Source organism: Battus philenor, unplaced genomic scaffold (genome assembly GCF_028537555.1).
Source record: "Battus philenor isolate CCGP_79_NKW_IND1 unplaced genomic scaffold, ilBatPhil1.0.hap1 SCAF_8, whole genome shotgun sequence".
NCBI classification, from domain to species: domain Eukaryota; kingdom Metazoa; phylum Arthropoda; class Insecta; order Lepidoptera; family Papilionidae; genus Battus; species Battus philenor.
In genome coordinates, this window is record NW_027181748.1 from 16,215,558 (window position 1) to 16,359,736 (window position 144,179).

At 45.5% G+C, this 144,179-nt stretch overlaps 5 protein-coding genes across 6 annotated transcripts; 3 read left to right on the top strand and 2 right to left on the bottom strand.

Moving 5' to 3' along the window:
• Positions 1–62,420: 62,420 nt before the first annotated feature.
• zfh1 (Zn finger homeodomain 1) lies at positions 62,421–73,728 on the top strand. 2 transcript variants are annotated; one of them, XM_068775300.1, is made up of 4 exons: positions 62,421–62,730; positions 68,148–68,338; positions 68,665–70,693; positions 71,084–73,728. In XM_068775300.1, the coding sequence occupies exons 1-4, from the start codon at positions 62,610–62,612 to the stop codon at positions 71,275–71,277; spliced, it is 2,535 nt and encodes an 844-aa protein (XP_068631401.1). In that variant the 5' UTR covers positions 62,421–62,609; the 3' UTR covers positions 71,278–73,728. The 2 variants fall into 2 exon arrangements, with proteins under 2 accessions (XP_068631401.1, XP_068631400.1); XM_068775299.1 differs by lacking the exon at positions 62,421–62,730 and having other exon boundaries at positions 67,906–68,338.
• A 2,038-nt stretch (positions 73,729–75,766) lies between these two features.
• Positions 75,767–91,052, top strand: Ltn1 (E3 ubiquitin-protein ligase listerin). Its single transcript, XM_068775409.1, has 25 exons — positions 75,767–75,959; positions 77,197–77,394; positions 77,466–77,597; positions 77,722–77,856; positions 77,948–78,060; positions 78,307–78,498; positions 79,883–80,048; positions 80,557–80,623; positions 80,822–80,939; positions 81,131–81,965; positions 82,052–82,250; positions 82,323–82,516; positions 82,594–82,736; positions 82,823–83,330; positions 83,670–84,074; positions 84,209–84,417; positions 84,845–85,028; positions 85,106–85,292; positions 86,169–86,498; positions 86,581–86,707; positions 87,901–88,041; positions 88,125–88,273; positions 89,040–89,434; positions 89,517–89,684; positions 90,672–91,052. The coding sequence occupies exons 1-25, from the start codon at positions 75,912–75,914 to the stop codon at positions 90,729–90,731; spliced, it is 5,403 nt and encodes a 1,800-aa protein (XP_068631510.1). The 5' UTR covers positions 75,767–75,911; the 3' UTR covers positions 90,732–91,052.
• Positions 91,051–94,218, bottom strand: LOC137931890 (transmembrane protein 138). The gene is made up of 4 exons (XM_068775410.1): positions 94,026–94,218; positions 93,877–93,949; positions 92,741–92,912; positions 91,051–91,610 (listed from the first exon to the last, which is right to left on the bottom strand). The coding sequence occupies exons 1-4, from the start codon at positions 94,151–94,153 to the stop codon at positions 91,504–91,506; spliced, it is 480 nt and encodes a 159-aa protein (XP_068631511.1). The 5' UTR covers positions 94,154–94,218; the 3' UTR covers positions 91,051–91,503.
• Positions 94,219–96,387: 2,169 nt separating this feature from the next.
• Positions 96,388–101,018, top strand: Atac3 (Ada2a-containing complex component 3). Its single transcript, XM_068774940.1, has 10 exons — positions 96,388–96,470; positions 96,670–96,748; positions 97,148–97,288; positions 97,602–98,016; positions 98,094–98,144; positions 98,215–98,288; positions 98,566–98,752; positions 98,818–99,086; positions 99,379–99,549; positions 100,618–101,018. The coding sequence occupies exons 1-10, from the start codon at positions 96,439–96,441 to the stop codon at positions 100,798–100,800; spliced, it is 1,602 nt and encodes a 533-aa protein (XP_068631041.1). The 5' UTR covers positions 96,388–96,438; the 3' UTR covers positions 100,801–101,018.
• Positions 101,019–102,173: 1,155 nt separating this feature from the next.
• On the bottom strand, positions 102,174–106,005 carry LOC137931578 (NKAP family protein CG6066). The gene is made up of 5 exons (XM_068775020.1): positions 105,361–106,005; positions 104,416–104,557; positions 103,433–103,656; positions 102,981–103,251; positions 102,174–102,542 (listed from the first exon to the last, which is right to left on the bottom strand). The coding sequence occupies exons 1-5, from the start codon at positions 105,878–105,880 to the stop codon at positions 102,368–102,370; spliced, it is 1,332 nt and encodes a 443-aa protein (XP_068631121.1). The 5' UTR covers positions 105,881–106,005; the 3' UTR covers positions 102,174–102,367.
• Between the last annotated feature and the right edge of the window lie 38,174 nt (positions 106,006–144,179).

Below are 144,179 nucleotides of genomic sequence, written 5' to 3' on the forward strand. Positions count from 1 at the left end.
GCTAAACTAAAAATCAGTCCAACCTACAGTATACCTAACCATGATCACGATGAAGACAATTAAGAAATATATGAGAAGAAACTTAAACCTAAATGAAGCAACAACGCCCAGAATGGAGCCAGGATTATAAGGGCCGAACCCAAGAGAAATGAGACGCAGGGGCGCGGAGAAGAAGAGCCGACGTCGAGTGCGCTAATTCGGGCCCGCGCCCCCGGGGAGCGGCAAAAAAAACAACTCAAACAAACCGCCCGGGCCCGCAATCTGCCAGGTATTCGCAACAAATTGCCCTTAATAAAATACTCCTTCTAATTAACGAGCGCTTCCGCCGCGCGCCGCCGCGCCGCCGGAGAAATAATAAGAATCACCTTCTCAGATGGAAAGCGATCTCCCCTTAATTGCGAGGCGGGGCGGCCGGGCTGCTCGCAGCGGCCGATCGCGGGATCCTTTTTTAATTAACTCATTATCCACTAAACCAATTAAACGCAATTTGATTATCGAAATTCTAATCGAAGCCTCCATTTGCCTGGTTGATAATGAACGAACGCAGCTTCAGGTTTTGTCCACTAAATATTCGAATCTCTCAAGACGTTTCAATTTATTCCGCTTGTAGCCGATCGCACGAGATGCTCGATGTCTGTAGCCAGGCGGGCCCTTCAATTGTGAATTGTTTTAGTTATAAAAATAGTGTTACTAGTAAAAATTACTAGTAGTAAATGCTATCGCTGACTGTCGCAAAGTTATTTGAATTAAAAATATGCAGGTTGTTGTTGCTGAAGGTTTTCCTCTGATACCCTGATATCATATCGCATATCTAGTTTCTGAGAGATAAAAAAGATACACAGATTATGGGAGATTATGGAAGTGCTTAGTGTTTTGGACAATTCTGTAATAAGTCTACACTCTTCTTTAAGAACAATATTTGAACTACAGACGAATTGACCTTGTGTTTGGCTCGGTCATCGATACGTGGTCCTATCAAAAACGACCAAATGATTTTCCAAATGCCTGATAACTTCTCACACCCATCCATTAACACGATCAGCGAACAGGCGAGCGGGATGTCGTCGCGCAGACGCGAGTGCCCCGCAGCAAGCACCAACACGACGAATATCAAACACCAAACTAAGACAGATTGTATCTCATGTGCGTCGCCGAGGCCCGGCAGCGGCTCCGTGCGATGTTATCGCACGAAGTTCGCCCGACCGATACACATCGAGGCCGGCCGCTTGATTTATACGCAGAGTTAATCCGACTATTTACTAGTTTTACTGGAAGGTAAGGAGGGCCTTTTTCGTGCGGCCCTTTGGACGGCCCGAGCCACGGGCGTCGGCGGGGACGCTCGTTTATATTTAAGCCAAACCGACTCCTACATTATCATGCAATCACCAGCATATCACGCATGAAAGCAATGCAAAATTGCAGCGACTAAATACTTAGGCTGTAACGTCACCGATACTCGATGTCGATTCACAAAGTACAACTACTTATTCCATCAGTATTGCATTCAAACACGGCAGTACCTTACGTCAGCAAACTGCCGCGTCCACCAGTGACTACTCACTTGTATTAATAACTTGTAATCAGTGGGCAGCCCGCCGGCGCGCCTGCCCCGCGCGCGTGCCTGACTAGGGACGGTTATCAGTCAGCCGCCGTGATGTATGTCCTGCTCGGAGGGCCGCGCCTCCGTGCTCCTCGCGTCCTCTCCGGCCCACCGATAATTATCTATTTCACTTTGTCTCGTATTAACTAGTTGTATTAAGTTAAAAAGGACATCAGTTAGGGGACGGCCGGCTAGGCTCAGCGGTTTATTTGTTTATAATTGCAATATATAATCATGCAGTTAAAAATAACAATTTACATTTAATAGCCCCGATACGTAAGCCTGTAATTTGTGCATACATGTCTCACTTAAAATCTCTCAAGCAAAGTGTGCATAAAATTGGTAAAATCTCGATCTACAAATCTAAAGACAAAACTAAAAAATTATGAAGCGATCTTCTAAAGCACGTATGTCCCTGTTTCATTCGTCAAGCGGCAACTGAGACTGGAGTCGCTCGACGAATGGAACAGGAGGTATGTGGAAGGAACGACGGCTTCGGTAACGAGGATGTTTTTCCCGGACGCCGTCTCAGCCTACCGCGTGCTCCGCAGCATCGAGGTGGACGCGGTCTCGGCCCAGCTCTTCACGGGGCACGGGGGGTTCTCTGAGTACCTTCATAGGTTCAAGCTCAAGGAGGACCCCTCGTGCTTCTGTGAACCGGGCGTGGGCCAGACCGTGATCCACCTTGTGGCCCGGTGTCCCGCATTCGGGGGACTCCGGCTCGACTTCGAGTGCCGGTCTGGTGTTCAGGTCAAAGAAGACACGATACCCTCCCTGATAGGCGATAAAGCTACTAGGCAGGATTTTGTATATTATTGTAAAACAATAGTTAAAAAGATTATAGAAATAAATAAAACCTAGGTATAAGATAAAAGACTGTTATAAAATAAATAATAAATGTGCAAATATGTGATACCTAGAAAATAAGATATACAAAATAAAAAAAGGGATGAAAGAAGAGTAGTATAGAAGGGCACAAAAGAAAGAAATATAGCATGAAAGACAGACTAAAAGAATATGTGATGAAAGACTGATGAGTATGAAAATAAAAAAAAATATATGTGAAAAAATTACTGTAACAAAAGACCCTGTCCCACAAAAAGATAGGGGTACGAGAGACCCCCAATAGCGGGGGTCATTAAAAAAAAAAAAAAAAAAAAAAAAAAAAAGCACGTATGTGACGTCGCGAATGACACGTTGCGCTGTTTGGAAATTCATTAAATGACACGTGCTCAAGGTGGGATCATGCTATATACTTAGGAAGCCTTCGCAGCCAGAAATGTAGCCAATTGGTCGCGTTCCTGTATCGCTTAAATGGAGACGCGATGTAAGGACATTCGACCGAGTCTCAATACCCGTCTGTCCTTTGTTTTGTAACTAATTAGTTAAATAAGAGATATTCCAGTTTCATTATATTTAAATTCATAATATTTCGGTTGGTTTCCAAAAGTTTTGGTAACTGTTTTGATATGTTGTCAATGTGTAATTTGAAAATGGTCCAACATCTCACACATATAACGCAGTTTATATTATGTTGATACCGACTGAGTAATGTTTTTTAGAAGTTTAGTTTTTTTAAATTTGGTGATTGTGTGTGGTTACGTCATCAACATAGGGCCGTGCAACGCTCCCATAACCGCGACTGCACCGCTAAGAGCACACGACTTAGCAGATGAAGATGATGTCATTACATATACGGGTGAGAGTCTAGTACAATTCAAGACCTACCAAGTCTGTATTGCAACTATTTATGTTACAAGTCCATTTTAAATCATTGCCGAAGTGATGATCAAGGCTGGAGAATTTACCGCTAAGCTTTTAACAATATAATTGACCTGTTAGACATGAGGGCCAACAAGACGTCGTCGGGAGCGACCGCAAGTGTCCGCGCTACAGATGCGTTGTTCTCGATTCCTTAGCGTCGCCGGGCGGCGGGCGGCGGGCGTGCATCGGCGCGCGATAAATCAGTCGCGCTATATGAAAACTGCTTCACTTACGAACCGCCCGGGGGCACACTGAGCGCAAACTGGATCTTACTTACTTTTTTAATGTCATTTTCTCCCTCATTGTTAATCTAAGTACAGCCTGACAGTTATCTTTGGACCGGTAAGCCCTAAAACGAAGTCTAACACGCTGATTATCAGAGATGTAACGTTATCAAAGCACCGGCTAAATTAAACATTACCCATCTCAAACCATTTATCGAGGTTGTCCAGCGTCCTCTGGTCGTCAAATAAAGGCAAAGAACTTCAAAATGTGTACAACGTAGACCATCCAGTTTTAAAGTGCATTAATCTAATAATTCTAAAGTAGTTTATACGTTCCGCTAAACAAATATTATTTATATTATCCACGTTTGTATATTATATATTTATATTCATAATTCATAGTCATAATTAATACGTCAATTTCAGATATAAGCAGTATTATCCTAGTACTACCGCTTCGTTCCGGGGCCGAACGCTGTGAATTATATAAATTCGCATGTATTAATCAATGGGTAAGGAAAACTTAGGAAGACAACTGATATCATGCAAGCGAAAAAGAATGATATCTGACGTCTCCTTTTGCACTGGATCCCAGTCGAGGACGAGATGAAGCTTGTACTTTCACAGCATATTGCGTAGGTAAACCATGTAAACAAAAATAAATCCCCGAAAGTGATAAACATCTAAAGTTTTTTTTTTCATTTTTCATTAAAACACGAAAAAAGTTTGAATAAGGCGAACAAATCAAAAGAATCTAAAGAAATTGTAAATATATACAGAATAACTCAAAGGCAATGTTCCCGGCATACAAATTTAGGACATCGATAAAAACAAAAGAGCGTGTCAAAATATAAAGAAATAATCCATTACGTTGCAAGAAGAAACAAAACACTTGCTGTGTACGTAATGACAAGTTTATTTTGTAAGTTATCGATCATTATTAAGACATTAAATCAATTGTTAAAGTATAATCACCATAAATTAGTTTGTGTTCTTTTCCTTTAGCTGTGAAAGGCCAATAACTTCTTACTCTATGTCCACACATCGTTATAAGTGACAAAAGGGTAATTAAAGAACAATAGCTTTTATTATAATAAGATTATAATTACAATCAATCTTTCTGCTTAAGAAAATACTCTGCACTACGCACAGCCTGCCTCGTAGAGTGTATTAAATGAATAATACACGCACCCAGTGTGTCGCGGTCTCAATGCAGTTATCAGCCGGCAGCGATTTTACTGCGATTTGATTGCGTTCGCGCAGCGGCCGGCGAGTGCGAGCTCCGCATCGCGGCACATATTGATGTCTTAATATCTGGCCGCCGGCCGCCGCCTTTACAACCAATATCACCAGCTCAGCCACTTTAAGCCGGTTATAAATTTTCGTCTATTACTCGATATTTCCCGGCGAATTTATCGACTGGACATCGGCCGGCCGCTGTACTTGTGTTAATAACATAACCACTCGGACCACTACTTTGCTAACTGGCTCCCTACAGACACCTTTAGTAATAACAAGTCATGCCGGCCTTTAGCAGTCTCTCCAATGCCTCTTCAGTCCAAAAACGTGGCTGCGGATTTCTCTTATCCTTTCCGTGTCGGCTCTATTTCAATGAAACATTTTAATCTAGCATTCATGTAGAAATTTCACCTGATACAGACTTTTACTTGATGATAAATATTTTAAAAAGTTCAAACTGTAGAAGTACTAACTAAAGAAGATAAATAAAAAACTTATTTGTTAATAAATAATAACAACAAAAAGCTTTCAATCGTTTCACTTTATTTTACTGTTGTATACAACTAAAGTTGTAAGCAATTTATGCTTTTTGTGCCCCACTTCGTATGACGGCTTCCAACGTATTCTTAACCGTCTCTCTGTTACTACCTCTGTCCGACCAGTCCTCCTCCGCCTTGTCAGCTATGTCATCACGCGATCGTGTATTTGGTTGCATCATTCCTTTGCTGCTGGTCTCTTCCGTTTAGTTGCTTGTATAGTTCTAGTCATCCTCGATTCGCATTCTTCAATAAGCATCAGTTATTATAGTTTTCTTCTAATTCGTTTGTCCTAAGTTTGCCTCTCTACATACCTCTAAGGGCTGTTCTAAATTTAAGTTTAGTGCCGCATGTAAATCAACATCATCATCACATGAGCCGATAGACGTCCGCTTTAAGATATCGGCCTCCCCTGAACATCGTCAACTTGACGTGTCCTCCGGCTCGAGGTCGCCACTCGGCCCCAACAGCCGTCCGTTGCACGACACATTATTTGTATATACATACATAACTGTTATAGATAAGTAAAACAAGTTTTAGGTAGCGTTATTCTATGGTACACTGTACACACTGTAGTAATTAAAAAAAAAACAACTATTTTTTGACAACAGCTTTTATGTGATTAGCGGAAGCTATAGAATCGTTATAATTATAGCGTCTGGTATAGCATGTATTCGAGAAGTTCCGATGAATATTCCTGCGAGCATTCAGTAGCTGCACCGCGAGGGCGAGGGGGCGAGGGGGCGCGGGGGCGCAGGGACACACGCCCGAGATTAATTGCAGGGACGTCGGAGCTCGGCCGCCGCCGCGCGCCGAGCGCCTCAACAACTACTTTTCCATCTATTCATTTATCTAATTTATTTACACTTTAGATTATTAGCAATTATTACTTGAAACCATGAAAATGTACCCCACAATGACATCCTTCAACTTGAATATACGAGTGTTCAAAACGCTTCCTGGCTTAAGAACTATCCACAACGTACGCAGTCGAATTTTCTTTCGCAAATGATCTTAACACTGTAGTTTGAACTTAAGGTTCAGATACAACGTGTACATATATAAACTGAGTGCTGCAGTTGAAATAAATTCTTTCCAAATTGTATTATGAATTAAATAGCTTATTCGCACTGTAATAGGGGTCGCTATTTATGGTGCAATTATTGTTGAGTTCAATTTTAGAATCGAAATTATTTTTTTTCATTATTTGCGTCCATTTGACCGTCACAGGCCACATGTATAAGGTACGAGACATGTAAATGAGCACTGACTCTTACCACGGTGTAAATTATCGTATTTGCACCATAAGACGCCCATGTCTTGAAAAAAAGAACAAACGACAAGCTTTTGTTTATTTATTTTCGTTTCATCCCGTAGACTCTATAGGTATCTATGCATATCTTGTTTGTGAGCAGTGCCAATCCTATGTAATTAACGCGTAAAGTGTGAAGTGTAAAGCCCGCGAACTACTGTTAACTCAACTCTTTATTGGATAATGAAATTAACAATAAATGTATAAACTCATTTACTATAATTTATTTGATATAATAAACAACAAACGTGCTGGATAAAAAACAAATTAGGCGAAGAATACACGTTTAGTTGTCTATTATTAACAAAAGAAATACATCACAACAACAATTGTAACCAGGACCACTCTACATCAACTATAATTCCAAATACAATCAGAATGTTCACCAATATTTACATCCACAATTATTAATTAAACAAAATAACTAAAATTACTTATTATAACAAAAATAGAAAAACTTAATTTAGAAATATTTGGGGGAATATTAATTACTCTGCGTGACGTCAGCGGGACCTTCCACGCGAGATCAGCCAATTGGAGAACTGGAGACCAGAACCTCCAACACCGGCGACTGTAACGCACCTGTAAAATGAGTTGAATCATATTACCGTTTAAATTTGACATTCACTTTCGGCTCCACTTCATAGTTCTGATCTTTGTCAAGCTGATCATGTGCCGTCAGAATGTAATTATGCATTAGATCATGAATTGAAAGATCGTTAAATTAAATTTTCAGCAATTTTGTTTTGTCCTTTATAGACGAAGAATTTGACCTCTGTCTCGCCTAATGGTAAGCGATGACGAGGTCTACGACACTACATGCTTGCTTAGAAAAAACCTATTCACTCTTGTCTTGAAAAGTCCTAACTTATAATTGACTGCAAACAATGACGCCGGCAAGTTGTTCCACACCTTGGCTGTTCGCACTATAAAAGTATTGTCAAAACGCTTAGTGCGTGTGGAAGGAATTTCAGCCGTGTACGAATGTTGTGAATCAGTGCCTCTTGTTGTCCGAATGTTAATAACTATAAAGGAACTTGTAACTACATTAATAAACAGCGGAAGATTGTGCCTACTGTGATTGTGTCAATATCAGATACATTGCGTTTCTCACAATGACATTTTTATTTCAGTATTTTATTGTAATTTTACGATTCAAAAAAACTCAAGGAATAGTATAAATATAATAAATATTAAAAGTTAAGTATGCAAGAAGCTATGCAATATACCTATAATCTGTAATGGGTGAGCTCAAATCGACAATTTAGTCCATTTCTCGTCTTTGGAAATTGCTTGCTACCGCTCGTGTCAAGTGTCGGTCACCTGACGCCGGGCGGCGCCGCGCTGCCGGGCGTGGGCGCGGGGCGGCGGCGCGGCGGGGCGGGCGGGGGCGGCTGGGGTAGAGATTAATTACTGTTTGATCCGTGTACAGGGCCCCAGGTACCGGCGAGTGACGCGCACATTACGTGTCCGCTGTCGCTCGCTGATTTAGTGCTTAGGCTGCGTCTGGACGCAGGCGGGCGCCGGGCGCGGCTCGTTAGCGGGCGGAGCTACGCTCTCTTGCAGATCATTAAAATAATTACACCACAAGACCTGCGGACTTACCGTAGTTCATTTCACAAACCTAGTGCAAAAAGAGTCAATCCTGTCAATTCAGTACTATTTGCCTTTAATTTAGAAAATTAAGTACCATTGAAACTATCTGTTTGTTTATTACTCCTGATCCAAGGAGCGTGGTGTACTATTGAAAAATGTAAGCGTGACTATGACGATACTTTTTCTGAGCAGTCAACAAGATTGTCGTAGACCGTTGCCGGTGGTTGTTTTTGCCAATTTATTAGCATACAGCTAAACGACATAGTGTGAACTCAAATATTTAAGTTATTATGAAATAATATTCTTCCTCATAGAAGAAAGTATAAGCAATAAGTGTAAACAAACATACGAGTTTATAAATCCCAAAGGGCAAATGCTTAAAAACTATAATCGACAGTTAAACTTTTTTTGTCATGATCAAATGCTGTCTGCCCGAGTGTATTAACAGTTTCACAGAATGTAAAGCGATAGAGATCTCTTTACAGTAACTAAGCTGAATTGCGCCTGGGCTCGGTAGAATTATATATATATATATATATACATATATATATATATATATATATATATATATATATATATATATATATATATATATACATTTATATAACATACGTGTGGGTGTGTGTACTAATATTCGAGTAAGAGTGAACGGAAGTCAAATCAGAAGCTGCTTGTTTTGCGGCCAACAGGCCGCACGAGTGGAGCGCCGCGCGGAAGTGGCGGCAGGTTTTTAATTGAATCGGCTTCCAATATTTGCGAGCGCCGCGGGCGAAAAGGCAGCGCCGCTCCCGTGCGGATTAATTACGGACCCGCACGCCGCTAAGTAATGACCCTTGTACGTTTGACGGCCGTACGTCGACAGGTGCCCGCGCCCGGTGCCGCACCGCCGCTGGAAACGACATCCTCAACGATACAGTTTCTTGCAATTACAATGAAACCAACAAGTAGTGACATAAAAAATAGCGTGTGATAAAGCACCTGCTTGTATTAGCGAATTGTCTGTAAAGAAAGAGGTGCTTCGTATAGAATATACTTAGTCTGGCCATAAATACTGTTACTATTCAAAAAAAGAAAATATTACGTTTGAATTTGGAATCTGTCATTTTTATATGATTGCTTGATGTGTTTTCTTATTTTCGCGCCATTATATTGTTAAATATTTTGTTATATTAAAATGGAGTGGGGTGATAAAGAGAACCGAATCGCTGTGATTGCCTTACATAAAGTAGGTATGGAGAAAAGTGCAATTTTTAAAACCCTCCACCCGCTTGGTATTAGTCAAATGTTTGTTTACCGGGCTATTGATAGGTACAATGATACCTCCTCTGTTTGTGACAGAAAAAGATCTGGCCGTCCACGTACCGTTCGTGTGAAAAAGGTGATTAAAGCAGTTAGGGAAAGAATTCGAAGAAATCCTGTCCGTAAGCAAAAGATTTTATCTCGGGAGATGAAGATAGCTCCTAGAACCATGTCGCGTATATTAAAAGATGACTTAGGACTTGCAGCCTATAAGAGACGTACTGGTCACTTCTTAACTGATAATTTAAAGAAGAATAGGGTGGTAAAATCCAAACAACTACTTAAGCGGTACGCAAAGGGAGGTCACAAAAAAATTTTGTTTACGGATGAGAAAATTTTTACAATTGAGCAGTATTTTAATAAACAAAATGACCGTATTTATGCTGGAAGCTCTAAAGAAGCTTCGCAATTAGTAAACAGAGTACAACGTGGGCATTATACCACTTCAGTGATGGTTTGGTGGGGTGTTAGCTATGAAGGGGTGACTGAGCCATATTTTTGTGAAAAAGGTATTAAAACGTCGGCACAAGTTTATCAAAATACCATTCTTGAGACGGTAGTTAAGCCTTTAACTAACACCATGTTCAATAACAAAGAATGGTGCTTTCAACAAGACTCGGCACCGGGTCATAGAGCTCGATCCACCCAATCTTGGTTGAAAACTAACGTTCCGGACTTTATCAGCACTGAAAACTGGCCGTCGTCAAGTCCTGACCTAAATCCATTGGATTATGATTTATGGTCAGTTTTAGAGAGTAAGGCTTGCTCTAAACGCCATGATAATTTGGAGTCCCTAAAACGATCCATTCGGTTGGCAGTGAAGAATTTTCCTCTAGAAAGAGTTCGTGCTGCTATTGATAACTGGCCTCAACGTTTAAAAGACTGTATTGCAGCCAATGGAGACCACTTCGAATAAACATTGTATATTTTTAATAGTTATATATTGATGTATTAAACTAACTCACTATGAAAGGAATAAATGTTACGTATAAAAAAAAAATCGTGCTTTTCTTTATAACAATATTTATGGCAAGACTAAGTATTTATGTTCTAAAACTCAATTAACTAATTAAACACACTACAGTCCCTTGATGCCAGAAATTTTAACGCATTTTATTAATGGTTGTAGAATACAGCATTGGAAATAGATAATAAAGAAGCTGTGTCTGCAATCGAAGTAGTGCTAGAAAGGATAAGTACATTCCCGTGCCATACATTAAAAATATAATATCTTCTAAACATCAGCATATGAAAAAACAAAAGTATTAATATGTAAATAAATAAATGACATTAAGAGTTTGTTCAAATCGATGTTTTCTTAACAACGTTTGCTTGTTTTTTTATGTACAAGGCGAACATAGCAACAAAAAAATTTGTGTGGTTTGAATACACAATCCTCTAATATATGCTTCGACTTTTGTCTCCGTATGCATATCTAAGTTTAAAAAAACATCGTAAAGTAATGTATATAATTAACTAGATATAAAAAATGTGTAGCCACATCTAGGCGAGCAGGAGCGAGTGCGTCGGAGATGAGACGTGTAGGTTTGGCGTTTGGCGTTTGGCGCGCGGCCATTAGCGAGATATGAAAGAACAGGTCAGCGCCGGCTCTAATCGACGCCGCAATCCATCACCCACGTGAATAGGTGAGCCGCACCGTCAGCAGCGCGGCCCGGCGTCCTCATAGACAGACGGACGGATTTTAAGAAGTATTGATACACTATGTAGCTATATACAGTTACCGTATTTTTGTCTGAATCAGATGCTGTTACAAATCAAGTCACAAAAAATGCTTTTTTCTTGTAAATTCTTGACAGAACAGTCGCAATAATAGAAGACATTGCACGGCCTTTCTTACTATATATATAGATTCCGTACCCCGACCCGTCTATCGTGTCGCTGGGCGATCTGTATGGTAGCGCGATCCCTCTGCGATAGACAACATCTGTATCCATAACATCATATTGCTTACGCATAATATGACTAAAGTATTAAAAAGATTATGTGTGGCCGAGTGCCATTTCTTGATTTTAAACTCCCGGGGATTTACCACAACATTCAGCAGGTATTGGAACTTTATATAGCTACATAATAGGGCAGGACAATTTGATACTTGTCTCTGTCATGATTCCTTCTCCTGAACTTTTTTTCACATTCTCCGGTTATCAGTGTAAATGACTCTAACAGCATAGGATATTTCCGTACTTAGATAACCTTCTACTTTTGCGAGATAACCACTTCGACTGATTGTAATCACTGCAGGGCATCGAACTACATCAGCTGCCTTTAACTCTACGAGCTATTGCAGCTGTAATGCGGGGCAGTTGAAATATTCACAAACAACGTAAAATCGTTGAACAATCAAATTTGCTGTCCGTACCGGAGGCGCACGTGGCTCCCGTAATAATGCCGTCGCCCCGATCTCGTCGACGCTCTCTGGCAGGCCGGTGCCGCGAGCGATGACTCACACAATCAATGTAAATCACCTATTCATTTCATACGCTGTTACGGATGTAAGAGAACATTTCACGCAATTCCATTGAGTGTTTGCTCAATTAACAGAATTGTCCTATATTAACTATAAGAAGTGCCAATGCATTTAGATCATAAGTAAAAAGCGTTAAAACAGTTAACTGCGCCAAAAATGAAACTGACTTCAAAATGTACTTGCTGATCCGAAGGTGCTATTTACTTTTGTGATGGTATTGTATGAGCATAATTATAAGGACCAAGGGAAATCCGCTGATGGAAGTTTCGGAATTCCCGTAAGTCGGAAGGTACATTTATATCATCGCTGAGAAAAATTTTAAAAACGTTACGTTCATTCAGGTCACAATGATGATCTTCATCTTTCGAGCAGCGTTGAATCCGATGCACAGAGAGTTGTGCGCTCTGCGTGTTGTCATGACATTAGCTTCACCGGTTGTAGTGTGATCGTACCATTTTGTTTATGTTTATTCTTGTTCGTTGGGACATACTGTCAGTTGTATAGTTCTTCGCTAGTACAGTTAAACGCTTTCCGTTCAAGAAACAATTTAGTAGCACAAACGCGAATGTAATGACGACTTCGACTCACCGCTCGAGCGCACGTCGGCGGGCGCGATGCAATCAGGTCCCGCGGACACATCTGCTGGGACGATTGCGCGCCATAAGGTGTCCCCGTCCGCCACTAATCCATTAGCCACTTCGCATCACTTATTTAGCAAACCCCCCCCCGTACTCCTCCCCCGCGAGCTACCGTGCGGTCGCGAGCGCACATGTCGCTACCCGGGAACGAATAAAATTTGATAAATTGGACCGCCGACATGCGAACTACCCTCTTAGCAGGACCGCGTCGCCGGCGCCGCCGAATTGAACCCTCACCGGTGCACAAACAAGCTACAATCCTGCGACCGACGGACGAGCGACTTGTTATAGTTTAAAAAGCCACAACGGAAGAATGGATTATGATATTTGTGTAGATATAAACCCTCCAGCGACGGGAGCAGTGGCCATAGTCGAATGCGAGCCATCGAGGGTAATTGCAGGGCTCGATATGAGATGACAAATGCACTTTAGTGAATGCCCGCGCTGTTACTGATTTGGCGAGGGTCGGCGGAGGTAAGATAATGCAGATGTGCCGGGGGAGCCGTCGCTCGCGCTGCAATTCCGTTTAACGTTTGCAATTAATATAAGCGTGGCGGCCGCGAGCATTACTTCACAAAAATCGCAGTAAAACTGGTCATAAAGCCGCGCGCCCTGTTTTACTGTCGCGGTATTAAATTACGCGCCGCAATCCAATTCGGCGCAAAAATTGAATTCGAAAGTTCGGCCGAATAAAAACGATCCATCAATCGCGCGCGCGGAGCTCTCGGCTCACCGGCGGCGGATCGATACCGAATTAGCTAATGGAAACTTGATAGCCGGGAAAAAACCGGAGCCGCGCCGCCCTGGACCTGGGCATTGTGCCGCGCGGGCAGATGGCGGCGACACCCTCCACTGCAGGTAGCACGTGTAGCGCTGCACGCCATGGTACGTTTTTCGTGCGTTTAGCTTAAAGCAGCTGCAGTGCTTGTCGCGTAAGCTAGACGCGGACAATAGCATATTCAATTAAGGGGTGCGTAAGCGCAGATGACGTCGCCCGCGCGTCGCGGCGGTCAGATTACGAAGACCCCTCCGAACAATTTTTGTATAGCAAATGCATTCAACCTAACGCACATATTCAAGCAGGTGTTGATATGCGGGATAATCGCATCAGAGTTAAAGACGAGTGAAATCGCATTCAATTGTTACTGGTTCCGTATGAACGCGAGTGACACGCGGTTCTGCGCCGGGAACTTTAAGCTAATCTTTACAACATCGTCACAGGTGTATTCAGCCTTGGCGGTTAAGGCTCGCTACCTAATGACTTCTGCGTCGGCGCTTGAGGTGGCAGAGGCGGGAATGATGGTAACGGAAATAAGGTATTCGTTGTCAGTCGCAAACAAAGAAAATATAAATTTATTGAACTGATCATTTTAGTGAAGTAGTTTCATTCAAACTTAGAACTTCTTTTTTTACGTTGTATATTATCAAAGGAGTTTTCATAGTCCATATATCCGATGCAAGCCTTAAATTTGACGGTACTTTTACAGAAAAAATCAACACGCATTAAGTCAGAATTGCATATATGGCAGTTTACTTATACAATGTCGACATCCCCGGAAAATTCAGTGCTAATATTCCTCAAATGCGAGTTAAGGACTTCCTGAATGTGTGACGTCAGAAAAATGTTACTAACAAAGTTGTTGAAGACAAAATTTCATTTACAACATATAGATTAAATGGCACCGTATTAGGAATGCTCAGTTTTCCCAAGAATTTGACGACAAAAATAACTGTGTAAGAATTGCAATAGCCATGCAAAGATGTTGCAGTAATGGCAAATACGCAAACAAATGAAACAGCGGGGGCGCAAAAAGTTAACAAATCGATCACGGGCGTGAGTGTCCGCATAATAAAGTTCCGCGACATATCCTCCTTTTCCTAGTTTTAAATCAATAACTAAAAGTATGTCAATAATTAAATCTTATTAAGTATACAATCAAAAGTTTAGTTGATCGAAATGTGTGGAATTTGGTTTGTTGACTCATTTGCATGATTTATATTATAATGTACTCATAAAACATTGTTTAAAACTAGCAACTGATTTTAAAAAAATGACGCATCAAAAGTGCATATAAATGCCTGTTAGAGTAAAGATATTTTGCTTTATTTCATTTGAACTGTCGTATCGCGACGCGGCGTTATAATTTTGCCTCGCCGCGGCCTCGCGTCGCACAGTGGATCAGGCCGGTCGCAGCGCCCTCCGGCCGCGGATCAGATTTCAATTTGAAGTTGGCGCATTAGCGCGTCCGCCGAGGGAGCCCTTGTCTCTTGATGACCTCAGAGGCACCGAATTGCATGTTTATGGCCCTTCCTTGATTGCAACTGCTTTTATGAATTGACGCTTCAACACAGAGGGCCCGGCAACCACGGCGTACTTAATTTCTAAAATCTGCGCTCCCTCCGCGTCCCGACACCTCTGACGCTGTTAACGGCCAATCGACAGCAGAAATATTCAAATGAATGTGCTTGGCATAGTATAGCTCATTTTTTTATTTCATTGATTGTGGTAAATTTGCAGCTTCTATATATTTACACATTAATAATAGTAGCAGGAGGATTTTTTAAATTTTTCACTTAAAAAAACTGCTACACTTTAAAGTTAGGATATTACGTATTAGTTATATAGATAATATTACGTATAAAATTTATAACTTGACCAACGCTAGCCGCTGTTCAATTTGTAAACTCTTTAGTAGACGTTACTTCTGGGCGCTTTTTCGAATAAAAAATAAACACTTATTTTAAATTAGCCGTTATAAAGCATGCGGGATATCCACTCAGGCGGCCTAGCAACTTGGCTTGCTACGTCGGTAAGTGTAAACCAGCTATATTCAAAAATGAAAACTCTAGCATGACATCTATTGGATATATATGGATATTTTAACTGTCCTTTCCACAAGAAATAACTTATCTGACGACAAAAGCGATTAAGCGAAGCGGCGTCGGGCGTAAACCATGACACGTAGTGCGCCGGGGTCCGCTATTTGCTGCTAATAGCTATCTGTAAATAGCAATAACAGGTCGCGATAGCTCCGCGCGGCGCCGGCGATCAACAGCGCCGCGATAATTAGCGCTCGTTAGGCGATCGCAGATAAGGCGCGCCGGACGTGCCGCGTCCGCGACGCGCGGGATGTACGCGCGCGCGCCCGTGTGCGCGGCCCGTGTGCACGCGGCACGCGCGTGTGTGCGCCTGTAGCCACGCACGGAGCCGCGCGTGTGTGCCGCCCGCACACCGCCGAGCGCGCGCACAGACGAGCTGCGCCCGCAGCCACACCTAATCCGGCACGTACGGCCCCGCTAACGACGGCGTTAACACAACTCCTGATCACATCGACATGCCAGTGGCTTAGGCTGCTGATTACCTATATAGATATATATATAGTCTTTACCGTAATTACCCACAAAGCGACCATTTATAAAAAAAAAAAACAATGGTAATTTAAAGCTTATAAAACAGAAAATTGGTTCCGATTTTAAAGAGAGAGGTCTTAGATGTGATAGTGTATAGTACACATAGTGTATTCTTCTGCCGGAAAAGTAGTGTGGTAATAAAATAAAATAAACGCAGCTCGATGAGATGTGCGATCAGACATGCACCGGATTTGACACACCGCTCAGAATTAAGGATAACTACGCAAATAGACAAACTAAAAAGATTTTTTTTCCAACTGTTATACCTCTATATAGTCCGCAAGAAAAAGTTACTAGTTACTCTTTTGTGGGCAACTGTGCGTGGTGTATACGAGTAACGCGTATTATACAAAAACGAGTAAAAAGCCTTTTTCAGTGAAAATGTTTTTAGTGATAATAAAGTTTGATATGAATTGGTCTAACTAATGATTAGGGACATGAGTAAAAAAAATACCAAAAAAAAAACACACCGTTTGAGTTTTTTTTGGAATTTCTCACTTCAGAGCGCGGTTGGAAGCTGTAACTTGAAGTATACTATTATAAGCGAGCTTGCTTTGACTCCAGTTTCTTACAAATAAGGCTCTTTTGAAATTCTTTCCATGATTTGGAAGTGATACTATACTTATATATATTAATATGAATAAATAAATAAATATTAATTTGTAGAGCTTAAGTTCTCAACAGGTGTTCGAATGTACACGGAAGTATCCCTTACTACGACTTGGGATCTTCACACTTGGTGACTCTACCCTGCATCATTACGTTAGCTTTTGTTAACGACACAATGCTCACGAAGACCTGTCGCAATCGTTCTTCGAGTGCCCTTCATCACGGTCCAGTGCGCGTACCTACGCAGCCTGTATTTCCTAAACAGCCCATCGAGCTGCCGCCGCAAAACCAACGAGTGGGAGGCGGGCAGGCGGGCAGGCGGGCAGGTCCCGCTGCCACTGGAGAGCTCTAAACCGGTGCTCCGCGCTGAACCAGCGCCCGCCACGAACAGGGCGTCTGTGGACTGGCGTGTCCTCTATAACTATTTCAACTTCTTACATCATACATTTGTTCATTTTATTTTCCACAAGAAAAGATAAATTACAAGGCAAAATAATATTACGAGGATTCCTAACGTTACCTGATCCGAGATGAGACAAGATTTTTATTTGTGATCGCTATCACCAACATTCGTAATACATTTCCCAGAGCTATTAATTCTGAAACTATTTTATGAAGTAAAAAAATCCGTTATATAGTGATAATCATTTAAGGGAGTGCATAATAAGTGTGCACAGTTGCCAGCAAGAGCGTTACTGAGTTTATTCAGTTGTAACTTACTGTCGTCAAAAGGCTTCACCTTAACTATGTATTCAAAGGAATCAAAAGTCAGAGTGATTGCGGTTAGCAAGTATACTGAAGACCAAATAAAAAACATGCAATAAAATAATTAGTTCCTCTTGTAATGTTCCCATTCCTGAAGTACAAGCCTACGCGCACACGGAGAAGCGTACTATCAACCGCGCGTGCCCTACCTGGGCGCGTGGTGGCGATTCGTTTTAAACGGTGTGTGCCTCTCGGGAATCGAACTTGTGAGCCAGGGTTGTCTCTATCGTTAACCATTAAGCTACTTTAGACTCAATATTATTTGCACTAAACACAATTTACAGGCCACCTAAGTGTAATGCAGCTTTGTTGGTGGCTTTATCAGTGACTTTCCATGTCAGTGTGTATAGCGAGTTACACGAGCTATATGCATCTTTGCATGAAAAAGGCTACGCGGCGCTCACCTGATGTCACGTGACTTGCTTATTCGTGTAGTGGCTTACGCAAAGTGATATCTTCTTTTATACCAATAATTTTTAGAAAAGGGCTTCTGATAAAAGTAGGTAGGTAAAAGGTAAAACCTATCTATGAAATTAAGTTGCTACAAATAGATTTTTAGTAGAATATTCTACGAAGAGCGCTGATGCGAAAAATATGTCACATTGGCTCAGTAATCTCGAGATAGTTGAAGTCGCGACAAGTCGCCGGACGCGGGCAGTGCCTGAGCGGCCATTATAACGATAGGGTAACACGATGCTAATGACGGCTATAGAAATATTTAGTAATTTTTCTATAACACTAATCTAGTTAGGTAGAGGCGACTCCACGGAGGCGCCGTGCTGGTGGCGCGCGACCGCACCTTGTCAGCTCGCAAATTGACGTGGATTGTTGACGGCGGATCTTTGTCACGCAATCGACGAGCCCGACGCCGCGTAGCGCCCAGCGTAGCCAGCGCCGTAGCACACGCCGTAGCACAACGCGTAGCCCGCCGCTAGATGCGATACTAATTCACGACACTAATTTTAATTTTTTTGTTATATCACAAATTTTTTAACTTCCATATTCCGAAAGGCGTCTATGCTTATATTTCCATCTAAATATTTACATATATGTTTGTTGTAAAAATAACCTCACATCACTTCCATCATCTAGGAGACTACACTAAGCTTCCAATACAACACAACTTTGGAAAATCGTTTTGTTGTGTAGATTAATACAATGACTCTACTTCTAAGCCCAAAAAAGCTGAATAAAGGATGCTTCCAACCGGTCCCATTGGAAAACTATGAGGGAGGCCTAACTCCAACATTGAATTTCTAACGAGTGAAATGGCCTTAATTTACAAAAAAAAATAATTTGTGCTTAATAATCCAACTAGCAAAGGAGTCGAGCACATCGCCATGTAAAAGAACGTCCTCTGAATATATTTACTAATAAAGTATAAGTACATGAATGTTTATTTTTTTACTGTGCAGTGGTATAATAAATACGTGTTCATGCTTTGTCAGCCTCGGTGAACTCATTCGCAGCAATATGGGATAGCTTTGTTACGTCCGCTCGTGTGTGCAGCTGCCGGTTCCAGCGGCGCGCCGCGCAGGTTCGTCCGGTGCCTAATCTCTAATTATTCCTCTATTATTTCATTAGAGGTTGTTGACGCGCGTCCGCGTGACGTCACGCGCCCGCTGCGCCGCGTGTCGCGAATGCCGCCATTATTATAACTAATTAGGCAATATCCTAATGCGTGCCCATTATCGAAACGTATAATCATCGAATCAACAAATTAACGTTTGCGAAATTCTTACTCCAGCCAAATGCTATAGCTGTATATGTGCACGCAATCGCAGGTCACAATCGTAAAACAGAACTAAATATTCAGTCTATTCGTTCTAATAACCTTATTGAAATGCTGCCGCTGTAAGAAATCAATCCTGAACCTACGAGCGACAGGCAATTTGCACCGAATACGTGCGATTGGAGAACGTCATCACTGTCTGTACTTCACTCCAGGGTCTTTATATGCCACCGTTTGCGAGCAATGGCGCGGTACATGCACCCAGATCTTGGTAACAACAAGTTGCTCAAAAGTAATTTCAGATATTAAATAAAATTAATTAGTTCATTTATTGGACGCACTCCCTTGTTTATTGAAATAACGAGTTTAATTTTTGTACTGAATGCCTTTAAAAGTGGTTATAGCTCGCGTTACGACAACTTCTTTTTCCTCGTGAGCCGCATTGAAGAATACGTCTGCATCACACTAAATTAAACAAAATAGTTGTATCATCGTAGAACTTTGTACAAAAAATATATAAAGTAACAAAGAACTGGTATTTCGCTAGTCGGCCCCCAAACAGTACGATCTCGGCTGCGATCTAAAATTGCGGGTCTCGTGCGACGCGCAGAATGGCCGTTCAGATCGACGACGCGATACACGACCAATAATCCGTTTACTTTTATCTCCAAACCCCTCGTCCGAGAACATTCCTCCCCCCCCCATCCTCGGCACACGGGCGAGAGTCCTCGGGCGAGGGCGCACGAGAACCTTGCGAGCGATGTCCGTCAAAGAGGTTATTACCTGAAGGATATAAAGACGCTCGTAGCGCCGGGGGCGAGCGAAATGCAAATGTTGTAGCGGGCCTTACTCAGCGGGCGGGCGCCTAGTGATGACCCGATACGCGAACACGCTACAGTTATCGACTAAATCTATCGTACTGGGGTTCGTTGAATTTACCTTCTAAGCGACCAACTCCTAACCTAATCCCTAATATTCAAATATTTGTGTAAAGCGATATTCATAACTAAATGAATGTCAGCAGCAGCATCGTTACGCAACCGTTGGTCAGTGCAAGAGCTCACAAGACGATCGCGATGTCGATAAGAGGTCGCGCGCGGCCCGCGGCGGCTGCTGACGCGGCGCGGCGTGTGGCGCGTTTACGAGGGCCGCTGTAAACTGGAAAAATGGCAAACAGTTTGTTTATGCGGCCGGTGGGCGGCGCCATAAACATTTTCACTTGCACTGACTTTATTTGCACCCTAACACCGCACGGTTCGACCTTTTCGCGTTTTGTTGAGCGTTAAAACAATAGTCCTTTGCTTTCTTGAAAAAGTAACCAACTTCAGAATTATTTCATTCACAATATTCTATTTGTGAGTTAGAGAACAAGAACAGAATAGAAGAGCGCAATCGAAACTCACTTTTCACTCGTAATGACATCCTTCATCTTAATAATAAGGTAGTTCCAAACGGTTAACTTTAACAAACTCTGTGGATACAGTAATGCAATTTGACTTCATTTAAACGTCCCTGACACTCGAGTTGCATTTTTACAGATCTAGATGCTGAATTCTAATCAAAATTTTTAAGTTTTTTTATAACAGTTACACAAAAAAATATTTATAATTTCACGATCACAGAGACCCTGAAGTGATGTTCGGCTTCGCTGAAACTCGTTGGTATCCTCCCGCACGTGCAGCGCTCGACTACGCCGCCGCAGCGGGAATACGCTTTGTGTCAATTAGATGTCACTCGGCAGCACCTAAAGATAAACGGAAAACTTTAATCCGAAAGTGGCCAATATTTACAGCAGCCTAACTTATTTAGCTAAATACGAGTCGCAACTGAATATTACTTCACTTGTTTTAAAACTAGTGCCCATACATTACAGCTCGGAGAGCTTTTAAAGCTGCTCTCGACACCGCCTTCAACTACAAACCAAATTGTAACACAACCGCAACTGTCCGGAATGCGTTCCCGCTGCTACTTAAGCGGAGATATGCGGGCGCCGCTGCGGGCGCGCCGCTTGCGGTGCCTCTACGACCCTCCGCCGCGACTGCTCCTCGTTCCTTACACATCGAGGACAGCTCTGTACACGGCCGCTTATAAATGGGCACACAGCGAGTACTAGCACCGCCTGAGAACAGACTCCGCGCACTATTTCTGTCTTCTAAATCCTTAATTAATTAAAGAAATACAAGACGTGTAACATATAACTCTTATAATTGCACTATTTGTTTTGAAACGATGCGCGCCAGCGACTGCGGGTACTCTCCATCCGGACACGGATGGATTTGTGCGCGTGCTATTCTTGGAACACGTGACGGGGCAATAAATACTCGACACACTAACCAACATCGGCGAGGCTTCGACTAAGATTCAATCGCAATAACAAGCGCCGCGGATATAAATTAGGATTTGAGGCGGGGCGCTGCTGTCGACAAAGTGATTTATGCCGCCACCGCGCGGCGACATCGGCGTCCGCGCGCCAACAGGGACAGCGCCAGATATGAACTGCTGGTGTCATGGTGCACGGATTAGGTATCCACCAGTTTTATAAAAGGTACTAAGGTTCCGCCATAAAGATTAATGACAACTTTTTAACTACTCGTGATAAACGGTATCTAAACAGAGCGTGATGGCATGATGTCCTAAATCTCTATCTCTAAGTATGTAGCTCTCTGTATCTAAACCTCTTTGTAATTGTAATAAAGCTAATTATAATGGTCATAATCACGGAAACTATCGGCGAGCTAACTCACGTAAATACTGTGTTTGTATAGGATGACAGTATTGTAGTGTTAAGAGCGCTGCAGAGAGTTAAGCGCGCTTTATATGCCACAAATATCGCTAACAAGCACACGGTTATGACGTCGTTAACAGTTTATGACATTCAAGAAAATTCAGGTAGCCTTGTGCGATATTCTCGCATAAAAATATTATCTCCTGGTAATGCGACGCTAAACCTGTACATGTGGTATAAATTGCGAAGTACACAGTAATGTCGGCAAGTGTGCCGGTGCCCCGGGTAGCATTATTTTGGAGCCACTGGCTCCGCGGTCTCGTACTGTACAATTACAAAACGGTCGTAAGCCGCCCCCGCACCCGCGCACCCCCGCACCCCCGCACCCGCGCGCTTACTCGAGGCGGCTCGTAAAGCCGGCGGCGACCTGCACCGGAACACCGATAAAGCGCACTCATTTCCTATTTATTATATAATAAAATTTATAATCCCGCCCCGCGCCCCCCGCGGCCGCCTCGCGCCGATCCCTTATTAACAATTCCCTAACAGGCTCGTCTTTGTCTGACATTTTTTTGTTCATCTCACTCAAGTGCCTCCGTCGACAGACGCCATCTTGTGCCTTACGGCCACGGCCACAGGGGCGAAACTCGATGAGAGCATTCTTTGCGGAGAGTAAGTAGTGATGCTCAATAAGCATCGACATAAATAGTATTAACAACAATTGATTTACATACAAATTGCTTTAGACGATATTGCCGAGGGAACGCGCGTGACGCGGCTCGCGCGCCCGCGGCGGGCCACGACGCCAGCGCGGCTGATCGCGCACGATGTGTCCGTAGAAATTAAACAGCCAAAGGAAAGGCACCGGTCGCTCGCTGCATTCAGTTCAAAGCCGGACACCCCACGAGCGATGCTGCCAGTTACATAATTATATCGGAACGATAAGCGAGGCGCCGCGTTGAGGAGCGCTCATCTTTAATTAATCCTTGTTGAACGATGCGCGGCGGCGGCAGCCCACGTAAATGTTATTTATAGATATTGATTTGGAATTTTATTCAAAGTCGTAAACAGTGTACTCGATTCTACGATTATATTAAATCCTTTTATTAAAATTAGAAAATTGTTTATGTACAATTAGATTTACTATATCTACCGGAGTACCAGTTGTATTGCATAGGCGGTTGCCATCACATTTTAGATGTATACTCGTCACTTACGTACGTCATTAAAAATAACACAAATTGATAAAACTTAAAATTGAATTAAACTCCCCTGTAATAGTAAACTTCAGCTTAAAATATAGAGTTAGCTGCCAATCATACACTACGAATATATTAGTTTATTAGAAACATTCATACTGATTACTTCTGTACGTAATTAGAATGCCTAAACAGCTGTTCGATGGAATTTAAAATCAAATTGAGCTCCCTTGTATTGCTACAATGGTTCCTTACTCCGAGAAAAGCTTACAAATTCTGCAGGGTTTTTAGAGGGCTTTATCTCGTCCTTTTCTGCCCTTATACTTCCATAAGGAAATGCACATGAGTAATATGTATAAGTTATTTTAGCAGAACGACAAATAAACAGTTGTATGGTAAATAACCGTGCAAGTTGACATCATTCGTCCGCGCACGCAGTTTTCGTGGCCTCATGTCAAAGTGCGCTGTAACCGCGTCGCAGTGTGCGTGTGTGCGCGCGAGCTCGTGTGCGTCGCGAGCACCTGATTGCGTCTCATCGGGAGTTCGAGGACATTCGTTCTGAGACAGCGCTCGCCCCCGGCTCCGGCCGAACTGCAGATATTTAATTCTGCGGCGCGGGGGCGGTCACGGTTCGGTGCTAAGTAGACCTGGGCCTTAATATACTGGACTGGTACTGGTTCTATACTTCAACTATGAAGACCTCCAAAAAATATGCAAAAACAAATCCAAGCGGTACCCAAAATATTGCATTTCTTAAAAAAATGTTTTATTGACCTTATGGCTTATATTATATTATTCCATTGTACACGATAGTCGCAAATATAAAAAAAAAACAAATTTGAATGAATTTTGATCAAAACATATTTAGACAAAGTTTGGAGGCGTTTGGTTAAAAAAAAAACGTATGAAAAATAATCTTGGTGGCCAACTATTGCAAATATATGTATAAAGCCATATTTCCTTTGTCACGCCATAATTTAACAACTGTCCCGATCATTTTAATTCAATTTTACCAATTTTTACAAAGTTTTTTTTTAATGCGTAGTAACTTGAATAATACCATAAAACATAGTGACTTGTGACTTTGCACGTTTGACAGTTCACGCGCTAGAAGTTAAATCTACTTGTAAACATTTTTGGATCACAAAAACATTTTTTCTTACTTGATAAATTACATAGAGTAATCACTGTGCAATAAGTTGTATATATTTATTTTGTTCAAAAGAAATGCGACAAACCGAAAACTTCTGGCTGCACAAAGTCTTTTGAAATAACTGATGTAATAATGAATACATACATAGATGCATGCGTAGACGTCAGTACTGCAGGTAACCTGATGTGTGGACATAGCGGCGAGGAGGACACGCGCTTGAAAAAGCGCTACGCTTTCGTCTCGAGGTGTTTCTCTACGAAACTTGTTCAGTAATGAGACTAGCAATTTTTTCGTAAGGTTCGCGACAAATCGGCAGGCAGTCGGCGCAGTCCCACGCGCGGGCCCGCCGGCGGAATTACCTTCATCGAATTTCGCGTCTCATCGGGCGCCATTGTACCCGCGTGCCAAGCGCATATTGCTTGCAGCGCCGCGCCGAACTGCCGGCTGATGGAAAAAAACTTTATTTATTACTCGAAGCCGTTCCAATTGATTATTCGCTCCCGGGGACACCGTTCACTTTTTTCTTTCATTTATAGTTGCCATGTGAACACGTCTTTAGATTTAGATAAAATTATTTACATACGTGCGGCTGAAAGGGCGTTATTGTAACTCTATCTTAATTAAACAGTGTAGTGAACTAATTTGTGTCAGAAAGAAAATAACAATTTGAATACAATGCTCCCATTTCGCACCTTCACTGTCGCGTAGCCGGAGACCACATCGCCCAGGGAAATATAAATATAACATAATACTGTCGACACACGACAATATACACTATATATTTAACTCAAAATTATTTAATTAAATTTCCGCCCCTTCGACGTTTTCAAACTTATTCAAATAAAACGTATTAGAACTTTAGACCAGAACGCATATAGAATTTTAGAGGCTTTGTTTTAAATTGAAGGATGTCATTACAAGAGAGCTCAATTTAAATTACAGTTTCTATCAAATAAGGCTCTACTGGCATTCTTAACATACGTATGTCATCGTCATCAATATTTCAGCTGCAAGTTATCTACTGTTGGACATAGGCCTCCTCTGTACATTTCCAGTGCGGCCGGCTGGGAGCGGCCCGCGCCAAGCGTCCTCCGGTCACGTCACAGGGTCGTTACGAATTATTCAAATGGAAAATAATATGAATAAATCGTTTCCGAGGAACACTCGGGACTGGGCAGAAGACGACTACAGTTTGGCTTCACTTATGATGGATGCGGCCGCCATTCAAGATTAAACACGTAAAAAGAAGAGTTTACAATGAAAAGTCTACAGACTAGTCGAGACTATAGTTGGAATATTAATGTAACGATCACAAACACGGGCGCCCGCGCGGCCGGACGGCGCGGGGCGTTCCAGACCGGCCAACAGACAGGATTTAATAAAGCACGATATTGGCGGAGATCGCCTATCTCAAGGTAACGTCCCTCGGAGACGAAATGAAGCAATACAATAAACGAACTGCGTACGGGGAGCTCGCGTATAATAATCCCATTGACATAGATGTTCCGGAGATGTCTCGTGGAGGGCGGGAGCGGGGGCGCGCTATGCAAATATAATGGACAAGATCTGGCTCCGGCCGCCCAGCACCGGCCGCCGAGCGTACCGTCCGCGCGAAAGATACAGCCCTTCCTCATTAATCTTGCTGGCCTAACTCACACCGCTAGTGATCCAGACCGATTTCTATGGACTACAGCATGCCCGCAAATAAAAGGGCTACCCATACTCGACATCAATAATCGGCGCCCAGTATAAGTTACAGATGCAAAAACTTTAGCGAATAAATTATGTAATAATTTCAATGAACCTTATAAAGTGATCACGCTCAAATATCTTACACCAATTTATGTTAGCCACTACAATGCGACAGTCGATAACTTCTGGCTGCACAAGTTTTCAAGGACAGATAGTAAACAATAATTAATTTTATTGCGTCGTGTTCCCAATTTTTGAAAAAGCATTTTCTTGCACGCATTAATTTACATCCCTTCGAAATATCTATTCGTATTATCTATTACTCTCTATATTTAATATTCAATCGATTAATTTGCGTCATAAGATGATTTTATCCACCGATCTATTCACTTCATGAAACTGAGCTGCGTTTGTTGCAGACCCTTGCTGTTTAAATCTAAAAATAATATAAAGGCGGGAGAACTTGTTCTGCTGACGGCGGCGGCCCGCGCGGAGCTGGTGCTCATTTTTTCTTACTTATTATACCAATCCGGGCCGACGCATATGTTAATGGGTGCGCGCAATAAAACAATGCGATAAAAGAGTCGTGTCGTCTCGGGACCGCGCGGGTCAACGCCAAGTGCCCCATTTAAATGTATGAGCCGCCCGCCCCGCCGCTCCGCCGCCCCGCCGCCCCGCCGCCCAACATAAAAAATGAGCTCCATCGCTACGCTGCGGCTATACGACTCGATGTGAGTCCACAGGTACTCAATCAATCAAATGAAAACAAGGTCAATGTTTCCGTGTGATGTACAGGGTGATTGGTTATAGGCATAAAAACTTTAAAGGGGTCAATATATAACTCATTTCATCTTCTTCTTTTTTATGTCGTTTCTTTAACTATGTCATCGATCTACCGGGCGGTGGCTGCCCGCGCCGCGTCTGCCACCGGCTCGTGGTCGCCACTCGAGAACCTTTCGACCTCAATAACCATCAGTTGCACGGATGATACGACCCGCCCGCTGTCGTTTTAGAAGAACAATTCTTCTTAGCTACGTTAGTGATCTTCGTTTTTCTCATTCCCCCTGTGAAACTCCCAGCTCTTTGAGTAACCTTGGGCCTTCTTATAAGGCCCAACGAAAACGACTACTTGCATTTCGGATCCGTAAGTTGTCACCGGTATCAGTGTAATTAACAATTGTTATTGGTCTGGTTGTGTGACCTCCGGTGAATCCCGAGTCTTCTTTCCGAGGAAGGATACAAGTTGTAACTGCCCGCACGGGCTCGGGCAGGACCAGGATATCAAATATCTTTTCTAATCAAGATGTGACGATGTTTATGCCATATTTACTGTCGCCGTTTAAGTAGCAACAGCTTTAATTATGTACCGATTAATGACGAATACTAGAAATCTATAAATTATTCAGGCTCTTATTCAGGCTGACGACCAGGAGTGAGACGCGCCGCCGCGCTTTCGTTCATTCGTCGTTTCGCGCCGCTCTGCCGCTCTGCCGCTCTGACGTCACTCGCTACTGTCCTCGCCGCTGCCCGCAATTATACCGACGTTGATTGTATTCAGAATAAAGAGCCGTGTACCTCTGTTATGTCATCCTTTTTGCTTGTTCACTGAACATGTCAAATGTGTAAATAATACAAATGCTACCATTATTTATTACGAGGAAATTAACATTCAGAGGTATTTATTAGTTATTGTATTGCCTTTCGTGTTTGTCTCTGCGTTGAGTGAACTAACCAGTATTGCAGTTTAAGCTACGCAGTAGGTTATGTAAAACGGAAGGACGAAATGAAGCGCAGTGGGCGTGGAGAACATGGAGAAAATTTTGCCTTATCCAAAAGCCCTTACATTCAACAAATCAAAGGCCATGCCCGTAAATCTTCTTTCGCCTAACATTCAGACACGATCCCTCACATCTAGTTGCATAACACCAAGAGGTGTAATAAAATGAGCAAACTTAGGCTGGCACAGTCCATTTCACGAAACACCGTCTTGCAGCCTTCTTCTGAAATCAAATTAAGGAGTCATGTGCGGGAATCAAAAGGCAGCTCCGAGCGCTGGTTAAACAAGCCGGCCACCTCCGCCGCGACGTCAATTTGACTAATTGCTGACCTCCCGACAACTTTAACTTCTAAGAAAGTCCCTCGCATCGGCCCGGGGCACACGGGCCGACTTTGACAGTCTATGCTTATGAGAAGGACAATAAGAATAACAGCTACGTGCATCAAGTTTATCAACGTCGTCACGTACATTTTGCAATAACTACCTTGAAATGCCTCACAGTTTTTCTGCAATCAATTTTAAACTTTAATAAACATACACCGGGTTAAAAAGTTTTTTAACTAATAATACCGCTTGGGAATTAACAGCTCTAACTATTGTATTAAAGACCTTTGTGGAAGAGATAAAAAATCGGACACTTCATTGGTGGCTCTCCTCTGGTAAAAAGGCGTCCAGTACCCACGTAGACACTATTTGAGGCTGTTATTACAGGGTAACATAATCTAATCGTAATTGTTTGCCTAAGCGTGCAGCCGTAGACGTGCTACAGCTGGAATGATGATGATGATGGTGATGTATAATTGAGCTTTTCGGGCACTTTCTCATGACGTAAAAAAAGAAGAAAATAATATGGATAAATGAAATTTCAGCTACGGCCGTCGGCTACGTCTACGGCCTGCAAGCGCTCTATTTATCCAAATTTGAAAAATTTACCAAATGGAAAAGCACATTTTGTTAACAGGATTTATTCGTCGAATTGTTGCATAAAAACAAACCAGGAATATTTCCCAAAATGTATTAACATAAAAGTATAGTAGCTCACAAAATAATTAGTCAGTCTTATCTAGATGCGTGCAGCCCTAGACCGGACAACGTGGCGATGTTTGAGGGAGGGCTATCCTTGCAGTGAGCGCCTATCACTTAATATGATGACGATGATATGGTAACAAGGCGCTGCCAGCTGACGAGCGTCCAAGTGCAGGGGCCCACATCGTTACTTAGATAAAACACGGACGGAGTCTAATGTTAAAATGGCGCAGCAGGAGTATCGCAAGAAAATAAATCTCCTTCATTCCGTACCCAGACATAATACTGTATGGCACCGGGCACTCGAACGCGCTCTTTTTGGTTTTTGCCTGCACAAAATGTTTATTTACTTTCAAATTGTTTATCATCCCTTCGGATGTTCCCAACACATTCACGACTGCAAGGAATAAGTGAATGTATAATTACAATTTTCGTTACAGAAATCGCTAGTGTGTAGATAAAGCAGGCAGTGTGTCGCGCGCTCGTGGCCGCGGCCGGACAACTTGCGAGTACAATTAGCGAGCCCGGAGTGGGGGTCGGAGGGGGACGGGGGGGGGGCGTCCGGACATTTGCATACATCGCGGCCTCATGTCTTATTCAGGTCAGCCATCCCGCGCTGTCGGTCCGCGCTGTTTGTGTTATGTTGGCAGAACTACTGCGGCTTGCCCACGTCGGCGTACATCGAGTAAGCGTAAAACAAGAGCTAAAACTTCCCCCTTGTGCTATTTCCCGGGATGTCGAAGCGGCGAGGGGAAAGGTGTCCTGAGTAGACACAGCATACCTTATATTACCTTATATTTCCGAAGCAAAGCAATGTGAATGGGATTGCGTACATGTGAAAACATTTCCGTAGTTCCCGTTCCCTGACTTATCGTGACGAAGAAGAAACATTGTGAAAAATTTTGTCGGTGCTAGTTTTACATGACCCGGCCTTGTAAAGTCGAGAATGCAAGAAAATTCCCCTCACGTAAATTAAAAGAAAAGTCAGTCCATCGCTGTCGCGTAATCTTTGGTACTGTCGAATACCGCTACACAACTTGATATCGAAACGTAAGCCTTAGCACGCTTCCTGCTTTTGTTTCTTCGCTAACTGCAATTGTTTGTACTATACCGCCCGTAGTATCACGTATTTAGCCTGAGCTCATCTCGCATGTCCGGCGTCCGTCGAACCGGACAGAAGTTACCTCATGCATATGCACAGACAGCAGAGTCGACCGCGACGCCTCGCTAACTTGTTAATTAAATGCATAGCGCATCGTAATTACTTGCACAATGATGCACTGAGTTATATGAAGCCTCCGTGAGCGGCGCGCGCCCGCGTGACCCCGCCCGAAGACACAGAACTCACACGACGACATGCTAAGTTCACTGCAATCCTTTTGAATTACTTTGAAATATGTTCATTTATTACAAATAACTTGAGTAAGCTATAATGAGTAGAAATACATTCAAAATAAACTGAGCCAATTCACAATTGGCTGCAACAACAATGCCCCTTTCTAATATTTTCCTGTGATTTGGTTCTATGGCACGTTGGTTTCGTCTTTACATTAAACTCCAGTTAAAACATTTGTCAATCCTATTTAATCATCATTCGAGCACCAAATAAGGTTTTATGTGTTATATATTAATTAATTATTTCGTGTTCAAGTACACAATCGTTGATGTATATTTATAGAAGAATGCCAGAACAACACAAGTTGACAAGAACTAGAATTTGACCACTGAATTAATTACATTTTTCAACATATATCTCGCGACACAAAGGTCCTTAATATATTTTAACTACCACATGCATATATTCCTTTGAAGATATTTTTTTTTTCATAGTTTAAAATTAACTTCTCACAAACAAACAATTTTCTTTATTAAATTAAACACGTCATATTATAAATGTTATGAAAAACAAACGGTATCGGTGCGCCGGTCGCTGCAGCTGACGTCACGTTGGGGACGGAATTTAGCCGCTGTACACTTTGCTTCTTCGATTTATTACCCAGCGCCGGACGAACGGAATTCGAAGGTCCAGTGATTGATTGCATACGTCTTCTTGCTCACCACCCGCCGAGCTGTGTTACGTCTCTGTGTCTGTAGGCATACAAGTAGAGCAGTAGAAGCTGCTTTCCTAACCTCTCGCATTAACAAATAACACAAGGTTACAAGTGAATGCTGTTCAAAATGCCTGCAACTCGCTCTAAGATTGCTCATTTGGTTCCGTGGCAAAATAAAGCTTACACTGGCAGAAATCATACGCATACCTTTAGATAAAGAAATGGATCTAACTAACGAAGTATCGACGCCGAGCGGTATCGATACAGGAAGTTATTATAATTGATTTTACGACAATGTAATCTTCTGGCCTTCACCATTTATTCATTTCCAAATCTTTTTAAGATAAATTTACTAACCAACAAAGTATTGCTTCTCTAGCTTTTGAATAGTCATATAACATAATTAATTGTATTGGTTTTGCTCTGCACACATTTTCGAAAAATATAACCCAACTAAGTTTTTATCATTGTAGTTAAAGTAAGACTTGTGTATTGACTGTTCTTTTCCATTTTAGTTGGTTTATACAATCTATGTACAGTTATTTTAATTCGTTGTATGTTTTATAAATTTAAATAAATATATATTCGCTTTGGATTATTAAAGCAACTCCTGTAAGAAGTAATTTCATTTATTTAAAAATCTTGATTCCGAATATTTCCGAATTATAGCTGCGACAGCAATATCCCGTGTAAAGTTATTATCAAAATAACGCGGGGAAACAAAAAATAACGGCCGATTGCTTCGCGGGATAGTTTCCAAGTATACGTGCAAATGAGGCGCGCTCACAGTCACGCAGACAACACAAGATCAAAACGGCACTCGTACGTAAACTATTTTACAGCATTGAAGCGACAGTCATTATCATCGTCATGTCAGCATACAGGCGCCCGCTGCAAGGCATAAGCCTCCCGCAGAGATCGTCTCGATGATTAGCCTGGTGCTGTCCGCATTCGCCGGCTTCTCGACCTCAACTAAGTCGACGGTTCATCCAGGAAGGTGTCTACCCAAGCCGCGCCTGTCGGCTCATGTCGCCTATATTATTTTTCAGTAACATAAAGTAGTATATTTACAAAAATTAGTTAATTCAGATCATCCCACAAATGTAAACTTAGTATAATCGTGAAAGTGTCTCTGGTATAAACACTGGTTTACATTTTTATAACACCAGAGTGACGAGGTGCGGGGCAAGCGGGGAGAGCAAATTACAAACAAACAAACAAATAGTCGCGGCGGAGAAGCAGCGCAAACACGGGGCGGCCGACTGCGCGTAACACGCGAATAAGTTTTTGACTTAAATGCGAACCGATATCATAAACCAACTTCATCAAGTCGCGCCTAGTGTTACCGTCTATAAATAGAGTTTATTTTAGAAAATATTTACGTACATTGTTGTGGCAAAAGCTCAACCATAAAAAAATCACTCAAGCTCAATGTCACCGGCGTTGTAATAGTGAGTTAATTTAAAATGACTCTACCACACGTCGCAACAAAAATATTGTTTCGTATTAACACATCCGAACTGTCCGAGTAGGAACATAGTTACCTGGACTCCTCTGATAACCGGGAAAAGAGAAAAATATGTGCGGACCCATGCCCTTATCATATGTACCCTCTCCGTCGATTCTAATCACAAAGCGGCATACAGCAATGAAATTCTTATTGACGCAGTACTCCACCAGCAGGCCCAGCCCCGCTCGACAGAACTTGCCGTCGCGCAAATCAAATTGCTCGCGGAGCAGATTGATCAGACTTCGAAGCGGCGCGCGTGCGAAGGTACCTGGCGACGCCGCATTTATTACCCTATGTACAGTCGAGCGCATAAGTGATACAAACAATTTACATTTTAATTTTTGTGTAGACATTAGTTTACGAATAAGCTTTTTGTTTATGCGATTTAGTAAGAACCCTGTGGCTCTTTAAGATTGTAATTTATAATCGTGATGTAACGATGTAATAAACTATGTAATTACAAGTAGCGCGTAATTATCGCGCACTTTGCAGTATAAGACATTTGCTATTGTTAGTTTTGGTACGCCACCGTAGCAATTATTTTTAATACTAAGCTGCGGTGAGTAAATGGGCCTATTTATTTCTCTGTCCCTTGTAGTTGGTAGATCGATATCCTGTATTCAGAGACACATTAACAGGAGATGGCTTTTTAACAAATGCTGAATATAATTTCTGTACCACTGTGCCAACAATGTAGTAACGAGCATCCGAAGTATAATGAAAAGACAAAATTAAAAGGAAACCATTTCGCGCGCGAGCGTCCGACGCAAAGTAAGCAGTGTCGGCTCCGTGTCTCACAAGGCGTATCGCACGCCGACACTTGTATTTCAATCAAGCGTACCCACGTGCAAACAAAATATCTCTCGCATTGTTGATAGCGCGCAGCGAACCTGCCCTAATCAAATTTATGTTTGTTCGCCTTGCGATGCGGCCCCGCTTCCCCGCCGCCCCCGTCGCCCCCGCCGCCCTATCCTCGAAATTACTCCATTTGCACTTCAATCCAGGTTCCTGCCTGGCGGCCATTTTTCCCTCGACAATGAGCGGCTCGTTACGGCGCCGAGTGCGCAGCCACTCGTTTGATTGGAATTGAGCTACTCGGCGGCGGCGGCGGTCGCGGCGGCACCGCGGGCTAACTCCTTACATTCATGTTCGGCGTTAGCTTTCACAGCTTTTACAGCTTCATTGGACTCAGCTTACGAATGCCACGGCGGTCGCGGTGGTCACCACGATACACTAAGAGACTGTCAGATGTTGTTGTTATTAAGGTACGGTAACGACCACAGAATTTGAAGTACGACCAGTTTAAAAAAAACATTATGCCATGACACAACGTGTAATTACCGCTGTCTACATGCGTGTGATAGTACCGACTATCACACCGCTTGGGATCGCAACGGGCGCGCCGCCCGCCGCGTCCTGTTATTTTTAGTTAATTTCAATTACCTCGCTCTGTACAAATAAACACACGCGGCGGCAAGTTTCGCGGCTCCGTTGTCGTTTACTCGTGAAGGATCATACAAACGTCGCCGCGAGACACGAACACACTTTAGCTGCTGTTCTACAGCCGGCGGGAATAAACCTCGCGCACACCGGGGAAGGTAACTGATACTAATAGAGGTAGAGAGCGGTAGGCGAATATGCAAACGGGTTCGTTGTAGTTTGTGTTTGCTTTGTTGAGAACTGAGGACGAGGGAGACGTTTAATTGAAATAAGGGACGCCTGCGCACACGCGGTCAGCGACGCAGCGCGACCGGACAATTATATACTTTAGTACTTTGCTCATTGACAGTTTAATATTATTTAAACACAGCGACTGTTGTTCCCGGCCGGATCTTCTCAGCGGATCAGCGTTCCGGGGCGGCGGTAGCTTGTTTATGAAGTGACTACACTGACACTTTTCTGATAGATAAAATAATTATCGATTCAAAAAACCCACTAAAATTTAAATTTAAAACAATATTTTATTAATAGAAGATTGATTTAAATTATCAGCAGCTATATCGGACGTTGCAAAAGATATTCCTCTGCTAATTTTACACATCGTTTGTGTGACAAGAGAAAGACAGAGAGTGAAAAGTAAATGTGCCAGCCGAGTGCACTCTTAAACCGAGATAGAGTAGTGACGCACGAGTGTTTAGCAGCAGACAGGAGTAGTGCCGAGGTGCCTTCTGATGAAGCTTGTAACGAGCGAGACTTGACGCCAAGGAATCTTTGCTAACGTTGATAAAATTTATTCTTTTTCTTCCCTATTGCACTGTTAGAAAAAAAATTCGAAAAGGATTCTGTTAGAAATCGAAACTGAAACTGGCTCATTCCGCGACCCCCGCCGGATTATCAATTCGCGTGCGTACGATGCTGACCCGCAACATTAGGCCGCGTCGGGCGCTGCACGCACCGCGCGACAAGACACGCGAGCGCGCTTCGTTCGACAGTTGCCAGTTTGGGAAACTTTTTGAACTTCGAATTCCCACCAGATCAGGTCCCGTTTGGGACCCGCGCATCCTCATTTTTGATTAAAGAGTAGCAACGAAACTTTTATCAAATTGAGCTTTCTCTACATTATCACCTCTCAACGTATACGAGCGATCATAATGAATACAACGTAATTTTTATATTATTAAAAAGGTGCATCAACACTTCAAAATATTTTTAGAATAAAAAATAAATAAATGTCGCCGGCACAATAAAATGAAAATAATAAAAGAAGTCGTCGTATTTTGGTACCAACAACAGAATATCTTCTTATATCTGAAGCACTCTACAATAATGTCACCGATAACATTTCATCATATCTACATCATAACCGCACAGGCTTCTGCTGTGCGAGAGCGCTATAGCGTCTGATTTATACCGGTAATAACTATATTACTATAAAAAATTGCACAAGTTTAAAATTTATAATATAATTTCGGCACGTGTTCATTTCCTAAACGAAAAGGGCCGAGCTGGGAGCGCGCCCGGTGCGCCGGGTCAGCGGAAGGAGGTCAACCCTTCAGCGGCGCAGCAAGACGGCGCCTCCTCTTCCATGTCGCGGCGGAGTGCGCAAAAAATTTATGCGCCGAGGTACGGCCAAGGACCTGTCCGCTGCCTGCCGCCGGGACCCCGGGGGCGGCGGGGAGCGGGGGGAGCGGGGGGAGCGCTCCCGTGTTTATCCTCTCTTGCGGCTCTCGGAAAACACTTTGCCAGCGCAATGATTAATTTTATATACTGTTTTATTCCAACTAATTCGACCTGCAATACAAAATTATTATCTATGATTGCGACCCACGTGAACCGATTTGTTTGCTTCTTATATACGGACACGGCACAGCGGACGCCGGCACATCCCCGCGGCTGCAGCGAGCAGCGACATTATTATCAATAATAAGTAGAGAAAAATGTAACTTAACTTTAAATTGCCTTGAATCTCCGCTGATGAGACTGACCTGACAAAATTATTTTATTTACTTTTTACAGTAGCTAGATTGGGAACAGTTTAAAAATGATTGTTGGCTGTCGAACGAGGCGGTTCTCCGGCGGCGGTAGTGCGCGACTTTCTATAGCGCACCTCATTAGGTGTAAATTCGTCTAGGTCTGTAATTGTATCTACGATGTTCTCTAACAAACTGTCAATAACGTTGAGCCAGTACAGGTCGGCGGCGGATACGGCTGACTCCAGCGAAGGTTGTTCAATACTGTCCATCAAACCTAAATCGATTACTTTTATTAAGAGTATGAATTCGCAGCAACATTGAACGTACAACAACACTGAGTCATATCCAATAACTAATAAATAAAGATTTAAGGTACTATGCATTTGAAAATACATCCGCGTTCCGATTGTGCGATTGTGGGCGTGTCACGCCGACCGAGATGTAGTTAATACTGTAACTGCAAATGCACCCGGTGTAACGGTGATTAATTAAGTATCACTATCTCTATATCACCTTATGTATATAGGCTTATATAACGTTTTCAGATCAACACCAAAGCGTCCTTTTAAGCAAACCTGGTTAACCGATATGTAAGGTCTCGTAGTCTCAAAAGCTGCTCTCTGAAGCCTCTACATGTGACAACTCTGCACGACGAGTGACCAAACCTCACCGTAACATTAAAAATAGACGGAAACAAAGCAATGAATTTATCTAAAATGTATCTCCGATAACGTTTCATTGCGGCCAGTAATCATACCGAGATATTTTTTTATATACTTTTAATGATTTACATAAAATATGGAATTCAAAATAAGTTATAATGGGTATAATATAATAATACCCACTAGTACATACGTTTTAAACTAAAATGCCAGAAAGAGCAGTGAATGGGCTACGGCGCGCTACGCAACGCTACGCGAGGCGTAGTCGTTCACCTCTCAGGTAGCGGGCAGGTGGGCGTCGCGCCCCGCCCCGGGGCGGCGCTACCTGACTCACCTGCCTCACCTGCACGCCCACCTTGCCAACACGCGCTGCCTACCCGCTTTGTAGGTATTTAAGGCTTCGCGTTAACCCAGCTGGCATGAAGCAAGAGCCCGCGCCTGGTGTACGTGCTTGTCATAACTGACAGCGACGTTTGCAATAGTTTTGATTGTTATTTAAGTCTTGGTAATAAAAACAAATATCTCCGCAACTCAATATAAACAGATCGGCGTTGATTATTTTCGCTTTATGTTATCTTTCAATTACAAATAGTGTTATATAAGTATTGAGATTTTCATTAATATTAACAGGTAGCGAGTTAAAAAAAAGACTTTAAATTCCCAGGCCTGGCTTATCAAAGCACTTGCACTTAAAGACACGAACAGACCTCGCACAGTCGAAGGAGAACAGCGCTTTGAAAACTCCGCATCGGGCAGCGTTTGTCAATCGAAACAATTTGTATGCTCAAGTGCTCAGTTCTCGTGTCCAGATAAAATCTATTCGTAAAACTCTTGGTGATAAAAGGTACAGGACTCGAGGAGCTTTTCCGACGCGTTTTTGATATGGAATAGGTCCGAGTGGCCACGGACATGTAAAGGAGTGTTTGTCAATACATAAACCCGTGCAAACAGACTACTTAAAATAATGTATGCATTTATTTAAGTCCGGTAACGGCAGTGACATTTGCTTTCTCACTTTGGGTCCATTGGCAAGCTTGCAGTTGCTCAACGAACCGGGGATAGGACTATGCTTGGGATTCCGTGATGTTGGAAATCGAATCAGGAAAGAGATAAGACGGGCGAAAGTTACCCACATAGCTTCTTTAAAATGTCCAGCAGAAGAAGCAGCGGGCAAGACCATACGGGGTGTAGCGCAAATAGCCGCTGGGGACTTAAAGTTCTGAAACAAGCACAACGAAAAACCTCCACCTGCAATGTTAATAGTTCAGTGACCATTTTGTAAAGACTGAAATAAATGACTTAGAAGAGAAAGTTGTTACAGCAACTTACGTGCATTTATTTTTACTCATTGTATAGTCATAATGCTGTTAAGATTAGACCGGAAGACTTAATGAGTCAAAACTGATGTCCCACTGTCGGCGACTGGGCCGCCGGCGCGCGACACGCCTCGAGCTCGCGCCGACAGAGCGATGAACAGGCTCCGTAAACAGCATTGTAATTAGATAAATCGAGAGCATTAACTTGATTACCTTAATGGCAGGCGGCTGGAATGGGAGGCTTCCTCCTCCCCCAAGAGAGATGCTTATATGTGCCGAAACACCTCGGGTGGTACTACTATGACATAACTACATTCATTATTAAAATTGATAAAAAAATCGTCGTAATATCTTATAAATTGTTTGTGATGTTCCAATAGCAGAATACATTTAATATTTAAATGTTATATAAACGAGGAGACAGGCAGTGTTGCTAATGTCCTGTACAGTGTGTCTAGTAGTATCTGAAGCCTTCGTTTACTTTTCTTTAATAACAAACAATTAAAAAGTATCGTCGGGGGAGCGCGCTGCAGCCGGCCACTTCTAATTACTTGCCGGAGCATCTGGCGGGCGCACCTCAACCCTTCCGCCAAAAATGATATAATAATAAAAGAGTAATTGGTTGAGGAGTTCCGCCGATAACGGCAACGCGGCGTGCGCCCGGATAATAAAATTAATTAATTAAAAACAGCGGCAGCGCGACCTGCTTGAAGAAAGGCTTCGGCGCCAACTTTTCCAATCCGAGCACAAAGCGCGCCCGCGGATTACGACCGATTTTAATTGAATCCTGTTAACGGGTCCTCGGTGCTGCGATTTGGGCGCAGAGTACAGGCTCAGGGCTGCAGTAGCTACAGGAATACCGCTGTCCGTTATGGAAATCCAACCTCTTTAAATATACAATTCATATCCGATACACAATGACATCAGTGCCTGTCGTTCAGATTCAATTTGATAACAAGCAGGACAGGGTGTTGCGATGGAGACATTAGCATTCACCGGCGGCCGGCGCAGACACCGCGCGCGCCTGAGACCGGGGTCACGCGCGAAAAACTTTTTGTTCTCAATAAATCTAAAACTTTTTTAAAACAATAAAGGCATCCGTGTTTGTGCAGGGCTTCGTAATTTTCAATAGAATTAAGTTCCCAATGAAAGCAAATAAACCAGTGAAAATAAGACGTAAGTGTCCCGGTGATGTAAAACCAACCTGTGCAAGTTAAGCAATAAGCCCTGGCACTGATGACCCTCCTTTGCTTCCTCATTATTTTTATTTTTCTTAAAGTGCGTAATGAGACCCACTTGTCACTAAGTTCGTAATAATTTTTATTTTTAAACGGACTGCCGTAATCTGAGGCGACAAGTACCCTCGACGATAACCGCGTCCATAAATCTGCTGCTGCCCGCGCTCTGAGGTCATTAAAGAAGAGTTGTCCGCGCGCGGGAAGGGTTGCCGCCCCCGCCATCGCGACACGCAAAAGTTCAGCGGCGCGAACAACCTGCGAGCCCAATTAACCGGACGATCTCCTGAAATAACGCGATCAAACGGGCCCCACGGGCGGCGAAGGGGGGAGGGGTGTAGGCGGCAGCCTTGCAAAGAACTTGTAGTAAGAAAAGGTCGAGAAAGGGAAATCAATCTTTGCGCCGAATCAAGCGGCCGAATGGCTTTTACACAGCACGACATTTTGTCAGATTTTTTAACGTAAATATCGTGTCGTGACAAAATGTGTGTCACCAGCGTGCGTGCGTGTGTTTGCAAGACATTTCGGCTTTTCACGATAGGGGTAGATCCTCATTCAATAGATGAATAATGATGATGAATTATAGATTGAAGTTCCTACAGCATATTGATTAATCTAACTAAACTTTAACTTAAATAATTAAACATGACAAAGAATGGTATCAAATGCAAGATTCGTTGAAATTCGTTGCAAATTTTAAATCTAAATCTCGCGAGGTAACATGTCAGAAGGCATACTTTTTTCAGGCTGCGCGGCGTCGGCGAGTGTAAAGGCACCCGGCGCCGGGTGCCAGCGGCTCCTATTTAAATATCAAAACTAATTTGTGGAGAGCAGGGCACTTTGATTGTGGCTCGAATTAGGTGAGCATTCGTCGACGCTCGCACCCGGGGGACAAAAATACGAACGTCTTCCGCGCGCCCGCAGGGCTGTCGAGCTGCGGCCGCCGCCGCGAGCAGCGCGCGCCGGGAGCTGGAGTGTAACGCATAAGACAAGCACACATTGTTACGTATATATAGAACTTGTGTTCATTGCGAGTACGTCATAATATGAATATCTCAACGTTGTATGATGACGTGATGTACCCTACCAATGTATGTGAGAAATGTCCAACCCAATGAAATTCGAAACAATCCAAAAGCATGCGACACTCCTTGAAATACGTGACGGAGACGCGTCGTGTTTATGTGAGAGCGCGCTCCTTCACCACTGCTCGAAGTAACGAGCTATTATTTGTCTATTATAGTTCCAACGTACATACGGTGCGAACAAACGCTGAATATTCATTCATCTGTTTAACAAAAATAAAAAAATAAAAGTGGAAACCCTTAAGGCCTCCATAACTCAACAAAGGAAGCCTCGAACGATGCGGACTAATTTAAAATCGGAAAAACTATTTGATTGCAGACGCGCGCGGCGGGGCAGGGCAGGGCAGGGCGGGGCAGGGCAGGGCTCCCGCAAAATACAAGGTCAATTAGAAGCGGGCGCTCCGCCCGATCACCCCCTTCCTTTAATTAGTAAAAATCGCGCGACATTTCATCCGGCCTGTCAAACTTCGAGACGCAATTATACAAATGGCGGCCGGGCCCCGTCGCCGGTTCATTTGTTTTGCTCTAAATGACCGTTCTTAATGAGAATTAAGGTGTTTATGGAAGTGAGCCGATAATAACGGAAATTTGATTCCGCTCGGGGGGGGCGGCGCCAACACCCCGCGCGGTGGCGACACGCTCAGGTCGCTTCCATCTACAGTTTTGCTACTTCTTGTTAGTCACTTCCTCACAGGTGCCGGTCACGGCTACACAATCCTACTAACCAATGCTGTCAGTTCTGAATCAGGATCTTGAACGTTCAGCGTGACCTCCTCCTCCTTTCCTCAATTAACGGATGTTTCCGCATGATGAGTTCAAAAGTAGCTGTGAGTAACTCTGGCCATCAAGATATTGCCGGAACATCTCAACCTGCCACTCAAAGTAATGCCATTTTACTGTTCCTGTGCGATATGGGCACAGTACACTCCGTATTGACACTATTTATTTGTAACGAAATGCCCGTGCCGTTCTGTTAAGTAAAAAGTAAACTAAGACTTGGAGTAGTACCATGTAGAGGTGAAGACTCTTTGACGAATTGACACTGTGTGCACTATTTAGATTATTATTGATCTTATCAAATTGTATTATATTTATTGAGTTATTATGTATTTAACAGTACATAAATACTATTCTGATAGTGGATGGTGTATGACTCAGTAAAGGACGCAGCCTGGCTATCAAGAACAACCTTTCATTGCCTGCTTATGGTGAAAGGGACTAAAGGAGCGACTAACGCGGGTAGGAACTGGAAGTATTAACAGAGTGAGCCCTGTTCCTACACCAAACTGCTGTCGTCGAGGGCACTTTACGCTGACATTAACACGAGCTGGCGGTGAGCGGCGGCGCGCGCCGAGCAGACTGCACCACCACGCAAGCCCGGGATCATTTTTTGTCCGTGGATTCAATGAACTCTCGGGTGTCCTGCAGTACTAATCCAGTCCACCGCACTCCAAGATTTTTCTCGGCCACCTCGCCGCGTCGCAAGTCATAAGGAAGAAGCGTTTGTCTGCTAAAATATTTAGGATTATCTGATAAATATTTTTTTTTATGTATTCAGTACACCTAATGCTCTTTCATACTATAATTACTTTGCTTCCCATACTATAAATTCATAATCAACATTTTTATTGTAAATTTTGATTATTTAAGATATTATTTGCTGCGGTACAAAGAGGGCCGTATGCTACGTGTTTCATTAATATCCACCACCTGCCTCGTCTAGAGCAGCTTATAACGGACACCTCTACCCCGATGGTGTCGCTTCGGTAGCGGTGCAGTGGTGCAAGTGTTCAACTCGCATCCCGCGCGAGCCGCCGGCGCCGCTGGCACGGGCCGCGCTCCGGGCGGCGGTGCGCCAATTGCCCGCCGAACTGGAATCATCGCCGCTGCCCTCCGCTAATTAATTCCGCCCCCTCTTAATGTTCAAAAATCGCGGCGTCTAATTAGGTTTTAATTGGTTTTATTGAGCCCAGTAATGAAATAATGGGCCAGCCGGCTGAGCGCAGCCACGTTTTACTGCCGCGGGCCCGCCGGTGCCCCTAATTACGATCGCAGAGCGACGCGCGACGCGCACCTCCGCGCGCCAAGTCCGGCGAGCCCACGCTTCGCAAGCCCAAAGAGCTGGACTAAACAAAAACAAACAACAACCATCAAACTGAAACTTGTGGAAAAATAACCCATCTTGTATTTGCAATCAATTTTAACAGTTTGCGATAAAGGCGTAGTCCAATTTAAACACCATCCGCACGTTCACTAAGCAGCGCGCTGACTGTGTACGAGCCCGGCCGCGACGACGATGAGGTCCAAGTTATTTTCATTCAAAACCTTCGCAAGTAAATGCTTATGTCCGGCGAAACGTTTCCTTGCAGCACCACTGGCGTCCTGGCGAAGTGGACGATGGAACAAAATGTTTCATCGTCCATTTCCCCTATTCTCATGTGCTTCTCCGACTATAAATCACCCTTGTCTACATTTCCATATCCTCGGGTACAGTGTCTGATCACTGCGCGGATTTTCGCGTTCGTGGAGCGTGTTGTATGAAGCTGCTTAAATTAAAATTATTGTGTAACTGTTATTGCACGGTGGCTCATCATAAATTGACTGTGCACGTAACTTATTTCAGCGCACGTGAAGAAGTTTTATGCAAAATAATAAAGTGATTCTTTTGATGCTTATCATCAAAACAATGGAAATACTTTCGCTTAGTTTTAACAGCACTAGCCTGGTACAACAACGAGTTTACGTAGAGTTTGAGCTTCTCCGCCCCACAGCACGAGCACCTGAGAGCCGCGCGCCGCGGCGGAGCCTTGGCATTGGTGCGACCGATCATTTCGACTTGGCTGCAAAAGCCGCGGTCGCTCGGCGCCGCACACGCACGCACTACTCGCGCAAGTCGCCCGCGTTTCTTTTCCACATTATTGTTGTGCGGGCGAAACAAAAGATAATCGTGGGCGGTAGTGCGGCCGGGGCCAATCGATCGCTTCTTCGGGCGATCGGTAATCGTCCAAGTCATTAGGAGCGAGTTTTTTCTGTTCGTCGAGTTAATGGCGCGAAAAACGTCGTTAGCCGAGCGCGGTACTGCGGTACCTGCCGCTTCGCGCCGCACGCTCTCATTTTTATTTGATTGCATTCTTAGCAAGCGAAATCATGGGGCTACCACTCGCGACTGTACCTGCCCAAACTTACATCGGAGAACATTTCGGGCTGCCTTTACGGCGTACTGCATATACTAATATATACGTTGATATTTTTCTAAAATGTTCAAGTCTCATAATATATGCGACAGTGCAAATCAAAACATTTGATAGAAAAGAAATTCTAATGTTGGAGCCGTCGTCACCATCGCACCCGCGTCTCGACGCCGCTGCAAGTCGGAAGCCTCCGCGAACAGGATCTCCACGATAACCACGGTTACGTCGTCCGCATACGAACCGAGAACCTTCTCCTTACTTTTCTAACATGTTAGAATAGCCTTAGAAATTAGTCGTGTCGGCGGCAGTTATAGAAGTGTGGATGAAAGATATAATAACTACGCTTACAATTGCATCCTAAGTTAAACAAGAAATGTGTCGCGGCCGCATGACCGGGGCTCCTCGTTATAACCAAGCTGGTCGCTGTCCGCGGCGACCTCTCGAATTATTTGCTAGCGCCGCGGTCCGCGCGTTTAATATTCGCCGCCGGACCTCTACAATTAACGCTCGAACAATTTCATAACTCCCGCCTTTGAGCTCGCAAACTCTGCGATGAAAAGAATATTAAAAAAAAAACATTTCGCGTCGCGGCGGAGCGGGCGGGGCGGGCGGGGAGGGGGGTAGCGCACAAAGGATCCGTAATTAGATAAGCGCGGCAGTGCGCTCGTCTTTGATTATCCGCCGGCCGATGGCGACCGGCGGCCGCGGCGGCTGCGGCGGCCGCGGCGGTGCGCTTGTTCCCGCTTCAGTGCTGCGAGCTCTTGAATGCAGCGCGCGGGAGCCTCTCTCGAAGCTCGCGGATGACTACGACACATCGCCATGCAAATTCCGATAAGAAGAATTAACTTATTTCGTTATTGGATCTATATACATATATATATATATATATATATATATATATATATACACGTGTACGTATGCAATTATTAGATTCCAGCATACTTTTTTCACTTATTTGTTGCAAGTTGTGATTGTTATTCACGCCTTTAATGAGCAGGGGCAGCAGAATATTTTATTGTTCGTACACTCCATTGCACCACTTCATTGCATCTGTTTTGGGTATGCTCTTCTAAACAATGCTCACGGTTCTGTGCAATCTGTGAAAACTCAGTAACTAATCTTACTACAAGATCGGTGATGTATGTCCTGACATACCTAGGAAATAAATTATACTATCATATTAAGAACATTCCAGAAAGTCTTCAAAAAAATCATATACATCATGCGGGCCCTTGTTAGACCCAGGATGCCTTTGGAACCCTTTAAATTTTCTCTACAGTTCAAAATAGTGCTTTCCAGACTTTTTCTGCGTGACCTACACAAGTAATCGTAATAAATACGAAGTAGAAAGTAATATAAATGAATGAATTAGTTAATTTATTAGTTATTCATTCTGTAGACATGTCAAGGGTTTACTTTGTTATTGCAAATCAAAACAACTTAACGTCCATCTGCATAAATATTAATTAATAAGAATTTGATTCTTATTTGATAGTTGTCTAAGTAGCCTTCGTTTTGTTGGCAGGTGCACGTACATAACATTTATTCATATTACTACAAATAAGACCATAACTCAATGAATACTAGAATCAGATTGCCCACGCCCTCAAAGCCTCCTTCGACTAAAGCTACGCAGCTCCAACCGCGGCCGCGTCTGAAAGAGAAGCGCACAACAAACTCAGGCGGTTTTTTTTAGATAACTTTTATAGTATGTTCAACACTTCCGTGAGTGCCATTGATTATGTATAAATCTGTGTTAAACTTTATTAAGACATGTTTAGTTGTGAAGTTTCTTCCTGCCTCATCTCCACAACTATATCACGGGAAGCAGAGTAGAGTCAAAAATAAAATAGATAAAAGTTGTTGATCAATAAGAGTTCTGTTAAAAGTTCCAAACTTGAATTAATTTTATTTTATCTTATCTTTATAATTCCTGAGCTCCATTATCTCTTAAAATCCTTCACAAGTTTTTGATTTACTTAAGTACGTGCAGACACTGTATCGACACTTCTACGCTGTGGTCACTTTGGTCCTCGCGCGCCGCGGCCGCTCTACTTGACGCGTGCATTACGTCGTGAGCTCTCTCTCCCCCCGCGTGCTCCCCCCCCCGCGTCGTAATCAAATGCCGCTCGCGGCGCGTCATGCAATGATCGGTGTCAGCCAGCGTCGGTCGTCAACCCTGAGGGTCTGCCGGCGGACGCTAGCGGCGGGCGCCCGCAGCGCTCCCACGTCGCCACTCAGCCGCTGATTGCATGCGCGTCGAGCGCTTTCTGTTCGCCGTCTAAACGCTTTTATCACAATCATTACATTTTATTACCTTTCAACGCGTTTGCCATTGTAAAGTGCGGGAATAAATCCAATTGGATCACCGAGTGCCGCGTGCTAGTCCCGCTAGCGGACCGGTTTCGTTGCCGAACGAGCCGGCTCGCGCAGCCCCAGCGTCTGCTGCGGTGCAAGGGTCGCGTGTGGATTAGCGTAAGACCGCTGCAATCTTTGCTTCATTAACAGCCTATATAACAGGACTATAGTTAGTATATCACTCAATATAGTTAACGAACAAGTAATTGCTCTCCACGATCGTTAAAAAAGTACAGTTAAAGAATACATAATCGTGGACCTGGATGACTTGGCGACATAAAAAAAGAGCTAAAAATTTTTTCTTAAGTACTGAATACTTTTCATAGACACGTATAATTTCAACAAAATATATGACAACATTTAAAATTAGAATGACTTTTAAATATAGTACCATCATGCACTTACATTCAAGATTGTTTAACTTTGATATTAATTTGTTCGTAATATTTCTAATTATTTTAGTATATTAAGTAAGGCAGGATTTAATAAACCTCGTGTCCATCTATCTTAAACCGCTGACTAAGCAGACTCGGCTACAAATTTAAACACCGCACGTTCACCGGTCAGCAACAACCTCCGGATCTGTCGACGTATAAAGTTAAATTACTTAGACTTTGACTGTGATCAATTCTATCGGAAAAGACGCTGGGGCGCAATATATGCGAACTACACTTTCGTTTCCTTTTCTTTTGACAGAAAATCACGGTTTGCCTTCAATTATTTTCCTGATTTCGCGGATCGCAGGACGTAAGGCTTCATGAACCGATTATTTGAATTTGAAACCTGATGATGGCTCTGATCCATCCGTGTCGCGTTACTGCAAGTGTATCGGAGACATATTGCACCATCTAAAACCCGCGCTCGCCAATTCGCGGATAAACATCGCAATTCGACGATACAGTACAAGGAAACAATAATATTTGTAAGACGACGTGTGCGTGCGGATTGCGCAGCCCGGACGCGGCAAACATGTTTACTGTGCGCGACCCGCGCGACCCCTGTGACCTGCGAGACCCGCGCACGGGGTGCGCACCGCCAGATCGAGACGCTGATTGTCATGCACAAACAACGGTCATAACAATCCCGCTACACGTACGCTTATTATGTTAATGTAATTACTCACTAATATTGCAAAGAAAGAGCGAGGCAAAAATGAACTCTGTTTCGCTCGCACTCAGAAGCTGATGGCAGTTTAGCGGCAGATAGAATCGCCGTGGCGGTGCACGTGCCCGCACTGCAGCGAGAAGCCAGGAACTTTCGTGCATTACACCTCATCACATATTACGCAACAACAGTGTGAAAACACTCGCGCTGTTCACGTGTATGTGTGGGCCACGAGGCGTGACATAGCAATTACAGCTGTTTGATATTAATGATCGTTTACGAATCGTACGAAATGAATTATTTTTTTTCTTCGTTCCAACGTCAGACACGGCGATCAACGCGGCGTTTGGCCTTCTTTAAAAGAAAGCCAACCGCTCGTAACGCAATCGGTGTAGATTATATGAGCCATTGCGAGCCAAGATTGGGGGACCTCAGAGATATCCGCGTCGTGTCCCCGGCGGCCATATCTCGGACCTCGGCGAACTCGCCCGCCGCTAATAAAGCTTATCGCTCTTTTCGGCCGCACCTCGCTCGCGGCCAGCCGCACCTGCGGAAACTATAGCACGTCCTTATCTCGTATGGATAAGATATGTTTTGGCGTAAAGTAAGGTTCAGAAGAAATTGGTTATAAAAACACAAGGACAGCTGAGATGATCTAAATAGTCGAATTGGGTTTTTACGAAGGCATCGCTCCGCGCGGCGCCCGGTGCGCGGCCGGCAGCTGAGGTGAGGCCGTCGTCAGCTTACGTATCTCTGGTGTTCATCGCATCTGTATCGGCGGTGCGATGCGCGTCGTCAAGTGGAAACGAGTTACATTTTCGATGGTAACTCTGGTTGATATATGAAATCAGATCGTGTATAGAATACCGTCTACAAAACTGATGCATTATTAGAAACAAGTTTATTGAAGATCTCTGTTGTGAATTATTTTATCCATTATTGTCATCTACTCCTCGTTGCAAACTTACGCGTGTTTACTACACTGCGTGTTACATTACACCGCGTAGCCCACAGAAATACACGATGTGCGCTAAAATATAATGAAATGGAAACATTTTCACAAATCACTTACCGCGGTACACCTTGTCGCCGGCGCCGGGGCTCGTAGCGCGCGAAAACAATTTGGGAGCGGATAAGTTTCCGACACGTGTAGCTGCTCCCCCCCCCTTGCCCGCTGCCCGCCCTCACGCACCCCCGCAACCATCGCTAATTGTTGTTCATAACTTGTTCGCGACCTCCACCTCGCCGACGAGGTGATATTTTAACGTGCCAACATTTAAATGCAAATGCGCAAACTTTGCGAGCGGCTACCTACGCAATAATTTTCGTTTGTCCGGACGGGCCGAGAGGCACCCGCGCTACCCCGCGCTACCCCGCGCCTGAATTTTAAGCGCCTCCGTCCGTTCTCGGAAATTAGAATCACAATCGACTCCGATATGATTATTCACGGCGTGTAATCGGAAGCGGAGGTAGTGCCCTCGATAGCCATCGGACATCGTGCGTGGGAGCGGTGGGCGGCGGGCGGGCGGGCGGCAAACAGCGGCCCGGGCCCCAATTAATAAGGCGGCCGCCGCTCAAGTGGTGCAATTAATTCTGTGCCTTCGTAGATTTTAATAGTTCACATAAATCAGTGCGCCGCGAGCCGGTGGGTTAATCGGCGTTTAATATGCCGGACCGGGCAGACCCGCCGCCCGCTGATAAGGCACGGCGCGTGACACGCAGCTCGGCCAGCTACCTTCTTACTAATTTGCCTCGGCTTGTAATACTCGCAGCGGACGCGGGCGCGCGTCAGGTTATTCAATTATGTTTAGACGGCAGGAGACAGTTTCCAAATTCAATTGCAACTGGACTTTGGTTCCCGTTAAGTGGTTATATCCCCTTTAACGACGGACACGGGGCGGGCGGGCGGTGGACGCGGGGCGGGGGCGGGCGGCTGCGTCACCTCACAATATTGAATTTGCGGAGCGGCGACTCTCAATTGTTATCTGGCGCTGCAAGGTCGCCCGCGCGCCCGCCAGGTGCTACCCTTTCTTTCGGAATAGGGCTGTGCGCTCGCCTATAACTTTGCCTGCGATTACTAAAGTCCTACTGTCAATGCAAGCCTTCAGGAACGGGTTGTTCATCTAGTGAATATTGAAACTAAGATTGTCCTACCTTGAGAGAGCTGAATACCTTTTGATTTTTCCAAAAAAAAGGAAATCTACAAAAATATCACAAAAGAAGAGTCTGGCGTTTATATTTTGTGCTACTACGCAATCAGTTACATTAGTTACCATTACGCCAGCGAGTCCCCCGCCGATTGGGGCGAGGAGTCCGACGGAATGAAAACTATGTTCATAATGTTGGAAACATTGACAATTCAATACAAATACGATTTTTACGTATCCTGCAGTAACGCTCCGTTGATCACTTGCCAAAGGCAGTACAAAATACATTTTAAACCCAAAATTAACCAAAAATAGACTGTCAGAAAAATAGGTGACATCTTTACGAGATGGTGTGGAGTTAACAGGAGAGTGATATTAATAAATTAAAAGTTATATTCAGCTGCACGAGGACGGAGGCATGTTAGACGACACTGCGATGAGCTAACGGCGCGTCCGCACGCACCGCACCGCAGGGATGCTTGCTGCCGCGCCGACTCGTCTTTTATGTTTTCGTTGCAAAACACACGAACGCTGCGGTCTTGTGTCAACCCTGGCGGCAAAGGCTGAGCGGTCAATTTATCCCCGCGCCTGCCGGGAGCGCAGTTATCATGATTGAATTAGGTCCGGAATTGCACCCGGGCCGGCTCCCCGGTGATTTAGCGCGGTGCTATTGTCGGCGCCGGACACCTTCGCCGGTGAACGCTCGCCCGCGAAAAGGGAATCCGGAATTTTAATGGCGGGAGCGTGCGGCCCGTCCGTCGTTTGTTTAAGATTAATTTCCAAGTTTGAAGTTCAGTTGTGGCCGGGCTCGGATTGATTGAAAACATTGATTTAGCCTCGCCCCTCGCCCCTCGCCGCACGCCGCACGCCGCACGCATCTCGCCTTTAACTCAACTAATTTGGATACATAAGTGATTACGAGATTTTTAAGATATTGAGATCTAGCAACAAGGCTTCATAGCCTCCCGGTCACCCGCATTGTGACAAATACATGCGACGCTGTGGATACAATTGTTATCCAGAGAGAACGATTCATTAGTTGATCATTGATGATATCTTATATATTCAACGATAAGCGACTGCATAATCGGCAGTGACTTTCTCCTGGTACCGTGTAGTCATATCATTTTAATGAACGTTTCGCCATATTTACATCGTTACCTCGGATCTAAAGCGTCACACAATATAACAATAAACGCCGACAACAACATTTGCACTGTTTACAAAGCCATTTTACCCAGAAATCGGGAGAAGTCACGTAGCACTCGTAGCACGTTGCGTCGTAGCCGCGTGTCGGAGTACCGTGGCGGAGCGCTACGGAGGCTGTTAATTGAATTAGATCGGCCGATGAAAGGTGCTTTAACTTCGCAGTCCGCTGCGAAACTTTCCACTTAAGCAACTAAGTTCGCGTTTGACCCGCCCCGGCTGTAGCGAGCGTTTAAAATTAATTGAACGCCGTAACTAGTGTTTGATCGCTGTGAGCGCAGAGTTGGGACTTTACTTCCACCATCGAGCGCTGGGCATCCGATATTCGTACTAGATTGATAACTAAAGCTGTCCCAAGAATACCGCACCTCGCATTAACTACTTCATAGTACTCATTGTGATGGCTAATGTATTAATTATTGTAGCGCGCGTACTTCAAGCAGCCGCGATGTGTCCTGTACCCGGACGTCGCGACTGCGAGCAGGAGCTGTGTTGGCGGTGGGTTGTGGGCTCACTTCGGGCGTCGCGCCGCCCGCCGCTCGTAGCGCACATAGTTCAGGATGGCTGTGATCTCGCGCCGGCCGCAATCGCACAATATGCTCATTCGCATTCAAAAGGAACGCGCAATTTGTAAAGAGCTAAGAGAGCAGTCGCTAAATACAAATAATCCATACTTTATCGTCATAGCCGGCACCGAGGACATTTGCATGCGGCGACGGCGCGGGGCGCGCACGCCGATGCCGCTCCGTCAAATTATCCTGTTCCACTCCGCACGAAATGTATACAGAGCAAACATGAAAACGGAACAAAATGAAGCAGCAGGCGCGGCACCGGTCACGGGCGGGCGCGAGCGCTTCCGGCAGCTGACGGTGATCGCGACGGTCACTAACATTCAACAGTTTACTACAAACGAAAAGTTTTTATACATTAAACGCAAACGCATCTTATCATACACATTAATGTTATGATTGTGAATCCGTCTTAGAGTCTATGATTGACAAATACAACCGATAAAAAATAGCGTTTTTCGATACTTACACAAGTTCATGCATCGCCACACATCTCTCGTAAGCAATTATAAATAACCTCAGTCTCCTTTGTGTTTGTGCCGGGGCCGCTCCGGACGGTGTGCGGGGGGCGCGGCCGGGCGTGCGGGGGCGCGGGGCGGGACGGAGGGGGACATCAATAATCCTCCTTGTTATTGTTATGCAAATGCCCGCGCTACGATAATAAGTAGGACGCGAATCGGCAGACGTTACAAAGATTGGAACAACCGCCGCGCCCTCGTTTAAACGATTCAATAAAAACAACTGAACATCAATTTGGAAAGAGCAATCTCTCTCTAACTTCCTTCTCCCTGTTTTCGTTGTCAGGATACACTCGACCGTACGCACGAAGTCCAAGAGGATCCGGGTATGTTATTCTGTATGACATACAATAGTATTCCAAAAGACAGTCTCTGGTCAAAGTGACCCCTAACATGTGCCTCGACACAGTGCTGAGAGTCACTTACACGTCCTGTAACAGATCCTGCCCTTCCGGATTGCTAAGGACGACCACCGGAATGTTGTAGTGGGTAGGAATTCCACATAGTTCCGTCCTCCCACTTACTGGGCAGGTTGTCTAGTGCAATCCTAGATTTCCTTCCGAAATGAAAAAAGTGCAAGTTGTATATTGAACTGCCGAGATTATAGTACTTTGGTATCTGTTATTAACTCTTCTGTCTCGTTCTCTTATCTAATTATACAACAATGGTAAATGTAAGATGTTAATGGAGAGTGCGATATCTGGGGCAACTGAAACCATGTAGAGTCTTATGAATTTATTCGAATGGAGCAGCTTTGATTGCCAGCACTGAAACGTGATTACCTATACCGAAAACTCAACCTGTCTGTTTGCGTCCCGCTTGCTATGTTTACGCGCTATTACTGACTGCAAATATACTCACGTAAATATGCTTTCGAGAACTTGTTGCATGGTAGCACTAGGTAAGAGTGACGAGGTGGCGCCGGAAAGCTGATCGGGTAAAACATTGAATTTAATGCGACAGAGTACGCGCTGGGTTCATCGCGATGACAGAAACACACGTTGAATTGCGTCAGACGTTTTGCAAAGTTTCCGCCAAGTAGAAATTTATTTTTAGATACCTCTTATCTTTTTATAAGGTCAATAGAAACACTGCGACTTTTACTGGACAAAAGCGGCCGCTCGTGCCACGGCCACGTCGGCCAATCATATTTCGGCTAGAAGCAGACAAAGAGTAAATTTCAGTAATGTGACGGTCTGCACGTAATTAATAAAAACGTGATAGATAAACGGACAGGAAATTTTCCATGTGGTGCTGTTGTTAGCGCACAACAGCGCTCCGGTGAAGTAACACGAGCCCGCCGCCGCGGACGCAGCGCCGCGATAAGCGCACACAACGCGCGCGCGAGCCGGCCGCGTATCTGCGCGCGCGCCGTGAATGAGCGCCGCGGTGTGCGCGCCCGCCGCGCCTGTGTGCGCGCCCGTGCGACGGCTCTTACCTTATTAGCGCGATAAGCAACGTTAAGCGTTGACCTTTTTAATACCGAGTTAATTACGCCGCTGCACCTACGCGGGAAGCGGGCGGGGGGAACACACATTGTAGGTAAATGGTTTTTATTGTAATCACATCTGCGCATGATTCACGTTATGTTGTCGCAGCAGAGATATTAGTGTAGAATGTATCGGTTTTATTTAAATCAACATTTTCATTTCAGCGATTGACCACTGGCAAGGCACATTTCTGCCATTAGCGCACAGCTCGGCAGTGCATTAGGGCAGCTGCTTATTGTACCGAGCTGATCGTAATATACAAATGATCCTTACTAAAGGAATTTTACAATGCAATTCATAAACGCAAAGTAAAAATACTTGCAATAATGCATAAAACTCTCTCCGACCGGCGCAGTTTACCGCGGGATGGACCCTAGGCGCGCCCAGCTCGCAAAAGAGTGGACGTGGTTTGGAGTGTTCGTGCAAAGTCCCGTACTCCTTAGGTAGTTGATGAAATAAGATCGATCAGAATAACACCTCACCACCGCACTCATAAACACGTAATGTTACACCGCTGCGCACCAACAATACGCAAACAATTTAAAATATGATAATGCGATCATTTCACTGGTTTCCGCTTGAACTCATATACAATAACAATATGACTGCATTTCACTTGCTAAAAACACTCACATCTTTTAGTTTTTTTTTTTTTAATTTCTGTACCGAAACGTGGTCTTCCACACCGTGCCTCATTGGCAAGGTCGCTCAACGAGGCGTGGAGTACGCTAGAGACTTCTCTACAAGATCGAATTAGGAATGAGAAAATCGCAGTCTGCGCAGAAGGCGATGTATCCAGGCCACTTCCATTGGAAATTTATGGAAAAGGTCCATGTCCAGTTGTGGACTTCCTGCGACTGAAACGATAATGGTGATAAAGTTTCACAAAGTAATCTTTGATCATTCAGTCGTTCCATGATTTCATTTTACTTTGTTGTATTTGAAATATATTTTGTTGTTCACTATTATTCGTTAGTGGAAACTTCATGGTAATTTGTGACTCATTGTTTACACGTTCGATTTATTTCGTAGATATCAGATAAGTACGCAGCGAGTGCACGCGCTGCCCCGGTGCCGGCTGCAAGTGGCTGCAGAGTCGCGCGGCCTCACGTCGCACCGCCGCGGCTCGCGGCTCCGGGGAAGACGACCTGCGACCTGTGACTGCTCTACCCCCACACCCCACTAGTCACGGTCGTGGGTCTCAGTTCTGAAGATTGATATACCTTGATATACCTAATAAACAAAAGTAGGAATGACCAGAAAACATTTGTATGTTCTCTGGTCCGTGTTGTCACGAAGACATAAATTGCAGGCTGTGTTCAATCCGAAGTTGAATGGTATTTGGACTGCGGATATAGGAAAACATTTTGCACGAGAATGAACAATGCGACGTGAGCTCGGCCGAACAATAAACACAGACGTGCTATGCCGTTTTACATCATCATCGTGGCAGCCGTTAAGACACAGGCCTCCCGCGGAGATCGCCGCGAAGCACTGAGTGACATTTTAGAAATATTGCTGAAATAATTTTTCGATCCTATGTCCACTGAGAGGATCAAAGTATAATGCTGCAAAAAATACTCGGATCTAATTTGTGATTGGGAACAGTTGTGAAGTAGGTGCCAAAATAGTGATTAAAGTAACAACAAACGCGACGCTATCGCGTAAGGTTATTGGCTCGGCTGTCGGCGCTACTGCGTCGCAGCCGCGCGTCGGATCGGGGCCGCGGCCGAGGCTGGGTCAGCGAGGTGCGTGACGTCAATGGCGCGCGAGTGTGTGTTATCGCGCCGATAAGCGGCCGCGGGTGAAGGATCGCCGACGCGACGCGCGCGCTGCTCGCCTGCGGCCACCTGCGGCCCCGCCTGCCCTCCCGCCCGCCGCCCGCGCCGCCGCCCGCGCCGCCGCCCGCGCCGCCGAGTGGACTGACTTCAAACCGTTTCTATTCGTTCTGCAGTAAAAAAGAACATATTTCACCCAATAATAAGCAGCGACGGTCTATTCGTAGGAAGCAAATTTGCAAATTGAAGAACAGCGTCACCATCTGCATGTTCACCGCAGGCTGCTTTGGTCATAAACGGTGACAAAACTTATAATTGGAAGGAAAAACTTCAACAGCTTTAAAACCATGCCTATTACCGCGCGCGTGCCTTTTCAAAGAATAGAAACGAAAAGCCAAATAAAAAGCAACGAACCGTTGTAAATAAGGCTTCACGGTCGGCGAAACTGCCTTAACGATTCACGCCGCATGAAGCAGCACATGGCTCACATGGCATGGCCTCCGTGACACCTGCACGACACCCGCACGACACACGCACGACACAAACATCCTACTCTATCTATCTTCCTACGCTATTTTTATGTAACATAGTCCCTCTGGGAAATTGATCATTGTTCCATCAAACCACAAGCTTACAAGAGATGTCGCCGGGTAACGGCAGATTTAAAACGCAAAAAGACGCGTTGGTGGAGTATCTTCCACTACTTCTTCCGATGCGAAGTAGATATTCAACGCTTTCGGGCTCCTTTGCACCGGAATGCTAGACGCGTAATGAGTGACACGTCAAGCCGAGAGACCGCTCCTGGGAACCTTTGCGCCCAGCTTCCGCGCGGTGTCTGCAAGTGAACTAAAACTGGCGGACTCTTAATTCTGTAGAAATTAACGCAACGTAATACTAATGAGACCTAGGCCAGAGCTTCGGAGTACTCAGCGCACCGGCACTTCCGTTCGCAAAATCTGTATGCCCAAAAAGTATATGGTAGCTATTCATCACTATCCACCAAAAAATTTTATATTCATTCACGATTGGTATCGATAGCTACTTGCTTTTTCAGGCTTTATCGAACTTAAAGAAATTCGGCGAGCTGTTATATTTAAACAAGTCAAGGTGTCCCCTATTACATTGTAAAAGACTAAGCGATGTAAGAGCGAGAGCCGCGAAAAGGGTCTCTTCCCTGATGACTTTCCCCGAGTGAATTTTATTAAAAGAAAGTTATTAGATAATGTATCGTGCAGCATCGTGTATCAGCGGCTAGCGATGCACAACAGAAGTATATCCCAGGTTATCGTGTAGCACGGAACAGTAGCGACAGGTTTCTTTCCAACGTTTTGGTCTTTGTTTGATAATGTTCGTAGCTGTTGCTCGCGGCTCCGAAGTCCGCTTCTTAGAGGTCACTTCCAATACAGTGACCCCGGCGCGGACGGTGAAGAAACTCATCACGTAAGACATTGTCGCAGATGGCCGCAATCAAGTTGAATAATATTTGACAAAGCTTCGTAAGCACGTTTCAGTATCAACGTGTAAATAATGCAAAAAATCATTTTAAAGACAAATGCCTCCATCTGTTTTATAGAAAAAAAGGTACGACAAAGCATTTGTTCACACGAACCCAACGCACACGTGCGCCTACGCCTGTTGGTAAGTAACACCGTTGAACAATGCGTTGTCGTTTAAGATTATTAAAATAAAGAATTTTGCGCGTCCGCTCCCTGCAAGCAGTCGGAGCACACCGGAACTACGACGTTAAGATGCTAGCTTACGGTTGTTGAGTCGAAATTGCGGGAACACGTGCAGACTTGACGCGACGCGGTGGCCAAATACTTCAGTTAGTGAACACCACGCTGAGGCAATGCGCGGGCTCGCACACTGGCATACAGCTCGTGTCTGTTTCACGTGGCCACCACGACACAGCGGCGATACACCCCCGCGGGTACTGGCTCACGTCCAACATGCACACCTAACCCAGTGTATCATAGGTCACGGGACAGCTCTCTGGCTGCCTACCATCAAAGGTTGGCAAGATATTTTTCTAGTAATTTTAATTCAAGTTTTCCCTTCAGTCTCGAGGTCAAGATTAAGGTGTTTTGTAAATGTTAACAGCGACTTTCCTACAAAAAACATGTAAAGTTACTGTGAATGCCGCGCTTATTGTCATCCGCGTAGTGTTTCTAATTATTAATCATTCGTTTAACAATAAAAGAAACTTTTGAAAGACTTGAAAATCTTAAACAGATATTTAGAAAAATAAAAATACTTACTGCATCGCCAAACTGATGAATATAACTTTGTCATAATAAATTAGGTGACATTACATTCCACCCATCCGAACTCAGAAGGCAGTAGCGAAATTGTGTGTTTAGAAAAAGCCTTAGTCCACAATAAACATACGCAGAGATGATACACCTGAGCTCGGATTTTTATCTTCCCACGTGACGAAATATAGATAAGCTCGCGTGTATAGAGTGTGTACATTATGTGCACATGCGAATTCGTACAGGCTGGCAGATTATAATTCACGTGAGGCACTGTCGCATAACAAAAGAAGTAAGCTTCATCAATGGGTGCAGAGTTATTGTGCAGAGCAAGTGCTGGCTATGCACTCCGCAGAGATATAGATTTATAGCTCGTTTGAAAACAGGTTGAGTCCAAACGACACACAAAGGCTATCGGCAACAGTTCCGGCGGCCGCGCCAGATGTGCGCCGCATTGTACCTTGTTATTGTTTTTCTAACAAACAAACGATTTACAGCGTCGCATCCTTGCGCGGTGTGTCTCACGCCTAATAATGGACACTTTGACACTTCCTGCGCGAAGCCCTGGCCGCAGACCATCTGGCACCGGCGTGCTGTCGCCTCTCGTTTTCTAGGGTAAAGTGGTCCCTACACCGCTTGTTATAAGAGCGAAGTGTTGCGTCAGGGTGCGCTGCTGGTGCAACAATAAGAATTAACTGCAATTAGATGCCTGATCTATAACCACGCATCAAACCACGGATGGATGCAGGTTGAGTACTCCAAAGGGCTGCGCGCGGCTTCCACCTCCGCGTGCGACCGAAACGTGAGCACGTGTAGTGGTTACAATTGTTAACATGCACTGACAACAATCAGTCGGCCGCAGCGCGTCCGGCACTGGACACGGGTCACCCGGTGGGGCTCCTCATCAGTGATTCGATGTCGCGGGGCAGCACCGAGCTGCGCGCCGCGGCACGATCAGTCTCTGAGGCTTGTGGACAAACACTAGTCTAGCACGTGTTAAAGGCAGATCCATAATACTTAGCAGTATGGTTTTAAAACATTTGAGATTAAAACTAACACAATTATTTTAATTAATGTAATTAGTAACAAACATATAGACAATAAATAAACATTTGAACGTGGTTAAATTTGAAAGTAATTCCCGCAACAAAAATAAATAACAAAAAAATTTATTACAACAGATGACACAACCAATGTGAAACCGATGAAAGACTTCTAACGTTTAAAAACTTGGACTCAGCACTATCACCGAGGCGAGCAGCGGACAGTTCAGATGCGAGCGCTACCTTTAGGAGATAAACAAAAACAATCATAATAACAATGTTTATGATGGTATGAACGGAGCAGGTGGTCGGCTGGCAGTTTTTTCCAAGATAACTTACTCAAATGTCTCAGAAGGCATGTTGAAGTGTTTGTCAGCAAGCGTTAACACTTTATGGCTGGAGCCTCACGACCAAGAGAGGCAATAAACGTGGCCCTCTGCTGCTTCCGTTTTGTTTGTTTGTGTGAGTGTGAGAGCGCATTCGCTGTCGCGCTTATCGCAGGAATATTATCTCAATACAATTTTTATAAAGATATTTATTGAAGCAACGACATAGTTCCTTATAGCCTTACGTGTACGTAACCACAACTGCACATTCGCGACGTGTCGCCAATTCTATGAAGCTGAAACACAACCCGTGCCCACGTGCCTACATAAGGCCACCGGCAAAGCAAAAGAAGCTACGGGTTCGTTATTAATTCTGTAAGTTTAAATATATAAACAGTTATTGCACTCGTTAGCGCATGCCGTCTTAACAATGTTTACTAAAGGGAAGCTATTGATTGGATTCACTCCGGTGCTTGCTGCGGGCGCGCTCATTCTCCATTCACCGCGTCATTATATTTAACAGGGCTCCCACAGGAATGCACACGGAACTGGAACAAACGTTGCGGCGCGCAGTGTGCGGGCCGCACCGCCGCCGCTGCGCACAGATCGCGGGCCCGCCTGTGACGCGGGTCGCTCGTGGAGCCGACAAAGCTACCAAATTTTTTTATACTATATACATCAAGAGAGCAGCGATCACCGATCCGGCGGTAGCCAGGGATCGAGCTGATCGAGTGCCGAAAACTCAATCACTCCAGTCCGTGATGTGGTCTATCAGTTCAGCGGCCGCAATTTTTTCAGCCTTTTCAGGTAGCCTGGTAACCTAAATAAATTAATGTCTCAAGTCGAGACTCCTGACAAACCCTGCGCAGTCACTCTACAGATTTACGCTAAGTGCCTTTAGCGCCCAGCCTCCCTCCGCCCAGGGGAATGCGTTAACGTTTCTCACAGCAAGCCACGGACCCTAGCACATGGGTCACCACTGTTCAAACTCATGAACGTGGCGTTGGTGATTTCAAAGGCCGACTATAGTTACGTAGTAATACAACTGTACTAATATTGTTAGCAGTGACCAGTTAGCGAGACAAACGATTTTACGGTTCCGAAGACATGAATGGACGCGAGCACGTGGCGGTGCGCGCGCTGCGCAACGGAACGAGGCAATCTTCACTAATTAAAGGTGGACCCGCTTACCTGCGCCGCACGCGCTCGCCAGATGCGCGCGCGCACTGCCGTCGCAACCAATGTTCCGGATTGTCCAATTGTTTAAACACCCCACGGGCGGACGCCGTCGTTGCCGCTGCCTAACGTTTTTTTTAATCACAGTAGTATTTGTCCGCTCATTAATGATTATAGATTGTAATCTGAATGTATATGACAAATGCCTTTAGTCTAAACCTTTTTACAGCTCTAACACACTTTTTTTACTTTTTGTTTCATCCACATATAAATATTATTTTTATACACGTAGACAGGGTTCACATGCAAGCGTTAGGTTTATATGTCTAACTGTCAGGCATGAAAAATAACATATAGAGCTCTTCCAAAGGTAAGTTGTTTTGTCAGCAGGACGCGCGCTGCGTCCATTAGCTGTCGAGGATACCGCGCGGCGACGAGGTGCGCCGGCGCGCGATATCGCCGCGGCCGCAAACCGCAGCCGAGGCCGCGCGAGCACCTGCGCTGCGGACGCAATACCTCACGGTTTTCCCCAACGAACACGCGAGTAACGTTACAAAGTTGTTTCCACACGGAACAACACAAAAGCAAAAACATGTCCCGCATCACCACCTGAAGAAAAAAACACGTGAAACGCCTAACATCTGAGAAGACAAACATCTCCAGCGCTCCGCCGCCGCGATCCCGGTTAAACTACGAATGCTAACGAGCTAACAACTATAGCAATACTCAACAACAATGACACAGTCGATGCGGTCGTCATGAAGAAACCAGTGCTCCCCCGCGCCGCTGCATGCGCTGCGCAGGCACTGTGTATTGTTTGCACGCGTATTGCGTGGCAAGTTATTTAATGTACATACAACTCCTGCACAATGCGCGCCGCGTGGTTAGGAAAGGTCACTTGCGCTGCAACTTGTCGCCGCTGCACACGAAAGTAAAAGAACTTCACGAAGAGGCCGTCCTACTAAAAAACCGGAAGTGATATCGACTTCATTATAACTGAGTGAAGTATGCACCGGCTCAGCGCGATTGTGTGTGTGATACTTATCTCTGAGAGGAAACTGTGTGTCTGTGTGTAAAATTAGCAATTCTATTATTTATACACTCTTTTTTAAAAACTGTCAATTTGCCGAAAAGTGTCTGCAATTTCAAAGTACTTCATCTATCGTGTATATCAAGTGTTTACACAGATAATTAGGTATTTAACAAATAATCTAAGTGTCTAAGTGTAATGTTAGCCTCAGTCAATTCTAAGCACGAAGCACAACCTGTCCGCTGCGCGTGTCCGGGGAGCGCGTGCCGCGTGGGCCGGCATCGACTGAGCTGCAAGAGCCGGGTCGAGCCGAGCGGCATTCAGCGCGCAGACAGTAATGCGCGCGCGCACCGTAAGTTGCGATCGTCGGCGGGGATTCGAACCTGACGAGGCAGTAAAGCGCAATAAATCACAGCGCTGCGACCGTGGAACAATACACAAAGGAGCCAATGCAACGCGGCGACAATGCACGCGGCTGTCCACGTGTGGGACACGTTGCGTGCCCACCTCGTCCCTTGCGGCGAGCGAAACAGCGAGCGGTGAGCCAATTTCAATCTTACTGCAACCAAGTAGGGTCCATGACACCGCTTCCCGCCGGCCCAGCCATCGCACTATAATAATAAAGTACAATAAAATACAAAATAAATAACCGCAATAACATTTAGAAGGGTATAATCACAAACAAAACAGCTTTCTAAACAACATTCCTAATACCTCGTACAATATCATCGCGTATAAAAGATATTATGTGAGTAAGAAGCCTAAAGCGCTCCATGTATTTTTGATTTGCTGTTCACCGCTGTCACTGCTGTTTGTTGTGTTCCGCTCTGTCGGCTGTTGAGGCCGCCTGGAGAGTAGTGTGCTGCGGCTTCTGGAAGAACGGCTGCGGACATCGAGGCGTCGAGCGCAAACGTGATCGCCTGCGCGGCACAAAACTTGGCACGTTCTCTTAATCAATGCAAAGTTACGGACAAACCGGACAAAACAATATTGTCAAATAGTTCATCAAAACAAACCCGAATCAGTTTGTCGCGGCCTACGGGCGCGCGCGCGCCGGTGATCCGGGCGAGCTGTGCCATCTGAAAAGAGCTCTGTTTATTTTAGTTTCCAGCAAATTGTGCTCGTCTATCATCCTTCTGATGATGTACAAATCATCAGTATAGACAATCTAAAATGGAAAATAGAATAAAAATATCCAAGGTCCATATTGTACCCCCCAACAGCGGCGGCAATAGCTACTGGGGCACTTGTACGGGGCGACCCTCGCTAGTTCAGTAGAATGACCTCTAGTTAAATAAATTAGTTGTCACAGCACCAGGCTGTCAGGTACACCGGCGCTGCGGGGAACAGCTCGTCGTGTCCTCAAACTTATGGATTTACGCGGAGCTCACGTGGCCGACTAGTACTTCGATCGCTTCTACTTTACAAAAAGAGATAAGTAGTAAATTATGGTTAAGGACTTTGGCGTAAACAATTATTCACCGCTCGAACTATAAACAACATATAAAAACAAAGTAAAGCGGCAAATAGACAAGCGCGGCCCGCGTTCACCACAAATACCTACTGGCTAGAGGTGCACTCGCAAACGGGTCACCCGCGCTAGATGACGCCCGATACTCTCTCAAGTAACGCAAGCGACGAACGAGTCCAAAAAATAAAGTCAATAACAACGTTAACCAATCATTATTACAAGTTTACGTACACGTGTAGTTGTCAGTGTCAGCGATGGACTTTTCGCCGCTTAGCGCCATCTAGTGACAAAAAGCGTCACTGAAAATTACAAGCGACTGCAACTGTTCGTGAAACGATCTGTTTCGCTGTACACGTGAAGTAATAATATTCAATCCGGTGATCGGCTTCAGTTAATTCAGTGAGCAGCGCTGCCGCACCAGCTACGAGGCGGCCGGACGACGACGGCGCGCGTAAGGCAGCAATTGCGACTTGCGATTATACCAAAACAGTTTTTATAAATAAAAGTGGGAACGTGTGAGCGAAATAGTGGCGGCGCGTCGTGGCCGCGGACAGGTATCCGTCGCGGGTGCCGCGGGCCGCACGATAGAGACAGGTAGCGGGGAGGTGGGGCGCGGTGACGGCGGGCGGCGGCGCGGAGCGGGGGCGGCGGGGGCGCGGGGCGCGGCGGCGGCGGGGCGGGGCGAGAGGCGGGCCGGCTTCATTCCGCTGCGCGCCGCGCCGCAAGTCACACGCAGTCCGCGCGCGCGGGCCATGGTCGCGCGAACCGATGAAATGTTCGGGTGCTATGGTGACAGCTACTCGTACCGCCTGTGGAGCCTGGCCAACGTATGGGGCGCCTGCCGATGTGAGTACCCGCGGTGCGCCGCGCCCGCGAGTGTGGTGACGTGCTAGATGAAAGTGCAGCGCCCGCTTATGGGAGTTGGCTGGCGCGGACGCGCGGCCGGCCGGCTCGACATGCGGAGTAAGCAGGTCCCGACCTCCACCACCTCGGCCAGGCGGCTCGCGGCCCTCAGTAAGCTTCTTTTCCTTTCCTTTTTATTTGCAATTTTCTATTTATTTATTTTATTTTTATTTCGGAACTTTTCGTTGCCGTATGTATATCTGTTTATTTCGTTCGAAACTTGTCCGTCAAGTTTGCGCGCAGCCAATTTTCTATGAGGTACATAAAAATAAGTTGCTCGAACTGAAAGGGAGCGGTAAGAGCTCGAAGCTCGAGCGGCGACTGGTGCACGGTCGCAGCCGCAACAGCTGATGCGCCGTCCACCACGCGTTCACTCGCGGGCCCGAGAGCAACTCAGAGCGCCGAACGCGATCTTTAAGTTTTTGCTTTCTGTTCCTCTTCCGCTTTTTGTTTTATCCTTCCCGGAGCGCCGCCTGGCCGCGAGCGCCGCCGCGTCACAATTACTAGTGAAACGTGTTCAGCAAGGTGTGAGCTCTACTCGCTCACGAGCTATAGGACGTGCAGCTCTACACGTGAATTTGAGTGTCGTTGCGGAGTGTGACCGCCTGCGGTAGGCAGTGCACTCCGTAGTCCGTCAGTGCGCTTCTCAGAATACAAACCGGAAATATGTATAGAATAGTTCAGAGTTTAGTAGAGTTGTATAAAGTTCACGAACCCTTCTGTACCGTGAGCTCATGTCAGATGAAGCTATAAAAGCCTTAGGGCCAGCAGCACCAACATCATAGAAACAGTACAGTGGAGTTGTAGTTCCGTCGCTCGGCGCCGCAGTCGGGCCGCGGCAGGTGACGTATCGCGAACGTTTAAGCGTTAAATGAGTTGAGTTGTGCGCAAAGTTAACTGCGGTGCGTCGTGTCGCGGTGTGACTGGTGCCCGGGGACCAGCTGATCCGCGTCAGTTGTTTCGCTGAAGATGGAGCATCACATAAATTTGAACGCGGTGCGACGCGAGTGTCTTTGTGCGGACGGCGGGCCGCTCCGCGCTAATCACTTGTTTGGTAAACAAATTAACGGCTTCATTAACGTCTGCAAACACGCGCCTGACGATTTGTTAATCACTGTTTGCGCGGCGCGGGACCCCGCGGCTGTGCACGTACCTTGTCCGCGTGCGGGTGTCTCACTTCGTCCACGTTGCATATTTCCGACCGCCGGCGCCGAGTGCCTTCGTCTCACGTTAGTGACTTCGAGGATAACTCTGCGTCCGCGACCAACAACGCGCTGTCATTTAAAACATAACCCATAACCCGGTTCACTGTTTCCCGCTCGCTAATGTTCTTACGACTGTATCACATCCTTTCCAAATAAAATTAGTTCACGTCGCGCGGGGACTCGCAGCGGACGGGAGACATTTGAGAGAGCTCGTCGCTAAGTCCAGCGCGTCGACGGAATATTTTCATAAGAAAGGAAAGCAACCCTCGTAAATGAAAATCCGGCGGCGCGCGCTGCTCGACGGTGTTAACTACGCAGCAGTCGTGAAGTGGCCGCAACGGCCGCGCGAGACCACCCGCTGCAACGCTTGCAACGACACGACACGAGTAACAATTGTTTCGAGCTCGAACTAATGCTGTGCACACAAGAGAACCCGCGATGCCTCGGGATGCCCCCGCGACCGCGACCGCTCTGCCAAGCATATGTGTGCTTGTGAAGGCGAGACGCAGGCGTCGAACCCTTGGTGGAATACGATCACCCAAAGCAGGATTGCGGACGTCAGACGAACATGAACACGAACGAATTCCCCGGGTGTGGTTGAGTGCCACGCAGAGCCTCCGAACGATTTGACCTAAAATAAATAAGTGAAGGTCCTCTAAGCAGTGTTTACTTAAGGAACACGATAAAGAGTGGTCGGTGCGCGAGTGCCGAGGCGGAGCTGCCCCCGTCCCCCGCCCCACAGGTGCGGCCAATCGGCAGCGCGCGTGTGTGCCGGCGAGCGCGGGCGCGGCGCGCGTGTGCGTGCGATAGTTGTGCGACGTGCCGGCGCGCGTGTGCGTGCGCCGCGTGGGCCGCTGTCGGCGGTGGACGGACGAGCCCAGCGCAGGGCTTGCGGCGCGGGCGACGGCTCCGCCCGACCCGCTGCGTTACATCACCGCTATGATGTTCATTTTGAAGTAGCAGTGGTTAGCTCTGTGCGTCTTGCTTTTCGTGTAAAAAATACGAAATGATTTCTTATTCTCGTGCCTATGGCTCAATACTGCTATTTAATCGTTTTCGTAAAAGGGCATCTCCCGTTCAGTTCACGAACCTTCCCTTTCTGTGAATTTAGCATTTTCCGATGAAGCAGTAAAAACCCTCCGGGCTAACAACGAAAACATCTTTAGAAAAAATAGGCATCTCCCGTTGTTATCGGTCCATACGTTTACGTAACGCCATCTGTCGGGGAGTAGAATGACAACTCGCTGTGTATCCTAAATCTTTTGTTTCCTTAATATAGTTTGAAAATTATTATCTAATTTAAAAAGGTTGAACATTGAATTAATCTACTGATAGGTAAAACGTTATATTAATATTATTTAAATTATTTGTCAATAGAATTTATGCAATCAACATAAAAAAATACTAGTCGTATGTCCGCAGCAAGTTGTACTCGCGAGCTTAAAAAAACTAAATGTTAGTAATTCGATGTTCACTGCGGGGGATCCTATTTCATTCGACATGGGACACTGGGTGACGACAATCAGCTGCATTAGGTGGACAGCGCACGTTGACCACAAATTTGCTTTTTTTAAAAACGCTTTGAGCAAAATTCTGTATTGAACGTAGGCGAGGGCCACCTGTTCGGACCATAAATGCCGTAGCCTGAGAAGAATGAGGGATAGAAACTCATACGTATGCATATATACTTTAAAAGTTTTTGAAATTACAAATCTACCAAACAATGAATCTGGAGGCTAAGAAACAAACGTTTTTAGACAATTCTATTAATATCTAGATATTACAATAGATACATTTGTAAAACATATCCATAGCTCAAAGAAAGATGCGATGACTCCATAAAGTAATCTGCATACCTTATTACATTGTGTATATCTAACTTCCTGCGGATATCGACAATGTTTTGTGGACACACGGTACATTTTCGTAGGCGCACTGGCAAGCAGCAGTCAACATATATATTTTAATGTCTCAGTGACTGACGACCCAAATAATGAATCCTGTCGGTGTCCGCGTGCGTCGGGGAGGAGTGCGCACGCAGGGCTTCTGTCTTGTGTGATTTGTTGAAGTACACGTCTAGGAATATCGCGCTTCTGTCCAAAGTTTAAGATCGACATTCTGTATTAAGTTTGCGCGTCGCGCCTCGAAACAGCTCTGCCTGTAAAAACAGGCGGTAAAACGGCCTCCTACTGAAGATATTGCTGCCCGGCAACACCAAATCTACAAAATGTCGCAGCGACGTCCCGCGCGCCCCGCTCAAAGCGCAAGCGGCCGCACGTACGCGCTGGGGCGGAGACGATTTGTTAAGAAAAAATACCTAGGGCAACAACAAGCGAACTTGTTTATCTTGAAAAAAAATTAAAGCGGTCAATTTTAAACTAAACTAAACTCTTTTATAGTTGTCGGCTTGAACTCCGACTCTCATCTTTTATGGCCACGTTAAGGGGATTGTGCACAGCTGCGACGCGCTGAATACGCACAAGAACAGGCCTTCCGAGCGCCGTCACGCTGGCGGTCTGGTCAACGGCTTGCCCCCGCGATCTGTACTGCCGCCCGCGACCGCTGGTCATCCTGTACGTGAACACGCTGCGTGGCTCTGCGCGCACCGGACCCACGGCAGCAGCTGCGCGGACACTCGATATCATCTTACCAGTTAGCTCCGTTATGCAAATGTCATGCCGCGTATAATTCCTTCTTTGTTTTTTAATAGCGCAATTAGCTCATCGCTTCATTAATAAAATAATAATTTTTTTCTGTTCTAAATAATTTTTAAATAACTATGTTCTTGATCATTAGGATTCTACGTTCACAAATTTCTGATAAATTCTTGCGAAAAGCTAATATATCAGAAGTTTAATTACTAAAACTAACTAATAATAATTACTAAAACCATACCTTCCCTAAAAATACATATAAAATCCAATACAAAAAAATGCTTCTTCCCACTAAATTTATGCGCACGAATGGGTGTGTAGCAGCGCCATCTGTTGACGAGTAGTTGACCATAAAATAACGTCTTTGCTTCATGTAATAAAAATGAATAACATGTCCAAATACTTTGCCGCCTGCAAAAGTGTAATGGGAGGACCACAAAAGCCAAATCTCGGACGCGCTGGAACAATGTTACGGTTTTATTGTTATTTAATAATGCTGGCTGTAATTTCCGCTCGAATCTAAACTCGCGCGTTTTGTAACGTTTATTCAAAGAGCTCTGCGCGTTTTTGAATGAATACTGATTGCGCCCGACTTCTTGACGCGGCTGAGATTTTCGTGACCGCTCACATCTGCACGTCCGTGTCCGCGTGCGCTTAGACAATGCAATTTCAGAGCAGTATTTCGAAGTGCGCAGCAGCGCGACATCCAGTCTGTAGAAAAATGTAAGTAATACGTACGTCACATATAAACGTCGCGATGGCGAGAGCCACGCTCAACTCCATGCTGATACAAACATAGACTAAATAATTCTTAAAGTGATTCCTATATAAAATATTGAGATAGTCTGTGAATTTTGAATATTTGTTCGTGCTCAGCTTAAATGCTGCGAATAAAATAATTACTCCGAGGCCGCGAAGGTCACGTGTCGCGCAGTATTTGCCTTTTGTGACGTCGCACACCGCCTCCGAGCTGCAAGTGTTTCTCTTCGTGACGTCACAAAGTCCACGAACACGTTAATTGTATAAAAAAGCCTTCACTCTCCAAGTCACCCGTGTTCCGCGACAAAGCTATGGCTTTATTTTTTATTCGACAAAACCGCAACAGAGTAGTTAAACACGTGTTCGATTTAAAATCCGAATTGAAACGTGGCCGCCGCTCCCGAGCGACCGTTGAGACCGCGATCACTACAAGCGCTGCGTTAATTGTTTATTTCGAAAGCGCTCCGGTGCGGGCCTCGCGGGTTTGCCTTTTTATCGTCGTTTACGGCCAAATAAGCGTCACTCCGTCACACCGCGGTTTATTGGCGCCGCCAAATTTCCCGTACGATTGCATTTGGTTGTTAAATCGTTTCTCTAATTCATTTTGTTAAATTCACACTGAAAAACCAATTTACTTAAATTTGGAAAACGATAATGTAATAAAGGAAACCATTTTAAATATCAGGTGTTCGTATGTGCGTGCCTCGAAAGGTTGCACGATTGGTTGCGACAGCAAAAACCCGGGAGCGACCGCCAACTCCCCCTGCTGCTCGGGGCTTTAGTGGTGGCCGCGACATTGCTTCTTTTACATTGTTCATTAACATTTCAGTTGAACCGAGACTAAGATTTAATCTCCGATGGTGGAGATGTCTTTATCCAAACAAAACTAAGAAGAAACTTGAATTCGCAGTCCGTCCGCTGGCCGGCGGAGGGCCCGAGGGCAAGCCGCCAGAGGAGGAGGAGGAGCGCGGCGGGTCGCCGCTGGGTCCGGGCGGGCCTTTCCACTGCAGCCAGTGCCGCGGCGCCTACCCCACGCGCGACCAGCTCGAGCGACACGAGACGCTCCACTCGCCCAGCACTCAGGTGGATACCGACAGATATGTCAGTGCTCTTGTAATATACCAAACGACTACTTCTCTGCTTTATTATTTGGACCCCACAAGGTAATTTCACCACGGGGCCTGGCCTTCTGCTCACAGGCCCTAACGTGGTACATACAAAGGCTTTCCAAAAAGATCTTTAGTACATCTTTGTTATATTGAAACAATCCGTCGCTTAGGTTTGGTTAGTTCTCGTTACATTTTGTAATCTAAGTTCCAATTACTTGATTGACACACGCGGAAGTAACCCGGTCCGCGGAAGTAAGCCGCCGTGTAGACTGAACTAAAAGAATATTGCATTCAACAAAAACTTGTGTTTGTCTCCAGACGTGCAAGATCTGCCACAAGAGCTTCCTGAACGTGTACCGGCTGCAGCGCCACATGATTAGCCACGACGAGAGCGCTGTGCTGCGCAAATTCAAATGTAACGACTGCGACAAGGCCTTCAAGTTCAAGCACCACCTGAAGGAGCACCTGCGCATCCACAGCGGCGAGAAGCCCTTCGAGTGCGCCAACTGCGGCAAGAAGTTCTCACATTCGGGCTCCTACTCTAGCCACACGACTTCCAAGAAATGTCTTGTGATGAACCTTAAAATGGGTCGAATAAAGCCCAACAACCCGGCGCTGCACCCCGACCGCAGCCCGTCGCGCAAGCGAGCGAGTGCCATGGTCGCCTCGCAACTCAACAACAACATCGTGCCCAACGGGAACTCGTTTCTGCCCATTATGCCAAAATACAGCGACGCCTCGGCCTTCTTCGCCTCCATGTCCGCGCAAGAGAGCTCTTTCCACCGCGCACCGCTGGCGCAGCCCGGCATTCACCCGTTCTACATGCCGCCGGGCATGCCCCTGAGCCCCGCCAACGGGATCGCCCCTTACAGCTTCCCCACTTCACTCAGTCAACTCTTCGAGCAGATCGCCTCGACGCAATACCAACAAAGAAAAATCGAAAACGTCATTAGACCAAAACTGAATGGTCCCTCGGCGGCCGACGCCGAGGACCTGATAGAAGAAGTCGCGGAAGAGGACGACAAGCGCTCCGATGGCAGCGCTGAGCTCGTCATGGATATCGAGGACGACGAAAAGGTCACCGTCAAGACGGAGAACGACGACTTTGAAAACGACTACCAGCCGCAGTCGCGCAGCTTCGTGCCGGCTCCCGACGTCGACTTGGACACCGCCGACCCCAGCTTCGACAAGGCGTTGAAAGCTCTGAGAGCGAGGGTGACGAAGCATTTCTTCCGACCGAAGATAGAAAACGTGTCCCCCGTGTCCCAGCTAATGCCCGAAGCCAACCCGCCGCACTCGCCCCGGGCCCTGATAAAGGACGAGGTGGTCGACGATCTAGTTTGTGTAAAGTGTAGTCTGTCTTTCAAAGACAAAAACGATTTAATAGAACACGAAAAGTTAGTTTGTGGGAACCTGTTCAGAAAGCACGAGGGTCTCGCGGCGCAAGTGGCCGAAACCGTGGCTCTCAACAGGTTGGAGGCCGAAATGCGCGCCTCCGTACAGAGCGGAGTGAGCGCGAGCGAAGACGAAGACTTCGCCCGGGAGGACCGCGACGATAAGTTATCTCTTCACGACACGGACAGGAAAATCCGCGTGCGCACCGCTCTCAGCGAAGAGCAGCAGCTAATTCTGAAGGAACATTACGCCGACAACCCGCGCCCCAACCGCGACCAGTTCAAGCAGATCGCGCAACGCACCGGCCTGGACAGCCGCGTCGTCCAGGTTTGGTTCCAAAACAACCGGGCTCGAGTGCGAAGGATGACCCAAACGGCGGTGCCATCCGATCAACCGCTGGATTTGTCCACCAAGAGGTCCGCCCTCTCGGTGACGTCGAGCCCATCGCCGTCGCCGACCTGCAGCGCTTCCGCGACGCACTCGGACTCCGAAGAAGCCGTCAACCTGAGCCAGAAGTCTTCGCGCAGCACGACGCCGCAGCGCCCGCATCTTGCAAACGCGTGCTCGCATTCCAACTGCTCCTCCTCCTCCTTCACCGACTTTAGATTATCACCCTCGCCAGGTGAACTGATGAACGGTCACAAGCGGCTTCTGTCGCAAAAGATGTCTATTAACCCCGTGATGCCTATGGACAAGCTATTACAATACAACGACCTGGCCAAGGCCCGTTCGCCAGCGCTTGGCACGCAGGCGGTGGAGGGCGGGCGGCTCGAGCGCGCGCCTTGGGACGACGCCCACTCGCCCAACGACTTCGACGACGACGCGGCGCTGCTCAAGAGGAGCAAGTTGAAGTCCGAGCTGAAGGAGAGCGAGGGCCAGTTCGTGTGCAACCAGTGCGACAAGACCTTCGTGAAACAGAGCTCGCTGGCCAGGCACAAATACGAGCATTCAGGTCAGTACGCCCGCGTCGCCCATACTCTACTTCTAATCATTTATAAAAGAATTGCAACTGTTAGGCCTATTTATCTTTTGGTTGCTACCAAAAAATAACTAATATTGTTGACAGTTGACGGCAACACATTTACTTTCTAATTATTTATTTTAGACTTATCATAGGCTCGTCATAATTATTGTCAATTGTGGTGTCGGTCAGGTAAACATTGGGTACATATTATTTAAACCAGATTCTTGGATTCTCAAGTAGCGTTAATAATTTTATCGTGCTCGTCCTCTTTCTCTGCTTGTTAATATGAAATCAACAAAGCTGTAGGAAGAACGACTTGAGAACTCAAAAAGACGTCAGTACAATCGCGCACCTAACTAAGGATTGCCTCTTTCACAGGTCAACGTCCGTACAAGTGTGAGGAGTGCCCGAAAGCCTTCAAGCACAAACACCATCTGACAGAACACAAGCGATTGCACACGGGAGAGAAGCCGTTCCAGTGCTGCAAGTGCCTAAAGAAATTCTCTCACTCGGGCTCCTACAGCCAGCACATGAACCACAGATTCGCCATCTGCAAGCCCTACAGGGACTAGGCACCACTGCATAGCGACGACGGCCACACCTGCCGGCCGGCCCGCGGGCCCGGCGCGCGGTCACCGCTTCAGTTGAACGTCAATTCAGTAACTGGATGCTGGTGAACTTCACGAGCTACAACTAGATGAGCTAGAAAAAAAATAAAAACTAGCTCAACGTACTTTCACTGAACTGAACCTTTCTTCTCTCAGTAAATTTATTATATTAACGGAATAAATTGGAACGGTGATGATCATTCCACTATTTAACCTTGCGAAGTATTGTATGCTGTCGTAGTTACTTTAATTTAACGGTGATGTTGCATCGTAATGTCGTACAACCATCTCACCGCGAGAGCCTCCAACTAACCGTTAGAGGACGTGTTTTCCACATTTCGAATCAATCGCGCGCACTCGACAAGTCGCCGGCGCGCACTCTTCTCACGTAAGTATTCGGCGCTCGGTATTTCGTTACTCAGTAAGCTCGCCGCTCGACGTTCAGCGCTCAGCGCACGGCGTTATGCGCTCAGCACTCGACGCTAAGCGCTAACTTCCGAGCGAAATTCGGATAAAGTATTTACATTAATCGGATAAGGTTATCATGCCAAAGAAATGTGCCATGACTAGTGCCAAAAATTTACAATTTTAATGTTAAGCGTATTGCTAGTGTAGTGTGTCGCTGCCTCTGCACCGACCCGAAGGCCAGTACCTGTAGCATAATACTCGGTAAATATTATTTTATAAATTTCGCCCTATTTTTTTTTTTGTATTATTTTATTGTAAGGTCCCGTGGCTGTTTCGGGACGCTCGGTAAGAATTGTAAATGTTACTGTTGTAAGTGATAACTCTATTGTGTATACTAATCGTAGCCGCGCCCGCGCACTCGGACGCCGACGTCCGACAGGAGTCAGTGAGCTGCGGATCAGTATTTGAGAATGTATGAATACTTAATAGGACTCGGAGCGCAGCGGCGCGCGTTTTAAATTTATTTTTGTTATTAAGTCGTAAGTAAGGTCCCGTAAGTGTCGCGTAAGGTTTAGATAGATACAATCTTACTTAAGTTCCAAGCATTCCATAGTACTCGTATGGGATCTCTGCCGTGTTTGAAAAACTTTCGATTAGTCCAAAGGTTAGCGTGTATAGTTCCTTGTACATAGCGAGTTGTAAATAGAACGCGGTCGCCTGCGCCGGCGGGCTGCGTTGAGACAATAAGGGGATCCGGTTATTGAACGCAAAGGGTTGAATTTTAATAACTTTATCTAATAATAATGAAATTAAAAATTTTCCATTTTGTGATCGTTGCCTACGTAATAGATGAATATTATTTCGTAAATCGAATGTAAAATATAACTAATAAAAATTATATATTATCTGTGAGCGGAAGAGAAGTGTACATGCAAATATTAATACATTGTAGTTAAAGTTGTACTTAATTTTTGTAAAATAAATTCCACGGCATCGTTTGCGTGCTCGCAAACCCATCCGTCACCGCCGGCTCCGGTGGAAGTCAAAACATTTGGAAATGGTCACCCGCTCCTGTCGCGAGCTGCAGGTTCAGCGCGAGCACATGCAGCTGCCGGGACCTGCCGCTACCGGCCGGCGCTCAGGTCGATAACACCGGACTTACCCGGAGCCACGTCAGCAGTATGTTAGAACAGAAAGTTCCTAAGCAAATACATTTTAAGAGATACCTAACGATTATTCGTATACTTCGTACTCGTAAGTAGGTAAAGTTAATTTTAAAGGTTTCCATGCAACGAATTACGTAAACGGTCGCAGGCGCCGCGCGGGCCGGCCGGCACGGCGCGGAGCCGCGCGCGACGGTCGTGGTGTTACAATAATGTAAATCTAATACTTTATCTCTATAATTAGTTATAATGAAATTAGGTCTGTTTGAAATATTTCATATTTTATTATAATTTTATGGTAAGCGACTTCCAAATTACCGGTGGGCTAGATAAACCAAAGAATAATTACGTTAGAGAGACGCGGACACCTGTACCATATAGCGCTCCCGTCGCCGTCGAACTCTAGGTTTAAGTTCTGTGCCAAAAATTATTATAAGGCTTCCGAAGGAATTACAGATCGCGTACCGAACGCACCGTGCGCACCGAACGCACCGCGTACTGAAATTATTTTGAAATGTAACGGCATCGCGCACTGCGGCGGCGCTCAGTCGTTCAGTCGCACGCGCAATGCCGGCGCTGCAGAGCGTTTCTTCCTGCGCGCGCGACATAGTTCTAGTGATAATGTAAGCCAACGTGAATTCCTAATGCCATAGGTAGCGAGTTTGTTGCATTTGCGGCCCGCCCCGACTTGTTAAACTAAGCACTAGATTGTTAAACTTGCCCATAGATTAACATGTGTTAAAATATTGCCTATATAAATTATAGTAATTCATTTTACTTGATATTATGATGTATATTGAATTTATGAATATTAAAAATATATATATTGACATTTCAATGCGAACATGCGCGTGTATTCATTGATCACCTCCACCCCGACCTTGCTTGCGCTTTGAATAATTGACACAGAAAACGGAACACACGAAGATTTATTCCCACGCCTGACACCCGCCGGACAGCACACCTCGCCGGGATGCCACCAAGTTAAACGGAAAGCAATTCACTCACATGACAACAATAAATTTCTATGATTTTTAACTCGAATAGAAAACAGAAAATTATCCAATCGGTGTATAGACCTCCTTAAAGACCTTGTAAAATTCAAAGCTCATACAATTTGTTGTGGTGGGAACCATGACCGAGTTGGGACGATGGCCGTGCGGCGGCCGGCGGTCTGCAGCGCTGACGCACAGCGAAACTATTTTGTCTAAAGTCGGTTGATATGTCGGGGACACGACTCGACGATGTCGATTAACTCCAAGGGTACATTAAAGTTTATTGTGGTTAAGTTAGTCTCAACCTTTGCTATTTACTACTATTTAGGTAGAGGGAACTGACCTCACTACCGGGAATGTAATATCTTTCTTCAAAATACATTTCCGGATAACCTACAGCTGTGCTTGCTGCGCTCAAAGAAATTTATTAATGAAAGCACTATTGCTCTGAAAAACAATGAATATAATATTACTTAACATCGGTTTAATAACTACATTTTCAGTTTGTGCCTCCAAACTACGAAATACGATTTTAGAAGCCGAAATTGTCTTAATTAAAAATCTTAACGTAAGTGAAACAGTAATGTGGTGTGAACCGTAAGCTCTTATCCAAAAAATTACAAGACTGTTTATGCTCCGAAGGTACGGTACGGTATTCATGTACTCATCACAGTACACATTCAGTGTTCTCGCCACTTTCTGGAACTGAACAGCCACAGTTAAATGTCACGAACTAAGTGAAACTTTACAAAGCTATCGTTGGATCTATTGTTGCATGCGCAACATGCCCGTACTTCACACGTGAAGCCCACACAAAATAAACAAACCTCTGGTCCTATAGAAAAAATTCGCACATATAACCACGGGAGCATCCTGGTCTGTAATGAGTAGCCTCCATGGACTTTTCTCTTGTAGAGTGAGAGTTCAGCGTGTTAACTATGTCTACATGGCTCTGGGAAACGGGTGAAAGTTTTTTGAAACAATTTAAATTATCTTTAATTAATACGTGGATATCAGTTGCAAGAGTATTTGACACCATAAGATTTATGTGTCCCTAAATTCTCAGGTTTCCTCATAACGCGATGATAATAAGACAAGCAAATTATAACGCACAGCCAGTCAAGAATAAGCCGCCCTTGCCGGCGATCATAGCTTGTAAAGTACAGAGTACAACATTCGCCAATTATTATAGACAGAAATGTTGCGGGAGTTTTTTTCACATTTATTTCTCCCAATCTGCTAATTAATATAAAATATTGAAGTAGTTTGTAGCGGACCGCGCCGAGGCTCCGGAGGGAATCCTAAAACTTTCTTGAAGAAGTCACATGTAAAGGAAGACGGTTATTTAAAAGAGAGTCTCTTCTCTCAAAGCGTGCTGTCGGTTGGGGTCCGCGAATTTTCAGTTGTGAGATGTACGCTTAACATAGGAAGCATGAATCTCTTTTTTAACAGCTGTCACGTAAATCCTTTCGTGCTATATTCGATTAATCCTGGAAACTTTTGCCTGGATAGGCTTTTATAGCTTCCTCGGTGATGCAATCCGGCCCGCTACGAGGGCTAAAATATTGTGTGTATATCTGCGTCGCTTTTGTTCAGTCTCACACGGACGGTGATTGATATGCGCTCTAATTTCGATGTTTTTTTATCTAAATTAGTTTTATTAGTTTTTTTTTTCATTTAAAAAATTATATGAATCTATGGAAAAATATTTTATTTGTAATTGAAAAAAATAACAATTATTTTTAAATGGAACTTTAATACATACTATTTAAGAAAAATATTAATAAATAGTAATTATTTAGAAAAATTACAAAACATTGGTAGAAAGTATTTAAAAGTAGCTTGCAGAGCAGTCACAAAACAGTCGACTGTGCTGTCAGTCGTCACGTCAACGTCATGTCAAAGTAATCATCGTACGTTGTGTCAAAAAACTTCACAGATGAAATGTTTAATGCGTATACATTATTTCCTTATTGATATGATTTAAACTAACTAATTCTAGTTAGCTTGCATGAACGGTTAAAAAATTATAATGGGTGGTAAGGCACAGCGTGCTCGAAGAACTAAAAACAATGCACGAGTAAGTAAACATATTGGAAAAAAATAATACTCGTCTCAAGCGCGGCCAATTTTTCTACTTGTGTCCGACCTTTTGGTCATCGGTGTGGTGATAATTACACGGCTCACAAGTCTGTGGGCTCTGTCAACGCGCTGTTTGTGCCTCTGCCTATGCGAGTATATCCATAAGATTCCTGTTCGTCGCAACTAATCAGCAACAACTAACACTCTGAACTACCCAAAAAGCAGAAGCTTGCAAGGACAAATACTGCTAAATACGACGACAATGTTTCTAATGCACTTTTGTTCTTTAGACCTTGTTAACATTTGTGTGCTGTTAGGGGATACTGTTTATTAATTCATTTATTCATATTTTATCACAAATGCTCATTTGCTATGATCATACATGTACATCGTGAGAAAAAGGCCTATGAATACTTTTCTTTTTAGCATCTAAAAATGAAATGTTACCAATTTCAACTTCATTTATAATAAACATATTCTGTTTTTTTTGTAGTTTGCTATTCCAATTACCAGAAACATAACATGATAATAATTTTGTTTTAATTATTTCTTCTTATACCTTAAAAAGATAAATGTAACTTGAAAATGCTTTTAAAAAAATTTAACTATTGCTTTTTGAAAATCAAATAATTAGAGTTACATATTGACTAGTAAAAAACAATTTTACTAGTCAATATACAAGTTAAGGTTATTATTGTGTAGTACTCACTATTTAATTATAAACACTAGATTAAGACTGACAATAAAGACTGGTGTTGTAAAGCAATCTCTTTATTGCACACTGCTTCTACAACTCGGAATGTATGTAACATAGTTAAAACCAACTGTATAATAAATTGTAATCATTATGCAATTTCTCTGTATCTTTTCTTACACTAAGCAAATTTACAAAAGTAATAAAACCAAAAGTCAATAATATAAATAATATACTCAAATCTAAAATTGTATTTTTTTAAAATATCTTCTTGTATCTTTGGCCATCTGTGAAAATGCTAAGTTCCTTAGGATTTAGGCATTCAAAGTGGTCTCATAGTGTAGTCATATTTTGAGATTCTTGCACACCTTCTCTATGATAGCAGTGTATGGGATACTGCTTCTTTCATATAAGGCAATGGTATTCAACCTTATGGAATAATGTGCGTGCAATGTACATGTCAACAAAATGCAATGCAAAAATGTCACTATTGTTGTATAATTTGTTATTGAGAATACAATAACAGACACAAAATTTTCAGCCATCAAGCAGTGGGCGAACTGCAGAACTGCTCAACAATTCTGGGAAAGATGTACTATTGTTTGGAGCTGGAGCCAGTCAGCCGTTGATGCCACTGTTCCCCACAATAGCTGTTGTTAACTTTGAACAAGGTCTCAACTCGGAATATATTCTGTGTTTCAAAAAGTTTGGTAAAAAAGACCCAATAACAAAGACTAAGGTACAATTTGCATAATAGAAATTTATAAAATAAATAAAAACCATGAGATATTAACATTGATTTATTTGTAGGCTTTACAAGAACTGCATGACCTCTTAAAAAATGGTAATGCAGATGAAGTGGTGGCAGCACTGCCTGCTTGGGCACATTTTTATCCAATTTTAACAATTGACAGTGATCGCAAAGTACGGGAGTGCACACAGGTAAGCGCTTCATGTTAACTGTTAGTCTATTGCATTGAGCCTTACCTCAAATTGTACTTAACATGTATGAATAAACAAGGTATTTGTTGTTTGATATACTAAATTGAATGTCTTTGTATTACAGATGTGTCACGCGAGCCTAGTGCAGGCGTGCGGGCGGCGGCTGGCACCGCAGCTGCGGCGGCTGCTGCCGGCCTGGTTGCTCGCGCAGCACGATGACCACGGGCCCGCGCAGTACCACGCGCAATCCGCCCTCACGGTCGTCTACTCCCTTTATGCTCATGTCAATTGTTTATTCATTTAATTTTTAAGAAACAAGTTTATAATCTGTAATCAACTCTTGTCCACAGAATACATTCCCCGCAGGAAAATTGTCTGAAGCAATGACATTTTGCAAAGAGGAGATTGTTAACTTGCTGCTCGAGAACTTGATGGGCAATGTGGAGGGGACGCTCAACAAAACGTATGGATCTGCTTATGCATTCCACTTATATTCAATATACACATTATTTACTTTACTATCACCCTGTCTACTGTCAATGATACCCTTACAAATCTGAGTGGAATGAGCAAGAGTTTAGACACTCGATTACTCATAACAAGCAAGCTTTGGGTTTTGTGGGTTCAACTTTTCATATCACTAATCCATGTGACGGTTTATTGCATTAAGGTTTTGTCAGAAATGTATTCATTGTAGACTTTTGTACAGGTTTGATAATGAGGAAGACAAACTCATCCTAGTGTCTCACATAATAGCGAGCAGCCTCAGGGCGCTGGAGCAGTTCGTAGCGCAGTTGCCAGTAGCCAATGACGATTGGCTTTGGAACTGCCTCCTGCCTCTTTTACGTGCACCCTCTTTTTGGAAGATGATACAACAATCAAATGAACAGAAGGATGTGCGGTGAGAGACATTCGATATCCATATTTCGTTTTGATCATATTAACAAATACGGTGGAGTAAATAAAACTATTTTTTATTAGCCTAGAACAGAGTTCCCCAAACTTTTTTGTGTCGTAGACCCCTTGCCATGTTTTTCCGTGTTGGGTTGGACCCCCTACTTACCTGATATTGATATGATATCAAGTTTAGTGTTAAAAACTTAAAGTAAAAACACATGTTAATTTATATATTTATTGAATTTAAATTAAAACTACTCAAAATAAAATTTTGTATCTGTTATGTAAAATATACGGAAATGGATAAACATATTTGTCCCACATTCGTAATTATAGAGAAACAAATTGAACAAGTCAGTGCAAGGTAGCGAAGCTCTGAGACTGCGACTCTCGGGTTTTTACAAGTTCAAAATGTAAATTTTTTACTTCATAGGTACTTTTATAAATAAAATGTAAATGTTTTGATATTATAAGATAGTATGATGTAAGTAAATAGGTAATATCAGTGTATGTGTTGAGATCCAATATCGTGGACCCCCATTTTCATTTCATGGACCCCCAAATTTTTTTTCGCTGACGTAGACCCCATGCAGGTTGTCATAGACTCTTAGGGGTCGATATAGACCACTTCGGGCATCACTGGCCTAGAAGATAAGTATCACAAAGGCAATAAATGCTAAATCTTTTTTGGTTGAGTTTTTACAGTATGTGGTGTCCTGTGTTTAGGCTGTATCACATAAATGGGATGTTTGGCCAGGATTTCGAGTTGTTTGGAACATAACACAACTATATTGATAAATTTTTCCATCATGTGAATGAGGATATTGGCTTAAGTTTAACAATAAGTTGCTTGTATTTATTTTTGTCATTTGCTGATGATTTTGCAATTCCAACATGAATTCCATTACAATGTCAGATATTACTGAACAAGACCACTGCAGTTGGTCAAATGAAATGTGAACAAGACCAAATAAATTCTGTTCGACGTCTAGTTGAACGTTGGTCAGTGTCTTTGGACTTGTTGTTCATAGTTCATTCAACAAATGACGCGACATAGGAGAAATATTTTTTGTAAATCCATGCAAAAAGAAGTTGCATCTAATTTAAAGAATATTCTAATTTAAGTATAATGGTTTGAATATTACAAATGAATAGATTTAGTGGGATTGTTTAAAATGTAATCCACTGGAATGTGCTCTAAAACTAGATTATTCTCCTTGGTTCAACTTGATGCTTTTGTACTTAATACTAGGGCACAAAATTAAAATTCTTTAACAAAGTTTATCAGTTTAATAAAAGAGAACGAGAGTATAGCTGGCTTAATTCAAAGGTTTTCCTTTCGTACATGTACTTGTGTAAAATGTGTGTGTGCACTGTGGTGTCGGCAGCGCGGCGTGGTACGGGGCGGTGGGGCAGATGACTGCGCGTTTCAAGCAGCGTTTCGGGACGGAGTTCGGAGCGCGGGCCGGGCGCGCGCTTCTGGCCGCGCCCGAGCGCCCGCCTGCCGCCGCCCACCGCTGGGCCGCACTGCTGCTGCTCATGCACAACGTCCAGGTGCGTCGCCCCCGCGCGCAACGACACCGAGCCGAGCGCCTACAGCTCGTCGTCTACTAACTAACCCCACGCAACATAAATAATAAACTCAACATTATCTGATTGAACAAATAACCAGTAGTTCGTTTCTGTTGTTGTCTTGTGTCATCTCATACTGATATCATTTAAACAGTTTTGTTTTATGCGTTTATTTATTGGTTTGGTGATTGCAGAAGAACGTCCGAACTAAATGTCGTAAAAACTAAGACAAAACTGAACTTTCCTATGATGGCTTTTTTTAATCTAAAATAAACGTCCCTGCGTTATTAAACCTGCCTGTTATATTATGTGGTCTCATTGTCGATTCTACCGCGCGGTGCCAGTTTTACTGCGGTTATGGAGAGAAACTACAAGCGCCGTATATCGGCGCCGACCGAAACTACAGAGTTCTGACACACACACGTGTGTATGCGTATCTTTGTGTATGTATCTCAATTTTAAGCTATTTAACTATTTCAATTGAAAACAGGATTGGCACACTTGGTTTGACAAGAAGGAGTTGCTCGTGAAGAGGATCCTAGAGGTGCTGGAGAACGGTAAGTGTAACAAGTTTGCATTCCACAAGACTGTATTTGCTGTTTGGTTTAAAATCGAGTAATTTTTGTAGAGGCAATGTATTATTGGCGACCTTGATGCAGAATACTATAAGATGAAAATTTATGAAAGTCTTGCAAAAGGCGCGCCAGGACTTTTTTGGAATAACAAACAGTAAACGCTAGATTATTTTTATAAAGGCGGATGGGGCGACGCGCGGCTGCTGTCGGAGCTGCTGCTGCCGCTGCTGGCGCGCCTGCCGTCGGACCTGCTCACCGGGCAGTTTTACCAGGCGCTGTTCAATGCCATGTTCGCAGGGTGCGTACCAACACTTCGTTAACCCAACCCATTAGGCATACCTGAACACTCGCGTACACGTACACGTACTTGTTGCCTTACGAATGCTCGTCGGGCGCTCGGTTAAACCTTACGATTAGGTCTCGCTCTCGCGTCCAGTCGCGGGAGTCTGCGCGTGACGCTGGTACGAGTATTTTAAATTATTATTACAGATTAGAAAAGAAAAACGTGTTGAGCTCGAAGAGCGAACGCCAGGCATGGGTCGCGAACGTGGCCGACTGCCTGCGCCACCTGTCGACGCAGCCGTGCGAGTTCGTGGTGGAGGTCGGCTCTTGTGTGCACCGCACGTGGCTCACCAAGGTCCTCGCCGTCCACGACGATCAGTGTAGGAAGAACTTAATCAAATACTCTGTCATGAAAATGGCAGCGCTCCTCAAGTTCTGGCTCAAGCGCTCTAAAGAGGACGATGACCAAAAGTACGAGCAGCTGGTGCGCGCAGTCTGGCAGAACCTCGGCTCCATTCTCTCCTCGCAAGTGGACGCGCCGGAAGTGAGCGTGGACGGCATACACAAAGTCATAGAGGACCACATCTTGTTGCTGCAGACTTTGAAGACGGCTATCAACCAGGACGAGAAAAAGCAACTCACTATCAAGTTTGCTGGTGACCCCGAGGTGGAACCGGAAGCAAAGATCGTGACCACGAGCGAGTGCGACGCTGCCGCCGCCGAACGCTACAGGCATAACCTCGACGAGACCGTAGAGAGGATGTGCGCGATGTATCTGGACTTCGCAGGTAAACACAAAGCGGCGGATGCCGTATTGGCGCCGCTGGTCGCGCTGCTGGTGGAGTTCGATAGCGAGCGGCTGTACCGCGGGCTGGCACGCCACTTCGGCGCCGACTCCGTGTACGGGCTCTATGAGCGGCTTCTCAGGAACTGGCTGATGGACGAAGCCATGCAGTGCAGAGCTCTCCTCGACGTCGTGTTCCTTCTACTGAAGTATCTCAGCGAGCAAGAGCAGGATTGGGTGTTCGATTCCTTCGAGCTGGTAAAGTATTTTTTTTGAAGAATTTTTTCATGCACGTTACTGTCAGGAAGTGCCGCCATTGATCGTCAAACTGTTCGCGTGCGCAGCTGGAGCAAGGCATGGCGGAGTGGTGCTTGGCGCTGTGCGTGTCGCACCCGCACTGCGAGGAGCGCGCGCCCGGCCGCTGGTTGCGCGCTGCTAGCGCTCAGCGCGCGCTGATGCAGATGAGCGCGCGCGCTATGCGGGCTGGTGATGCGCCCGCCGCCGCGCTGTTGTTGCGCTGCCTCGCGCATACCGTGGATGGCGGTGAGACTTTGACCCTAACTCTGCACCAAGCTATACTATAAGTACAGATGCTCACCCCACCCTGATGTGCAGAGAGCGTGGCCAGCAAGGACACGATCGAAGAGATGGTGGTGCAGGTACGCAGCGCGGTGGCGGAAATGCACTCGGCGCAGCTCGAGAGGCGTGCGCGCACCGCGGCGCAGCTGTGCGGCGCGCTGCTGGCGGCGCGCAGCCCGTACGTGGCGGCGCTCGCAGCCGCGCTCTTCGCACTGCAGTTGCACGTGCCGGTAGATGCGACTCCATACGACTTATTTAAAGATGAGCATTAAATGTGAGTGGTGATGGTGACAGTGCGTTTGCGCAGCGCGGCGACGAGCGGCTGCCGTTGGACACGTGGCTGGAGGTGCGCTCGTCGTGGCAAGACGCCGTGATGTCGTTGCAGGGCGCGGCCCGGCGCGCGCTCCTCGCGGACATCGTCTCGCTGGTGCACGACAAACTCTTCGAAAAGTAATTACAAACTTCATAAAGCTAATTTAATGCCAGCGTTGTTTTATCTATCTATGGCTACTTACATTTACTGTTTGAACCTGCAGCGTGGACAGTTTGGATGTAACGAAGGTAGAGAACATCGTCAGCCTGCTACCGTACGTGGTGACGGCGAGCGAGTACGCGCCGCCGCCGAGCGAGGGCACCGAGCGCGCCGAGCTGGCTGCGTTGAGCGCGCAGCTGCTGGCGCTGCCGGGGTCGCGCGCAACGCCCAGCGCCGAGCTGTGCGCGCTACGGATCGACTGCATCATGGGCAACCTTAACTGCCCCTTCGACGACAACAATCCACTAATCCGTAAGATCATCGAGGAGTCGTCAGACAAGGAGGTCGCGGAGCTGGACCGGGAAGAGCTTGTGCTGAGCGCGCACAAGTGGATCTTCAAGGCGTCCTACATGCGGACCTTCCTGCTGCGCCGGAGCGCCACTGACGACGCCGACGACGAGCAACTACCCTGGTGCAATGAAATACTCAAAGATGAATATTTCCGAGACCAGTTTTTGTCTCTGTTATACGATTACATGGTGCTCAGCACGCTCAACGACAGATATGCTTTCGTGAGTATTATTACTTTATTGCGCTATCGTTGTACCGACGGGCCCGCGTGTGCTACACGTCCGTTTCCGCTACGCCGGCAAGCCTTTAACTTTATGTGCAGACGTTCTGTTTTCCTAGTGATTGGCTGGGTATTTTACCTGCTCTCTCCGGGCCCGTCCTCCGTAGCGATGTATTATTCTGTGATACTATTCTAATTTTGTTGTCAGTGGAAAGTATATTAGTAATTATTTTGAAAAAATTTGACCACCGCTGGCTTGTGAGTCAGCATTGCCAAACTGTCAAACAAATAATAGTTTACCACATCACCAAAATGATGAAAAATTATCGTCCTTTTCCAGTGGCCCGGGTACGAAATTATCCAGCAAACGAAACGCCGCTTCGACGATCTTCTAAAAGAGATGATCGACGAGACCTCGGTGGACGTGCGGCAGCAGCTGCTCGCCTCGCTGTCGGAGAAGTCGGCCGCCATCGGCTACTACTGGTCGTATGCGCGTCGCTACTACGAGAAGGAGATGGAGAAGAGATCTCCGGCGGATGCACCAGCCGTCGCGGCCGCCGCGGGATCACGGATTGCAACGCCCGCTCCCTTGGAACGTGACGAGACCACAACAGCGACGACGGACGGAGAGAACAGTACCACCCAAACAAATAATAAAGAAACTGATCAGTTGACGGACGCTCAAGTTGAAGACTTTGACCTGGCGCAAATTGTCACCGGCAGTGGCTACTTCCACAGCCTGCAGGTGCGGCACCTCACGTGTACCTTTTGTCCCCGTCAGTCCTATTCGATGCTTTTTTATCTCATCGCAATCGCTATCAGTCTGGGCGCGGGTCGCACACATCCGTCACAATTAAAGCAGGAGCGCGCGTCCCGCAGGCGAGCGCCGGGCATGCGGCGGACCCTGGCGCGGTGCTGCACGCGCGGCTGGCGCTGGCGCTTCGCGGCGTGCAGGCGGCGCACGGTGCGGACGCGCGCATCGTTGACGCCGACTTCCTGTCGTACGCAGCGCGCTGCCTGCGCGACGGCAACGTCGACGTCCTCATCAACCTGCAATGCCGCTTCCACGAAGTCATCCTCAGCGAGAGGTATCGTCATCTACTCTCCCTCTCTCCTACTTGTCGATCTGGGCCTCTATACCGATTTTTTACTCCATTTGTTGCGATATGAATGGTATGAGAGTACAATGTGTCCCCTAGATCAATACGGCTATGGAAGATAGAATGAAAGCTTTGGGAACAGTTTGAATTATTGTTAATACACGTATATGAGTTACACGTAAATAGCAAGTAAAGTAGAAAGTAGCGACAGGAGTGTCGTTGCGGCTGGCGACACAGTCCGCCGCTCACGCGTCGCCAAGTCCCCTACAAATTGATCCGTTCGAAAAGCTGCACACGCCGTGGTGGTAAGAGGCCGCAACGCGCACTGCACGCGCCGCGCAGTCCGCATCCATCGATTCAATTTAAAGGAACTCCTTGCCCAAATAAAAAAATATAAAAAGTGTTTGCGGCACAGGGAGTTACTGTCGGCGTCGTGGGCACACGTAGTGAGCAACGCCGCCGTGCTGGACCTGGCGGATGCGCTGGTAGCCGCGCGCGGCTGGGATCTACCGCCCCATCACTGGGACTTTGTTACGCTCACCCTAGCCGGACTGCTCGAGTCGCTGGCCCTCAGCGTCGACAATTGGGGCTGTGCTAAAGTAAGCCAATGTTTAGTAAGGAAATTGCTTATTGTCATGATGGGGCCGCGAAATACCAGTTGTCACGCGGTGTGCAGATGGCGCTACTGTGCCGCAGCGCGCTGCAGCTATTCGTGCGCGTGCGCAGCTTCGTGGGTGACATCCGGCAGCGCAGCGAGCAGCGCCGCCCGCCCGACCATCTGCTAGCACTCGCTACCGAGTGGGACGACATCTTCGCGCCTACAATCAACATGCACATCTTCAAAATTATAATCACTGTTCTAGGTGCGTCGCTGTCCTCGTAAATGATATTTCTCTCGTTTATCTCACGGTAAGCGTCCTCGTGGTTGCTCTGATGATCAGGTCATTGCAAACATCTAACGTTATTTTTAGCAATTTAATTATAATTATAAATTTTCTGATTTTGTTATTATCGAATTTGACACTGTCTATTGATACTTATAGACCAAAGCAATAAATTTTTGACGGTAGTCGCCAATAAACTGCACCGTACTGGAAATGTGGAATTTTTAAGTAGTTTATCAGATTTAACTGCACGCTGCCGAGCGCTGTAATCTCGTTATTGTTGATAAATAATGTACGAGCTCCGCGTGACTACCTGCGATGTTATTGATGCACTTTGCTTTACTTTGCGAACTAAATCACAAAAAAGAAACTGCAGACTGGTGTGGTTTTAAAAATTGTTGACGACTTTGCTTTTTTATCTACTACACTATTTAAGCACTAATTTTACATGTATGTGTAATATTAATATGATAAAACTAGACAAACATTTATACAGAACAAGTCAGTCTTTTTCAAAGAAATGTTTTGCCGTCTCACCGCGCCCGATCTGGGGTCGAATATGTCAAGATCCGAGTGACGAGGAAGCTCATTAAATGCTTTGCACCGCGCGACTGCAACCATCACTACTGTAGTTGGCAGCAAAGTGTACTTGCACTTTTAGGATCGACTCGCGCCCGTGTCCGAGGCGTGTTAGTGTTAGTGCGATGTTATACATTGTGAAAGAGGAAGTGTTTGAGCGGTGCGCGCGCGCCCGGCGGCACGGAGTCACGCTAAAGTTAAACGGTTAGTCTTGGAGTAAAAGGCATCGTGGAGGGTTTACATGGTGCGAGTACGAACGGTGTTTACGGGTTGCAGAGAGCACGGAGGTGCAGCTGACGAGCGCGCGCGCGGTCGTGGTGGGCGCGCTGGTGGCGTGCGTGGAGCATCTGCAGTGGGAGAAGGTGCCGGCCGAGTTGCGCGCGTCCGAGTTTGTGCCGAGCGAGACGCGCGCAGACGGGCCGGGGCCGAGCGAGCAACCGGGCGGGCAGCGCGCAGGCGAGCTGCCGCCGGGCGGGATGCGCGCGGGCGAGCTGGCGCGCGGTCGAATAGCACGCGCCGCCGCCGGCGCTCCCGCGCACCCCCCCACCAGCCTGCTCTCCTACAAGGTGCTTCGGCTGCTGGCCGAGGGGCTCGTGCTCGATGATGGTCAGTGATGATATCAGCATTGCGAACCTTGCTATATTTATACTATGAATGTGAATGGTGACATGACGTGAGCTTTGTGCAGCGGCGATGCTGGCGCAATGGAGCGAGCTGGAGGAGGGCACCCCGCGGCCCGCGCTCTCGCTCGCGCACTACGACGACGCGCTCATGCGCCTGGAGCAGCTGGTGGACGCCGCCCTCTCCGACGTCAGGTATAACAAAAGACACGGCCCGAGGACGCAGTTAACTGCTGAGATAGCTTAACACGTTAGCTGCCACTCCGGTCACCGGTGACCGGACCCCTACCTACATCTACGCGCCATTACGGTCACCGGTGACCTCAAGGCAAACCTGTTTTTGGAACCAATTTGTACGCCGGAGGATGCGTTTTTGATACATTTTCTGTACTGAAGTGACCGGAGTGGCGCTGTAGAATACTTCTTTGGCGTGGTTCCTGCCTACCTACGTTTTTCGATTTTTTTTCTTCATTTATAAAACATGACAGTTTGTCATAAGTGAAGAGCAAGTTGTTTGTGCTCTTTGTTTGTATTTTTAATCAAACTTAGCATAGGAATAGCCTTAGATCTTTCGATTAAGAATAACATAATAGAAATATGCTATTTCAATCTCAAATGTTCTACACCTACATATATGAAAATCATAAGGGTTCAAAAAGTTTGTTGAAGGAAAAATAAAACAACTTTAGTATAAAAATCACAGCGCAATAATTATTCAAAAGTATCAATCAAAAATAACATAAACATGTCTAATTAAATACTTAAAAATAACGATGAGATTGATTGAAACACGCCAAACAAAAATATGGTTCGTTTGGGCATTCTTTGCAGTATGTTTGTAGCATACTGAACAGAAACGTCTTGTGTTTCTAACATTGCCCTCTCGCTTTTTCAACTGGTGCTTCAGTCGTTTTGGTCTTTCAGTATTTTCGGGTTTTTCACTATCCATTCCTGAATCTACCAGGTACTCTATTAACTGCATTCTATACTCTACTATACTTTCTCTAACTTTTTTATTTTCAGTGTACATAATCCATCCACTTACAACAGCTGTATTTAAAATAACTTAGATTCCTAATTTTTTATAATTTAACAGTTTTTCTTAATGGCGACGAATATGCAGCCAGGAGAGGGTGACCGGAGTTGCGGTCACTCCGGCGCCTTCGTAACGTTTTTACATATTTTCGCTTCACAGCGCCACGTAGGTCACCGGTGACCTCGTCAGGTTTTTTGAAAATATTTTGAAAACTATCGAACCGATTTCACTTTAAGTTAGATATATTTTCATATCTTAACATTCCACACCAAATGTCATTAAAAAGTTTTTCTAAAAAAAAATATATTTCTTCTATGGCAGCTAACGTGTTAAGCTGTACTCTGTGTTGCAGCGAGTGCGAGAGCTGCGAGATGGCGGCGGGGTCGGAGGGCGAGCGCGTCGCGCGCGCGTACCTGCTGCTGTCGGTTGCGGTGTACGAGCAGTGCCAGCTGGCGCGCGGCGACCTCGTGCATCACTACATCGAGCACTTCCGGTGCGCGCCCTTGTTGCCTCAATCAACGCGGCGGGTATGTTCTGGAGGCGATGAGTACAGGTTTTGGTCGTCTACTACTGCAGGGCGCAGAAGTACGCGGAGTACCTGATCGCGTGCAGCGTGCGTCTGCTGCCTGCCGAGCTGGTGGCGTACGCGCAGGACGACAGGACAGCGCCGCCGCCGGCACACTACCTGCCCCACTTCGTGACCACGCCGGAGTTCACGGTCGAAGGTAACAGCGGCTGCTGCCCCCCCCCCCTCCCCCACACACACACAAAGCGCTCGCATTACAAACAAAAGCAAGTGACAGATTAGATGGATTTACATTTGAATAATTTTTAAAAAAGTTTTACAATTTTTTTACAAACTTCATACATTGGTTCTTCACGCGCTCTCAACGCGCCGCCTCCGAGTGTCTTGTGTATAATTGACAAAGTTTTCATTCACTGTTTGATTGTTATAGCCCATGAATTTTTACGAGTTTGCAACCGCCACAGCACGTATCATACGATTTCTCCTAACAACGCTAGTTAGTTTACTTCAGACTTTTGTATTGTTTCTGAAGAAGGTAATGCAGTTTGTTAGCCCCGAGACTTTTACAGCTACGTCTGACATGAGTTCACGGAACAGAGGGGTCCGTGGACTTACTGGGTCGTGGAGTTTGCTTATAATATTTTCTCTAAGGAATCGTTTTTCTCCCTCTCACATTCATTTAGCGTATTCATTCCATGTTTACTACTTACTCGGCTAGAAGTACTTCAACGAGTTCCGAAATCGACGACAATACTCTCTTAGTTATGATATTAGAGTTGATTGAATAAAGAGAACTAAATCAATCGAAATGTAACAGCATCACGCGAGATGGGCATGGCATGGTAAGCAATTTTCGGAACTATCAGTATTGTGTAAATGCATTTCAATACTAAATGTTTATGTAATAGGAAAATTATGATTTCTGTTTGTGGTTCGATTAATGAGGGAAATGAAACAATGCGCAGAGGTGTGCCTGCCCGCGTCGGTGGACGCGCTGGCGTGCCGTGCGTTCCTGGCGGCATTGGTGGGCGCGGGCGGGGTGGACGCACGCGGCTGGTGGGGCGCGCTGGGCGGGCGGCAGTCGCGCGCCGTGCGTCGGCTCGTGGCCGCCTGCGTCACGCCGCACCTGCAGCGCACGCAGCTCGCCGAGCTCAAGCGCCGCGCCGCCACGCTGCCCGACACACACATCTCGCTGGCCTGGAACGGCGAGGCGCGCTGCAGCCTGCAGGTGGAGGACCACTCGCTGGAGCTGTGCATGCAGATGTCGGACGTGCACCCGCTGGTGCCGCCGCGCGTCTTCGCCACCGCGCAGCCCGCCATGCCTGACACGCGCTGGCTCACCGTCTACCTCGCTTACCAGGTACACGGTCCGGGGTCCGCTCGCGGTGCGCTGGCAGCGCCACTGACTGAGTGCTGACAGTACAGGACAATGGTGTTTGCAGAACGGGACGCTGTTCAACGCGTTGAAGATGTGGGTGCGCGCGGTGTCCTCGCGCGTCGAGAACTCCGCGCAGTGCTACGTCTGCTACTGCCGGCTGCACCCGACCAGCGGCCGCCTGGCCACCGCCGGCTGCCGTCAGTGCCGCAACAAGTTCCACACGCAGTGTCTGGTCGGTATACGTCCGCGGCGCACCTGCGTCACCTGCGTCTACATTCACTGAGGGCCTTTGCCGGTACACAGTTCGCGTGTATACCAAACACAAGCGCGCACAGGGTTCACGCAAAGGCACGCGCTGCCACCGCTCAGTTCTTTATAATCGATTAGCGTGTTTATATAAAACAGAAACTTGTAATTCAAGGCTAGTGGAAAATTGCATCCAATTAATCTGAAAATTTCTGTTAAAAAACTATTTGCTTCACTTTTCTTTTAAATTTTCTTGGCTTGCCCATGAGGGACTCGTGTCTAATTGGAGATGGAGGGATACCTCGACTGAACACATGAGCTGGTTGGCAGCATAATCTCCAATTTTGAGGGGAAAATGTTACTAGGACATATTTATCTGTGCGTGTATTGTAGGCCATAAGTCTATTATGTCAATTTCGAGCTGCCGCAGAAACTGGAAGTCACAGGATCTCTGGCACTCGCAAGGCAAGACATATGGCAAGAATTTAATTAATTTTAAACTAACTTGTGTTTAGTCACAATAAAGTCTGATTTGGAATTCCGAACTAAAATGTTCGATATTGCGGCATGCGCAACGTTGAGTCGCCGATATCGTAAATCGTTTCAAAGGCTCGTTGTGTATTGCCTTTGAAAGGTAAACACTCGGGTGTTTGCCGAGGTGTGGAGCGAGAGGCCGACTTTGGCTGAATTGAAATTAACGACAGGTCTGGGGATTTATTTTGTTCACATTAATTTCTACCCACATTGTGAGTAATTTAGCTAAAATATGTTTTACTTAGTATCAACACTGCTAGGATTTACGGCACGATGAAATTCAGATGAAAACTGTACAACAAACAACAAAACGTAGCTGCACTTTATAAACCTTTTATTCCGAAAGAGGAAGCCAAGTCGGTCGCGTCTCACATAAGTTATTCATAAAAGTTACCCACCCGTGCTACATTTCAAGTAATGAAAGCCTACTGGTTTGCAGCGCAAGTGGTTCTCCAGCAGCGGCAATTCTAAATGCCCGCTGTGCCGCAGCGATTTCTAGCAGCCGCCCGACCGCCCGCCCTCCTCTGAGCAGCGGGCACCCGCCCGTTGACGGCAATGTGTAACAAATCCACTGAATACACAAACACTATAAACTTAAATATTGTGATGTTGATCCGGAGCGCGGGGCGCCCGCCGCCGCGCACTCGCTGTTGTACAAATGAATTAATGTTGTTGAAAATAAATCAATTAATTTGTTACATTTGTAAAGGTCGAGCCGTGTACTTCAAAGCAACTTACACAAGATGTCAATGATTACTAAATAAATGATCAAAATATGAAAGAGTTTTATTTCTTTATTACTAAAGAAACTACCACAAATGACTAGACGTTTAGAGACCAAAATTAACAACTACAACATTCATTAATACAATAATGTTTATAGTAATTGTGCATACGTACACGCGCCACACGCGCCGCGTGCTCTGACCACGTGTCGGAGCTGTCGCATGCAGCACAAGTGCAAGTGACCTTATTTAAACATCATAAACACACTATATCATAGTGAACAATATATCATAAACAATTTGTTCGAAAATAATCACTCCTCTGTACAGTGCTCATGTTCCCTGTTCATGCGTAACTTTACGTAACTACATAAGACAAGCGGTGCGTTGGATCTAATTAATTTGTGTTCAATTGTAGTAGTTAAATACTAGTGCCCGAGGCATGGACAGTAACATAAAGATGTCTAACACTCGGGACGACATGTAATTCCAATATTGATAACTAATTGCACGGGCGTGGTGTGGCGTGGGGCACGGCGGCCGGGCTCAACGCGCCTGCAGCTGCCGGTTGATCCAGTCGATATCCTCGTAGAAGCGCGGGTCGCTGACGCGCAGCGCGGCTCGCTTGTACGAGAAGTAGTACCACGGTGACACTGCAAACAACACTACTGTTGCTACCATCTAAACATATGTTCCCACTACACTATCCATCAAAAAGCAGTTCTTGGCAGTCGTGATCAGGGATGGTGGCACACTACCCTTCTTATTGTCTTCCGCTAGTTTTCCCTTAACGTAGCTCCTTCCATTCACAGATTCAAAGGTGAGTTCTCATCCAATTATCCAGCTCAAGGACCCTGGACAAGAACTCTTTCCGTAATGTTTAACCTTTGTAAAGTATTTTAATGCACATAACCAATAACACTACCATTTATTGTGGACTGATCTTAGTTAACTGCAATTTGATTTTATTTCATTGAATTCATTTGACAACTGCTGAACTGATTCAATGAATTTATATTATTACATATGTAATAATACTATTTAACTCATAATGAAATTGGTGCATGACCGCATCTCGTGTGGAATGTGGTTAATAGGTAAGCTGGGTAGGTAATTTATAAACACTTCACTGACCGCTCATTGATTAAGCGACTTTTGTTCTTTCTGCTAGATTCAGTTACACTAGACTGACAAGTAGCAAGCAGCAATCATTTCGCATAATTTATTCAGATATTCAGTGTTTTTCGCTAAGCTTTAGCTTTAAAAAATGAATGAAAAGGATAGTGTTGGTGAGTTTTATCACAACAACCTGTCAGATCGTCTTGACGTAGTACTGATGACAAATATTAAACAACTTATCGACAAATATTGTTACATGGATTATGGTACATTTTATGCAAAGAAAAAACTGAAAATGATTGTATTAGATAAAATATTTTCTTAAATTTGATACCCTCCAATTACATGATGCGAAAATTTTACCAGAGCTTAAGAAAAGCGCATATATTCCCGCACATCTGTCTAAGACAAAACCGAGCCAGTGTTTTGGACTATCTGCAGCTGAGTGTGCGGTAAAAAAGGACATAGTATGTTCGAGCCGCTACCTGTCGGTAAAGTGTTAACATGAGTATGACTGACTTGTCACCAACATACAGCAGAAAAAATTCTCATTTGAGCACTGTATTGTAAATTATTAATATATAACTTTATGGCCATGTGAATACAACAAACAATTAATTTTTGACAATTAAAAAACAATGAGTGAATTAACAAAAATACTCACTGCATCGTTGCAAAGTAAACAAAACAATAAGCATAGGTGTGGATACTGATTCAGGATCACTCCATTTCTCAAGCAGCCACACTGCATGAAGTGTCACACTTGTCACCATATAAGCTGCGATAATGGAGCCAGCCACACGGAACTTCCTAATAAGCACCTCCACCAAGCCAGCCTGGAAACAGAGAATTTTTTTTAATTTCAATGTGTACACGTGCTTACTATAATAGTATCTCTGATGCCTAGTCCATAGCCATATGCAAAGCCATTAAACAAACTAATATTCAATTTAAATATTTACAATGTATTTCATTTGAATTGAATAAGGGTCAAAAAAAATAAGGGTCTGCTCACTAGAGGAGCCTTTTTGACTGCACAGATACCTGCATAGTGTGTATAATTTCATCATGTAGTTGAATTACTTGTAATAGATTCAGTGTTTTTGTAGAGCTTTAATAAAGATATAAATTTATGAATGTTTTTACTCTTTAACGACTAATAATGTGCTAGTCACAACTAACACACAACATATAGCACCTTCAATCTTAAAGAGTTACAGTAAATTACCAACTGTAGATAATGTCATGTATAATAAGACAATAAATAACACATTGAAGAATTATTTTGATTTCTATTTAGTTTTTAACAATAAATCTAACAAGTACAATATTTATGTTTTATCTCTTTTAGAATGGTAGGTACAAAAGGTGTAAATTAAATGTTAGGGAATGTCCATTTTTTAATTGCCCCCCTGTGGGGCGTAGACCCCATGTTGGGAAACAGACTGAGATCTCTAGATTGGTTTATGACAGTCATTGTCTCCCAGCAGCATACCTTGCAATTTCTTAGAGTAATGTTTATGTTTCTAAGGGGTTGAGATATTTTTTAAATATAAAAACATGAACTGTACATCTGCAAATTACTATAAAAAGAAATTAATGCAAAATAATTGAAAATCTGTTTTGCAGTGTACATAATGATACAATAATTTGCAAAATTAAAGAGTTTAAATTTTGTTTCCAAGAGCCTTTTTAAAAAACCACAAGTGATACAAGAGATATTAAATGTACAATATATTTTATGCAATACAATACTAGCGCATATATTTTTTTGTTTTCCGAAAATTCCCATATACTTACTTGAAATAAATATGTGGAGAAAAATGTCATTAGCATAGTAGTGACAGACAGCACCAGGAATAAATCTTGAAATCTAAAAATAATAACAATAACGTAATTTGTTTCTGCTTTGTTATTTACTTTATTTAGCCATTCATTTTATCACATACATGAACAGTACCAGCAATCCGTCGCGGCTTTTCGGAAATAAACTAATACAGTTAAATAATAAATCGCAAAACAGAAAAATTACTTGACTAAATAAACAAAATGTGTATCGCGGAGTAGACAGCTTCATGTTTAAATTAAGTGCATTGATTTCAATTAAACCGCAAAAAACAGATCCCCACTCCTTAACATCGACGTGACGTCGTAAGTAATGGAGGTAAAAGTCAAAAAGTTTTACTAGCCAAAGAGATGTGAGAATAGACAACTCCAGTGCCTCGACAGAAGGATCAATGCAGGCTACTGACCAACTATGTCCTCATGTTTTTGATTTATTCTTAAAATATCAACTAACTTTGTAAGAGATAAAAAATTTATTCTGTTATTAAATTTTTAGACAATTATCAACAAATACAGTGTCATGGACAAAAAGATGCATTATATCAAGCGTCAGATAATCAAAAATTTGTTTTTTTTTTTAACAAAATTAATAATATTTGTGATTGATGTCGTTTTAGGTAATAAATTATATTATTAAATTTGTTCACAATTTTAAAAATAATCACAAATTGTCTATACCGACTTTTCAATGACACCAACATAAAAATAATTAAAACGATTAAAAATAACCTTAAAATTTGAGAACGATAACAGCTGCTTGTTAATAACACTGCAATTTAGGATCAGTAATTTTCGTTATTGATTACGAAGTAATTGCAAACAATTCTGGGAGATCAGATTTTCATGTCCATTTGTCATACTTAATAGAATTGACAGTTCTTTTCGCGGTAATAAATTGTGCCTACCTTTCAAATAAACATTTTCTGTTGACGTTTACACTTTTAATAGTAAATTAATTTTAAAAGATAATCATATCTAATGTTTGGTTGATATAACTGTGAAGTAAGATACTCGTGTACTTTTTTTTCATAAAAAGTTAAAATCTATTCGTATGCAACTTCCGTCAAGACAGGAAAAGGAAGTGTGGATGGTGATCCAAAAAGGTATGGTGCCGATCTCTACATCCTTATCCTGTCTGTAAGATTAGTTTAATAACAAAACTAGAACCGCGAAATAAAAATTGAACTACTATAATTATATGTTAATTATCCTGTAAAGGAATGACAATGTAATTTGTTTTGATTGAGAGTTTATTCTTATAGCTTTGTGTAAATTCTCAATCTGTCACATATAATTATCTTACAAAACTTTTGTTATTAAGATATTTTCATCAAATTCACAATGAACATGAAAAGAGAGAGTAATGATCTCAAATAACTAATTGTTTGTTGGTAAGCTTTAATAAAAGGAGTTTTTTTTTATTGACTCTCTCTTAACAATGAATTTTTTAAATTAGACTTGTATTTTTAGAATTCTGAATATTTCAATTTAATAGAACATTGGAAAGTAAATTTGGATATTATTGAGTTCAATGTGTATAAGAAATTTAAATAGTGATGTAATACTCAAAACATTGCGCAGCAAAATAATATCATGTAATGTTTTGGTTTTAATGCTGTGAAATAATATAAAATTCACATGTGCATACAATACAGATTATAAGTTTCATAAAATATTCTATTTTAATACAGTCATGTGTATACATTACTTTCTCAACTTATTGAATTTCTGTATTAGCAGGCAATTAATGTTGACATGGAGATAAATTTAAACAAAATAATATTATGAAGTTACAAGATGGAAAATTATTGGAATAAATCTACCGGGCCTAGAGTTCAGGACACTTAGATTCTTCCTTGCACTGCTTCAAAGGTAATATGAACGGCAATAAAACTAAAGTAAAGGAGAACATAGTTTTGTATTTATTTCATTTAGGAGAAGCAATATGAATAAGAAGTATTTGGTGCCATGCCTGTGAACTAATAATATATACATAACTGCAATGCTCCGCTGGCATTGCTTTTATTATAATGGAGTTGGACATTGCTCACTAACTGTTTCGATTATTCTTATAGCGAGGAATATTTATCTACAAACATTGTTATTTTAACAATAATTGCTAGAACTTCTATATAATATTTATATAAATTTAAATTATAACTATAACAATCATTAAAATTTAAAATTCTACATTAATTTTATATTAAATAATGACATGGATTACAAGGTAAATTCATATAAAGGTGACAACAAATTAAAGTAACTGTCATCTTTTTAATTGTATAATAAATATATACGTCGACCTTCCATTAAAGGATGTGTTCCCTGTATTTGGACAGCGGGTACAGCGCAGTGTCACCAAGTAGTATTAGTAGGGTAGGTGTAAAATAAATATAGAGATAAAAGTTAATCTATTTGTCGTAATATTGTATTGATAATATTTTGTTGTTTTTGCAAAACTAGCAGCTGGAATAAATAACAATAAGAGAACATAAGAAGACCATTTCAAAGTTTTCAATGAAATATAATAAAAACAGTACCTATTTAAGGTGAAATTACGTTATCTATTTTTATCTAAATAATTCCATCAACGCTGATTTAATAATTCATGGTCATCTAAAGTAATTAAATTGAATGTAAAAATAAATGTAAAATTAACATTGAAATTAAAAATGATTACTTAGTGGTTTAGACTTGTACTGTTTTAATTTGGTTTAATAAAAATACTTAATGAAGTATGTATTTCAGAGGAGCGGGCTCCGAGATGACCTCGGACCTGTGCGCGGACGATGTGGTCGTACAAATCGCTTCCCCTCAAGTGATGTCGGTGAGTGGCGGCGCGCTCACGCGAGCTGCACGTGACTGTCGCGCGTTCTCTTTTTTAAATAGACAAAAACAGAAAATGAATTTGTTTATAAAGTTGGGGCCGGCCGCGCGGGTACTTTTTTATAATAATTAGAATACATAGTTTACAGACATTTGTTTTACATTTACCTTTAATATTTCCGATTTTTTTAAGTTTTTCAATGTCGCAGTGCTTACTAAGCTAAGTTATTCTAGTTTTTTCTTAAACTATTTTCTAACATAAACCTCAAACTATTTTGAACTAAGTTAAACCTATTTCCCTTTTTAAAACTATTACCAGCTGCCGCGGACGTGCGCGGCTGTACCGTAGGTGCTCGGTCGCCATTGCCTCGGGAGCTATTCAACAGAGTCTTATATGCAGGCGGAGGGCGCGGGGGCGGCGCGAGGCGCGGGCGCGGGCGGCGCGGAGCTGGGCCGCCGGCTGCTGTTCGCGGCGCGCGCCGGCGACACGCAGGCCGTGCTCGACCTGATGGCCAAGGGCGCGCCTTTCACCACCGACTGGGTGCGTACGGCATTAACTTTAAGTCAATCACCGACCAGCTCCAGCGCCAGCCCGCTGCAGACACCGGACTTACTGAGCGGACGGGACTTACCGTCCGATGCGTTCTGTTGTTATGAAGCTATGAGAGAGAGAGCCCGATGGACGCGCGGCGGCCGCGTGCTGCTGCAGGCAGTCGTTGCAGCTGCTCGACTCTTTGGCATTTTACTTGTTGGTTTTTAAAATATCAAATAATATAAATTTTATTATTCAGCAACGCCACCTGCTTTCACTACTGTAGCTAACAAATGAATATACGACGTGTGTCGGTCGGCAGCTGGGCACATCGCCGCTGCACCTCGCCGCCGCCAATGCGCACGCGGACACGTGCGCCGTGCTGCTGCGCGCGGGCGTGTCGCGCGACGCGCGCACTAAGGTGGAACGCACGCCGCTTCACCTGGCCGCGCACGCCGGCCACGCACGCGTCGTGCGCCTGCTTCTGGAGCACGGCGCCAACGCCGAGTGCCGCGACATGCTGCGCATGACGCCGCTGCACTGGGCAGCCGCGCGCGGGCACGCCGCCGCCGCGCGGGAGCTACTGGCGCGCGGCGCCGACCCGCGGGCGCGTTGCAAGTTCCGCAAGACGCCGCGCTGCCTGGCGCAGCGCGCGCGCCACACCCGTCTCGTGCGCTTGCTGGACGACGCGCTGGCACAGCGCGAGCTGGCCGCCTCGCTGCGCCCCATCGCCGCAGGTGCGCCCGCCGCCCGCGCACCCAGCCCCACCCCCGCCCGCATCCGCACATACTAAATCCACGCCTTCTCCTTACAGATCCCACAAACGAAGAAAACGCGAACGAGAAAGAGTTCGGGAGCGTACACAGTGAGTAGTTTTCTGCGTCTGGCGTTGAGTTATTGTGTTCAGAATAAAACAACAGTCAGTGTTGTTTCAGGCGCACAAGCAATTACTTCCACTAAAGTGAAATTGCAGCCGGAGAAGATTATCAAGACGGAGGTGAAGAGCGAGGTGCGTGAAGTACTTTTGTGATGTTTCATTTAATTGGTAGTAAGTTTCTTTTGTGAAGCTCCTGCTGTGCTCTCACGGCGCTGAACCTGCGCCGTTTTGCCTCGTGCGGGTGTTGGGGAGGCGTAGACGGCTGTAGACATTATGGCGCTGCTCTGTATGCGACCGTCGGCTTCTGCCCGCGAGATACGATTTGTGTTCAAGTTTAAAGCATAGGACGCGCGGGCGGCAGGCGACCGAGTGCTATTCAATCTTAATGACGCCTAAATACGCATTGCAGTTGCCGGGCCAGGAGGCGGAGCAGGCAGCGGTGCAGGCGGGGCAGCAGGCGGGGCAGCTGGCGGGGCAGGCGCGGTGCGGCGGCGCGGAGGCGCTGCTGCGGCGGCACGGCATCACGCTGCTGCCCACCGACGACGGCAGCACCGTGCTCAGCGCGCTGCAGAGTGGCCGCACCGTCGTGCTGTCCGGTGGGTGCGCTGCCGCTCCCTTCTCCCGGCACTGCGCCCGCCCTACTCACGCGCTCTGTCCGCAGACGCCGGCAAGCTGATGCTAAACGAGAGCACCTCCTCGAACACTTCACTCACCGCTACTCCGAAGAGCAGCGGGAGCGTGGTGGTCAACTCTAGCGGCGGGGCGACCGTCGGCAGCAGCACCGCGGGAGGCGTCGGGGGCGGCGGCGCCGGCGTGCTGCTGACCGCGAAAACGATGAGGTCTCCGCCGCGCGCCGGCCTCAAGGTGTACACGCTCAACAACCTGCCCGGCGCGCCGCTCCGGAAGGTCATCAGCCCGCAGGACTTGCAGGTTGGTCACGCTTGCACGCTGTTTCTCTTTTGCTGTGACGGCGCAGTCCGCTCGCGCCAGCAAGGCGGCGCGTGACCGCTGCGACTGCACGCGCAGGCAGACTAAAGTTTTGCAAACTGATATATTTTTATTTGGTTGGTTTTCTTAATCTCTTTTGATTGAAGTCTTTTCACTTAATTCAACACTTTTTAACTCATAAAATTTATAATAAAGTATTCAATTTTTAAATATGAAAGTATACGTTTGATTGGTCCCCGCAAACTTTCTAAAGATATATATTTAAAATTTTCAGCAAGTGAAAATTGTTCAACTACCGTCAGAGGCAAAGATAGTGTCACCGTCTAAAGTGCTGCCGCTGGCCAAGGCCAAGAAGAAGCTGGTGCAGCGGCCGCCGGTTAAGATCCTCATGAACAAGAGCAACTTCGAGAAGCTCATCGCCACCGCCAGCAGAGCTACCGCGGAGGTGAGTTCGGGCGCCAGGAGATAAGTTTCAAACGACAACACAATCAACAAGCTGCCGTCGAACTGTGCGCGTTGTAGCTACGCCGTTGAAACTTGTAAATCAACAGATTGAAAACGCGGAATGCCGGGGTAATCTAACAAGTGCGGGGTATATCACCCGAAGTGATTTTTTTTGTTATTCATGTCCGCGTGTAACACCTCGCTTACCATATGGTATATATTTAACAATTTGTATGGTCCGGTACGTTTTCTGACCTTCTCAAACGTGGTAATGTTATATTGTTATTACAGATTATTAAATCCCTATTCAAAGCAGGTTCAAAGGATGAGTGCACAAGTTGAAGGCCAGTTTCTTCACTACCATCGTTAAGGCAATAATTGAAAAATGATATTAAATCAGTTACCGGAGCGGCTCTACTCTTATGATTTATTCGACGGCCAGCAATTTGGATTTATAAAAGGAAGATCTACCGCTGGCGGCGGTAGGTCGTGCAGTCGCCGCCGGAGTTGAGTCCAACTGCCCCCAACGCTCGGAAACGATCCGTCGAATGTAGCAACACCGACTGCCTCCGTCTATGCGGCAACATCGGGGCGGGGTCTGCGCGGGACATCGTACCGGTGAGGCGACCTGAAGCTCGAAGTGAAACAACTCAAGCTTCCGGACCGTTGCTCTAATTTCTAGACCGGAATGTGCGCTATCCCCAGAGCTATCGGACACACTCAAGATGTCGTATCGGGCGGTCGAGGTTCTCAACAACTCAATCACTTGCACTGTTGAGGGACTGGTGGCGCCACCCCTTTGAGATCAGACAAAAACTGCCCGAAGCGGTGGGACTTTCAAAATCTATAATAAGAATATCAAATGGGTCAAGACGCATGTTGGTTTGAAGTGCAGTGGGCGAGCCGACGACTTGGCGAAAGAGGCAGCCCTGAAGTTGAAGACCAAATCTATCTACGTTATGGTGCATATTTCCAACGCTAAGCTTTTGATTATATTTTTATAATCTCTTCAAACGCCGGTATGACATTGGTTATAAAACTACATAACTCTAAATATAAAACATTGCAGCCCACGGGCGCAACGGGGGTGGCGGGCGCGGGGGACGAGGCGACGGGCGCGGCGGGCGCGACGGGCGGCGCGTGCACGTGCGCGTGCAGCGCGCGGCTGGCGGCGGCGCAGCGCGCGCTGCAGCGCGTGGCGGCCGAGCTGCGCGACGCGCGCGCCCGCCTCGCCAGCTACGAGCCGCGCTGACGCGTGACGCGCCCGCGCGCAGCTGCTGCCGCGTGCCACCGGACGATGCGGCGTCGACCTGTGCTCACTCAAAGTGAAGTGCGCCTGCTAGTGATACCGTAACCTGTACAATGTGCTAATGTTTATTTAAGTCAGAAAATATCTATATATTGTTTTTTTTATTTTTATATGATCGAGAGAGATGTTGGAAGTTTTATATTATAAAGCATTGAAAGTGATGGTTTATTTATTTGTTCCTGAAAGTTCCGCAGCTGCATATGGCGCATGCGCTGCCGGAAGTCAAGGCTACCTCTGCCTCTGAATCTTCCCTGCGTTACACATTGCCACGCTGCATATTCGGAACGTTTATTTTGATTAAAATTTTAATATTTATCTGTAAATTACGATCGTCGCAGCCATAAGATCGAAAATCAATTTACTTTTATTTATTGTAAGAATAAATTACATGTTAAATAATCTAATGGTCTACTCCGGAGTGTGAGCAGTGCGCTTCACGTTCGGCAGCGCGTCGCGCGGCGCTAACGGAACCCCCGTGCGGTGCGTACGTGACATGTACTAACGGCGTGCGCGCTACCAAACTTTTCAGAACTAAAATACACGGCGCCGTGTCAATCGCACCGTGATACAGGTTCAGTGGGCAGGGTTACGTTGGAAGCATATCTGAAGAATTGCGCGAAGAGACCGCTCAGAGTTCCTGCACTTTATTCCAAGGCTGTGGTCGGCTTCGTACGGCGCGTAAGTTACGAGAGAATCGGGCTGCCGTTGCCGTTTATTGGTGCATTACGCTTGTGACGGAGCTTCAGACTATGGACTTTTATTTCTACAGCTCACAGTCTAAACTCACGACGCCTTGCAGCGGTGAACAAGAACACTTCATCTGGTGTAAGAAGATGGCGCTGGTTTTATTGCATTCAGGTCTTTTTTAATTATTGTAAACATTCAAAAAGCAGCTGGCGGAATTTGAAGACGTAGCAGTCATTAGTGACTCTACTATTATTACTTTTATAAAACGATCGACCAAAAACAACTTCGTGTTGTAATTTTTCACGGTGTCTTGATGGGAAAAAGTAACGCTCCATCGAAGTTTGGCTTCAAATGCCACAGGGACTCTTGGCTCTTTTAGAAACAACAATAAAACGTTGGTTTGCAAACGTGATTACGTGACACGAATGATGCGGAACACCGCGGGCGTGCACGTGACGCGGCAACACCAGAAAACGTGAAATAATCCACAAAATCATCAAACGATCGAACATTGCAGTTGTGCGATCACTCACCGGCTGACATCGTAAAGGTATCAAAAGAGCGGAGCGCGGCGCGGCCGGAGATCAGTTGTTACAAGCAATGACTGCAATTTTAATAAAACACGATAGTACCGGGTAATACATTTAATTGTTAGGTAGAACAGTAGCCGCACCTCCCGCGCAGCACACGAGACGAACTGCCGCAGCCGTTACGTCCCACCGCGCCGCAGCCATTGGACGAGCGCGTATTGGACGATGTGGTTCCGGCGAAGGCGAACGCTTGGGAGCAGACACTACAAACGGAAGACGCAGCGCGAGCGCGGCTACGTGTTGTCCCGGCGCTGCGCGCGCGCCTGCAGCACGTCGCGGAACTGCGCGAGGATGGCATTCTCGCGCTTGGCGCGCTCTTCTTTGCTAAAGGCGGCCAGCGCGCGCTTCTCGTCCGCAGAGTAGATCTGGTTCTCCTTCCGGATGCGCACCGCCTCCATGCGCCGGTGTCTGCAAACGTGTATGATTGGTTGTTATGTATGATTGTTTTATCAGCTGAGGTCCGGCCGGTGAAAGACAACTTCCACCACAGTGTTATCATTAACACTTTCGACACTACTATTGTTGCTGTTAGCCCGGGCACTTGTACAGCTTCGTCGGAACAGAGTTCTTGGAACGTAAAAGGTCCCTGAGCTTTTCAAAAATAAATTAACTGGGCACTCGCATTTGAGTAGCACGATGACATTCGCTCGTCGGAAACAGCTCTACCCGTGTGGAGGTGTCAAGTGTGATTGTTGTGTATACGGTTTAGGACAGCGGCGTGGACCACTCGGCAAACCGAGGAAGGATCTGGGTCATGCCTCGGATCGCCGAACTGTTCGTGGAAAGGGGGCGGGAGTTGACAACATTGTTTGTTTATTAAAAGTTGTAGTTCGCTAAATTCAGTACCTGCTGCCGCTCATAACGTATCCGACGGATTCGTAAGCGGCGATCTCCTCGGACGTGAGTCCGATCTCTCCTCGTCGCGGGATCCTCTTGCCCTCCGCCACGAAGGCAGCCATAGCGGCGCCCTCTCCGGGCAGCAGCGCGCGCCCGAAGTCTTTCGGGCCGAGCGCGCCCGCAGCGCGCGGCACCGGCCCCACGGTCTCCGTCGCCAAGTCTTCTTCTCCTTTCTTGCTCGCCTCTGTTGATGTTGCTAGTGTTTTGACTTCGTGTTCCTCTGTAAATGTGTAATCTATAACCATCGTTTTCTAATACATTAAAATTCCAAAACAGAATTTTATATGACACCTTAAACAAACATGAAGCAATAAACATTGAAAATGTGGTGGCAAATAGTTCTTAATAACTGCTTCTAAAAACAGAGCATTAACATTTATTAAGATTAAGACCATACGCACTTCCTTTCTCCACCCAAACATCCTCTTCGCTGCTGGAGCCGGATTCGCTACTGGAACTTTTGGTTTTCTTTTTTTTGGCTTTTTTACGAGCTTTCTTCACTTTCTTTAATTTCTTTTTCAATTTCTTTAATTTTGATTTTGTGTCTTCTTTGTCTTTAGATTTTTTCGACTTCTTCTTTTCTTTTTTTTTTATGTCGTTTGATTGTGATGGCTCCTCGTCTGAACTGTCAATGGGAAATTTCAAATGTGAGAACTTAACTGTTTCCTACAAAAGCTAAATGAAAACGGAATCAGGAAAAAAATTTTTGGACTAGTGTTGTTGGCTGAGCTTTTTTCTTTCTTTGACTAAAGGCCACCGCATCATTAGAATCAAAGATGCCGAGTACTGGAGCCTCGTTACATAAACTTTATTCAGCGGCTAAGTAAAAGCTTCCCTCGGATACAGCATACAGTTATGTAGTTTATTTTATTTTAATAAAAATTTGATACATTTAGTATACGTAGTATATATATTATAAAAAAATTTCGTTCTTTGGAATGGACACACCATGGAGCAATCAGGCACAGAAGTTCTCTAGAGGAAACTCAGTTTGCTCTCTGTTCATATGCATTTAGAAGTCTGTATTGAAGTGTATCCAAGAGAGCCATAGCTTGAGTCAATGGGTTGCTATTTTTGGGCTAAATTTACTAATGACTGGTTTTCTTTATTGCAAAATGTTCTAGTACATTAAATCACCACACCTTTTATTACTTTAGAGTGTTTTTGAGAAGGCCAAGGCAAGTGAAAGTATAGAGTTAACAAGGAATACTGTTTTATGTTTGTAAGTTTTGGTGAGTGCCATGGTGTTGCATATAAAACAGTAGTTCAGAATTCTGTGCTACTGTATCGGCCACCCGCGGTTGGTATCTACCACCAGGGGATGGCCGCTTCATGGCCTATGTGTCATGTCATTTGCTGGTATAAAGGAAAACATTATACATACTCTGCTCTCAAAGGTGATTTGCCCCACACAGAAGAGACTCCAATTTGGCCAATTTTCTCCCTTTCCTCCCTCCTAGCATCTAAAAACTCTTCTTCCTGGGGTTTGTAGCGTCCTCTTGGTCCTGGCCCACCACCACCTAATCCTTCAAAAGTATAAATTTAATTGTTAATTTTTGTCATGTTGGTTTCCACTAAACTGATTAAGCAGGGTTCAGAACAGCTTGAAATGAGAAGGCTGTGCATAAAACCATACACACTGGTACTTGAGTTAAGGCCAGTACTATTAACATCACTATTGGCAGTGGATAAAATTTTTACTCATTGTCCTGCTGCTCTACAAAGCGTATCAAACACATCAAATAGTGGATTAAGTAGTTGGATAAGTGGATTAAAAAAGCTTGTGACTAGCTGCTTGCAAAGAAAGACTACATCAAGCATAAGTCTTTATTCCTTTCAATTATATTACATCTGTAAAATATTTTAAACAGTGGTAGGTTAGGTAGTAACAGGTTAGGTCGCAGTTTGCTTCCTGGGATACAATCTTATATAATTCACACTTTGTGCATTAATTATATAGCATTGCCAAAACCACTCACAGAACTAGTTTCCAAAGGATTGGCAGCATCTTCTGCATACCACACTATGATTGTCAACCCGCTTGCCAAGTGCGGTGATAATGGTATATCTCCTCATAGCTATCTTTTTAAGGGAGGCATATGCCACTATGACTGGGTTTCATATGACATACAAAATATTTGTTAAATGAATGATGTTCATTTGCTTTAGATATTTATGTTTAATAAGTACAACACAGAAGAAATTGAACAAAAAATAAACATAACCATTGCATTTATAAAAAGCTTGTGCAGCTTTATAGCTAAAGACAGATGTTACAAATTTTGTAAATGTTAAAAAAAGACAGCAAATACTGCAAATAAATAATTACCTCCACCTAGGCCACCACCACTGAAGTCTCTATGTGAGCTCCGGGTGTAGCCATGTGAGCCCTCCCTTTCTCTTAGATTTGTCTCACGTTTTATGCTCTCCTCTTTAAGCCGCCGATTAGTTGGGAGGTAGGACTCCCTGCTCTGATCTCTATGATATTCTAAGCTAGGTTCTCTCTTAAGCCTGTTGCGAGAACTGTGTCTCTCACGACTACAACTACGTTTCCTGTTGAAGCTTCTACTACGTTTCCTGTTACGACTGCCGCTGCGATGTCGACTATAACTGTCACTGCGATGATTAGTTCTGCTACTACTGCGGTGCCTATTTTGGCTGCCACTGCGGTGCCTATTTCGGCTGCCACTGCGGTGCCTATTTCGGCTGCCACTGCGGTGCCTATTCCGGCTGCCACTGCTGTGTCTGCTATTGTGAAGTTTCCGACTTCTACTACGATTTCTGTCCCGACTTCGACTCCTGTGTGTTTCAGAGCCGCGGTGATGGCTGCGTTCACGGTCACTCACCATTTTGCTTTGTTCCAATCTCACTATGTATACATATCACAAGACATATATCAAAAACTGTTTGACATTTATTTATTACAACATTAATATCCTCGTGCGATCACATAGTAAATAAACTTGACAAGTCAATGACAATAAAGCACCGTCACAACTGACAGCGGCACTGAAGTTGCCATTCTTATGTTGTGTGTAAATAATATAAAAATTTAAATTTTTGAAAAATTTCGTATTGCGGCTCACGACATTTTTTATTTATTTATTTCTTAACATTTAAAGAATTTTAAGGCCTTAGATGTAAATTAAATAGATTTTAAGTATTCATGATAAGCGTGCCAATAAATACCAATCATAAATATCCAAAGTTATGTCAATATTCTTCAGCCCAAATAGATTTAATTAAGCTAAAATTTTAAATTAACAATTTCAGCTGTATGTAATTAAGTAGGAATATGAGCTTTGGCTTCTTACATTGAAAATGTAATGAATTTAGTTTATTCTGTAATGTCTTTAATATTAACCATAATGCTGCCCAATAGTTGTTGCGCATGGTTGTGTCCCTGTAATTAAATTCCGTTCAGGCCACGTACATTGCTTAAAAGGCTTGGAATAGCGATGTAGCAATGCGAAACATACTTATGTATAGAAAATATTTGCAAGAGAATTTTCCTTCAAGAAATTATTGCTTATAGATAATTGAATATGTTTTTTTGTTTTACGTTAGCGAAATGCATGTAGGTCTATGTATGGCTAAGTCCATATTAAGCCATTTTAATAATTGTTGCATGAGACTCATCAACGTTTTACCAATAATATCTCCTCTTCAGTAAAAGTACTGCCATTTTCAACCGCTGGTTGTTGTGAAATGCTGGTTCTCATTGACTAAAACGCCTACGACGTTTCTCCATCATCATTCACCGGCAAGCGCGCTTTCATACACATCATCATTACCACCAATGTCGCTCCTCTCCAAAGGAGAAGTCCTCTGAAGCGTAATGCTTCTACACTGGACCTCTCGAGATTGTCAAACAGAACCACGAGACTAAGTACCAATAAGTACCAGTTCTTTTTAGCTCGCTGCCTGTCCGGCGATTACGAACAGCGAAACATCACAATACCGATGGGAATACAGAATCGAAAACCTAGAGACAACTTGGCCCATTTACTCCATTGTTCCCTTGGCCTATTTTACCATTTTTCTTAATATATCTGTAACCGATTATGTATTCTCTCTAATTATGTGAACGCGGCGCTCGCCGGCTGCGACGATTCGATAAATCAAAAGATCGGAAGTTGCTCGCGAAGTACTTCCGGCGGCCGTTGCTTTTTGACCTTGTTCGAGACTCTTTAAAAATCAATGACAGCGGATCTTTTTTTAGATGCAGCGTGTCACGATCGCTTCACACCTCCCGACTCCGCCCTTTATCGACTCTCGAGAGAATAATATAATCATAATAATATAAGACAATGTCCTGCAGTAAAATTACATATCTGTGTACACGCGCTACACAAGTAGATTAACGAAGTTAAGTAAAAAGTTTAGGTCTTTTGTTAATGTTACACTGAGCTCAGCCCGCGACCGCATCCCTCGCGGGTGTGATCGTTCAATTTGCGCCGAGACCGTCTTCAATGAAAAAGCGATCGGCTCCGCGCGTGTAATGATAGATCAGTCGATCAATGCAAGGAATTAGGGCGGGCCGGGAGCGCGGCGGCTCGGGGGGCGGAGGCGGGGACGGGTGGCGCGCGGGCCGGAGGGGTCGCGGGGGGGGGGGGAGCGCGCTTATCCCTCATCCATCATTCCGTCAGTGCCGCCGGCCGCCGCTTAGTGCTCTCTAATTATACATTCGTCGCTCCGAAGATCTTTGGCGACTTATAAGGATTTCTTATTCTCACACAGAAACGGAAATCAGTCATCAGAATAAACGATGACGGTGGCAATGGCACCGTGAGCTCATTCGCGGCGGCGGGTAAATCATTTATCTATATTATGTTCCGCTTTGCATCACTTCTGGTGATCAGCACTTGTGCGCGTCGAAGGATGGAAAATGCCAGGAGGCCAATTTGATAGAAACTAGTAATAGTAGTAATTCACAAAATTAAAGTATCACATGTACAAGTTCAAAAAATGTTTATACAACTATACAGGCATTTACACGCACTTTTGACAAGTCAATTGTTTTAATATTATAACAGCGATGGTAAGCTATCACTGGCGCGCGCTGCGGAAGGAAGGTAACTTTTTAAAGATGCAGTTCAGGCGCTATGAGTTTATTTTTATTTAGAGTAATTACGAACAGCCATTGAGTTAATACACTTGCAAGTATTCGAATTTGGACGCGGAAATAATACGTTGTAAAATAAATATAGAATTAATTTCTTCAGCATTGACCGTAGTAAGGTACCGGAGAGTCGAGCCGTATTTTTATTTATCATTTTATTTTATGATTGCGTGAAGAGATGCCTAATACAATTGTCGAGTTAGTCAGTAACAACAACAGTAACGTTTCATTGTTAACAACGAAGCCAGAATTTTTACATTAGGAAGTGTAAGCTCGGTGCGTTTTATTTTTATTTAGCATTTAAATCTAAATTATTAATTTTCCACCATTGAATAACATGTCTGTCACGAGTTTGACTTTTTCATAATTACATCCACATCGCTCGACTTTAAAAATATGTATCATACTATCGGCAAAAACACGTACCTTTTACAAAAAACGGCAAGTCCTTTATACAAAGTAAAAATAACAAGAGTCCGAGTAAAGATCCTCGTGGAAAACTTATCTTTTGGTGAAAACCAACCAATTAAGAGTTATTTACAGCAACCGCCTGCACTCTCTGATCCAGGTAAGAAGCAACGAGATCAAGCGCGGTGCTGCGTGCGCCGGGGTGGTTACGTTTGCGTAGTACTGTGTGACGGTCTGCGGAATCAAAGGCTGCAGATAAACCTCAAGACACGCCAATTGCCCTCTGCGACTCCGCACACGCGTGGCGCCCGCACCACTCGTTGATTGACGTCTAGTGAAAGTATATCGTTCGCTAAGCATCATTTTATTGCCGCACACAAGCGCAAGGGCCAACCTTTAGTACCCTTTGTAGCGACCGCGTGCCGCTCGCTGCTCGCTGCGCGCTGCACGCCTGCGCGGGGAGCAGCCCGGCCCTCACGCCTCGGTGCAGTCGAGCAGGCGGTGTGCTCTAGCTATTTTTAAATGGTTTCGAACGTGCAATAATGACTTACTCTTTTGAATTATTAACTCTTCTTTAATATGACCGCTGCTGGGACTACCGTTGCTTGTCAGAGAGAGGACCCGTTGTGATGAATCATTCCGTGACCGCTTTGTCGTTACGTTATGCCGCCAACATTGCTGACCGGGGGTGAGCGCTCCGCGAGATGCATACTCTGCCGTGCGATAGGTTTCAGAACACGTTACAGAAGCGTGTTCCAGCCACAGAGTGTCCGCGTGTGTCGAACTGTTTGAAAAATGAACGAGATAACTATTGAAAGTTATTGATATAAGTTCCACATGTAAAACATTGCATTAATATTGAGTGTTATAAAATATTTAGAGGGCGTGTTGAATGAAATTCATAACATGAAAATGATTTTCTTTCATGTCTCGAGTAGATAATAAAGAAATTGAAGAATAAAGGCCCTTCGCGACATGAATTAAAGCAGTGAAAGAAGCAGTGCCATGGTTCATAAGACACAAAAAGAATAGGCCTTGTGCCGTCGGAAACTATGTCGTTGTATAATACAAGAATGACGAATAAACCGGAATCTCTCAAACTGCAAGAACTGCCGTCCTCGCCGTGCTGCGTGGAATATATACTTATTAACAAATAACCTCCGCCGGCGGCATGCCGTCTGCGCGGTCGAGTGATCCGGTTACCGCTTTCGGCCTGCACGCGCTCTGTTCGCGTGGGTTTCCACGTGTTTCAACTGAAACTGTTTATACCGATATATCTCGCTGTCTCCCGCAACGGCGCGAGTTCAACGGGACGTTCCCTGGCTGGGACGCGTATTGTGGGGGCGGCAGCCGGAAGCAGCTGACAGATTGTGTTGTTCGCATCATGTCGCCGCGCGGCGTTGCGAGCGAGCTTCCGTTTTAGTTTTTTATTGCGTGATGCAAATTGATTTTTGGTAAGATTTGCAAAATAAAAAGGAAAACTCTTTTGGATTGTCGCCGTCAGCGGCGACAATTCTTATACCGGGCATCGAGGCATCGAGTTGTCTACAACGAAAACTTTGTTCGGAACAAACACAAAGTGAAACTTCGCGGCCGACCTGCGCTGTCTTTATTACGACTCCATTTGAAGGTGCTTGCGGTGGTGAGGCGCGCATGTTTTATTTATCGGATAATTCACTCTCGCCGATGGCGGGGGCGGGGGCGGGGGCGGGGCGCGCGGGTCGGGGCGGTGGTGGTGTGGTTGGTAAACATCTACAGCATGAATTATTAACTAAAAAGGTTAAAATATGAGCGGCGCTGCGAGCTGCGGCCGCATAAATTGAGACCGATACCTCACTCCATTTCCGCGAAAGCGCAGTTCCTGCCGGTGCGTTTGTTGCCGAAGGCATGTCGTGCGTGACGTGGGTTTGGACGGCCACGTTCGTGGCTTCGGCGCCACAAAAACTTCCTACGAGAATTCGTTTGTTATTTACATTCAATTAGATATTTCAGCTCCGCAATCGCGCTCCTTCTAACAAGCACTAGCGAAGAAAGGACAGACGTAAGATAACTTTTACATTGTTAAGGTTAAAAGATTGATATTTGTTTTACACATTACTTTGACGAGGTTTTTTTAAAAAAGCTGTTGTATTTTTTCCCGGTTTATAAAAATAATATTGCAGAGCTAAAAGCATTTCTCGCGCATTATGAAGGGCGGCCACAGGCGCCGTGTGCGCAGACGCACAACGCGTGAGTGCGATCGCTCAATCGCGCTGCAGTGCCATAAGCTTTCCATCGTTTCATTTCGTCCACCGCGTTTGTTACTTCTGCTTAGGGACGTTTACCTAAAGGTTAATTCAAAAGAAAGGAACAAAAGGAAAAGAAAGGGAAGTTAAGGAAAGTTTTTACTCGGGTGAAGTTATCTAATTAGTTTCTGTGAATTTTTTTTTGTTTATTTATGCACCAATACTACACTAGTTCGAAGCGAAGGGGCTAGAACGTTTCCGGTCACGGGGCGCGCGGCGCGTCGGCCGCAGACGTCGTCTTTATGAATTTTTAAGTTAAACTAATCCGGGCCGACGTTAACTGGCAGCTCCGCGAACAGAAACTAATTCCCGGTGCGCCCCCGCTCGTGGGCCGCGCTCTTTGACAATGACTGGCGGCGCTCGTCCATGGAGTCCAAACTGCGACGCTCGTGCAGAGAAAAGACAAAGTCGGAGCACACGAGGATGCGCTCAAAATCAAATTCAAAAATTAAAAATTCTTTCTTTCAAGTTGGCCTGGCTTTCCTATGGGATAAGGGTTTTTGTACTAATTTATATGTATTCCAAGTCCTTATCTCATTAGCAAGCCTGGACGGCCCGACGACGCTACGGGCAAGTTCGCTCGAGACGGCCGAACGCTTGGAAGAGTTTCGCACACGCACGAGGTAGCCGATGGTGTTTGTTCCGCTCTGGCGGTGCCAAAGTAATCTTAAAATAAAAGAAAGCTTAAGGTAGGTCGAGTGCGCGGACGGAACATTCCGCTCGAGAGATTGGCGGCGGCAACAAGTTCTTAGCGACTCATTACGCGACGTACGCGGGGAAGTTTATTCGGCGGGACTTTCGAAGGTTTTAATATGCACAGTTCCGAGCAGCGCTGGCCACTCCTCCGCAGTCGCGGCAGCCCGATTCCTAGCAAAAAGTATAGTACCTTCAAGTATTACACAAAAATGTTAAAAAATAAATACGTTGAAATATATAAATAGGTACATTGTTTGTACATATACGTACATACAACAATTGCCGCATCACACGATCCAGCGCGGTCGCAGAAAGCCCGGAGGATTTCAATATAACTCAGAAACTATGTACGAGAATCTCTTTGTAGTAGCTACTTTGTTGAGTTAAATATTTAGTTTGGGATTTGAGCGCGGCTCAGCGCACTCTGAGTGCAGTCCCCGCGGGGCCGTGTCCCGGAGTGAGCCAGGCCCTCTCGCCCCCGCACTGACCCCGGGGCGCGCGGTCGGACCTACACCGGAGCGCGCAGTACAAAGACAGTTATATTCGTTGATGATGCACACCAGAGTGTGCCGCGGCTCGGAGGTGCAGCTGTACGTCTACTGTGATTGTTGTCGGGTGCCTATTAATAAGTTGCTGTTTCTAATTGATGGGAGGTTGTTGTACTGTTAGAGGATTTAATTGAAATCTTATTTTAAAAAGGAATTATTTAGAAATACTATAAATAAACACTAATAAAATTATATAAAAGTAACAGAGATTCGTGAGCGATACGTGAGTTATACCAATTTATGTAACTTGGATTCTTGACAGATTGCTGTAGTCATAGATTAAAGGTGATTTACTGAGGGAGGGTGGTAATATAACAATAAATACCGATGTGGAAATTTGGCACGGAGAATAAAAGGGCCGAGTAAAGACTCAGGCTCAATACACAGTGCCGCGTCAGAGCGGGACGGGTCGGGCATAACTCCAAGTCCTACGTAAAACTGCTTCAACTGCTATTTATAGCGGAAGTAATGAACGCAATTAACTAAACGGTCTGTACAAAAGTTAGCTCGTGCGCGGCCGTCCGGCGGCCGTCCGGCGGGCGGGCTGCGCTGCGGGCTGCGCTGCGGGCGCGCTCCGTGCCCGTGTGCATAGAGCTGCGCGTGTGCTGCCCGACAAGAGCTTCTACTGAGTACACGCGACGCGCCCCTTTCCATAATGTCGGTAGCTTCCTGCGTCTCGGCAGTCGACCCTGCCGGAAGTGTTGCGCGTGGCCGTGGCGGGCGGCGGGCGGCGGGCGGCAAAGGGCGGGCGCGCAGGAAGCCGGGGCCGTACTCGCAATCGATCGCTATTGCATCGCAACCACAGGAAATGAACGAGGCTGGATCTCATGTAATTTCCCATCGGAATTGCCTGCGGATGAACGGGAAAGTGATCCCGAGCGAGCGGCGCCGTCTCGTGCAGCGCCGTCCCGCGCCGCGGCCGACGGAATGCAAACCGCATTTGCGATCACCGTTGACAACACATTAATGTTGTTATGAATGATTACGCTTCTGCTTTTAAATACGTTTTAAATAAATTGCGCGAAGTTTGGAGCTGGGGTGCGCCTGCTTCTGCTTCTTCTCCCGCAGCGTATGTGAAAACGCGGGAGTAAGACTTGTTACACTATAGTGGCGTCGCTCTTCCTACCTTTCGTGACAAAGGGGGGCTGTTCATCCGATGCGACGGCCGCGAGGTTTTTAAGTGTGGTCATTCCCTGCGGACGAATTATGACGGAGGCTACGAACGGATCCGCCGCAAGGGTTTCTGTGTGTGCAAGTCCATCACCTATGTGCGCTCCAAACGTAGTCAGGCCACACGTGTCTCTGCCGCGTAGCGAAGGCGAAGCGACGTTGTACAGGTATGCTGCCGGATAACTAGCCCTTGAATTCGTCGGCGTGCGAACGCATCACGAACAGTTAAAACAAAAAAGTGTGTGCCGCGCCACTTGTATGCGGAGACGGAGATTTGGATCTTGGGGCACCAATGTTATAGACAAGCCGTTGGCACAGGTGCGTCGCGGACAGCCGCGCGCAATACCAACTGTCCAGCACCCGGCGCGCCGCCCACCGCCTGATAATGTAATCAACTCGTCATTCAACGCGAACTTTTGACGACGACCACTGAATATTCAATTCTATTTCTCGCTAGAGCTTTAATTTATCTCTCCGTCTTTTTTGTGACCGAAACGTGCCCGCAGCGACGGCGCCGCGTGGGCTGCGGAGTGTCTGTTTCCCCCGCCCCGCCGCACTCTGCCGCACCCCGCCGCACTCTGCCGCACCCCGCCGCACCCCGCTGCACTCCGTCGCTCGTTACTCGAGAGCCGACGGCAATTGGGGCGCGCGCTCGACTCGCTGTGCAGCAGCAGCAGAGTGCTCGAATGCAAATCGCTAGCACATTTGCATCGTTATTGTTCGCCCAGAATGCAAGCTCGGCTTTGTCTGGCGAGATGGCAGTGCCCGGGAGCTGCGTTTTCTACTTGCCGCCTGCAGGCGCTCGCCGCTGCCGTCCCGAGGGCGCGTGCGCACGACGCGCAGCAGGAGAGCTGATGCTACGTTCATTAACAATTCACAACTCCCCCACCGGCGCTGGCTGCGCGAGCGACGTGCCCCGCCTGCTGCCACTACTCAGACGAGCAATTCTTCGAGTTCCGTCGGCAACGCTGCGCTAATAATTATTTGTGCCATCCGGGAAGTGCAGAGCGTTGCAACTGCTGTTGATTATGATAACGTGAATATATAAAACTGATAATTTTTTGTTGAAATATTTTGAATGGGCAGACCGAACGCCAAACATAACTTTTCATTAGATTTGTATAACATTGAACAAAATTAAATATTACTTTTAACGTATTATCTGTAGTGACCATACAAAGCCTTTATGTTCGCTTATATTCAAACTTTAATACATTAATCAGTAATAATTAATGTTTAATCAAACTTGTTTTTAAATTAATATTAACCGGCTTTCTAAATAATAATGAAAAAAAAAAGACACGAACAATCAATCATCACAATGTGATAAATTATTTGTAGCCGAAATTTTTAAATTTTCTTTGCGGTGAAAAAGTGTCAAAGTGATTTAGGATATGTGTATAAATATGATATCTTTGCAAAGAGCCTCCAAAAATGACCAATTCAGGTATTTCCGCATCAAATTAATTGTAAGTGTGCGTCCACACTGAAAGCGCGGTGACTGGAGCCTAGGCGGGCGCGGCGAGCGGTGGCGTGCGGTGGCCACAGTAAAGGCGCGAGCTCTTGTAGCGGTTTGACGTACATCAGGTGTTGTAAACTATTATGGACGAGGATTTGCTATTTTTACTAGACAGTCCGATTCTGAGATGGGAGGTGTTGAACACTAGAGATGGTGTGCACGAAATAAATAAAAAAAGAGCAATAACTGGTGAATTTGTTAACTTATATGAAGAATTGAGATTATACCCTACAAAATTCTTTCAGTATACTCGAATGCCCGTGTCAACTTTTGACTACATACTAAGTAAAATATGGATGTTTGCTTTGCCAAATCGGTGGTTTAGATTGAATTGCACATATAAAAGATTCAGTATCTATCGCCATTTTACGACAAACATAACAAACAGACGCGCATACGCCGAGCGACAAGACTGAATTGGTTTGTTACCCCCGCCACCCGCGCTTTGGGTCGCTCGCTGACTAGGCCCGTAGTGGGGCCAAAACGCGCGGACAGAAGGGTTTGAAACTTAGGCGCGCTGTCTCGCCCAATCCCGTCGCACTAGGCTTCCGCCTTAGTCACTACAATATGAACGCAAAGGCGCGTTTCATATGTATGATACTTCGCGCCCGTCGTCGCAACCGCGCTAGGCTCGCACTATGGACGCACACTTAGTGTTACACAAGCCGGCGCTGCGCTCTGCGGCAGGTGTGCGCTGCGGGAAGTCGAACACTTTTGTTTCTGGATCTACCGACGGTAACAGGGAACACTTACATTAATGTTTACGTACGTACGCACGATGATCTGAACTTTTGTTTAATATTTAGTGAAGGAACATTGAGTCAGGAATAATACGACGTCGCATACGAGCAGGCGTTGTGACCGCAAGGCTACTAATATGAGGTCTCGCCTGACTCGCCGGCGCGGCACCCGTGCGGCACCCGTGCGGCACCTGTGCAGCACACTGTCAGGGCACGCTGTAGGCTAGGTTAGTGCACTACTGAAGAGTATTATATATTACAAGTAGCTCCGTACTGAACTGTTACGTAAGACTATTCGAATTAGGAATTAACTAAAGCTTGGAATTTCGCTTTACGAAACATAAAACGAATGCGTGTTTCACTGTTTTATTAATGTGGCTAAACATTAAAGCCTTGTCTATTTTGACATAGGTCTTTAAAATTAATTCGGACGGAGAACGGAAATTCATTAACTTTTGGTAATACCGTCACACTTAAACACACAACACACCACATAAGTAGATTAAACAATTTTCTTGAAAAATCAATTGAAATACCTCTTCTTTATATTTAGTAGCATTCAGATATGGCGACATCACAATTCAACATTATTTAAGGCTGCGTTTAGGAGCTGTGCGTGTAATGGAAGCCTTACAGTTTTATAGTTTTAAAACTCCGGTAAACGTTACGGAATTACTTTGGGGGAATTACGGCAATGGAGTCGTTAACTTAATTAATAAAAACAACAAGAGTTTCAAGACCAGAACCTGGTGCGGTGAAGTTAGATATTCCCAATTACCATACCTTTTTGTAACTTACTGAGTAAATATGAGAAAAACATTAAAGTAATTACATGCCCCCATTAATTCGTGCTGTTGTAGCAGCACTTCATCATTATTTTGTCGAAGACGCTACCGGAGTCAGTATAAACAGCACCGCAAACAAATGAGCGCAGATTTTATCAGCAGAGCGGCCGCGCGTGCAGCCGCGCTTGCGACCGCTTTGCGTTATACGCCGACAAAGTTCATTCTTAAACCTCCTCTCGGCTTCAAAGCAACTGACTCGTAGTGACAGCGGCGCACGTTCACGCGAACTGCGGCGTCGGAGCGCGACCCTGTGTGACGCTTTGCATTATTGTGTCAGCTGAGCGCCAGAATCAAACGGCCGCTATGTATGTATGTAAAATAGTTCGGTTTAATTCATGGAGAGCAACAGTAAAGGCAAAGAAGATTGATTGTCGCGAGAGGCTTTGTCGCTTCGTAAAATCTTTTATTTGCATTAAATATTATAGTTTGTATTTCAGTTCATTGTCTCTGCAAGAAGCGAAGCTAAAAATACTCGGAGCACTTTTAGTCTGGCCTTACGACCAGAACCGTCGAGATATCTAGCTCTCGTGTGCGTGTGACGCGGCACCGTGTAATGTTGCACCACATGCTCTTGCCTAAGAAGTCGGTGCGTTACGTTAGCGACTGTGTGCAGTGCGCACTATCAGTTACTTTGTGCCGAGCTCTTGTTTTCGCACGGGGTCATTATTTCCGTCGTTTAAAATGCTCATATTTTAAAATTCCTGCGATCACACTCATGATCCGTGGCGGTGGATATTACCAAATATTACAATTATTCTGCAGTTACTATGTTGTAATAAACATTATTTTTATTGAAACTGCCATCAACAGTCACGCCTCCACTAACAAAAATTGTATTCGTCCTTAACCTATCTCCAATATATTGCTAAATATAGGAGCTCGGTTAATAATACTTATTTTATTGGATATTTTCTTGTCGTACGGAGAACCTGCAGTGAACGATTTTAATTTATCCTCGATGTAGGCTGCGCGAGTCCTATGCGGTTCAACAGTTGACACGAGCTGCACGCTTAGTACGTCGAACCCGCGGCCTGCGGCCTGTGCCAGCCCCGCGCGCCGCGCCGCCCCGCGCCGCCCCGCACCGCCCCGCACCGCCCCGCGCCGCGCTACGTTTTGCGTTTATTGAAACGTTCAGCTCGAAACGTGCTCTGCGTTCTCGGCACCAACGTACACGTATATTGAAATTTGGCGTTTGCCTTTGTCCCATATTAAATGTTTTGATGGCATTGAAGACGTCGGAATGTTATTGGAATTCACGAAATCGGTAAACACAACGCGCACCATTAGTTCGTGTATTGTTTAGAGACGGTGTTTATAGCGGTAGTCGCGCTACGAGCACATTGTAGCCACTGAAATTAATAAAATCCTAAAATTGTCAGCGCGGTGCAACATCAGTGGCTGGCACGGGCGCTGCGCTGCGCGTACGTGCCGGGGTCGCCAGGGCGCAGCGCGCTCGCACCGTCGATGTGCGCTTCGACCGTCGGGCACGCGCCGCGCGGCCGAGGGTCTTGTCCCGTGTCAATAAGCGTTAACGCCGTACGGTCGGGAGGCCGCGCCGGGAGGCCGCGCCGGGAGGTGGGTGGAGAGACGTGAGATCGTTTAATTTGAGCGTGGACTCGCGCGGAATGACGCAATCCGATTCGGGTTGATGAGATGTGCCGGCCGTAATGTCGACGGTAATGTGGCACGCGCCGGCACCACGTAATTAAACAATAAATTGGAAATCGCTGCGGCGACACGTGCTCTGCGTGACGGCGGCGGCCATACTGTCACGCGCGCACACACACGCGTACAGGTCGATGCGTTGTGGACGTTGATGTGATTTTATAATAAAGATCACTGTAACTCAAAAATGGAGAGATCGCGTCGACACGGACGCGGACTAAAAAAAAGACAAAAATATTTCTTGACGTCATTCATCCTGGCCAAATATCTTATTTAACATCTATGGAGAATACATTTCGAGGAAGTTCTTAGATGACTGGTGTGGAGATATCACAATAGGGGGAAGAAGATGAGTAGCCCCAGTTACGCTACGAACTTGTAGCGTTGTTCCTGAGGGTAGGAAGTTAGGTGATCGGAATATATTTATAGAGGAGGCCAGCTCTCACAGACCACAACGCTCCTAAGGATAGAACACGTAAGAGAGATCTCGTATCTGGGCTAGCGATCAAGAAGGGTGCGACAAGGAGATTCGAAGACGAACTCAAATGTAATATGGCAGAATGAAAGTGCCTTCAACACCACAAAAATGAGACTGCTAATTACCCTAATATTTTCAATTTTTTATACGCTTCTGAACCCTGGACAGTCGGCAAGATGTACTCCGTTATATCCTTCCTCCGGGAAGATTGACGATTTTGTAATTTGGTGCTGGCGAAAGATGCTACGCACACTGTGGACTGCCAAGAGAACCAGTAGATCTGTTATTGATCCACTTCATATGAAAACTATGCTCTACACCAGAGTTCCCCAAACTTTTTTGTGTCATAGACCCCTTGCCATGTTTTTCCGTGTTGGGTAGACCCCCTACTTACCTGATATTGATTTCCTGTAAATTTCTAACTGTAGTGAAGTTTAGTGCTAAAAACTTAAAGTAAAAACACATGTTAATTTATACATTCATTAATTGAATTTAAATTAAAACTACTCAAAAAATTTTTTGTATCTGTTTTGTAAAATATACGTAACATTAAATAAACATAAAATAAGCTATAAATAAATTAACATAAGCTAAGAAAAAAATAACATAAGCTTAAAAAATAACATAAGCTATAAGTGAAAAGGATGAACCTAAAGCTTTAATAATAAATTATCAACTTTGGCGTCAATTTTGCAAGGGTTAATCTTAAATCTCCTCGGCTAATGATGTCTAGTCTGTAAATGTTTTGATATTATAAGATAGTATGATGTAAGTAAATAGGTACTATCAGTGTATGAGTTGAGATCCACTATCGTGGACCCCCATTTTCATTTCATGGACCCCAAATTTTTTTTCGCTGACGTAGACCCCTTGCAGAATGTCATAGACCCCTAGGGGTCGATATAGACTACTTTGGGAATCACTGCTCTACACCATCTGCTAAGAGCTGATTCTGAGCTATTTCGGCTATATAGCTCGTAGGCAATCAGATAGTATACATGAGTTGGCTGTCGTCGAAAAAATAAATGGGAAGAGACCAAGAATGCGGCCATATACCCGAAGGGCGGGTTCTATGCGGATGGTGACGGAACCCACAATAACAGAAACATTCGGAAAAGCAGGTCGTAAAGATCTCTGGAAGCAGTTCGGCGAATCCTTGATCAAAGCCTTCCAGGGAGAGCGCGACCTTCAGCAATGAAAAGAAACGATCAAGAAGAAGAAGGATTGAGCTCTAATTGAAAACTGACACCAGATAGGGACTCGTTTGCGCGGCCGCCGTGGCACGTCAACTCGAGGGGCAGTCGGTGCGCGGCGCGCCGAGCTGTGCACCCGTAACACTTGCGTACTCGTAATGCTGTCTCTTAAATCGCAATGGCTTTATTTAAAAATTAAACAAGGGTTGAGTGCGGATCCTAAAGCCGGCAGGTACAGTTTCTGCTGCGTGGGCCTGACAGCCTCGTGTGTCTCCTTGCCGGCGCTGATTGAAACTAAACAGCCGACTAATGTTAAGTTTGTCTCTAGTACATTGGTTAATATTTAAATACATGTGCAATACATTAATGTAGTAGCAATGTGGTATCAATTAATTTTAGGCAAAGGTAATGCTCTCGAGTCGTGGTCGTGCTTGCTCGGCAGCGTCAGCATTCATTACGGTCTGTCTGAGAGCATACAAAGGCTGAATATGCGGAGTGGTTACAGGCTACTACAGGCCCCTCGTCTCGTAATAGGTAATCCGATGTAAGGAAAACACTCGCCGGATGGTTAAAACAAATAATATAATTTCACAGAATAAGAAATCTCAATCTGAGTTATACTTATTTCCTTTGTTGTACAGCGGTTGAAACGACACATCTGCTCGGTAGCGCGGCGCGTTAGAGAGTGCGAGATGTACAGAGTGTAAAAGGGGCATAGATAAAAAAACAGACGCGTTCTTAGATAATAAATTTGGGTGCGTTCTAATGAACGCCACAAATATTTTAAACATATGTAATAAAAAAAAAACAGTTTGGTTGCGGTGTCATTGTGTAGGTTGCCATTGGTGTAAATGCAAGTTTATCTTAAATTTACGAAAATAGCGCAATAATATTCTCACTAAACTTTTTCTCCCACCAATGTTCTTATTCAATCCGGCTACAAAGCTAATGATTCAATTATCTTTTTAGAGTGAGCCTGCCAGTGCGATAGTAGCTCTTATTAGCTTTTATCAAATTCAAGAAAGAAAGCAAAGACAATCGCTTTGTCAGGCGTGAGAGACTAAGCAGTTGCGCGGGCACCAGGTAGCTATCGAAAGATTGCGCTGGAACTGCAAGGCACGATGTGTTCCGCGTGCAATCACCGTCGTGCTTACTGCACGCTGAGGGCGCTGTTGTCCTCGCGGTGTGGATCGGACAAATATAACTTGGCGGTCGCTTCGGATGAAGTTTGCACGATTATTTTCATGCAATTTGTTTTCAGTAAGGCACCGAGATTATTATTAACAGTGTGTTAGATTTAGACAGTTGGTTATTGCTCGTGCCGCTGACATTTTTTCGTTTCAAGAAATATTTAATGTACGCTCCTGATACTCTGAAGGACAGGGCGTACTCGAGGTTTATACGCATAAAACCCCCCTCGGCGGTCGTCCTCGAAGTTGGCGTCCGCTAACATGAACATGAATATGTTTTAAGTAAATATTCGCGCACTATTGTCTCCGGCGCGCGGCCACTTGGGCCACGAGTGCGTGCAGACAGGGCCTGCGATATTAATGGCGAGCGAGACTCGACGCACAAAAAGCTTGAGTTGCGGTCACGTCTGGGAATATCTAAAAAGTTCACTTCGGCAACCCTTCAACAACTTGTAGTATAGGCGAGAAACATCAGGCGATACCATCTTTAAAAGTTATTAATAAAAGTGGACATTGAAAGTGGGGTTCGGGACCGTTTTAATTGCAGTTTGCAGCCGCCGCCCGAACAAAAACTCGATTCCAATTAATGCAATGTAGTTAGCGCTACAGACATCCTTGTGTAAACGTTGTCGCTCGACATATATTTGAGTTCAGTCACTTGCAGTTACGTGTATATGTATTTTGGCAATAAGAGCGACTTGAGTTCGCAGTAGAATTTTTTTTTATGTTTTATGCATAATTACATGTCATAGAATTATTAATAATTTGCTCACACTCACTCCCAGCCCGATGACTGATGTACATGAGGTATAGCTCCGTGCTGTGATCGACGCCTTGCTCGGGCTCTCGGGACGCCGCGAACGAAAACTGAAAAATTTGATTGATGATTTGATGATTTCCTATCATTTTTGAAAAATAGTCACCACACGCTGTACAAGACATCGAGTCCTCGTCCGCTCGCTCTTAAGAAATGTCATCTTTACTTTGTATTCTTTGAAAATTGACATTTGTTCACTTCGGCAACAGTCCTAGACAGCGTCGCCTGTGCACGTAGCAGAGCGCGGGGAGCGCCGGCTGCCCACGTACTTGTTGCGCTTGTGAGGCGGAGGAGCGGGCAACGAGGTTTGTTTAGCAGAAAGAAAGTAAACAACGACACGAAGCGAATTAACTCCGTGAAATTTGCGGAAATCCAATCCGATCGCGCGTATGATTAAACATCCGCCGCCCGCAACCCCGCCGCCCCCCGCCGCTTCTCGCCGCTTCCCGCCTGTCACCTGCAGCCGGCCGCTTTCAATTAAACGTTCTACAGTTGAAATTAGTTTTGAGCCGACGTCGGTTTGTTCGTTTGATACGACGCGGACAAGTAATTACTGAGGCGCGCGCGCTCCGCCGCGCGGTGCGCCGGGGTGCAGCGTCCACGAGGTGACGCCACGCCCGAGCGCACGCCTCCGTCACAACGGCGGCGATGCTATTACAGTTTCCCAGAGGTCCGATGTCCTTTCATTGTGCGTGTCAGGCTTCACTGCGAGCTGCCTGATAACCGGCGGGAACCGTCAGCGGTCTGCGGTGGAATACAACCGTCAAACGATTGTTACAATGTTATGTATTGTTACTGGAGCGCGAGCGCACCACCTCCACCGCCCGCCCCGCTCTGCATCGCTGCGCACCACGTGCAGCCCCGGGCCGGGGGTGGTCATATTATGTACACAAAGCAAAGCGCAGTGCAACCGGCCGTGTCGACTGAGTGAGCTCCGAACGGACTTTACTTACTAAAGTTAAAACTGTATACAGTTAACGCGTAGATGAATCGCATATTCACCGCCCTACAACGAAAAGTGGAACCGTGCGTCGGTTCAAGTAAAGCTACTCACATTACACGCGGGGGCGACATGGGAGCCGATGCAAATAAAAAACAAACATTTTTAAAATCCGCGTGGTAAACATTTTAATGTATGCGTGTATGTAAGGCGCCGTATCGCGTTTCGCTGTCGTGTTCAACAAAAAGAGAATAAGAGATTTGTCGTGAACGCGAAGCGCCGGGGAGTTATCTGCCGGGGCGGGCGGGGTGCCGAGGCGAGCGAGTGCCGGGGCTGGCGGGTGCCGGGGCGCCATAGCCGCGTTGTAATGGAGCCGATAGCAGCGCGCCACCGGGGACAAAGGCGCCGATAAATTGCCGCGTCATTGTATCTGCTTCCATAGCACAATGCCGGCTCCGTCGTTGTCGGCCCCGCGCCGAACGTGCGGCAGCGCCACGCGCCGGGGCGTCACGGACGCGGGAGGTCCATTTGTGAATTGCTGACTGTTCGAGACAGCGCGCAGGTGGCCGAGGGTCGCGTTAAAATTTGTATAAATTCAAATACAAAATATCTTTATTCAGATGGGCATTCACATGTACTTTTGCATGTTAATTATTTTAAAATTAAGTAATTAATAAGTACTGCTGGCTTTGGAGCAGTCGTATGCTGATCTGCTGAGAAGTGCCGGCCGGAAACTCAATAGTTGCTGTTTTAAAATTGTATCTAACAATGTTTGTTGTATTCCACACCTTATGATCAACCAAAAACATTTGAATGCTATAATAAGATTTATTTAATAACATACTTTTAATTTTAGACCTAAAAATAGAAGGTGTAAAATAGAGTTATTACATTTCGGCGCATAAATAATATGTCATGAAATATGTGTCGAGAAATCACTGAGAGAATACAAATTTATTTAAAAACGGGCCGCGGGGAATTTCTAGTTTTTAAGGTATAACTGGCCCGCACCGCTCTTCTTTGTTATACATAGCACATTATTATATATAGCATATATAGCGTACAATTTATTTCTGCGGCTCGGCCCCATAACAAAACACCGCGAGACAGGACGCTGTGAAAATAACTAAAACATTCGAGTCGAGCCTAAGAAAGGTCCGAAAGAAACGTTAATTGTCTTTCTTTTTCAATTGCAGAACGGCCATGCTGGGTGCAGGGGTTGAGGGATGCGGGTTCCACTTGTGCTTTTTATGTAAAATGATGTCCTAGAAAGTTGTTGAGTCAGTCAGTTGCAACGTCTCATTGTTAATAACGAAGCTGCAATTTTGACTTTTACATTAGGAAGTGTAAACTCAGTTCATTTAATTTTTAAGTTCAGGGACCCTTCCGCTCCGTAACTCAGCTCCGGTGAAGCTGTCAAAGCTCCCGGGATAGCAGCATCAACTTCGTCCGAGAATAAGTAGTCATTTATTTTTCTTATCATTTTAGACCAATCTATTAATTTAAAAACCGACGAAGAACACGTGACTGGACTGTTTACTTCGTCATGACACGCTGTTACGCTTAATTTGAAAAATTGTTGGTGTCATCTTTTAAAAAACAAGGTGGTTAATATTTTAAAAAACAGGGGGAGACGAGGGCGGGGCACTGCAATAGGAATCAACGACCTTGCGGATCTCTCAATTGCGATGTAGCAGTGGTCTGGAGATGTAGGAGCGTCGTGCATTCGCCGTCAAGAAATTGTTTTGACAGTTATGCTTCTTACGTAACTGTTTGATTGACAATTGTGACAAACATTTGACAGACAAGTTATAAAAGAGCAGCATCACTGGGACTTCAAGAACGATTATTCATAAAATTTCGAAAAAGGATCTGAAGTTCAATCCTTTTATTTTTCCAACATCTAGGAAAAGGGTGGCTGAGGTAATTATACCTAAGCCTAGGAAAACTGTGCTTAATATCGGTGATGGGTAAGGTTTTGGAAAAGATGATGGTATGTCGGATTATGTAGCATATACTGCCCACTTAAAATCTGAGACAATTTGGTTTTGTCCCACTAAGGACCACAGAAGAAGCCCTCTACGATCTGGTTGATCACATTTGTGTCTTGAGATCGAAGATGACTGTCTTATTAGTATCACTCGATATCGAGGAAGCATTCGATATTGCATGGTGGCCGGCCATTAGTAACCAATTGATCCGCTATGGATGCCTGGTCCCGGTTTACCTCCGCGCGCGAACAGTAGATATCCGATATGCAGGACTACGATGCGCTAAGCCTACCTCAAAAGGGACTTACTATTAGATCCCTCTTTTGAGGATCTGGAAGGGGATACTGTACATGCTTAGGCCTTTGCCGATTACATGGTTTTAGTGTTCTCGGGTAAGGAAGTGGGGTAAATCAAGACCTTCGCCAATGAAACACTGGCACTTTTGCCTTAGTGGGGATATCGCAACAAGCTGCGCTTTGCCCTCCATAAAACGAGCGCTATGCTCACAAACAAAAAAATAAAGGTATTACCACCAAGCCTTCAAATGGGGGGTGAGGTGATAACTTTTGTAAAAGAGCACAAGATACTCGGTGTGACCATCGATGACCGACTATCATTCAAGCCACATGTGTAACGAGTATACAGAAAGGCCACTAACATCCATAGCTAACTGACGCCAAATTGGCGAGGGCGGCGAGGACCTAAAGGGGTCTGAACCCTGAGATTACCAAGACCATGTACGTCGCGGTGGTTGACCCAGCAGTATTAAATGGTGCTAACGTATGGGCTCCAGTGTAAGAAAAATTAGGAGTCCGTAATGCCGTGGGTGCAGAGGGGATTTGCCCGCAAGATTTCCATGTACTACCGCACGGTCAGTCTTAATGCGGCAATGTTTCTGGCGGCGATGCTGCCTCTGGATCTGGGAACCCTCGAGGTCAACAAGCTATACCGGCATAGGAGGAGCCTTATTAAGGATGGTAAGGGTGACAGAAAGCTCGAAGAACTCGTGAGCTTCCTGGAGATGCCTCTTTCTGCGACGTCTCCTGTGGTCGAGATTGGGGGCCTCGAGGACCCAGAAATGAGTGTTCGAGTGGATCGTGCACCGTTGCATGTTAGCGTTCCATAGATCTAAATTAAAATTTAACAGAAAAAATATAAATGGAAGTGTCAGATAATTTTTAATACAGTAAAAATATTTGAACACTTGAAAGGGCACAGTTCATCTGAAGTGGCGTAGGTTTGTGGAAGTGTGCTATCGGCTCAGCGGACCTTTATTTTTATTATAGATGTTCCAATGCGCCCGCGTGCCAGCCACAGGAGTGTAGATCATTGCCCGGGAGAGGGACCCTGGCATTGCTCGCGTTCACTAGCTATGTGACGTCTCATGCACCGATGTATGAGTACACTCTTTGTGTCGGTGCGTTTACAACCTATATGGCATCTCACGCGCCGCACTCGAATTTACGTTATATGTTCTCGTCTCGGTTCTTCAAGTTCCTTCTCAGAGCATCTTTAAATTCATGCCACAATGTTTATATCGCCTCGCACTCCAAAGTAGTAAGTGTTGAATGAATATTATAAAAAATATTAATAATAAGTAGCGTTTATAAGTCAGTGCTGCACATTTCGTCTGTGTTCAGATTTCCATTATTATGTATTCTCTGTTATTTTTCAATTTTTTTATTTATTTATCACTTCTCTTTTCGTTTTACAATGTTTTGAATTATGTAATTCCGTTCTGACAGTAAACAATTACATTAACTGCTTTCGGCTTCTTCCCTTCCTTCATCGCAAGCCACCTGGGGATTTACTGTCAGCGGAGCAAATCGTAAATATATTAATATTTACAAATTTATATTAAAACATGATATCTATTCACAGGTGCGAGTTTAATAATTAAAACTATTAGACTAGACCTTCTGCCCACTACCCTTTTAATTGAAATATATATTTCTTCTGTTGCTCAGTTCGATGTTTCTTTGTATTCTCCAAACCTTGGGTAGGCTTTAAATAGGGACCCGCTAAAATCAAAAGAGTAACGATTCGAAATCGTCGCTGGAGCTGATGAGGGATCGAAGTTCGTGTCACCATATTGCATTCGATATACATGGAGGGGAATTAGCGGGCCGATGAGCTGGCGAAAGAGGCAGCCCTGAGGTTGTAGACCAAAACGGTCTATGACGGGGTGCCTATTTTGTAGACAAGCACCTGCCTGCAGAGGATGCCGGAGGGCAGAAACTCTACACCGGAGGCTTAACGGTAAAGGTCACAAGAGCGTTCCTGCCAGACGTCCGGATGTTCTATAAGCTGGTGTGCGCTAATTTGTCCAATCTGTTCCAAACCCAGATGCTCACGGGACACGGAGGCTTTGCGCCGTACCTGCTGAAGGACAGGCCTGCGAGCACCACCGCAGTGGAGGTCGAGGGGGGCGCACTGAATTGTTGTTGGACTGCCCGAAGTGGGGCCGGGGCAGATGAGATTTGGAGTTAGTTGTGAGCAGGCAATTAGACCTCGACGCGCTAGCGGAGTCGTTCTCCGATGGAGCGATCAGGCCGCATCTCCTCGCGTTTGTAGAAAATATAGTTTTTGAAGCTCTGGCAAGGAACGGCAGCTCGGTGCACCCAGGTAAACGGAGAGAAAATAAATAACGCCCTCGCGCCGGGAAGCACTGACCAAGCAATGTGAAAATTAACAAATAAGGAGAAAGTAAGTAATTATAAGATTAATAAGTAAATAAGAAATGAGAAAAAATTTAACCTGAGAAAAAAAGACATTAGGCGGCTGAGGTTCAGATGGCGACAAAATGAAAAAAAAATAAAAATGAACCAACTTTACTGTGTACTGTGTGCTGCAGAACACGAGGCGCCATTTTGAGCAGTGGCTGCAAGTTGAGGAAAGGCTTGTGGTTGACAGTTTATTATAAAATAAATACCGTGTTCATATCGTTTAATGCTTTTATCAAAACTATATGACAAATACTACTTTTTTATTAAAGTTTTGAAAACATAAATCTGCCATCATTCACCTTTTACGAAAAAGGGTAAGTCAATAGTATATAGTAGAAATAAAAAGGTGCCAAAGAGTTCCTCACGGAACACCCATCTTTAGATGAGAATCAGCCGATTTAGTATTATTTAATCAACTCTTTAATTGAATTAGCTAAAAGAGTAAAAGATCGTTTTAAGGTTCATAAATTTTCAATCAATAATGTATTTTCAGAATCTTTAACTATGAGATATTTTTTGACGCAGAGTAAAGAAAGGATAAAGAAACTTTAGTTTAAGTCCTTATCATTTCACATGAGTCGCGAACTGTAAAGCACGACACAAACACGTGAGCTACAAAGCACCGCACAGCACTAGTGCCGTGAACTACAAAGCACTGCACAAACACATGAACCACGATCTGTCAAGTAGCGCTCGTCAGCAAGGTCACGTGTACAACGTGTGTGTAGCGGTTGCGGAGCTTAACGAGCGGTGCGTGTCGTTTGCCGCAGACGACGTTTTCACGTCGGAGATGGGTGCCATCAAAATTCAATTATGACTCGAATACACTCATTTGGAAGATAACTGTTACTCAGGCTATGCCATCGACGATATATTTAAATGGATTCAAGACAAGGTGCGTACGGAACGTTTTACGTGCGACCCCCGGCGCGACGCGCGGAGCTCGGGCGCCCCGCGATCCTTATCGTAAATAACCAACGGGGTCCACATGTGCCGAAACTGTGCACCTTACGAAACTACGTTTAAGTTTCGTGTCATTCGAGACATTTACCTTGTGCCAAAAGAGGTCATAAGTCATTCTCTGATGCCTTCACTAAACAGGAACATACGACGATTAATACCGCTGTCGGAATTCAGTTCATGCGTACATCTGTAGGTCCCGTGAGTTGGGCGTGCTTTTGGCATCGTCCGCCATTCCTCCGAGGCATTTGACTGTGTGCAGCGCGGAACATTGGTGAGGCTATGACATCACTACCGTATCAGATACAGAGCTCGCGTTCTTGTTTAAACGGTGGAAACTGAAAACTAGCCGTGACCGGACAACGTTTTGCGAATTTATTGGTTAAAGAGGGCGCGCTACAAGGGTCAATATTTGGAATATTTACTCGACGTCTATTTTAATGATGTGCCTTACCTTGTGCGGGGCAAACATGGTAGGGTATTGCTTGCAGATAATAAAATAATACCACTTGCGCTCCATCAAGTGCTGCCCGTAAATTTAATGTATTATTACTCTATCAATAACGACTAAACAGTCCAATTGGTAAATATTAAAGTGATCAAACCAGTGTACATCTTAATCACGAAGTAATCAATTTAGTCGAGCTTACAGTTTTTTGGCATGTGTTTAGACGCAAAACTGTAACGGGGCCTCGTGTTTGTTAATTACGAGTATCGAACAGGCAGTTCCATAACAAAAATTTATGCTTATTCGCGCGGTTAATTAATTAATAGCTTCTATCTGTAAGAGATCTAAAATCTAGTGTCTGTCGAGAGATTCTGCACTGTAGCGGGGCTGCGTGTGCCTGTGAGGTGCCTGTGAGGTGCCCGACTGGTCCCACGGGAGCGAGCGAACTGACGCAACGCAGCGCAGCTGCCGACGCGCGGGAACACTATTCGTCCAGACGTTTAACTTTAACTGTTTACTTTCGAGAACGTTCTAGAAATTTATTCGAGATTATATTCATCTCGCAAACAATATTAATGATCAAACAATTGAAATTGATTCAGCTGCGGTTACGTTAGGTTCGTAGTATTTGACATTGCAGGTGCTCGCCGGCCGCGACTGCTCATACGTTGATGTTTAATTTAAAGAAGACTTGTAGTGCAACAAATATACTTATCGCAAGGTGACGGTGTATTGCATTTTAATGACTCTCTTAGTAGACGACGGCCTGACATAAATATTAATAATATATTCAAATATAGTTGTTACTAGGCTCTTTGGTGGTCTGCCCGCGTGCGACCCTCGGTGCTCGTGTCCGACCAGTGTTTGCGACCACAGGGAAGCGATTTGATTGTTAAGAAGGGCAGTTCGAAAGCGGAGTCGACACGTGCTGAACGCTAGCATTTTAATATAAAACTTGCGTATGTTAAAAATACAATGTTCGACGATGTTTGTTTCGAGGAACCATAATGACTTTTGTCGCCTCATCGAACTAGAGGCCGCGACAAATAGCAGAGCAAAAAATAGTCTTTTGTTTGAAGTGCGCGCCGCGCCACTCGGCCGCCGCTCCGGACGGACACTTGGACTAATTGGTTTCGGAAGCCGCGCCACTAGAGCACTCTCTTCACTTTGCACGCGGACTTTTGCCGCGACCCGCGACGCAACAGCCGGTCGCGGGCAGCGCTTTATGTTTGAACGGAGCGGAGCGCCGCATGCTCGCGCGAACGCGTCGCCTGCCGCTTTACTCCGGCTTCTGCGTCGGGGAACGCTTCCGGTCCTGCGGGCACAACGCGCTAATTCAAAGTCGAAATTGATATGTTGTACAAATGATATGATACGTTATACGGGCCGCGGGGAATTCACTGAGGTCTACTCAACCAAAATAAATCCTTCCGCTGGCTTAAATAGTAAACGCAAGGAAACCAACCGCTCACGGCGAGGCTCCCGAAATACCGGGCGCAGCGCCTCCGCCCCCGCCCCGCCCCGCACTCTCAGGGCTGTCTTTTCGTTCACTGCTTCATTAGGTTCAGCTTTTAAGTTGTATTAGAAATGTTGTCTATAATGGGCACCTCTCGGTGACGTAATTAATTCAAGGACTATCTCCATCCCGTCCTTCGCTTTAAGTTATTAGGGCCGGGGCTCACGTCACCGATTTGTTTTATAATTGTTTCTAGATTTAACTTGGCTCTCATTGTGACAGTTTGCTTTAATTTACCAATTGTTGTTCGTCTCGTTGTTGGCCAATATTCAGATATAATTTTTAAAGTCCCTTTGTCGCCGCGCGTGCAGCCCGCGTCCCGCACAGAGCCATCCGCTAAGCGGTCGCCGTGTGCAGTGCGCAGCGCGCGCGGCGGGGCCGTCGGCGCGCACCGATCGCCCGCGCTTAATTGTATGAAAGTGATGTTGTTCATAGAAAATCACCGAAAACGGGATTAATCCTGTCTCTGTGACAAGTGGAACTGCGAAGTGGGCTCGTGAAGAAATTTAGCTGCACCTCCGCACCTGCACCGCCGCCGTCCTCCGCGCGCGGCGCAGGCGTACCAGCACCGACGTACCAGTCGTGACAGTTTGTTGGTTTCAGAGAAGAAAATCTGTAAATATTCACACAATCCTGTCTGAAGAAGATGAAAAATATGATGTGCGATTCCTGCCCTGTGACAACCCGCGGCGGCTATCCACGACTCGTGATGTCCATGAAACCCTTACCTTTAGTCTTTGCAAATTATTGAGTCAAGAGAGACCAAAACTCATTATAAGCTTACAAAATAAATAATACAGCGGTGGAGGTAAAAGGCGCTTTATTTATGTTTTGAGTGTAATCCAAGCCGCTGAGACCCGAGCACAAAAGACCTGCACACGTGTCGCGTGCAATCTCCCGTGCGATCAGCGAGCGAGCGTCGCTTGCAGCTCGCCCCCTCTCCCCGCCACACCGCCCTGCACCCCGCCCTGCACCCCGCCCTGCACCCCGCCCTGCGCCCCGCCCGTACCATTCGTGCCGGCTAATTTGAGATAAGACATCAGCGAGCCGTGGCTTCTTTACCAAAGCCTACAAAATTTTCATCTCAAGCTTAAAGTTGTGATCGAAGGTGCGCGTCGGTGTCGTTGTTTGCATTGCACATACCTGCGCGCTGTCCTCTCCCGGACATTATGACGAACACGGATGCGAAGGGTATACAACTGATTTTGCGACTTACATTACGGCGACGGTAGCGAGCTGGTCGGGGGGTATTCGCGGCGGTCAGACCCTAAACCCTGGGGCACTACACTCCCACGAGCTATAGTGATTCTACAGTGGACCCTTGATCGACTTTGTGTCATTTTATCGTTTTATGGGAGCGCACACGATACACACTCTGGGACAGGCATTCTAAAATACAAGTGTCGCGCTGTCGGCTGCAACAAAATTCTAAATTGAGTTACTTCAGTCCCTCTCAGTAGTGCGGGGAACGACCGAGAGAGTTTTAATGGGCAGAAACCGAGGGTATCTTGAATATGTATAGGATATCTTCATATCGACCTAACTGTCCGCGTGAAGCTCATGTGGGATGCCTTGTGACTAGCGAATGGAATCCGTGGGCAAGTGGCAGGTAACAAGTGTTTTATATCGCAGCGGTTAGTCTACGGCACGAAATTGCGTACCGAATTTGGTGGTATAGTGTTGCCTGCCCGCAAGCGACAATTAAGATTCTCTGAGTACGTGCATAGATTTAGGCTCAAGGAGAGGCGCTCGTGCACCTGTGACTCGAAAGTGGACTACATCGTGGTATACCTGTCCTGTATATATATATGGTATGCATATGCAGTATGTCCTGTATATATATATATAGTGTTGCCACGTTGGCGCCTCACGGTCGAGGCCGATCGAGAACTGTGGCCGCTTAATACTTGCATTTTTCAAACGTTACGCATTTTGATCTATAAATAAAATGATTATAAATTACATTCTCCCCTTGGTAGTACTACATCTTTCTGTAGTTCATTTTAAACTATCACCCCTGAAGCAGTAACAACTATAAAGTAGCCTAGATACCCTGGCCTTGTTGTATTCAGCCAGCACGGTGCATCTGCACGTGCAAACTTACACATCCCGAATAAATTTCCAGATATTAAGCCTTCAAAATACATTTGTCGGAGACAGGTTGTTGAGCCGGAGCAGGAAGGATTGCATGCAAGTGTTGTCAGGAAACTTAGTAATTAGATGAGCGCGCAGAGCTGTTGCACTCGGGGCTGCAGCCGGTATGCAGGGACTGGTTCCCCACAAAGCACCGCCGACTGTTCGCTGTTTATTTTACAATTTCCGAAGGAGTCTTTACTAAACGGAATGTAAAGCTAAACAAAAACCCGAACGCATCGCCATCATTCGGAATCCAATGACCGTTCGGTTTCATAACAAACCAAACTCGAACTGGTAACCCATATAATTCTTATAGGCGTGTTGTTTCCTCTGGGTTCATTGCCGTTGAGATCCTCTCTGCCGGCCAGCGCAGTTTTGAGAAAGGAAGTAGAGCTTGCGATCTTTATCAAATATTAACGCAGAATAATCCGTCTACTTGCCTCCCGATGGTATCGTTCCAGTCATGTCGCGTTGCGTTAATAAAACTATTTTAAAGAAAAAACTGAAAATAGTGGACAGTCGAACGTCGAGGCTTTTCGCCGTAGCTAGTTTTGCGTTATCGTGGATCTGCCGATTGCTGCGGGATTGTTGACGGCTGCGTTTGCAAAAGTTTCGAGTTCTCATTTTGTTTCCCAGTCGGCGGGTGATGTTTGGTGAATCAGAATTTAATTTAAAACGCGGTTATTCCGTATTATGGAGCCCATAGCATCGTGCTTCAGTACCCGACTTTTCAAACATATTTGGTTCAACTTGCTCAAGTACCGCGCGATATTCGGTAGCGAGCCGGTGCGTTGCCGTTTACAAAGGCCGAGCGTCCGCCCCGCGAGCTATGTTTATTTTTGCAAGTATGAGAGCGGGTACTATCGCTTTGTTGCAGAAACTCGTGACCGAAGCTCGCGGGACTGGGTGGCGCGGTCGGAGAAGGGGGCGATGAATATGAGCACACACCGGCGCAGCGCTGCCTGGCTGCCCCCGTTCCCTGCCCGTGCACGTCATTACCCGGATGCTAAAGCTAGCTTATAACTCACTGTTTATTTCACGTATCACATTTTTGTTTTAGTATTTGGAACTAAATGGTTTTGGTGGAAGGTTATGCTCGGGATTTCTCTATGAAATCAATCCAGAAATGATGAAACGTTTCGTAAACGAACGAAAATAACTCGTCCCGCAGATTGGCGAGATTAAGTTGCGGTGCGTAGGCGCAGCGCATAGAGCGGGCACAAGCCTCCGGGACGGGGCCTCAAGTTTTTTGAAGTGAAGACCACGCACGGGCGGTTGCAACTTAACACGTCCGCCCACGAGATATACAGACGGCCTTGTTAAGGTCGACGGTGGACGCTAGCTGCAAGCTGCTTTCGACCGGTTCTGTAGGACATCTACGCGGGAAGTCTACGTCCAGACGGGGATGTACAAGAGTTTTGATGTATCAGGATACGTGAAAGGTTCGTCACACAGTGAACTAGATTCAAAACACTAGGTGATAATGAGGCGAATCTTTAGCACAGGCGTTTTTATATATTAGCTTCTCATCCAATATGCAATAATTATTATTGTGTATAATCTAAATAGGAACAATGGGCGTGTGGTAAATGTTCTCGACGAATTGGCGCGAACATTACAAGTCAAGCGACCGAAAAAAGAAATACTATCAGCAATTTATTCCGTTGGTGTGCAACATTTAAACGATGGTTTAATGATAAATTGCGTTTTTTTTATATGATTCAGTGAGTTCCTCTCAGTAGGCTGCCGCCGTTTAGTGTGCGAGTGTGATTCCAACTCGGCCGCAGCGCCAAGTCAACATTTAGCGAATGCTGCTTGTGTACGAGCAAAAGCAAAAGGAAAGGGGAAGCGGGGGCGCGGTCCATGCGTCGCGCAGCGGGCCACGCGGGGACTCCTTTTAAATCTGTTGAGGATGTTTAAGTATTTACAAAACGTAATGACTACACGCACGCTCCGCGCGGGACGTGCGGGTCGTGCGGGTTCGGTCCCAGGGGACTCGGTCACGCGGGGACTTGAATTACATAGCAGATTAAGAGAAAACTACTTTATTAAAGAGTGAGCCAAAATAATCTATTAACGCTTTGTTCACATTACGCGCCAGTGTTTATTTACAGATCATCGAGCAAAGCCTACTATGCCGTGTCTGGGAGCGGTCGGAGCGCACGAGTACCAGGCGCTGCATTGAATTAATTAGCACAGAACTCTTTTTGAAATATATGGGAAACTACCTACTACATACTATATAGAATTAAAATGGTTGCGATGCTGCGGGCGGCCCCTCGTCTCTGTCGCGCCGCAGCCGGTGCCAGCGCGAGCACCTGTGGTGAGGTAACTCGCGCGCTCTACTTTTTATAATCGATACGAACTGAAATAGATTTTGCGCTCTGTCCCCTGTCAAATATATTCCATATCAAACGGCGCTTGCCGCGCCTGCTACACAATCCTATTAAATGTATCAACTATTTTTCCGGCACCTATGTAATTTTAGCGTCCGTAACGGATGTCGTGCCTGCGGCATCGAAATGCATTCTTCGCAAGGACGTCACGTCGGCCTGCAGGCCGCCCGTAGCGCGATGGCTACAGCTACTCGCCCGGAGGTCAATGGCCGGAGCGACTTGCGCTGTTGGGCAGCGAAGCGATTTATGCAATTTTAGTTTTAGAATTTGACTATTTGACATGCAAGCTTGCAACGTTGCATGTGAGTGTTCTATTTTTGTAAACTAATACGTAAACAAATAAAATTACATAAATCAAAGAAATATTATGTAATCTGTTATACAGTGAAAATATTTTTAAAAACCTGACAGCGCAGGCTACATCTCAAGTGGCGTGTGTTTGTGGAAGCACGCTGTTGGCCCAGCACACCTTTGTTCACACATAATTCCAATTTTTTAATTCTCTTTTGTTAACTCGTCTTTTTATATTCTGTCTTTTCATTTTCTATTGCTTTAACGCTCGAAACTCCGTTATGACAGTAAACAATCAAATCAACTGATTTCGGTTTCTCCCCTTTCTTAGTCACAAGCCATCTCGGGGTTTACTGTCAATGGAGCAGATCGAATATATATTTATACACATATGTATATATACACACACACACATATATAAACACACACACACATATATATATATATAAACAGAATTTTTTTTCTTTTGTTGCCGAGTTTGCAGTTTTTTTTACCTTACCACACCTAGAGCAATAACCAAGTACACTGCCGCCAAACGAATTATCAATAGCAAATTGTCGCAAATTTTCTTTTTCTACGCGAGTGTATTTTTTAGCGCTTCCTTTGTGCTACGCACGCGCTGTGTGCTACGAGCGCGTCCTATACTATCTACGCGCCGTGTGCTAGGTGCGCGTCATGAGACACGCGCGCGTCGTGTGCTACGTGCATGCTTTGTGCAACCTACGCGCCGCGTGATAGATGCGCGTCATGAGACACGCGCGCATCGTGTGCTACGTGCATGCTTTGTGCTACGTACGCGCCGCGTGCTAGGTGCGCGTCATGAGACACGCGCGCGTCGTGTGCTACGTGCATGCTTTGTGCAACCTACGCGCCGCGTGATAGATGCGCGTCATGAGACACGCGCGCGTCGTGTGCTACGTGCATGCTTTGTGCTACGTACGCGCCGCGTGCTAGGTGCGCGTCATGAGACACGCGCGCGTCGTGTGCTACGTGCATGCTTTGTGCTACGTACGCGCCGCGTGCTAGGTGCGCGTCATGAGACACGCGCGCGTCGTGTGCTACGTGCATGTTCTGTGCAACCTACGCGCCGCGTGATAGATGCGCGTCATGAGACACGCGCGCGTCGTGTGCTACGTGCATGCTCTGTGCTACGTACGCGCCGCGTGCTAGGTGCGCGTCATGAGACACGCGCGCGTCGTGTGCTACGTGCATGTTCTGTGCAACCTACGCGCCGCGTGATAGATGCGCGTCATGAGACACGCGCGCGTCGTGTGCTACGTGCATGCTTTGTGCTACGTACGCGCCGCGTGCTAGGTGCGCGTCATGAGACACGCGCGCGTCGTGTGCTACGTGCATGTTCTGTGCAACCTACGCGCCGCGTGATAGATGCGCGTCATGAGACACGCGCGCGTCGTGTGCTACGTGCATGTTCTGTGCAACCTACGCGCCGCGTGCTAGGTGCGCGTCATGAGACACGCGCGCGTCGTGTGCTACGTGCATGTTCTGTGCAACCTACGTGCGCGTGCTAGGTGCGCGTCATGAGACACGCGCGCGTCGTATGCTACGTGCATGTTCTGTGCAACCTACGCGCCGCGTGCTAGGTGCGCGTCATGAGACACGCGCGCGTCGTGTGCTACGTGCATGCTTTGTGCTACGTACGCGCCGCGTGCTAGGTGCGCGTCCTATACTATCTACGCGTAGTGTGTAAGGCGCACGTTGTGTGCTACGTGCATGTTCTGTGCTACGTACGCGCCGCGTGCTAGGTGCGCGTCATGAGACACGCGCGCGTCGTGTGCTACGTGCATGTTCTGTGCAACCTACGCGCCGCGTGATAGATGCGCGTCATGAGACACGCGCGCGTCGTGTGCTACGTGCATGCTTTGTGCTACGTACGCGCCGCGTGCTAGGTGCGCGTCATGAGACACGCGCGCGTCGTGTGCTACGTGCATGTTCTGTGCTACGTACGCGCCGCGTGCTGGGTGCGCGTCATGAGACACGCGCGCGTCGTGTGCTACGTGCATGTTCTGTGCAACCTACGCGCCGCGTGCTAGGTGCGCGTTATGAGACACGCGCGCGTCGTGTGCTACGTGCATGCTTTGTGCTACGTACGCGCCGCGTGCTAGGTGCGCGTCATGAGACACGCGCGCGTCGTGTGCTACGTGCATGCTTTGTGCTACGTACGCGCCGCGTGCTAGGTGCGCGTCATGAGACACGCGCGCGTCGTGTGCTACGTGCATGTTCTGTGCAACCTACGCGCCGCGTGATAGATGCGCGTCATGAGACACGCGCGCGTCGTGTGCTACGTGCATGTTCTGTGCTACGTACGTGCGCGTGCTAGGTGCGCGTCCTATACTATCTACGCGTAGTGTGTAAGGCGCACGTTGTGTGCTACGTGCATGTTCTGTGCTACGTACGCGCCGCGTGCTAGGTGCGCGTCATGAGACACGCGCGCGTCGTGTGCTACGTGCATGTTCTGTGCAACCTACGCGCCGCGTGATAGATGCGCGTCATGAGACACGCGCGCGTCGTGTGCTACGTGCATGCTTTGTGCTACGTACGCGCCGCGTGATAGATGCGCGTCATGAGACACGCGCGCGTCGTGTGCTACGTGCATGCTTTGTGCTACGTACGCGCCGCGTGCTAGGTGCGCGTCATGAGACACGCGCGCGTCGTGTACTACGTGCATGTTCTGTGCAACCTACGCGCCGCGTGATAGATGCGCGTCATGAGACACGCGCGCGTCGTGTGCTACGTGCATGCTTTGTGCTACGTACGCGCCGCGTGCTAGGTGCGCGTCATGAGACACGCGCGCGTCGTGTGCTACGTGCATGTTCTGTGCAACCTACGCGCCGCGTGATAGATGCGCGTCATGAGACACGCGCGCGTCGTGTGCTACGTGCATGCTTTGTGCTACGTACGCGCCGCGTGATAGATGCGCGTCATGAGACACGCGCGCGTCGTGTGCTACGTGCATGCTTTGTGCTACGTACGCGCCGCGTGCTAGGTGCGCGTCATGAGACACGCGCGCGTCGTGTGCTACGTGCATGCTTTGTGCTACGTACGCGCCGCGTGCTAGGTGCGCGTCATGAGACACGCGCGCGTGTCGTGTGCTACGTGCATGTTCTGTGCAACCTACGCGCCGCGTGATAGATGCGCGTCATGAGACACGCGCGCGTCGTGTGCTACGTGCATGTTCTGTGCTACGTACGTGCGCGTGCTAGGTGCGCGTCCTATACTATCTACGCGTAGTGTGTAAGGCGCACGTTGTGTGCTACGTGCATGTTCTGTGCTACGTACGTGCGCGTGCTAGGTGCGCGTCCTATACTATCTACGCGTAGTGTGTAAGGCGCACGTCGTGTGCTACGTGCATGTTCTGTGCTACGTACGTGCGCGTGCTAGGTGCGCGTCCTATACTATCTACGCGTAGTGTGTAAGGCGCACGTCGTGTGCTACGTGCATGTTCTGTGCTACGTACGTGCGCGTGCTAGGTGCGCGTCCTATACTATCTACGCGTAGTGTGTAAGGCGCACGTTGTGTGCTACGTGCATGTTCTGTGCTACGTACGTGCGCGTGCTAGGTGCGCGTCCTATACTATCTACGCGTAGTGTGTAAGGCGCACGTCGTGTGCTACGTGCATGTTCTGTGCTACGTACGTGCGCGTGCTAGGTGCGCGTCCTATACTATCTACGCGTAGTGTGTAAGGCGCACGTTGTGTGCTACGTGCATGTTCTGTGCTACGTACGTGCGCGTGCTAGGTGCGCGTCCTATACTATCTACGCGTAGTGTGTAAGGCGCACGTTGTGTGCTACGTGCATGTTCTGTGCTACGTACGTGCGCGTGCTAGGTGCGCGTCCTATACTATCTACGCGTAGTGTGTAAGGCGCACGTCGTGTGCTACGTGCATGTTCTGTGCTACGTACGTGCGCGTGCTAGGTGCGCGTCCTATACTATCTACGCGTAGTGTGTAAGGCGCACGTCGTGTGCTACGTGCATGTTCTGTGCTACGTACGTGCGCGTGCTAGGTGCGCGTCCTATACTATCTACGCGTAGTGTGTAAGGCGCACGTCGTGTGCTACGTGCATGTTCTGTGCTACGTACGTGCGCGTGCTAGGTGCGCGTCCTATACTATCTACGCGTAGTGTGTAAGGCGCACGTTGTGTGCTACGTGCATGTTCTGTGCTACGTACGCGCCGCGTGCAGGCGCGCGCTACGACCACGTCTTGAGCTTCGTGAACTCGTGGCGGAGCTACATAGGCTGCGTAGAATTATAGAATAGTAGAATGTTTGTTGATAAAACATACATTTTATTTATTTTAAATATCCATATCGCGACAACTTATAGGTAAAAGAAAAAATCACATTCTTTTTGTTTATAGAAAATGTAATTAATTATACACTAATTACATGTTCGCGCCTATGAACAATTACATATTGGTCAGCGTTTGTTTGCGTTTTCCGCGTCTACGAGACGCACACGTGCCACACCAACAGCCCGCTTCCCTACCTCGCAACTACGTTAATATAATGAAATTTATAATTTCTAGTTATTCACTTCAATATTATTTATCGTCTAGAAGTCCATAACAATCTACAGCGGGGGAAACAAATTACCAATTTCCGCTGTTCAGCTAACACAAATTGTTCAATATTTTATTCTCATACCTTTTGACACATTCAAGGGTTGTTAGTCGCTTGGACGTCCGACGACCAACAGCCGGAGAGAAAGGAATTGAACGCGCCGACAAGCAAAAGATGCTGAGAGAGAAATGCAAAGCTGAACTGCGGATTGTCTCTGATTAAAACAAAAGAAAAATATATTCTCGCTGATATTTTGCAATTCCTTGATTTATAAATTATTTATGCAATCCGTACAAATGTTCTTTACAGATCCTCAATAAGCATCACAGGTGTAGTGGTGGCGTGCGACTGGCGCGTGGCCAGTTACGAGTGGGCCCTGCGCTCGCGTGAAACCTTCGAGCGTTGGGTCCTCTTCCCCCTCCGCGCCCCGCCGCACCCCGCCGCGCCGGCATATTTTTGCTCTCTTGTAATGAAATTCACCACCGAAAACCGACAACAACCTTGGGAATGAATATTAAATCTGTTTATTTTTTCTTCGCAGTCAGAAAAGCGTCTCGCACATTTTTCTTTTGATCGTCCGGAGCCCGATGCGCCTTGTTCCGTTTCATTGGATCAACGGTACGAGGTTTTCGCGAGGCGCCGTGTCTTGCTTTATAATCTAATGTACTAGAGATACCGCGGCTGTAAAAAAATGCAATGAAATTTATGTGTAACTTGTAAAAAACATTAGCGCACGAGAACTCGTGTACAAGACAAATACTTACAAACGTTTGTTTAATAGTGAGTAGCTAATTTACGAAGTGCCTCTAGAAAATAAATCGTCATTACAAATAACTAAGTGATGCACGTGTCCTGTGCGCCGAAACGAATAAGACGGAGGATCGGTCGGGACAGCAGCAATTACGCGGCGGTGTAATTGCGTCGGGTGTCGCCGGCTTCCGCAGACTTCGGAAGTAAGGGCGCAGGTAACGACTGACATCCCTTACCTTTCCAATTAACTGTCAAGCCGCCGGGAAATGGAAGCGCCCTTTTGCGGGAAAGAGGATCGAAATAACAGTTTCCCGGTCACGACCTCTACTCGTGATACCTTACGTATTATTTTTCCACAAATAATAAAATAACATTAAAACCGTCTTCATGAATTTGGCGGCCTACACAAGTGCTACGGCTGCTGCAAAGCTTTCGAATCAATTTGACAAATAAAAATGTTTTGTATCGCACGTGGTGGGGGCACATGGAGGGGGGAGAGCTTATGATTAACGCACAGATTGCAGTCGTTGAAGTGCCGGTCGCAGTCCCGCAATTATGCGAGCAAGTACCAGTAAATGCTCGATAGCGCATTGAAAGTAATCCCAACTTCGACCGTATGGCTGTACAATAGCGTGAGGAAAAAACTAGTGAATGCGATGATGTCACATACGCAATATATTCTAAGTTCTGCGACGGAGGCTCGGCTGCAAATCAAAACGGTAATTATGTAGGAAACAATAAAACGCTGGTAGCGGGGGCTCATCGAAATTCTGTTGAAAGTGTGGCATTGTGCGGCCCGCGCGCGCATTGTTTGCCGGCGAGCTTTGTTCCGCGCTACGAGTGGCCCGTAGCTGCGGCTCGTAGCTCGTAGCGACGGAGCTCAGTTTATAACAGAATATACAGAAAATATAAAATTTCTGAACATTATGATGAGCGCTCTGTTGGTTATCTGTGAACGCCGAGTTGTGCTCTTTGCTAACTGCGTCGCGGCGCTGGGCACTGGTCGTGCTTCCTACTGCTATGTTATGTGAGGTTCCGTAACAAACGGAGTGCGCGAGCTGTCCCCTCGCTAGCGTACAGACCAAAGTTCTTTGTCGAATCGTACCGCAGCCGTTGTCGCTGTTCCAAATTGTACTTGTGTCTTGTTTTACATAAGAAAGGAGATAATTTATATAGTCTAGCAAATTAGGTTGAGAACATATTCAAAACAATAATTATATGTCTATTTCGCTGCATCAAATGTTTATTTTGTTATAAGCGTAGACGCAAAAGTGGCAAGGCTTCTTTTCCGAGGCTGCGTAACGAAATATCAAGGATGTCGTGACTGGGCGACAGCTTTGAGGTTATAGTTGACAAGTTGTTCTAGCGGCTGTAATCATTAGCCTGCACCAGTTATTTTACTCGGGGGCAGGAATTTTTCAATTTTTTTACTTCAATGCTTTGATCGCCTGATTCGTACGAATACTACACGGAGCGCCAGAGCCTTATCTATCTTGAACGACTAACGTTTGGCGGCAAATATTTACAGCCCGGCACCAACATTCCAATATTGCCAAGCGCACCACTAGAGTTTAAAGTAATGCGTTTGGCTCCGTACTTACTTCATGTATGTACGTATGCTATGACAGCCATTCGGTTTTCTTTATCACCGCACTATACTCTAGTGTCACATAAATATTCACCGCACCAACTGGCGCGACAATAAAACAATTCATATTTCCATATAATAGAGAGAAGCTTCAAACTGAGCTGCAACCTTATGTTTATTATTGAGTCGTAACAGAATTGTTAGCCTGATTAAGTATCGCCTATTGCCTAGCCGGGGCACCGCGCTGAGCAAGGAGGGCTTGGCGAGAGGTGCTGCTCATCCCGTCTCACGCAAGTTCCTAAGTCTTACGGCTTCGGTCCGTCCGCTCAACTCCGCCGGAGCCGCGCACAATCTTTAATGTATATAATTATTAATGTAAAAAAGACCAACGCTCTGTAAGCATGGGGTGGCGTTTATGTTCTGTTCTCAATTCACTTGAATGGTTTTACAATGAGGACGTCGCTGTTCCCCGATCATGCTGTAACATCTTACAGTTGCACAGATGTGGGCATATGTAATAGTCCAGAGATCTGCGTTTCCGCGCTGTGCATTAACTTGTAATATTCGACAGCTTTAATCGAGACTTCCCTGCGAACAAGCTGCGTCGACAATTCGATTCCCGCCTCGTACTGTGTGCAGTTTACATTAATTTATCACGTCACCCTTGGGAGTAGGGAGGGCCGCGGTGTCCACTTATCTTGGAACTGTGTCAAGGTTTTGCGGAAATATCTCGCCCGCCCCCGGCAGCACCGCCCGCCCGCGCCCACCTACCACCGCGCCCTCAACGACACAGAGGTAATAGTATTTCGCCGGTGAATACTTGATTATTAGCAAAAAATATTTCGTAACAGCGCCGCGCGGGCCGGAGACATCGGTGATCACATGCCGTGTCCTATTTCTCGTTGCACCGGAACGCTTACTGCAGTCGGCGGAAAAGCAGACCGGGGGCGTCGGCGAGCGCTTAGAGCACTAAATGCGTCAGTCGATTTTCTGAATTCAAGGATGCATAATGCATACGCACTCTTAAAAAAATACTAGTTGCTACGACGAAGCATCATTTCTCGAAATAGACCAACTGCTGAATAGTCCTCCGCGTGACACCGGAGCCACGCGTAACTTGTTTCCTAAGTTTTTAAAGACAGCGAGCATGTGACAACGGGACGGGCTTCCGACTTAAACAAATAAATTACTAGTCCTTTGCAGGTTTATGTAATCGTTGCAATACTATCTAAAAGAAAAATCGACCTCCACCATGATCTATTTATTATTATTGCTTTCGTGATTTTTTTCATATCTATACTCCTTCGGAGCATTTCCTTTTTGGCCTCGCTTTATTATTTGCGAAAAGATACAGACATGTAGGAGTAGTGTGTAGCGATCTATTCGAAGATGTGTGCTACTCAAAATGTTTCGAATGTGTTACAGAAACGAACAAGTGCACAAAGTGATTGTTTGGCAAGCGCAAGGCGATACCCCCCTCCGCTCCGCGCGCGCCCCCGCACGCCCCCGCGAGCCCCCGCACGCCCCTCTGCCGCCAAACAAAACGAACGGCGCGGCGACGAGCCGCACAACGCGGTCACACCGGCGACCCAGTTCGCGGCGACGAATTCGAATCGATACAACTCTTGTCGCGGTGTATTCCAAGTTTTGGTTGATAATGACGATACACTGGCAGCGCCGCGGGGCCGAGCCGCCCGTGGCGGAGCAGCCGGCAGCACGTCGCGGCCGCCGGCTGCTCCGCAGTTGATATTAGAAACACAACCAACACATATATCAATACGAAAGATGTTAACCGCTGGAGATTTTGGTGTATTTTATTCTATATCTATTCAATATATTTATATTAAATTTCTTGTGTTTATTTGTTGTATGTCTTCTTCGTATCGTAAACACTCACGTAGCACCGCAGCATCAACAGCAACATGGATTTCATCGCTGTCGAAATTTTTTATACGTAATGTGTGAACAAAACTTATTTATTTGTAGCCTTTTGTAGTTAAAATTAGCTTGCGAGTACTTGGCTTCGCAGCGCAGCACATTAAAAATATGCACCTCGTATCGCAACAATCGCAAGCGAGCAGCCGGCGACGCGCGTCATGCCGCTGTCTGCACGGCCCGCTTCAAGTTCCGTCCGCGAGGCGTTGTGTTCAGT

Excerpts from the sequence above, each read along its gene's own strand:
- LOC137931578 (XM_068775020.1), bottom strand. The coding sequence starts at position 105,880 with ATGGTGAGTGACCGTGAACGCAGCCATCACCGCGGCTCTGAAACACAC. Across the intron at positions 104,558-105,360 it reads TGGTGGTGGCCTAGGTGGAG|GATTAGGTGGTGGTGGGCCA; the intron begins GTAATTATTTAT and ends ATACTTTTGAAG. Across the intron at positions 103,657-104,415 it reads AAATCACCTTTGAGAGCAGA|TTCAGACGAGGAGCCATCAC; the intron begins GTATGTATAATG and ends TCCCATTGACAG.
- Atac3 (XM_068774940.1), top strand. The coding sequence starts at position 96,439 with ATGAAATATAATAAAAACAGTACCTATTTAAG. Across the intron at positions 97,289-97,601 it reads CGCCTTTCACCACCGACTGG|CTGGGCACATCGCCGCTGCA; the intron begins GTGCGTACGGCA and ends GTCGGTCGGCAG. Across the intron at positions 98,289-98,565 it reads AGACGGAGGTGAAGAGCGAG|TTGCCGGGCCAGGAGGCGGA; the intron begins GTGCGTGAAGTA and ends TACGCATTGCAG.
- LOC137931890 (XM_068775410.1), bottom strand. The coding sequence starts at position 94,153 with ATGAAGCTGTCTACTCCGCGATACACATTTTGTTTATTTAGTCAAGTA. Across the intron at positions 93,950-94,025 it reads GGATTGCTGGTACTGTTCAT|ATTTCAAGATTTATTCCTGG; the intron begins GTATGTGATAAA and ends TATTATTTTTAG. Across the intron at positions 92,913-93,876 it reads TCTCCACATATTTATTTCAA|GCTGGCTTGGTGGAGGTGCT; the intron begins GTAAGTATATGG and ends CTCTGTTTCCAG.
- zfh1 (XM_068775299.1), top strand. The coding sequence starts at position 67,931 with ATGTGCGTGCCTCGAAAGGTTGCACGATTGGTTGCGACAGCAAAAACC. Across the intron at positions 68,339-68,664 it reads AGGTGGATACCGACAGATAT|ACGTGCAAGATCTGCCACAA; the intron begins GTCAGTGCTCTT and ends GTTTGTCTCCAG. Across the intron at positions 70,694-71,083 it reads GCACAAATACGAGCATTCAG|GTCAACGTCCGTACAAGTGT; the intron begins GTCAGTACGCCC and ends CCTCTTTCACAG.
- Ltn1 (XM_068775409.1), top strand. The coding sequence starts at position 75,912 with ATGGGTGGTAAGGCACAGCGTGCTCGAAGAACTAAAAACAATGCACGA. Across the intron at positions 75,960-77,196 it reads GAACTAAAAACAATGCACGA|CCATCAAGCAGTGGGCGAAC; the intron begins GTAAGTAAACAT and ends CAAAATTTTCAG. Across the intron at positions 81,966-82,051 it reads TGTTCGATTCCTTCGAGCTG|CTGGAGCAAGGCATGGCGGA; the intron begins GTAAAGTATTTT and ends TCGCGTGCGCAG.